The 136,955-nt window shown below is 56.8% G+C and overlaps 6 protein-coding genes and 1 long non-coding RNA gene across 9 annotated transcripts; 6 read left to right on the forward strand and 1 right to left on the reverse strand.

Moving 5' to 3' along the window:
* The first annotated feature begins 711 nt into the window (after positions 1–711).
* Positions 712–19,705, forward strand: LOC138238349 (chromodomain-helicase-DNA-binding protein 8-like). The gene is made up of 23 exons (XM_069188693.1): positions 712–733; positions 1,179–1,389; positions 1,786–1,981; positions 2,119–2,286; positions 2,669–2,848; positions 3,641–3,751; positions 5,332–5,528; positions 5,691–5,890; positions 7,180–7,336; positions 8,420–8,509; positions 9,556–9,659; positions 9,760–9,883; positions 10,679–10,748; positions 10,934–10,985; positions 11,277–11,681; positions 12,344–13,132; positions 13,771–13,904; positions 14,465–14,701; positions 16,394–16,492; positions 16,659–16,811; positions 17,076–17,210; positions 17,720–17,824; positions 18,836–19,705. The coding sequence occupies exons 2-23, from the start codon at positions 1,226–1,228 to the stop codon at positions 19,262–19,264; spliced, it is 4,299 nt and encodes a 1,432-aa protein (XP_069044794.1). The 5' UTR covers positions 712–733; positions 1,179–1,225; the 3' UTR covers positions 19,265–19,705.
* Positions 19,706–23,202: 3,497 nt separating this feature from the next.
* On the forward strand, positions 23,203–39,104 carry LOC107076110 (lysophospholipid acyltransferase LPCAT4-like). The gene is made up of 14 exons (XM_069188711.1): positions 23,203–24,503; positions 24,578–24,720; positions 31,029–31,249; positions 31,746–31,858; positions 32,015–32,075; positions 32,797–32,855; positions 33,684–33,718; positions 34,123–34,177; positions 34,263–34,345; positions 35,275–35,400; positions 36,100–36,247; positions 37,168–37,266; positions 37,704–37,845; positions 38,721–39,104. The coding sequence occupies exons 1-14, from the start codon at positions 24,333–24,335 to the stop codon at positions 38,900–38,902; spliced, it is 1,638 nt and encodes a 545-aa protein (XP_069044812.1). The 5' UTR covers positions 23,203–24,332; the 3' UTR covers positions 38,903–39,104.
* Positions 38,930–58,226, reverse strand: LOC138238215 (uncharacterized). Its single transcript, XM_069188266.1, has 8 exons — positions 58,143–58,226; positions 48,067–50,775; positions 46,694–46,822; positions 45,595–45,692; positions 43,650–43,924; positions 43,457–43,567; positions 40,359–43,347; positions 38,930–39,369 (listed from the first exon to the last, which is right to left on the reverse strand). Exons 2-8 carry the CDS (start codon positions 50,349–50,351, stop codon positions 38,930–38,932), a joined length of 6,327 nt encoding a protein of 2,108 aa, XP_069044367.1. The 5' UTR covers positions 50,352–50,775; positions 58,143–58,226.
* Positions 56,177–89,549, forward strand: LOC138238350 (solute carrier family 12 member 6-like). 2 transcript variants are annotated; one of them, XM_069188703.1, is made up of 24 exons: positions 56,177–56,587; positions 57,565–58,978; positions 63,258–63,349; positions 64,060–64,188; positions 64,797–64,943; positions 65,041–65,095; positions 65,740–65,870; positions 66,353–66,594; positions 71,265–71,476; positions 73,087–73,251; positions 73,873–73,971; positions 74,365–74,422; positions 75,382–75,556; positions 78,355–78,473; positions 80,000–80,098; positions 80,365–80,484; positions 81,271–81,375; positions 81,485–81,653; positions 82,583–82,778; positions 83,540–83,709; positions 83,863–83,994; positions 85,816–85,950; positions 87,234–87,454; positions 88,044–89,549. In XM_069188703.1, the coding sequence occupies exons 2-24, from the start codon at positions 58,762–58,764 to the stop codon at positions 88,207–88,209; spliced, it is 3,354 nt and encodes a 1,117-aa protein (XP_069044804.1). In that variant the 5' UTR covers positions 56,177–56,587; positions 57,565–58,761; the 3' UTR covers positions 88,210–89,549. The 2 variants fall into 2 exon arrangements, with proteins under 2 accessions (XP_069044804.1, XP_069044805.1); XM_069188704.1 differs by having other exon boundaries at positions 56,178–56,587; positions 85,816–85,923; positions 88,044–89,548.
* A 166-nt stretch (positions 89,550–89,715) lies between these two features.
* LOC138238365 (uncharacterized) lies at positions 89,716–93,941 on the forward strand. 2 transcript variants are annotated; one of them, XR_011189392.1, is made up of 2 exons: positions 89,716–92,240; positions 92,354–93,941. It is a non-coding gene; the product is annotated as an uncharacterized lncRNA (long non-coding RNA). The 2 variants fall into 2 exon arrangements; XR_011189393.1 differs by having other exon boundaries at positions 89,716–92,121.
* A 3,754-nt stretch (positions 93,942–97,695) lies between these two features.
* On the forward strand, positions 97,696–113,731 carry LOC138238353 (TOX high mobility group box family member 4-like). Its single transcript, XM_069188707.1, is given in 11 exon segments — positions 97,696–97,814; positions 99,878–100,054; positions 101,401–101,469; positions 105,044–105,191; positions 105,194–105,306; positions 105,706–105,966; positions 106,921–107,310; positions 109,955–110,035; positions 110,138–110,998; positions 112,507–112,667; positions 112,767–113,731. Coding segments are annotated over 10 exon segments (2,244 nt in total). The 5' UTR covers positions 97,696–97,814; positions 99,878–99,955; the 3' UTR covers positions 112,828–113,731.
* A 1,739-nt stretch (positions 113,732–115,470) lies between these two features.
* On the forward strand, positions 115,471–136,729 carry supt16h (SPT16 homolog, facilitates chromatin remodeling subunit). Its single transcript, XM_069188705.1, has 25 exons — positions 115,471–115,999; positions 118,952–119,044; positions 120,167–120,337; positions 120,946–121,098; positions 121,417–121,563; positions 122,480–122,631; positions 122,760–122,932; positions 123,245–123,335; positions 123,756–123,829; positions 124,481–124,593; positions 124,674–124,739; positions 124,823–124,915; positions 125,640–125,755; positions 126,982–127,135; positions 127,557–127,684; positions 128,926–129,188; positions 129,275–129,393; positions 129,479–129,604; positions 130,362–130,474; positions 130,583–130,658; positions 131,821–131,990; positions 132,081–132,210; positions 134,064–134,193; positions 134,517–134,591; positions 135,731–136,729. The coding sequence occupies exons 1-25, from the start codon at positions 115,934–115,936 to the stop codon at positions 135,835–135,837; spliced, it is 3,099 nt and encodes a 1,032-aa protein (XP_069044806.1). The 5' UTR covers positions 115,471–115,933; the 3' UTR covers positions 135,838–136,729.
* The last annotated feature ends 226 nt before the right edge of the window (positions 136,730–136,955 follow it).

The raw sequence follows: 136,955 nt of genomic DNA on the forward strand, positions 1-136,955 counted from the left end.
ACTCATTAACGCTCGTTAGTGCCCACCTGCTGCTGTAGCCACCCCTACCTCATCACGGTAATTAACACTCATTAACGCTCGTTAGTGCCCACCTCCTGCTGCAGCCACCCCTACCTCATCACGGTAATTAACACTCATTAACACTCGTTAGTGCCCACCTGCTGCTGTAGCCACCCCTACCTCATCACCAGTAATTAACACTCATTAACACTCGTTAGTGCTCACCTCCTGCTGCAGCCACCCCTACCTCATCACCGGTAATTAACACTCATTAACGCTCGTTAGTGCTCACCTCCTGCTGCTGCAGCCACCCCTACCTCATCACGGTAATTAACACTCATTAACGCTCGTTAGTGCACACCTCCTGCTGCAGCCACCCCTACCTCATCACCGGTAATTAACACTCATTAACGCTCGTTAGTGCTCACCTCCTGCTGCTGCAGCCACCCCTACCTCATCACTGGTAATTAACACTCATTAACGCTCGTTAGTGCTCACCTGCTGCTGCAGCCACCCCTACCTCATCACGGGTAATTAACACTCATTAACGCTCGTTAGTGCTCACCTCCTGCTGCTGCAGCCACCCCTACCTCATCACGGTAATTAACACTCATTAACACTCGTTAGTGCCCACCTCCTGCTGCAGCCACCCCTACCTCATCACTGGTAATTAACACTCATTAACGCTCGTTAGTGCTCACCTGCTGCTGCAGCCACCCCTACCTCATCACGGGTAATTAACACTCATTAACGCTCGTTAGTGCCCACCTGCTGCTGCTGCAGCCACCCCTACCTCATCACCAGTAATTAACACTCATTAACACTCGTTAGTGCTCACCTGTCTGCTGCTGCAGCCACCCCTACCTCATCACGGTAATTAACACTCATTAACGCTCGTTAGTGCCCACCTCCTCCTGCTCCAGCCACCCCTACCTCATCACCGGTAATTAACGCTCGTTAGTGCTCACCTGCTGCTGCAGACACCCCTACCTCATCACCGGTAATTAACACTCATTAACGCTCGTTAGTGCTGCTCCACCTGCTGCTGCAGCCACCCTTACCTCTTCACGGGTAATTAACACTCATTAACGCTCGTTAGTGCTCACCACCTGCTGCAGCCACCCACCCATCTGTTAATATCTCCTCCCCCCGCCTCTTTCTCTCTCTCTCTGCCTCAGGGGCGGAGGAGAAGATCCTGTGTGAGCTCAGGGAGGTCTACGACCCCATGGCCCCCGACTTCCACCTGCAGGCCCTGGTGCGCTCCGCCGGCAAGCTGGTGCTGATCGACAAGCTGCTGCCCAAGCTGAAGGCCGGCGGCCACAAGGTGCTCATCTTCTCCCAGATGGTGCGCTGCCTGGACATCCTGGAGGACTACCTCATCCACAAGAGGTCAGTGGGGGTGCAGCACCGGAGCTGTGGGTGGGTTTCACTGGCACGAGGAGCAGCGTTTTCCTGTAATGGGTGTGATCAGCATCCCATTGCGGGGGGCCGCACACTGGTGGGGGTGGAGGGGATCCCCATGACCTGTAAAGCACTTTGAGTGGAGTGTCCAGAAAAGAGCTATATCAGTGTAAGCAATTATTATTATTATTATTATTATTATTATTATAATTCTAATGAGTGTTTCCTGCGGCTGAGTCGTGGGTCGCGGCGCCCAGCTGCGGTGATTCTCGCCGCGCCGGGTGTGCGGTGGTTTAGATCGTGAGGGGGCGCGTCATCGCGTCCGTCTCGCGCGTGTCCCCGTCCGCCGCTCTGAGCTGGGCGTGTCCCGTGCCTCCCCGGCAGGTACCTGTACGAGCGCATCGACGGGCGCGTGCGCGGGAACCTGCGGCAGGCCGCCATCGACCGCTTCAGCCGCCCGGACTCGGACCGCTTCGTCTTCCTGCTGTGCACGCGGGCGGGGGGGCTGGGCATCAACCTGACGGCCGCCGACACCTGCATCATCTTCGACTCGGACTGGAACCCCCAGAACGACCTGCAGGTGAGCCGCGCCGCCCCTCCGGGCTCCTGCCGGTCCGGATTCCCGTCATCAGACCGGGCCGGGGAAGGAGCCGCCATCGGTACTGCCGTTGGCCAGTTCCTCGCAGCTAATCTCCCAGTCTCTCCACCCCCCCACAGGCCCAGGCGCGGTGCCACCGCATCGGCCAGTCCAAGGCGGTGAAGGTGTACCGGCTCATCACGCGCAACTCCTACGAGAGGGAGATGTTCGACAAGGCCAGCCTGAAGCTGGGGCTGGACAAGGCCGTGCTGCAGAGCATGAGCGGCAAGGAGAGCAACGTCAACGGGGTCAGTGCGTCCCACCCGGCCCCCTGCCTCTCCCCGGGAGACCGCCTCCCCGCTTGGCGGTTTTCCCTGCTTCCGTTTGCAGATCGGCCGTCCTTCAGTCTGGCGAAGGAGAGTGGGTAAAGGTCTGTTAAACGCTGAAATGAAAACGGAAGAAACGCAGCGTCCCAGCTGTGCGGCCTGCTTCTGGTGTGGTTTCACGGCGGAGAAGTTCTTCCAGCCTGAAGTAAACCTTCATCTGTTCCTTTGCAACATACGCATGCTGACGCAGCCCCCTGCTTGAGCTGTCCTCCGCTCTTGTCTGCTGCGTCTTTCTTCGCTCTCCCTCCTTCCCGCTCGGCCACGGTGCTTGACGACGCGCTCCTCCGTCTCCCCCCTCCCGCAGATCCAGCAGTTCTCGAAGAAGGAGATCGAGGACCTGCTGCGGAAGGGGGCGTACGCGGCCATCATGGACGAGGGGGACGAGGGGAACAAGTTCTGCGAGGAGGACATCGACCAGATCCTGCAGCGCCGAGCCACCACCATCACCATCGAGAGCGAGGGCAAGGGCTCCACCTTCTCCAAGGTCAGATGCCGCTCCTGTCCAGTGCTTTCAGGCGGCGTGCGAGTGTAGGACGCCTGCTGTTTCGCCTTTGGGCATGAGCTCGTGAGTGTGGGAAGCCTGCCAGATTGATCTATGAGCATGAGTTTGCGGGTGTAGGAAATTGATCTTTGAGCGTGAGCTTGCGACTGGGACGCCTGTCAAATTGATCTGCGAGCGTGAGCTTGCAACTGTGGGACGCCTGTCAAATTGATCTACGAGCATGAGCTTGCGACTGTGGGACGCCTGTCAAATTGATCTACGAGCGTGAGCTCGGGACTGTGGGACGCCTGTCAAATTGATCTACGAGCGTGAGCTTGGGACTGTGGGACGCCTGTCAAATTGATCTACGAGCGTGAGCTCGCGACTGGGACGCCTGTCAAATTGATCTTTGAGCGTGAGCTCGGGACTGTGGGACGCCTGTCAAATTGATCTACGAGCGTGAGCTCGGGACTGTAGGACGCCTGTCAAATTGATCTTTGAGTGTGAGCTTGCAAGAGTGGAACGCCTGTCAAATTGATCTTTGAGTGTGAGCTTGGGACTGTAGAGCATGTGTTTGCGGGTGTAGGACGCCTGGTGTTTTACCTTTGGGAGCGAGTTTGCGAGTGTGGGACGCCTGTCTTTTCTCTGGCTGGTTTCTATAACATAAGTCACCAGGTGTTTTTCATTGGCCTGAGTTAGGGAGTGCGAGTGTGGGACACCTGCCATGTTGCAGGTGGGTGTGAGTGTGTGTTTGACCTTTGCATTTGCTTGTGTAACTCTGGTCTGTCCATCCAGGCTAGTTTTGTTGCGTCAGAAAACCGGACTGACATTGCCCTGGACGACCCGAACTTCTGGCAGAAGTGGGCTAAGAAGGCCGACATCGACCTGGATTCAATCAACAGGAAGGTACAGTGGCATCTCTCTCAGTGCAGTGTTAATGTACTGGAGTGTCCAGTCAGTGTGTCTGTATGAACCCCTCTCTCTCAGTGCAGTGTTAATGTACTGGAGTGTCCAGTCAGTGTGTCTGTATGAACCCCTCTCTCTCAGTGCAGTGTTAATGTACTGGAGTGTCCAGTCAGTCAGTGTGTCTGTATGAACCCCTCTCTCTCAGTGCAGTGTTTATGTACTGGAGTGTCCAGTCAGTCAGTGTGTCTGTATGAACCCCTCTCTCTCAGTGCAGTGTTAATGTACTGGAGTGTCCAGTCAGTGTGTCTGTATGAACCCCTCTCTCTCAGTGCAGTGTTAATGTACTGGAGTGTCCAGTCAGTGTGTCTGTATGAACCCCTCTCTCTCAGTGCAGTGTTAATGTACTGGAGTGTCCAGTCAGGGTGTCTGTATGAACCCCTCTCTCTCAGTGCAGTGTTAATGTACTGGAGTGTCCAGTCAGTGTGTCTGTATGAACCCCTCTCTCTCAGTGCAGTGTTAATGTACTGGAGTGTCCAGTCAGTCAGTGTGTCTGTATGAACCCCTCTCTCTCAGTGCAGTGTTAATGTACTGGAGTGTCCAGTCAGTCAGTGTGTCTGTATGAACCCCTCTCTCTCAGTGCAGTGTTAATGTACTGGAGTGTCCAGTCAGTGTGTCTGTATGAACCCCTCTCTCTCAGTGCAGTGTTAATGTACTGGAGTGTCCAGTCAGTCAGTGTGTCTGTATGAACCCCTCTATCTCAGTGCAGTGTTAATGTACTGGAGTGTCCAGTCAGTGTCTGTATGAACCCCTCTCTCTCAGTGCAGTGTTAATGTACTGGAGTGTCCAGTCAGTGTGTCTGTATGAACCCCTCTCTCTCAGTGCAGTGTTAATGTACTGGAGTGTCCAGTCAGGGTGTCTGTATGAACCCCTCTCTCTCAGTGCAGTGTTAATGTACTGGAGTGTCCAGTCAGTGTGTCTGTATGAACCCCTCTCTCTCAGGGCAGTGTTAATGTACTGGAGTGTCCAGTCAGTCAGTGTGTCTGTATGAACCCCTCTCTCTCAGTGCAGTGTTAATGTACTGGAGTGTCCAGTCAGTCAGTGTGTCTGTATGAACCCCTCTCTCTCAGTGCAGTGTTAATGTACTGGAGTGTCCAGTCAGTCAGTGTGTCTGTATGAACCCCTCTCTCTCAGTGCAGTGTTAATGTACTGGAGTGTCCAGTCAGTCAGTGTGTCTGTATGAACCCCTCTCTCTCAGTGCAGTGTTAATGTACTGGAGTGTCCAGTCAGTCAGTGTGTCTGTATGAACCCCTCTCTCTCAGTGCAGTGTTAATGTACTGGAGTGTCCAGTCAGTCAGTGTGTCTGTATGAACCCCTCTCTCTCAGTGCAGTGTTAATGTACTGGAGTGTCCAGTCAGTGTCTGTATGAACCCCTCTCTCTCAGTGCAGTGTTAATGTACTGGAGTGTCCAGTCAGTGTGTCTGTATGAACCTCTCTCTCTCAGTGCAGTGTTAATGTACTGGAGTGTCCAGTCAGTCAGTGACTCCCTCATGATGGTGTCTGTATGAACCCCTCTCTCTCAGAATACCCTGGTGATAGACACGCCTCGTGTCAGGAAGCAGACTCGACAGTTCAGCTCTCTGCGGGAGGACGACATCGTGGAGTTCTCCGACCTGGACAGCGAGGAAGAGGAGCGCCCGCGGTCTCGGCGTTCCGACCGGCACCACGGCTACGGGCGCACGGACTGCTTCCGGGTCGAGAAGCACCTGCTGGTCTACGGGTGGGTCTCGCCGCTCTCCTCTGTTCGGGGGAGGGGGTTCGGGGGTCAGGCTGGGGTGTCTGTGACGATCAGCCTCGCTCGGTGCCCCTCGGACCCGTGTCTGGCCCCCCGGGAGCCTGTGAGGTTGTGACCGGCGGCACTCTCCCCTCCCCGCGTCTCCAGGTGGGGGCGCTGGCGGGACATCCTGTCCCACGCGCGGTTCAAGCGCCGGCTGTCGGAGCGCGACGTGGAGACCATCTGCCGCGTGATCTTGGTGTACTGCCTGCTGCACTACCGCGGCGACGAGAACATCAAGAGCTTCATCTGGGAGCTCATCACGCCCCCGGAGAACGGGCGGACACGCGCCCTGCACAACCACTCCGGTCAGTCCCTCTCCCTGTCTCTCTCTCCCTCTCCGGTCAGTCTCTCTCTCTCTCCCTCTCCGGTCAGTCTCTCTCCCTCTACCTCTCCGGTCAGTCTGTCTCCCTGTCTCTCTTTCCCTCTCCGGTCAGTCTGCCTCCCTGTCTCTCTCTCCCTCTCCGGTCAGTCCCTCTCCCTCTCCGGTCAGTCTGTCTCCCTGTCTCTCTTTCCCTCTCCGGTCAGTCTGCCTCCCTGTCTCTCTCTCCCTCTCCGGTCAGTCCCTCTCCCTCTCCGGTCAGTCTGCCCCCCTGTCTCTCTCTCCCTCTCCGGTCAGTCTGCCCCCCTGTCTCTCTCTCCCTCTCCGGTCAGTCTGCCCCCCTGTCTCTCTCTCCCTCTCCGGTCAGTCTGCCTCCCTGCCTCTCTCTCCCTCTCCGGTCAGTCTGCCTCCCTGCCTCTCTCTCCCTCTCCGGTCAGTCTGTCTCTCTCTCTCTCTTTCCCTCTCCGGTCAGTCTGTCTCTCTCTCTCTCTTTCCCTCTCCGGTCAGTCTGCCTCCCTGTCTCTCTCTCCCTCTCCGGTCAGTCTGCCTCCCTGCCTCTCTCTCCCTCTCCGGTCAGTCTGCCTCCCTGCCTCTCTCTCCCTCTCCGGTCAGTCTGTCTCTCTCTCTCTCTCCCTCTCCGGTCAGTCTGCCTCCCTGCCTCTCTCTCCCTCTCCGGTCAGTCTGTCTCTCTCTCTCTCTCCCTCTCCGGTCAGTCTGTCTCTCTCTCTCTCTCCCTCTCCGGTCAGTCTGCCTCCCTGTCTCTCTCTCCCTCTCCGGTCAGTCTGCCTCCCTGCCTCTCTCTCCCTCTCCGGTCAGTCTGTCTCTCTCTCTCTCTCCCTCTCCGGTCAGTCTGCCTCCCTGTCTCTCTCTCTCTCTCCCTCTCCGGTCAGTCTGCCCCCCTGTCTCTCTCCCTCTCCGGTCAGTCTGCCCTCCTGCCCCCCTGTCTCTCTCTCCGGTCAGTCTGCCCTCCTGCCCCCCTGTCTCTCTCTCCGGTCAGTCTGCCCTCCTGCCCCCCTGTCTCTCTCTCCGGTCAGTCTGCCCCCCTGTCTCTCTCCCTCTCCGGTCAGTCTGCCCTCCTGCCCCCCTGTCTCTCTCTCCGGTCAGTCTGCCCCCCTGTCTCTCTCTCTCTCCGGTCAGTCTGCCCCCCTGTCTCTCTCTCTCTCTCCGGTCAGTCTGCCCCCCTGTCTCTCTCTCTCTCTCTCTCTCCCTCTCCGGTCAGTCTGCCCCCCTGTCTCTCTCTCAATTTCATCTGGTCTCGCTCTCGCTCCCCTGCAGGCCTCTCGATCCCGGTGCCGCGGGGCAGGAAGGGGAAGCGGGTGAAGGCCCAGAGCTCCTTCGATATCCAGAAGGTGGAGTGGATCCGCAAGTACAACCCGGACACACTGCTGCTGGACGACAGCTACCGCAAGCACCTCAAGCACCAGTGCAACAAGTAGGGCCCGTCTCTCTCTGTGTCTCTCTGTGTCTCAAGCACCAGTGCAACAAGTAGGGCCCGTCTCTCTCTCTGTGTCTCAAGCACCAGTGCAACAAGTAGGGCCCGTCTCTCTCTGTGTCTCTCTGTGTCTCAAGCACCAGTGCAACAAGTAGGGCCCGTCTCTCTCTGTGTCTCTCTGTGTCTCAAGCACCAGTGCAACAAGTAGGGCCCGTCTCTCTCTCTGTCTCTCTCTCTGTGTCTCAAGCACCAGTGCAACAAGTAGGGCCCGTCTCTCTCTCTGTGTCTCAAGCACCAGTGCAACAAGTAGGGCCCGTCTCTCTGTGTCTCTCTGTGTCTCTCTGTGTCTCTCTGTGTCTCTCTGTGTCTCTCTGTGTCTCAAGCTCCAGTGTAAGACGTAGGGCCTGTCTCTGTCTCTCTCTGTGTCTCAAGCTCCAGTGTAAGCGTAGGGCCTGTCTCTGTCTCTCTCTGTGTCTCAAGCTCCAGTGTAAGATGTAGGGCCTGTCTCTGTCTCTCTCTGTGTCTCAAGTACCAGTTCAACAAGTAGGGCCCGTCTCTCTCCGTCTGTGTCTCTGTCTCTCTCTGTGTCTCAAGTACCAGTGCAGCAAGTATGACCTGTCTCTCTCTCTCTGTGTCTCTGTCTCTCAAGCTCCAGTGTAAGACGTAGGGCCTGTCTCTGTCTCTCTCTGTGTCTCAAGCTCCAGTGTAAGACGTAGGGCCTGTCTCTGTCTCTCTCTGTGTCTCAAGCTCCAGTGTAAGACGTAGGGCCTGTCTCTGTCTCTCTCTGTGTAGCACCAGTGCAGCAAGTACAGCCTGTCTCTCTCTCTCTCTGTGTCTCTGTCTCTCTCTGTGTCTCAAGCACCAGTGCAAGACGTAGGGCCTGTCTCTCTCTGCCTCATTGTTTTGTCGTGCCAGCGACTGGCTCTGTGGTCTTCAGGCTGTGACGGATGATCACACACCGGGCTGCAGCTCTCCAGTGTCCTCCCCTGTAGGACTGGAGGCTCTTCTGATCTGGGCTGGTCATTGCTGAAGCACTGAGCATCACTGCAGGGCTGAGCTGTCTCTGTTCTCTCTCTGTCCCAGGGTACTGTTGAGGGTGCGGATGCTGTACTACCTCAGACAGGAGGTGATTGGGGACCAGGCTGACAGGGTCCTGAGAGGGGCAGACGCCAGGTAACCCCCCTCTATCTCTGTGCAGTGTTAATGTACTGGAGTGTCCAGTCAGTCAGTGTGTCTGTATGAACCCCTCTCTCTCAGTGCAGTGTTAATGTACTGGAGTGTCCAGTCAGTCAGTGTGTCTGTATGAACCCCTCTCTCTCAGTGCAGTGTTAATGTACTGGAGTGTCCAGTCAGTCAGTGTGTCTGTATGAACCCCTCTCTCTCAGTGCAGTGTTAATGTACTGAAGTGTCCAGTCAGTCAGTGTGTCTGTATGAACCCCTCTCTCTCAGTGCAGTGTTAATGTACTGGAGTGTCCAGTCAGTCAGTGTGTCTGTATGAACCCCTCTCTCTCAGTGCAGTGTTAATGTACTGGAGTGTCCAGTCAGTCAGTGTGTCTGTATGAACCCCTCTCTCTCAGTGCAGTGTTAATGTACTGGAGTGTCCAGTCAGTCAGTGTGTCTGTATGAACCCCTCTCTCTCAGTGCAGTGTTAATGTACTGGAGTGTCCAGTCAGTCAGTGTGTCTGTATGAACCCCTCTCTCTCAGTGCAGTGTTAATGTACTGGAGTGTCCAGTCAGTCAGTGTGTCTGTATGAACCCCTCTCTCAGTGCAGTGTTAATGTACTGGAGTGTCCAGTCAGTCAGTGTGTCTGTATGAACCCCTCTCTCTCAGTGCAGTGTTAATGTACTGGAGTGTCCAGTCAGTCAGTGTGTCTGTATGAACCCCTCTCTCTCAGTGCAGTGTTAATGTACTGGAGTGTCCAGTCAGTGTGTCTGTATGAACCCCTCTCTCTCAGTGCAGTGTTAATGTACTGGAGTGTCCAGTCAGTCAGTGTGTCTGTATGAACCCCTCTCTCTCAGTGCAGTGTTAATGTACTGGAGTGTCCAGTCAGTCAGTGTGTCTGTATGAACCCCTCTCTCTCAGTGCAGTGTTAATGTACTGGAGTGTCCAGTCAGTCAGGGTGTCTGTATGAACCCCTCTCTCTCTCAGTGCAGTGTTAATGTACTGGAGTGTCCAGTCAGTCAGTGTGTCTGTATGAACCCCTCTCTCTCTCTCTCAGGGAGATTGATATCTGGATGCCAGAGATGGACCAGCTGGAGGTCCCGGCTCGCTGGTGGGACTCGGAGGCCGACAAGTCCCTGCTGATCGGCGTCTTCAAACACGGTGAGGAGTCTCCGCCGCGCCGCCGCGCCCCTCCGAGCGGACCGGCGTCCTGCCCTGTGCTCCGCTCAACCCTCTCTCCCCCCCTCTGTCCTCGTCTCAGGGTACGAGAAGTACACGACCATGCGCGCCGACCCCTGCCTGTGCTTCCTGGAGAGAGTGGGCCGCCCCGACGACCAGGCCATCGACGCGGAGCAGCGCGGCGCGGACGCCGAGCTCGGCGAGGGGTGAGGGCCGGCTCGCGACCTCGGCAGGGGACAGGGGCGCTGGCGCGAGAGCAGGGTGCCGACTCGCGAGCTCTACACGGGTGTCTCGGGAGAGCAGGGCCTGTCGGGCCCGTCTGGGCGTTAGTTGCTAATCGATCCCGGGACCTCAGCCAGCTGTCTGTTCCACACCCCCACCACCCTCTGTGTAAAGAAGAGCCTTGTGTCTAATACTGTCTGCTGGTAATACTTTGTATCTGGCCGTACAGTTTTTGGTGATGTTTTCAGGCTGGTAATAAGAGCTTTATAATGGTTTACTTACTGCAGTGACACTTTCCTCATTGATAATTACACTGTAATAACACTTCAGCATTTTGACAGTGTGCTTGCTGGCAGTGATGCTTTCCTGCAGGTAATAACAGTGTAATAACACTTCGGGTAGCATTTTGACAGTGGGCTTGCTGGCAGTGATGCTTTCCTGCAGGTAATAACACTTCAGGGTAGCATTTTTGACAGTGGGCTTGCTGGCAGTGACGCTTCCCTGCCAGCTATAACAGTGTAATAACACTTCAGGGTAGCATTTTGACAGTGTGCTTGCTGGCAGTGACGCTTCCCTGCCAGCTATAACAGTGTAATAACACTTCAGGGTAGCATTTTGACAGTGTGCTTGCTGGCAGTGATGCTTTCCTGCCAGTTATAACAGTGTAATAACACTTCAGGGTAGCATTTTGACAGTGTGCTTGCTGGCAGTGACGCTTCCCTGCAGGTAATAACAGTGTAATAACACTTGCTTGCCGTCCGCCCGTGTGTGTGTTTCAGGGCAGAGTTTGAGAAGGAGGGTGAGGACCCCGAGTTCAAGCCTGGCCTGACCAAGGAGCCGGAGGAGGAGGTGAGGGGGCGTATCGGGGTTCAGTGGGGGGGGTGAGGGGGTGCGTGCGGACATCTGGCGGGGGCTGCTCTCGGCTGCGGCGCTGTGCCTGCCCTGTCTCGTACGCGGAGCCGTCTTCGACGGAGGCAGGGGCTCTCTCTCCCTTTCTCCTGGCCTTAACCTCTCCCCTCTCCCCTCTCCCCCAGAGTGACTCCCTCATGATGGACGAGGAGATCTGCGTGGTGGACGGGGAGGAAGGTCAGTACCCTGAGCCCCGGCCGTGTGCCACCGGGGGGGGGGGGCGGGGAGGTGTGTGTGTCTGTGTGTGGCCCCAGGGGGTCCCGAGAAGAGGTCAGGGCGGCGGGAGCCCTGGCTGGACAGGAGAGGCCCCGGGTGCGAGAGGCGGTCCCCCGCTCCCTGTAGCTCGCGGGGTCGCCGTCGGGTCAGGGGCCTCATCCGGCCCGTCTCTCGATCGCAGAATCAAGTCGCTTCTGCGGCCTGTGGCCCCGCGGCCCCGCGTCACGGTCGCTGCGTTCCCCCTCCCTGCAGGCCAGGTGACCCAGACGGGGGCGTCCTACTGGCCGACCGGCTCGTCGCTCACAGCCCGGCTGCGGCGCCTGATCACGGCCTACCAGCGCAGCTACCGCCGCGAGCAGCTCAAGATGGAGGCGGCGGAGAAGGGCGACCGGCGGCGGCGGCGCTGCGAGGCCGCGTACAAGCTGAAGGAGATCGCCCGGCGCGAGCGGCAGCAGAGGTGGACGCGGAGGGAGGAGTGCGACTTCTACCGCGTGGTGTCGACGTTCGGCGTGGAGGTGGCCCCGGGCGGCGGGGGGCTGGACTGGCGGCGGTTCCGCTCGTTCGCCCGGCTGGACAAGAAGACGGACGAGAGCCTGACCCGCTACTTCAGCAACTTCACCGCCATGTGCCGCCGGGTCTGCCACCTGCCCGGAGAGGGTGAGAAGGGGCGGGGCGAGGCGAGGGTGGGAGAGGGGGGGGCGGGAGAGGAAGGGGCGGTGGGGGGCAGGAGAGGAAGGGGCGGGGCGACGGTAGACGTCGGAGAGGAAGGGGCGGGGCTAGTGCGGGGGGGAGGAAGGGTGGGGCGAGGGTAGGCGTGGGCGACTAAGGGGCAAGAGGGAGAGGAAGGGGCGGGGCGAGGGTAGGCACAGGAGAGCAAGGGGAGAGGAAGGGGCGGGGTGAGGGGAGAGGAAGGGGCGGGGCGAGCGTAGGCACGGGAGAGGAGGGGGCGGGACAAGAGGAAGGGGTGGGGCGAGTGTAGGCAGGGGAGAGGAAGGGGCGGGGCAAGGGGAGAGGAAGGGGCGGGACAAGAGGAAGGGGTGCAGGGGGTGGGGCAGGACAGGAAGGGGCGGGGTGAGTGTAGGCACGGGAGAGGAAGGGGTGGGGCAAGGAGAGGAAGGGGCGGGACAAGAGGAAGGGGTGCAGGGGGTGGGGCAGGACAGAAGTGGGTGAAGGGCGGAGCGTGTTGGCACCCTCCATCTGGAGTGAATCCAGAGGCCTGTCAGCGTGGCAGGCGCAGGCGGGGAAGGAGGGAGAGCAGGAAGTCCAGGAGCGCCGACCTCTGTCCCTGCAGAGAGTAACCCCCCCCCCCCCCTCCACAGAGCCGGCCGACCCCTCCCTGTCCATCGCCCCGATCACCGAGGAGCGGGCCTCGCGGACGCTGTACCGCATCGGCCTGCTGCGCCGCGTCCGGGAGCAGGTCCTCCCCCACCCGGCGCTGGAGGAGCGCCTGGCGCTGGTCCAGCCGGGCCCCGAGCTGCCGCTGTGGTGGAGGACGCCGCAGCACGACCGCGAGCTGCTGCTGGGCGCGGCCCGGCACGGGGTGAGCCGCACCGAGCACTCCCTCTTCCCCGACCCGGGCCTCAGCTTCCAGCAGGCCCGGCGGGCCTTCCTGCAGCAGAACCCGGCCCGCTGCGCCTCCCAGGCCCAGTCCCGCAGCTCCACGCCCTCGCTGACCGGCCCGCACCCGCCGGCGCCGCTCTCGGCCGACCCCGCCTCCCCGCCCCGGGACACGCCCCCCAGCGGGTGGGGCCGGGGCCCGGGGGGGTCCCCCGGGGGGGCGGGGCCCAGCGTCGCGGGGGAGGGCCCGCCGCCCGGGGGGGGCGGGGGCAGTGGCCAGGACGAGAGGGAGGCGCGGCTGGGCGGGGGCGGCGCACTGGACGCCCCCGCGGCCGGCGGCGGGTTCGAGGGCCGGGGCCCGCGCCCGGGCTGGGGCTGGAGGAAGAGGAGGGCGGCGGGGGCAGGCGAGGACGGCGAGGGCGACGGGCTCGGGGAGGGGGCCTCGGACTGGGACTCGGAGTCGGAGTCCGACTCCTCCACCTCCACCAACCGCTCGGGGCTCTCGGACGACAGCGACAGCGAGGCGGAGGGCAAGAGGGCGGTGGAGAGAGGTGAGGGGCAGGGGACAGGTGGTGGGCAGGAGGGGGGAGGGGGAGGGGCAGGGGACAGGTGGTGGGCAGGAGGGGGGAGGGGGAGGGGCAGGGGACAGGTGGTGGGCAGGAGGGGGGAGGGGGAGGGGCAGGGGACAGGTGGTGGGCAGGAGGGGGGAGGGGGAGGGGCAGGGGAGAGGTGGTGGGCAGGAGGGGCAGGGGGGGCAAGCGGGGAGGTGGTGGGCAGAGGGGGGCAGGGGGGGCAGAGTAGAGGTGGTGGGTTGGTGAGGGGCAGGGGAGAGGTGGTGGGTGAGGGGCAGGGGGGCAGGGGAGAGGTGGTGGGCAGAGGGCGGGGGGGCAGGAGGGTGGTGAGGGTTAAGGGGGCAGGGGGGCAGGAGAGCTGAACGGTGGGGTGGGGCAAGGGGGCAAGAGACAGGTGAGGGCAGGTGGGCAGAAGCAGAAGGGGGGGGGTGTTCTCCAGAAGAGCAGGGGAGGGGTAAAGAGGGAGGATAGCTGGGTGGAAACGGGAGTCAGGGGGAGAGAAGGGCAGCGCAGGGCGAGAAACTTTCTTCCCTGCCGTGTTAACCTTCTTCCTCGCTGTCCCCTCCTGCCCTTCGTCCTCCTCCCTCTCCTTGTGTGCGATTCCACCTCCGCTCCAGTGGGGGCGCCGAAGCTCTGTGACCTGGACGAGGAGAACAGTATGCTGTCCCTCACGCCCTCCCAGGACGGCTGTCCCAGCGAGATGGCAGCACCGGACACACAGACAGAGAGGCAGAGAGTGGACTGGCCTAAGGTGAGAGACTGGACACTCCAGTACATGAACACTGCACTGAGAGAGAGGGGTTCATACAGACACACTGACTGACTGGACACTCCAGTACATTAACACTGCACTGAGAGAGAGGGGTTCATACAGACACACTGACTGACTGGACACTCCAGTACATTAACACTGCACTGAGAGAGAGGGGTTCATACAGACACACTGACTGACTGGACACTCCAGTACATTAACACTGCACTGAGAGAGAGGGGTTCATACAGACACACTGACTGACTGGACACTCCAGTACATTAACACTGCACTGAGAGAGAGGGGTTCATACAGACACACTGACTGACTGGACACTCCAGTACATTAACACTGCACTGAGAGAGAGGGGTTCATACAGACACACTGACTGACTGGACACTCCAGTACATTAACACTGCACTGAGAGAGAGGGGTTCATACAGACACACTGACTGACTGGACACTCCAGTACATTAACACTGCACTGAGAGAGAGGGGTTCATACAGACACACTGACTGACTGGACACTCCAGTACACTAATTCTTGCCCTGTCCTTCAGGACCGCGTGTTGATAAACCGCCTGGACAGCATCTGTGTGGCTGTGCTGACGGGTCGCTGGGTCGGGGGTCGGAGGATGACCACTGAGCCATACGTCTCCCAAGGGGGCACCCCTGAAGAGCAGGGGGACTCCGAGGGTCAGGGAATGCCGATGCCTGGCTATACCCGTGTCCTGCCAAGGAAGAACACTGATGCTGTGGACACACAGGATGCCGAGTTCACTGTCAGACTGCTGAGGGTGAGAGGAGCTCAGGGGTCACTGTCAGACTGCTGAGGGGGAGAGAGGAGCTCGGGGGTCACTGTCACACTGCCAGTCAGAGGGGGTGAGAGGAGCTCAGGGGTCACTGTCACACTGCTGAGGGAGAGAGGAGCTCAGGGGTCACTGTCACACTGCTGAGGGGGAGAGAGGAGCTCAGGGGTCACTGTCACACTGCTGAGGGGGAGAGAGGAGCTCAGGGGTCACTGTCAGACTGCTGAGGGGGAGAGAGGAGCTCAGGGGTCACTGTCAGACTGCTGAGGAGGAGAGAGGAGCTCAGGGGTCACTGTCAGACTGCTGAGGGGGAGAGAGGAGCTTGGGGGTCACTGTCTCACTGCTGAGGGGGAGAGAGGAGCTCGGGGGTCACTGTCAGACTGCTGAGGGGGAGAGAGGAGCTCGGGGGTCACTGTCAGACTGCTGAGGGGGAGAGGAGCTCGGGGGTCACTGTCAGACTGCTGAGGGGGAGAGAGGAGCTCGGGTGTCACTGTCTCACTGCTGAGGGGGAGAGAGGAGCTCAGGGGTCATTGTCACACTGCCAGTCAGAGGGGGTGAGAGGAGCTCAGGGGTCACTGTCACACTGCTGAGGGGGAGAGAGGAGCTCAGGGGTCACTGTCACACTGCCAGTCAGAGGGGGTGAGAGGAGCTCAGGGGTCACTGTCAGACTGCTGAGGGGGAGAGAGGAGCTCGGGGGTCACTGTCAGACTGCTGAGGGGGAGAGGAGCTCGGGGGTCACTGTCAGACTGCTGAGGGGGAGAGAGGAGCTCGGGTGTCACTGTCTCACTGCTGAGGGGGAGAGAGGAGCTCAGGGGTCATTGTCACACTGCTGAGGGGGAGAGAGGAGCTCAGGGGTCATTGTCACACTGCTGAGGGGGAGAGAGGAGCTCAGGGGTCATTGTCACACTGCTGAGGGGGAGAGAGGAGCTCAGGGGTCATTGTCACACTGCTGAGGGGGAGAGAGGAGCTCAGGGGTCATTGTCACACTGCTGAGGGGGAGAGAGGAGCTCAGGGGTCACTGTCACACTGCTGAGGGGGAGAGGAGCTCAGGGGTCACTGTCACACTGCTGAGGGGGAGAGAGGAGCTCAGGGGTTACTGTCACACTGCCAGTCAGAGGGGGTGAGAGGAGCTCAGGGGTCACTGTCAGACTGCTGAGGGGGAGAGAGGAGCTCAGGGGTCATTGTCACACTGCTGAGGGGGAGAGAGGAGCTCAGGGGTCACTGTCACACTGCTGAGGGGGAGAGGAGCTCAGGGGTCACTGTCACACTGCTGAGGGGGAGAGAGGAGCTCAGGGGTTACTGTCACACTGCCAGTCAGAGGGGGTGAGAGGAGCTCAGGGGTCACTGTCAGACTGCTGAGGGGGAGAGAGGAGCTCAGGGGTCACTGTCAGACTGCTGAGGGGGAGAGAGGAGCTCAGGGGTCACTGTCAGACTGCTGAGGGGGAGAGGAGCTCAGGGGTCACTGTCACACTGCTGAGGGGGAGAGAGGAGCTCAGGGGTTACTGTCACACTGCCAGTCAGAGGGGGTGAGAGGAGCTCAGGGGTCACTGTCACACTGCTGAGGGGGAGAGAGGAGCTTGGGGGTCACTGTCACACTGCCAGTCAGAGGTCTCCCAGTGAAAGTGTCCGAATGTCAGTCTGGCATGGTCATGAGGCCACGCTGTTCTCACTCGTCCTCAGGAGGAGGGACTGAAGCTGACGTTTCAGAAGCAGACTCTCCTGCCCAACGGCTCCGGGACCGAGGGGGCAGCCAGGAGGGGCCGCCGCAGAGACTATGCAGTAAGACACCGCTGCCTTTCTGCTGCCAGCTCCGGTGCGGGAGTCGCTGAAGGAGAGAGGGGAGGTCGGGGGGGTCGTGGTGCTGGGGGGGCGGGTCGAACTGCTGCCTGTTTCTCAGAATGCCTCAGACCACCACCAGTCTTATTCCCTGTCCTTGGCGTTCCAGTATCACCCATTCTCCGACCCGGAGAGCCGCGTGCCGGTCATCCACACCCTGACGCGCTCCGTCCTGACGGGGGACGACGCCCCCAAGCGGGAGGAGCTCAGCGATTGGCTGAAGCTGAACCAGGAGTACGAGGTGGAGCCCAGTGTGCTGCCGGTGAGTCTCTCTGCGCCGGGCCTGACCGGGCGCCGGGCCCGTCTGGGGACTGGGGACTGGGGACTGGGCCTGACCGGGACTGCACCTGACTGGGCCAGGCCTGTCTGGGACCGGGGACCGGGCCTGTCTGGGCCAGGCCTGTCTGGGACTGGGGACCGGGCTCCGGACCGGGCGGGGCCTGTCCTGCCCCAGTGTCGGGGTGCTGGCTTTCTCGGGGAGCTCTGCGCGGTGTGTCATCTCTCCCCCTGTTCCCACGCTGCTCAGCTGCTGTTGGACAGCCACTCGCGCAGGAAGAGGGGCAGCAAGAAGAAGACCGCGGAGCGGGAGAGGAGGAGGGAGCCGGGAGACATGACCGGCGCCGAGAGGGTCCAGCTCATCAACCTCCGGACCGGCCGCAAGGTGGGGCCCGCGGGAGACGGGCAGTCCGGCCCCTTCGGCTCAGGACTGGGCGGGGGAGGGCAGGGGAGGCTTGGTGACAGGAGAGGGCGTGAGAGGGCAGAAGAGGGCGGGGGACAGGTGGTGACGGGAGAGCTGGACTCTGCCGTAACATCACACCTCCCTTCTCCTGGGGCTCGGGGCTCAGTCAGAGAGCGAGAGAGAGTCTTGAATACCCCCGAGGGGCAGTTAGTGTACACAGCGGCAGACCGTATGCCGAACACCCCCAGCGGTGCACGCGTGTGTGGGGTCGCAGCGGGGTCAGCTGTACCGCTGAGAGCTTGGTTCTGGGCGGGATGGGGGGGGGCTGCTTCCCGCCGGCCTGGAAAGAGACCGAGCTGGGAGACGGGTCAGCACCAGTGGCTGGGAGGCTGGCGCTGGTGCGACTCAGGGGGGACCATCCGACCATCGTCCCGTTCCCCGTTCGGACCCCCGGCTCATCGCTGCTCCCCCTCTCTGTCTCTGTCGTGCAGCTGGGGGGTGCGTTTGCGCCGTCTCTGCGGGGGCTCAGGCAGTGTCTGGAGGAGAACCCCGACTACGCCGTCACAGCGGACTGGGCCCAGATCGTCAGGGGATCGGTGAGTCCTCCGCATCAGAACCCGCCCGGGCCAGGTCACAGCGACAGGGGGCTGTTCACTGCCCTTCAGACTGAAGAGACTCAGTTCCTCCAGCCTGTCAGTGTGGGACACTCCCTTCCAGTGCAGTGTTAATGTACTGGAGTATCCAGTCAGTCAGTGTGTCTGTATGAACCCCTCTCTCTCAGTGCAGTGTTAATGTACTGGAGTGTCCAGTCAGTCAGTGTGTCTGTATGAACCCCTCTCTCTCAGTGCAGTGTTAATGTACTGGAGTGTCCAGTCAGTCAGTGTGTCTGTATGAACCCCTCTCTCTCAGTGCAGTGTTAATGTACTGGAGTGTCCAGTCAGTCAGTGTGTCTGTATGAACCCCTCTCTCTCAGTGCAGTGTTAATGTACTGGAGTGTCCAGTCAGTGTGTCTGTATGAACCCCTCTCTCTCAGTGCAGTGTTAATGTACTGGAGTGTCCAGTCAGTCAGTGTGTCTGTATGAACCCCTCTCTCTCAGTGCAGTGTTAATGTACTGGAGTGTCCAGTCAGTGTGTCTGTATGAACCCCTCTCTCTCAGTGCAGTGTTAATGTACTGGAGTGTCCAGTCAGTCAGTGTGTCTGTATGAACCCCTCTCTCTCAGTGCAGTGTTAATGTACTGGAGTGTCCAGTCAGTGTGTCTGTATGAACCCCTCTCTCAGTGCAGTGTTAATGTACTGGAGTGTCCAGTCAGTCAGTGTGTCTGTATGAACCCCTCTCTCTCAGTGCAGTGTTAATGTACTGGAGTGTCCAGTCAGTCAGTGTGTCTGTATGAACCCCTCTCTCTCAGTGCAGTGTTAATGTACTGGAGTGTCCAGTCAGTCAGTGTGTCTGTATGAACCCCTCTCTCTCAGGGCAGTGTTAATGTACTGGAGTGTCCAGTCAGTCAGTGTGTCTGTATGAACCCCTCTCTCTCAGTGCAGTGTTAATGTACTGGAGTGTCCAGTCTGTCAGTGTGTCTGTATTAACCCCTCTCTCTCTGTCTCTCAGGGGTATCTCCCAGTGTCCATGTTCGACAGGATTCTCACCGAGGACATTAAGAAACCGGGGCGCCGCCCCCGGCACTCCCAGCAGGGCTTGGCCGAATCCGCAGCCTCGATTAAACTGGAGCCTCAGGTGGGGAGCCCCCTCCTCGGCGGCGTGGCGCTGTCCGGGGAGCCCCTGGTCCCGGGGGTGGGCCGGGGGGAGGAGGGCGGGGACTCGTTTGGCGACCTCACTTCCCCCCACTTCCCCACGCACTTCCTGCAGCCCGCCTTCGAGGTGAAGCTGGAGGCGGAGCTGGGGGAGGGCGGGACCCTGGAGATTGACGGCGGGGACAGCCTCTCGCAGGGCTACGACAGCTCGGACAGGGAGGCCGCCCTGCTGGAGGACCCCATGATGCCCAAAAACACAGACACCTCCTCCAGCGCCGAGGATTGACCAAAACCCTCCCTTCCGCTTTCCGGGGCGTCATCGCTGTTTGTCTTTCGTTTTGTATGGACCGATCAGTTACGGCCGGGTCGCTCCTCACGTTTTCAGTTGAAGTTTCTCGTCGTTTTATATCTTAACGGGTTTTTTTTTTTGTTTTTTTTTGTCAATTGGTTTTTGTTTTTGTCGGTGGGAGAGGGGTGTGGCGGGGTGCCTCCGGCGCCGTCTGTCCGGCCGCTGCCCTCTTCCCTGGGGTCGGTCCGGTCCGGTTCTGGGCGGCGGGGAGCTCCCCCGGGCATTCCTCTCAAACAGGACTTGAAGCAACAATAGAGAACCGAGCTCCCCGCGCGGGCCGGGCCGGGCCGGAGGGAGGGGCGCGGGCCCAGCCGCAGAGCCGTCTCCTCTCTGTCCCTGCAGGGGTTGTATTGGAAATAAAAGTAGTTTTGGGGATCAGTGCTGCCGTAGTTACTGCCGTCTGCTCTGTCTGGGGGGCGGGGGCGGGTGGGGAGGGGGGCTTGTTGCTCGCTCACCGAGCGGGGTGGAGTTTTGGGGGCCCGGCTCTCGGGGGGGGGCTCCCTCAGGGAAGTCTGTGTGAGAGGGCCCCCCCGCTGGGTCCTGGGACCGGAGCGGACTCTCGCGCCCCTGGGTGGGGGGGCAGGTTGGCCAGGCTGCTGGAAGGTGGTCAGATTGGGGGGGCGGGGGGAGTCGGGGGGGCCTGTATGTATTATATTCTGTAGAGATGCGAAACTGCCTGCGAATTGTCTCTCCACGTGTGTGACTCCCAACCACAGAAACCTATAAACACGATCTGCAGAGACGCCTCCTGTTCTTCTTGTCCGACCGGCTGTGGGCACAGGAGCTGCAGTGAGGGGCTGCTGTCCTGTCCAGGGTGTGTGTGTGTGTGTCCTGTGAGGGGCTGCTGTCCTGTCCAGGGTGTGTGTCTGTGTGTGTGTGTGTCCTGTGAGGGGCTGCTGTCCTGTCCAGGGTTTGTGTGTGTGTGTGTGTCTTGTGAGGGGCTGCTGTCCTGTCCAGTGTGTGTGTGTGTGTCCTGTGAGGGGCTGCTGTCCTGTCCAGGGTGTGTGTGTGTGTGTCCTGTGAGGGGCTGCTGTCCTGTCCAGGGTGTGTGTGTGTCGTGTGTGTGTCCTGTCCTGTCCTGTCCAGTCCCGGAAGGGCTCAGGATCTGTGCCTGGGGCCGGGAGGTTGCCGGTTCGAATCCTACGGCCGGCAGAGGAATCCTACTCCGCTGGGCCCCTGAGCGAGGCCCTGAACCCCAGCTGCTCCAGGGGTGCTGTATAAATGTCTGACCCTGCGCTCTGACCCCCAGCTTCTCTCCCTGTGTGTGTGTCTCCTGGAGAGCAAGCTGGGGTCTGAGAAAAGACATTCCTGATGAAAGAGACTGTACAGGGACAGGAAAGTGATGTTATGGGCCAGGGTCCTGTCCAAGCTCTACCCTGCCTGGTGCTTGATGGGATCGGGGACGCTGGTCTGGGTGAACAGGAGTATCAGCCCGTTGCCTCAGCAGTGTGAGACGCTGGGACTGGGCTCCTGGCCCGTTCTCCCAGTTTCCCTGCCATGCGGTCGGACGGGTTTCTCAAGCAGGACGAGTCGGGTCAGCTCGCTGTGGGGGCGGGGCTCAGAACAGACTCTCAGCCCCTCTCCCCCAGTGGGGAGGGTGTCTTCCTGCCCTTCCTGCAGAGCCCAGCTGTGGGATCTGTCACAGGTGCAGGTGGGGAGTGAGTGTTGGACCGATGGCTCCCCCGGAGTAGCACTGAGCGTCCTGCTTCAGGGGGTGTCCAGTCCTCGTCCTGCAGGGGGCGCTGTTTCTGCATGCAGGTTTCCCAGGTCTCGAGCCCTGCTGCAGACACACTGACCCCTCCAGGACCGTGACTGGACAGCCCTGCTGCAGACACACTGACCCCTCCAGGACTGGGACTGGACAGCCCTGCTGCAGACACACACACTGACTGACCCCTCCAGGACCGGGACTGGACAGCCCTGCTGCAGACACACACACTGACCCCTCCAGGACCAGGACTGGACAGCCCTGCTGCAGACACACACACTGACCCCTCCAGAACCAGGACTGGACAGCCCTGCTGCAGACACACTGACCCCTCCAGGACCAGGACTGGACAGCCCTGCTGCAGACACACTGACCCCTCCAGGACCAGGACTGGACAGCCCTGCTGCAGACACACTGACCCCTCCAGTACCGTGACTGGACAGCCCTGCAGCAGAAACACTGACTGACCCCACCAGGACCGGGACTGGACAGCCCTGCCGCAGACACACACACTGACCCCTCCAGGACCAGGACTGGACAGCCCTGCAGCAGACACACACACTGACTGACCCCTCCAGGACCGGGACTGGACAGCCCTGCAGCAGAAACACTGACTGACCCCTCCAGGACCGGGACTGGACAGCCCTGCTGCAGACACACACACTGACCCCTCCAGGACCGGGACTGGACAGCCCTGCAGCAGACACACACACTGACCCCTCCAGGACCGGGACTGGACAGCCCTGCTACAGACACACACACTGACCCCTCCAGGACCAGGACTGGACAGCCCTGCTGCAGACACACACACTGACCCCTCTGTGACTGGACATCTCTGTCCCATGTTAGCTCAGACCAGAGTTGGCTTTTCTTGTCTCTTCCATCACAGGCTGTTACAGGCCTTTGTCCCTGCTGGTAAACTAGTCCCCGAGTTGATGCTTAATTGTTAAATAGGCCCGGGGGCTTAATCTCGTAGTGATAAATTGGCATCACCTGGAGCAAAGACCTGGCCTGGATTCCCTCCTGGCCCGGACTCACTTGGTGTTCTGCTGCTCTACAGTGGCGTTGTGTGGCTCCAGTCCAGGAGCGAGAAACCTCCTTCGGGTTTTCCTGCTGACTCCGTTACCTTCTTGATCTCATTAATTGCTTAATTGGAGGAGCTGAGGTCTCAAGTGCTCATGACAGCAGGCCTGGGGTGCTGTCCGCGTGGAGTCTGCACGTTCCCCAGGGTCCGCGGGGGTTACCTGCAGGTGCCCCAGTTTCCTCCCGCAGTCCAAACCCCTGCTGGTGCGTTAATTGTCTTCTGGGAAAACTGGCCCTGGTGTGATTTTATTTTCCATTTTTATGAACTTTATTTTCTTTTCACAAATAAATACCGATGATCACAACACACACAGCTTGACATTAATATATATACTTAAAACGGTCTATATGAACACCTCTCATGAAGTTTAGACAAGGTAACAGTTACATCATAATTTATCTTGTTCAGGTGCTTTTCCCCCCAAGTCATTTCTCATCACTTCCAAATCAGGACAAATCCCAATGTCTTACCTGCCCAGGGTGTGTGTGTGTGTGTCCTGTCCTGTCCAGGGTGTGTGTGTCCTGTGATGGGCTGGTGTCCTGTCCAGGGTGTGTGTGTGTGTCCTGTGAGGGGCTGGTGTCCTGTCCAGGGTGTGTGTGTGTGTGTGTGTGTGTCCTGTGATGGGCTGGTGTCCTGTCCAGGGTGTGTGTGTGTGTCCTGTGAGGGGCTGGTGTCCTGTCCAGGGTGTGTGTGTGTCCTGTGAGGGGCTGGTGTCCTGTCCAGGGTGTGTGTGTGTGTCCTGTGAGGGGCTGGTGTCCTGTCCAGGGTGTGTGTGTGTCCTGTGAGGGGCTGGTGTCCTGTCCAGGGTGTGTGTGTGTCCTGTGAGGGGCTGGTGTCCTGTCCAGGGTGTGTGTGTGTGACCTGTCCAGGGGTAGACTGAACTGGGTAAGATGGTCAGTGAGCGGAGGGACAGGAGAACTGCGGTCACCCCTCGCTCCAGCTGGAAACACGAGGACACGATGACGCTCACCCGCGCTGACCCCCCCCACTCCCGCGGGGCACCTGCTCGCGACGCGGGTGGTGCCGCATCTGTTGCCCCGGTGACTCAGCGAGACTGTGACGTCGCTCCGGCACGCGATAACCGCCACTTGCTGCGCGCACCGGCGGGCCGGGGGAGCGGGTCCGAGCCGGAGCCGGGGGCGGGCCGGAGGGCGGGTGTGAGCCGGGGTGTGTCGGGCTGACTCAGACACGGAAAGACCGTGTGTGGAAGGACGGGGCGGCCGGAAGAGCCGGTCGGCGCACAGAAGGAATCTCGGCGTCTTCGAAACAAGTGCTGCTGTTTTAATACCAGTCATCCCGGTGAGTCCAGCCCCAAAGGGACAGGACAGCCCCAGAGACAGACCTGCACTGCTGACAGGAGAGGGACACTGAGGGACAGTCCAACCCCAGAGACAGACCTGCATTCCGGACAGGAGAGGGACACTGAGGGACAGTCCAACACCAGAGACAGACCTGCACTCCGGACAGGAGAGGGACACCGAGGGACAGACCTGTCCCAGAGACACACCGGACAGGAGAGGGGAAACTGAGGGACAGTCCAGCCCCAGAGACACACCGGACAGGAGAGGGACACTGAGGGACAGACCAGCCCCAGAGACACACCGGACAGGAGAGGGACACTAAGGGACAGTCCAGCCCCAGAGACAGACCTGCACTCCTGACAGGAGAGGGACACTGAGGGACAGTCCAACCCCAGAGACAGACCTGCATTCCGGACAGGAGAGGGACACTGAGGGACAGTCCAACCCCAGAGACAGACCTGCACTCCGGACAGGAGAGGGACACCGAGGGACAGACCTGTCCCAGAGACACACCGGACAGGAGAGGGACACTGAGGGACAGACCAGCCCCAGAGACACACCGGACAGGAGAGGGACACTAAGGGACAGTCCAGCCCCAGAGACAGACCTGCACTCCTGACAGGAGAGGGACACTGAGGGACAGTCCAGGGTCTGTCCACACACCGGACAGGAGAGGGTCACCGAGGGACGGACCTGCACTGCGGACAGGAGAGGGACACCGAGGGACAGTCCAGCCCCAGAGACAGACCTGCACTGCGGACAGGAGAGGGACACCGAGGGACAGTCCAGCCCCAGAGACACACCTGTGCCTCTCGCCGGTGGTTTGAGTTTCTCTCTCGGCTCGGGGGGGCAGGCGGGTCTCGGTTACTGTTTACAAACTAGAAACTTTCTGCCCGGCCGGCCGGTGTCGCCATGGAGACGGGGAACGCCGGCGCCGCGGCCAGAGCAGAGGCGAGGAAGAGGAGGAGGAGCGGGCAGGAGGAGGAAGACGGCCCGCGGGGGGAGACGGACACGGACGCGCCACGCAGGACGGCCAGCCCGTTCGCACACGAGCTCCGGCTGACGCCGGCGCGGCGGCTGCAGGTAACGCCTCTCTCTCGCCTCCGCCGCGTCTCCGCTCCGGCCCGCCGGCCGTAACGCTGCGCCTCCGCCCACAGGTGGTGCTGCTGGGCGCCGTGCTGGTGCCCCTGCGTGTGGCGGCGGCGGCCCTGGTCCTCCTGCTGCTCTGGCCGATCGCCTGGCTGAGAGTCGCTGGACTGTCCCCCCGGCAGCGGGAGCAGCGCATCACGGGCTGGAGGAGGTAGAGTCAGCTCCTGGACTGTATAACCTCTCAGTGCAGTGTTAATGTACTGGAGTGTCCAGTCAGTCAGTGTGTCTGTATGAACCCCTCTCTCTCAGTGCAGTGTTAATGTACTGGAGTGTCCAGTCAGTCAGTGTGTCTGTATGAACCCCTCTCTCTCAGTGCAGTGTTAATGTACTGGAGTGTCCAGTCAGTCAGTGTGTCTGTATGAACCCCTCTCTCTCAGTGCAGTGTTAATGTACTGGAGTGTCCAGTCAGTCAGTGTGTCTGTATGAACCCCTCTATCTCAGTGCAGTGTTAATGTACTGGAGTGTCCAGTCAGTGTGTCTGTATGAACCCCTCTCTTTCTGTGCAGTGTTAATGTACTGGAGTGTCCAGTCAGTGTGTCTGTATGAACCCCTCTCTCTCAGTGCAGTGTTAATGTACTGGAGTGTCCAGTCAGTCAGTGTGTCTGTATGAACCCCTCTCTCTCAGTGCAGTGTTAATGTACTGGAGTGTCCAGTCAGTCAGTGTGTCTGTATGAACCCCTCTCTCTCAGTGCAGTGTTAATGTACTGGAGTGTCCAGTCAGTCAGTGTGTCTGTATGAACCCCTCTCTCTCAGTGCAGTGTTAATGTACTGGAGTGTCCAGTCAGTCAGTATGTCTGTATGAACCCCTCTCTCTCAGTGCAGTGTTAATGTACTGGAGTGTCCAGTCAGTCAGTGTGTCTGTATGAACCCCTCTCTCTCAGTGCAGTGTTAATGTACTGGAGTGTCCAGTCAGTCAGTGTGTCTGTATGAACCCCTCTCTCTCAGTGCAGTGTTAATGTACTGGAGTGTCCAGTCAGTCAGTGTGTCTGTATGAACCCCTCTCTCTCAGTGCAGTGTTAATGTACTGGAGTGTCCAGTCAGTCAGTGTGTCTGTATGAACCCCTCTCTCTCAGTGCAGTGTTAATGTACTGGAGTGTCCAGTCAGTCAGTGTGTCTGTATGAACCCCTCTCTCTCAGTGCAGTGTTAATGTACTGGAGTGTCCAGTCAGTGTGTCTGTATGAACCCCTCTCTCTCAGTGCAGTGTTAATGTACTGGAGTGTCCAGTCAGTCAGTGTGTCTGTATGAACCCCTCTCTCTCAGTGCAGTGTTAATGTACTGGAGTGTCCAGTCAGTGTGTCTGTATGAACCCCTCTCTCTCAGTGCAGTGTTAATGTACTGGAGTGTCCAGTCAGTGTGTCTGTATGAACCCCTCTCTCTCAGTGCAGTGTTAATGTACTGGAGTGTCCAGTCAGTCAGTGTGTCTGTATGAACCCCTCTCTCTCAGTGCAGTGTTAATGTACTGGAGTGTCCAGTCAGTCAGTGTGTCTGTATGAACCCCTCTCTCTCAGTGCAGTGTTAATGTACTGGAGTGCCCAGTCAGTCAGTGTGTCTGTATGAACCCCTCTCTCTCAGTGCAGTGTTAATGTACTGGAGTGTCCAGTCAGTGTGTCTGTATGAACCCCTCTCTTTCTGTGCAGTGTTAATGTACTGGAGTGTCCAGTCAGTGTGTCTGTATGAACCCCTCTCTCTCAGTGCAGTGTTAATGTACTGGAGTGTCCAGTCAGTCAGTGTGTCTGTATGAACCCCTCTCTCTCTGTGCAGTGTTAATGTACTGGAGTGTCCAGTCAGTGTGTCTGTATGAACCCCTCTCTCTCAGTGCAGTGTTAATGTACTGGAGTGTCCAGTCAGTCAGTGTGTCTGTATGAACCCCTCTCTCTCAGTGCAGTGTTAATGTACTGGAGTGTCCAGTCAGTGTGTCTGTATGAACCCCTCTCTCTCAGTGCAGTGTTAATGTACTGGAGTGTCCAGTCAGTGTGTCTGTATGAACCCCTCTCTCTCAGTGCAGTGTTAATGTACTGGAGTGTCCAGTCAGTCAGTGTGTCTGTATGAACCCCTCTCTCTCAGTGCAGTGTTAATGTACTGGAGTGTCCAGTCAGTCAGTGTGTCTGTATGAACCCCTCTCTCTCAGTGCAGTGTTAATGTACTGGAGTGCCCAGTCAGTCAGTGTGTCTGTATGAACCCCTCTCTCTCAGTGCAGTGTTAATGTACTGGAGTGTCCAGTCAGTGTGTCTGTATGAACCCCTCTCTTTCTGTGCAGTGTTAATGTACTGGAGTGTCCAGTCAGTGTGTCTGTATGAACCCCTCTCTCTCAGTGCAGTGTTAATGTACTGGAGTGTCCAGTCAGTCAGTGTGTCTGTATGAACCCCTCTCTCTCAGTGCAGTGTTAATGTACTGGAGTGTCCAGTCAGTCAGTGTGTCTGTATGAACCCCTCTCTCTCAGTGCAGTGTTAATGTACTGGAGTGTCCAGTCAGTCAGTGTGTCTGTATGAACCCCTCTCTCTCAGTGCAGTGTTAATGTACTGGAGTGTCCAGTCAGTCAGTGTGTCTGTATGAACCCCTCTCTCTCAGTGCAGTGTTAATGTACTGGAGTGTCCAGTCAGTCAGTGTGTCTGTATGAACCCCTCTCTCTCAGTGCAGTGTTAATGTACTGGAGTGTCCAGTCAGTGTGTCTGTATGAACCCCTCTCTCTCAGTGCAGTGTTAATGTACTGGAGTGTCCAGTCAGTCAGTGTGTCTGTATGAACCCCTCTCTCTCAGTGCAGTGTTAATGTACTGGAGTGTCCAGTCAGTGTGTCTGTATGAACCCCTCTCTTTCTGTGCAGTGTTAATGTACTGGAGTGTCCAGTCAGTGTGTCTGTATGAACCCCTCTCTCTCAGTGCAGTGTTAATGTACTGGAGTGTCCAGTCAGTCAGTGTGTCTGTATGAACCCCTCTCTCTCTGTGCAGTGTTAATGTACTGGAGTGTCCAGTCAGTGTGTCTGTATGAACCCCTCTCTCTCAGTGCAGTGTTAATGTACTGGAGTGTCCAGTCAGTCAGTGTGTCTGTATGAACCCCTCTCTCTCAGTGCAGTGTTAATGTACTGGAGTGTCCAGTCAGTGTGTCTGTATGAACCCCTCTCTCTCAGTGCAGTGTTAATGTACTGGAGTGTCCAGTCAGTGTGTCTGTATGAACCCCTCTCTCTCAGTGCAGTGTTAATGTACTGGAGTGTCCAGTCAGTCAGTGTGTCTGTATGAACCCCTCTCTCTCAGTGCAGTGTTAATGTACTGGAGTGTCCAGTCAGTCAGTGTGTCTGTATGAACCCCTCTCTCTCAGTGCAGTGTTAATGTACTGGAGTGCCCAGTCAGTCAGTGTGTCTGTATGAACCCCTCTCTCTCAGTGCAGTGTTAATGTACTGGAGTGTCCAGTCAGTGTGTCTGTATGAACCCCTCTCTTTCTGTGCAGTGTTAATGTACTGGAGTGTCCAGTCAGTGTGTCTGTATGAACCCCTCTCTCTCAGTGCAGTGTTAATGTACTGGAGTGTCCAGTCAGTCAGTGTGTCTGTATGAACCCCTCTCTCTCAGTGCAGTGTTAATGTACTGGAGTGTCCAGTCAGTCAGTGTGTCTGTATGAACCCCTCTCTCTCAGTGCAGTGTTAATGTACTGGAGTGTCCAGTCAGTCAGTGTGTCTGTATGAACCCCTCTCTCTCAGTGCAGTGTTAATGTACTGGAGTGTCCAGTCAGTCAGTGTGTCTGTATGAACCCCTCTCTCTCAGTGCAGTGTTAATGTACTGGAGTGTCCAGTCAGTCAGTGTGTCTGTATGAACCCCTCTCTCTCAGTGCAGTGTTAATGTACTGGAGTGTCCAGTCAGTGTGTCTGTATGAACCCCTCTCTCTCAGTGCAGTGTTAATGTACTGGAGTGTCCAGTCAGTCAGTGTGTCTGTATGAACCCCTCTCTCTCAGTGCAGTGTTAATGTACTGGAGTGTCCAGTCAGTCAGTGTGTCTGTATGAACCCCTCTCTCTCAGTGCAGTGTTAATGTACTGGAGTGTCCAGTCAGTCAGTGTGTCTGTATGAACCCCTCTCTCTCAGTGCAGTGTTAATGGACTGGAGTGTCCAGTCAGTCAGTGTGTCTGTATGAACCCCTCTCTCTCAGTGCAGTGTTAATGGACTGGAGTGTCCAGTCAGTCAGTGTGTCTGTATGAACCCCTCTCTCTCAGTGCAGTGTTAATGTACTGGAGTGTCCAGTCAGTCAGTGTGTCTGTATGAACCCCCTCTCTCAGTGCAGTGTTAATGTACTGGAGTGTCCAGTCAGTCAGTGTGTCTGTATGAACCCCCCTCTCTCAGTGCAGTGTTAATGTACTGGAGTGTCCAGTCAGTCAGTGTGTCTGTATGAACCCCCCTCTCTCAGTGCAGTGTTAATGTACTGGAGTGTCCAGTCAGTCAGTGTGTCTGTATGAACCCCTCTCTCTCAGTGCAGTGTTAATGTACTGGAGTGTCCAGTCAGTCAGTGTGTCTGTATGAACCCCCCTCTCTCAGTGCAGTGTTAATGTACTGGAGTGTCCAGTCAGTCAGTGTGTCTGTATGAACCCCCCTCTCTCAGTGCAGTGTTAATGTACTGGAGTGTCCAGTCAGTCAGTGTGTCTGTATGAACCCCTCTCTCTCAGTGCAGTGTTAATGTACTGGAGTGTCCAGTCAGTCAGTGTGTCTGTATGAACCCCTCTCTCTCAGTGCAGTGTTAATGTACTGGAGTGTCCAGTCAGTCAGTGTGTCTGTATGAACCCCTCTCTCTCAGTGCAGTGTTAATGTACTGGAGTGTCCAGTCAGTCAGTGTGTCTGTATGAACCCCTCTCTCTCAGTGCACTGTTAATGTACTGGAGTGTCCAGTCAGTGTGTCTGTATGAACCCCTCTCTCTCAGTGCAGTGTTAATGTACTGGAGTGTCCAGTCAGTCAGTGTGTCTGTATGAACCCCTCTCTCTCAGTGCAGTGTTAATGTACTGGAGTGTCCAGTCAGTGTGTCTGTATGAACCCCTCTCTCTCAGTGCAGTGTTAATGTACTGGAGTGTCCAGTCAGTGTGTCTGTATGAACCCCTCTCTCTCAGTGCAGTGTTAATGTACTGGAGTGTCCAGTCAGTGTGTCTGTATGAACCCCTCTCTCTCTGTGCAGTGTTAATGTACTGGAGTGTCCAGTCAGTGTGTCTGTATGAACCCCTCTCTCTCAGTGCAGTGTTAATGTACTGGAGTGTCCAGTCAGTGTGTCTGTATGAACCCCTCTCTCTCAGTGCAGTGTTAATGTACTGGAGTGTCCAGTCAGTCAGTGTGTCTGTATGAACCCCTCTCTCTCTGTGCAGTGTTAATGTACTGGAGTGTCCAGTCAGTGTGTCTGTATGAACCCCTCTCTCTCAGTGCAGTGTTAATGTACTGGAGTGTCCAGTCAGTCAGTGTGTCTGTATGAACCCCTCTCTCTCAGTGCAGTGTTAATGTACTGGAGTGTCCAGTCAGTGTGTCTGTATGAACCCCTCTCTCTCAGTGCAGTGTTAATGTACTGGAGTGTCCAGTCAGTGTGTCTGTATGAACCCCTCTCTCTCAGTGCAGTGTTAATGTACTGGAGTGTCCAGTCAGTCAGTGTGTCTGTATGAACCCCTCTCTCTCAGTGCAGTGTTAATGTACTGGAGTGCCCAGTCAGTCAGTGTGTCTGTATGAACCCCTCTCTCTCAGTGCAGTGTTAATGTACTGGAGTGTCCAGTCAGTGTGTCTGTATGAACCCCTCTCTTTCTGTGCAGTGTTAATGTACTGGAGTGTCCAGTCAGTGTGTCTGTATGAACCCCCCTCTCTCAGTGCAGTGTTAATGTACTGGAGTGTCCAGTCAGTCAGTGTGTCTGTATGAACCCCTCTCTCTCAGTGCAGTGTTAATGTACTGGAGTGTCCAGTCAGTCAGTGTGTCTGTATGAACCCCTCTCTCTCAGTGCAGTGTTAATGTACTGGAGTGTCCAGTCAGTCAGTGTGTCTGTATGAACCCCTCTCTCTCAGTGCAGTGTTAATGTACTGGAGTGTCCAGTCAGTCAGTGTGTCTGTATGAACCCCTCTCTCTCAGTGCAGTGTTAATGTACTGGAGTGTCCAGTCAGTCAGTGTGTCTGTATGAACCCCTCTCTCTCAGTGCAGTGTTAATGTACTGGAGTGTCCAGTCAGTGTGTCTGTATGAACCCCTCTCTCTCAGTGCAGTGTTAATGTACTGGAGTGTCCAGTCAGTCAGTGTGTCTGTATGAACCCCTCTCTCTCAGTGCAGTGTTAATGGACTGGAGTGTCCAGTCAGTCAGTGTGTCTGTATGAACCCCTCTCTCTCAGTGCAGTGTTAATGTACTGGAGTGTCCAGTCAGTCAGTGTGTCTGTATGAACCCCTCTCTCTCAGTGCAGTGTTAATGTACTGGAGTGTCCAGTCAGTCAGTGTGTCTGTATGAACCCCTCTCTCTCTCTGTCTAGTTGGCTGCTCCACCACATTGTACTTTTCCTGAGCCGTGCTGTCTTCTTCACCCTGGGCTTCCTGTGGATCAGGGTCAAAGGTCAGAGGGCACGACCCCAGGATGCTCCTCTGTTAGCTGTCGCCCCTCACAGCAGCTTCCTGGACACCTTGGTCCTGGTGGCCACTGACCTGCCCACAGTGGTGTCTCGGTCAGAGAACCTCAGCCTGCCAGTGATAGGAGGTGAGACAGGAGGAGGGGGTGGGGAAAGGAGACAGGAGAGTCGGAGTGGGTGTGTCCGCAGACAGAGTCCACACCTTCCTCCTTCTTGAGTTTGAGTGCACTTTATTGGAGCTACGAGTTAAACAACTTTCAGCATCATTCCAAAGAGGTCAAACTCGCTAAACAGCATGGTGAGGAGCACCTACAGTACCTGTCAGTCTGGGCTTTCAGAGTGTCCATCTTCTGATCACTCCCAGTGCAGTGTTAATGTACTGGAGTGTCCAGTCAGTGTGTCTGTATGAACCCCTCTCTCTCAGTGCAGTGTTAATGTACTGGAGTGTCCAGTCAGTCAGTGTGTCTGTATGAACCCCTCTCTCTCAGTGCAGTGTTAATGTACTGGAGTGTCCAGTCAGTCAGTGTGTCTGTATGAACCCCTCTCTCTCAGTGCAGTGTTAATGTACTGGAGTGTCCAGTCAGTGTGTCTGTATGAACCCCTCTCTCTCTCTCTCTCTCTCAGCTCTGTTGCGGTTTAATCAGTCTCTCCTTGTTTCCCGCCTCGATCCGTCGTCCCGTCGGAGGTGTGTGGAGCAGCTGACCCACAGGCTGACCTCCCAGGGCGCCTGGCCGCAGGTGTGTGTGTGTGTGTGTGTGTGTGTGTGTGTGTGTGTGTGTGTGTGTGTGTGTGTGTGTAAGCCCTCAAACTGTTTGCTCGCAGTGTCTCCCGACGCGCAGGGCCGCAGGCGGGAGTCTTACCCTCTCCCCCCTCCTGCCCCGTCTGTCTGCCAGGTGTTGATCTTCCCCGAGGGCACCACCACCAGCGGCAGGGCTCTGCTCCGGTTCAAGCCCGGTGAGTGTCCGCGCTCCTCTCAGCACAGCGGAGGGCCTGGGGGCGAGGGACTGGGCTCCCGGGCGAGACTGGAGACTGGAGCTCCTTCTGGGCGGAGCTTGCGTGTTCCTTCTGTGCTCCTTGCAGCTCTGGGGTCCTGGGTTTTCTGCTGCGATAGGGCATCACCTGTGCGGAGTTTGCATGCTCTTCCCCCCACCTGTCCTCCACCTGACCTCCAGGTGCTTTCCTCTTGTCCTCCCAGCTGCTGGAGGGATCTGGCTGGGGTAGCTAGTGTCTCTGAAGCCTGCCTGCCTGCCTGCCTGCTGTGGTGTGGTGTGTTGTACTGTACTGTGGTGTGTTGTACTGTCCTGTACTGTACTGTGGTGTGGTGTGTTGTACTGTGGTGTGGTGTGTTGTACTGTACTGTGGTGTGCTGTGGTGTACTGTACTGTACTGTGGTGAACTGCACTGTGGTGTACTGTACTGTGGTGTGTTGTACTGTCCTGTACTGTACTGTGGTGTAATGTACTGTACTGTGGTGTGGTGTGTTGTACTGTGGTGTGGTGTGTTGTACTGTACTGTGGTGTTCTGTGGTGTACTGTACTGTGGTGTGTTGTACTGTGTTTTATTTTATTGTGGTGTGGTGTATTGTGGTGTGGTGTGCTGTGGTGTATTGTGTTGTACTTTATTGTGGTGTGGTGTGTTGTGCTGTGTTGATGTTGATTTCCTCTGTGTGTTTTAGGGGCGTTTGTTGCTGGTGTCCCTGTCCAGCCAGTTCTGCTACACTACCCCAATCAACTGGTGAGGCCCTTTCAGGGGAATCATGGGACAGCTGGCTGAGGAGGATGATGATGATGAAGGAGTGTTGGTCTGACGTGCTGGCTGAGTGACACTGAGAGATGATGATGATGAAGGAGTGAGTGACGTGCTGGCTGAGTGACACTGATCGATGATGATGATGATGATGATGAAGGAGTGTCAGTCTGACGTGCTGGCTGAGTGACACTGAGAGATGATGATGATGATGAAGGAGTGAGTGACGTGCTGGCTGAGTGACACTGAGCGATGATGATGATGATGACGAAGGAGTGTCAGTCTGACGTGCTGGCTGAGTGACACTGAGCGATGATGATGATGATGATGACGAAGGAGTGTCAGTCTGACGTGCTGGCTGAGTGACACTGAGAGATGATGATGATGATGATGAAGAAGGAGTGAGTGACGTGCTGGCTGAGTGACACTGAGAGATGATGATGATGATGATGAAGGAGTGTCAGTCTGACGTGCTGGCTGAGTGACACTGAGAGATGATGATGATGATGATGAAGAAGGAGTGAGTGACGTGCTGGCTGAGTGACACTGAGAGATGATGATGATGATGATGAAGGAGTGTCAGTCTGACGTGCTGGCTGAGTGACTGAGAGATGATGATGATGATGATGAAGAAGGAGTGAGTGACGTGCTGGCTGAGTGACACTGAGAGATGATGATGATGATGATGAAGGAGTGTCAGTCTGACGTGCTGGCTGAGTGTTTCCAGGCGGTCAGCCTGCAGACCAGCTTGCCCTGTCAGTGTCCAGCCCCTGCATGACCTGTCCTGGACTGACCCCTGTGTTGTCTTGCCTGCAGGACACAGTGAGGTGGACGTGGAAGGGGCTGAGTTGGTGAGTGCTGGGAGAGCTCCTGTGGTCTGTGGTCTCCTGTGGGCTCCTGTAGGCTCCTGTGGGCTCCTGTAGACTCCAGTGGGCTCCTGCGGGCTCCTGTGGACTCCTGTGGGCTCCAGTGGGCTCCTGCGGGCTCCTGTAGACTCCATTGGGCTCCTGTAGACTGCATTGGGCTCCTGTAGGCTCCTGCGGACTCCTGCGGGCTCCTGTAGGCTCCTGTGGGCTCCTGTAGACTCCATTGGGCTCCTGTAGGCTCCTGCGGACTCCTGCGGGCTCCTGCGGGCTCCTGTAGGCTCCTGTGGGCTCCTGTAGACTCCATTGGGCTCCTGTAGGCTCCTGCGGGCTCCTGTAGACTCCTGTAGCACACGTCCTCTGTCATGTTAACTGCTGTGCTCTCCTTGCAGGACCCAGGTCATGTGGTACACGGCCTCTCAGCTCTACACCAACGTCACAGTGGAGGTAAACCCCCCCTTCACTTGGTCTTCCTCCCTCCCGCCTAGCCCCGCCCCCCTCAACACACCTCCTCTCTCCCTGTTGGCTGCAGTTCCTGCCTGTCTACACCCCCTCGCAGGAAGAGCGGGAGAGCCCCGCCCTCTTCGCGGACAACGTGCGGAAGGTCATGGCCAGGTGAGTGGCCGCGGGGCGCGTGGGCTGACCTGGGATTGAAGCGTCTTGGGCTCGGTCTGCGTCCGGAGCTCTTAACAGAGCCTCTGAGCCTCACTATCGCTCTGGTGCAGGACCCGCAGGCCCGGGGCTTCACGCTAAATTTAAGAACGTAAAGCAATACCCAAACATCCTCCTTCCTAGTTGCTAATTGATCAAGGAGCTCACTAATCCTGGGTATCGGCTTCAACAACCCCCACCACTCTCTGTGTAAAGAGCCTCCTGTCCTGACTGGAGGAGCTCACCCAGCTGTGTCTGGAGAGAAGCCAGGGTATCAGCTTCAACAACATGGCTGGGCAGCTTGTTCCCCACCCCCACCACCCTCTGTGTAAAGAAGAGCCTCCTGTCCTGACTGGAGGAGCTCACCCAGCTGTGTCCTGAGAGAAGCCAGGGTATCGGCTTCAACAACATGGCCGGGGAGCTTGTTCCCCACCCCCACCACTCTCTGTGTAAAGAGCCTCCTGTCCTGACTGGAGGAGCTCACCCAGCTGTGTCTGGAGAGAAGCCAGGGTATCAGCTTCAACAACATGGCTGGGCAGCTTGTTCCCCACCCCCGCCACTCTCTGTGTAAAGAAGAGTCTCCTGTCCTGACTGGAGGAGCTCATCCAGCTGTGTCCTGAGAGAAGCCAGGGTATCGGCTTCAACAACAGGGCTGGGCAGCCTGTTCCCCACCCCCGCCACTCTCTTTGTAAAGAGTCTCCTGTCCTGACTGGAGGATCTCATCCAGCTGTGTCTGGAGAGAAGCCGGAGAGTGGGAGAAGGAGCTGTACCAGCAGTGGGGACGAGTGGGCGAACCCAGACCTCTCCAGTGGTGTTTGATACTGTGTGAAGGGGTGACCACAAGACCTTCACTCTCACCCCTGTGTTACTTGCTGTGCTCCCTCTCTGCACAGAGCGCTTGGGGTTCCTGCCACAGAGTTCGTGATTGAGGGGAGCACGCCGGTGACCCGAGTAGGGTATCTCAGCCTGCCCTTCGAACCTCCAGCCAGAGAAGCACTTGTCATTCTGGCACAGAGATGGTGAGTATTGAGAGCTGAACTATACTGTCTGTATGAACCCCTCTCTCTCAGTGCAGTGTTAAGTTACTGGAGTGTCCAGTCAGTCAGTGTGTCTGTATGAACCCCTCTCTCTCAGTGCAGTGTTAATGTACTGGAGTGTCCAGTCAGTCAGTGTGTCTGTATGAACCCCTCTCTCTCAGTGCAGTGTTAATGTACTGGAGTGTCCAGTCAGTCAGTGTGTCTGTATGAACCCCTCTCTCTCAGTGCAGTGTTAATGTACTGGAGTGTCCAGTCAGTCAGTGTGTCTGTATGAACCCCTCTCTCTCAGTGCAGTGTTAATGTACTGGAGTGTCCAGTCAGTCAGTGTGTCTGTATTAACCCCTCTCTCTCAGTGCAGTGTTAATGTACTGGAGTGTCCAGTCAGTCAGTGTGTCTGTATGAACCCCTCTCTCTCAGTGCAGTGTTAATGTACTGGAGTGTCCAGTCAGTCAGTGTGTCTGTATGAACCCCTCTCTCTCAGGGCAGTGTTAATGTACTGGAGTGTCCAGTCAGTCAGTGTGTCTGTATGAACCCCTCTCTCTCAGTGCAGTGTTAATGGACTGGAGTGTCCAGTCAGTCAGTGTGTCTGTATTAACCCCTCTCTCTCAGTGCAGTGTTAATGGACTGGAGTGTCCAGTCAGTCAGTGTGTCTGTATTAACCCCTCTCTCTCTGATGGTCAGTGATGAAGGTGCTCAGGCTGTTTTTGAGGACTTGATTGAGAGATGCCAATCAGAGGATGAGAGGATGGTCAATGTGGATCAGCTGACCTCTCTTCTCAGAGTGATGGACAGACAAGCAGCTCAGCATATTTTCACATTGTACACACAGGTACTCTGTGTGTCAGAACCACACTGTGTGTGTGTGTGCTGGTCTGTAGTAGCTAGGATCTGTGTCTGTGCCCGTGCTCTGTGCTATGTGTGTGCTGTACCCGTGCTGTCTGTGTTCTGTGTGTGTGAGTGCTGTGCTTGTGCTCTGTGTCTGTGTGTGTGTGCTGTGCCTGTGCTCTGTGTCTGTGTGTGAGTGCTGTGCCTGTGCTCTGTGTCTGTGTGTGTGTGCTGTGCCTGTGCTCTGTGTCTGTGTGTGAGTGCTGTGCTTGTGCTCTGTGTCTGTGTGTGTGTGCTGTGCCTGTGCTCTGTGTCTGTGTGTGAGTGCTGTGCCTGTGCTCTGTGTCTGTGTGTGAGTGCTGTGCCTGTGCTCTGTGTCTGTGTGTGTGTGCTGTTCTCTGTGTCTGTGTGCTGTGCCTGTGCTCTGTGTCTATGTGTGAGTGCTGTGCCTGTGCTCTGTGTCTGTGTTTGAGTGCTGTGCCTGTGCTCTGTGTCTGTGTGTGTGTGCTGGGCCTGTGCTCTGTGTCTGTGTGTGAGTGCTGTGCCTGTGCTCTGTGTCTGTGTGTGTGTGCTGTTCTCTGTGTATGTGTGCTGTGCCTGTGCTCTGTGTCTATGTGTGAGTGCTGTGCCTGTGCTCTGTGTCTGTGTGTGAGTGCTGTGCCTGTGCTCTGTGTCTGTGTGTGTGTGCTGTGCCTGTGCTCTGTCTGTGTGTGTGAGTGCTGTGCCTGTGCTCTGTGTCTGTGTGTGTGTGCTGTGCCTGTGCTCTGTGTCTGTGTCTGTGCTCTGTGTCTGTGCGTGTGTGCTGTGCCTGTGCTCTGTGACTGTGTGTGTGTCCTCCTCACTGTCTTCACTCTGAGTCCTGCTGCTCGTGTGTGTTTTCAGTTGTGTAGGAACAGGTTTCTCTGACAGTGCTGTGTGTTCCAGGGGAAAGACAGTCTGCTGGACCTGAGGCAGCTGGCTGTGAGTCTGGCTGCAGTCACTGACCTCTGGCCCAGAGAGAGACTCATCCACACTGCCTTCACTGTGAGTCCTGCTGTGTGTGTGTGTGTGTGTGTGTGTGTGTGTGTGTGTGTGTGTGTGAGTGTGTGTGAGAGAGAGTCAGGACACAGTCACTGACCTCTGGCCCAGAGAGAGACTCATCCACACTGCCTTCACTGTGAGTCCTGCTGTGTGTGTGTGTGTGTGAGAGAGAGAGAGAGTCAGGACACAGTCACTGACCTCTGTCCCAGAGAGCGACTCATCCACACTGCCTTCACTGTGAGTCCTGCTCTGTGTGTGTGTGTGTGTGTGTCACACTCAGTATTGGAGTCACTAGCCCGTCAGCTCAGCCTTTCTCTCTTGTGGGTGTTCGACCTAGCGCAGTGCTTCAGATGTAGTCTCCAGCCTTTGTGTCTATGGGACAGTTCTGTCTCCAGCTAGCGGCTGGCACCCCGTGACCGCTGTGTGTCTGTGTGTTGCAGCTGTACGACAGCAGGGGAAAGGGCTGGGTGAGCGAGCAGGAGTTTTCTGGCCTGCTGGGGGCGCTGGTGGGCTGGCCCCAGCTCCACGCTGCCCGTCTGTACGCTGAGAGCTGCTCGGGGAGCCCTGGACAGCTGACCCTGCGTGAGTCTCGCGCCCCGGTTCCTGCTGCTGGCCTTGGAACAGGAGAGCAGCCGAGCATGATGGGAGGCCATTCAGCCTGAATGAGTTACTGGCTAATTGATCCCAGGGTCTCACCTTAAGAGGAGCCAGGGTATCGGCTTCAACAGCATGGCTGGGCGGCTTGTTCCCCACCCCCACCCCCCTCTGTGTAAAGAAGAGCCTCCTGTCCTGACTGGAGGAGCTCACCCAGCTGTGTCTGGAGAGGAGCCAAGGTATCGGCTTCAACAGCATGGCTGGGCAGCTTGTTCCCCACCCCCACCCCCCTCTGTGTAAAGAAGAAGCTTGTTCCCCACCCCCACCCCCACCCCCCTCTGTGTAAAGAAGAAGCTTGTTCCCCACCCCCACCCCCCTCTGTGTAAAGAAGAGCCTCCTGTCCTGACTGGAGGATCTCACCCAGCTGTGTCTGGAGAGAGTCCAGGGTATTGGCTTCAACAGCATGGCTGGGCGGCTTGTTCCCCACCCCCACCACCCTCTGTGTACAGAAGAGCCTCCTGTCCTGACTGGAGGGTCTCACCCAGCTGTGTCTGGAGAGGAGCCAGGGTATCGGCTTCAACAACATGGCTGGGCAGCTTGTTCCCCACCCCCACCCCCCTCTGTGTAACGAAGGGCCTCCTGTCCTGACTGGAGGATTTATCTAGCTGCTCATCTGATTTCAGAGCCGCAGTATTTTTTTATAACATGGTGAGCAGAACTGTAAGCTCTCTTATCCTTATCCTCTTATCCTGTTCTGACATGCTTTGATTTCAGTTCTGCGCTCACCACACAGCCCGTCAGTTGCAGGGGGTGGAGGGGTGTTGCGCTGTATTAATTCCAAGCTTTATCCTCTGTCTGTACAGGCGACCTGCAGCGGTTATTGACATCCCACCCAGCCTATCGGAGACTGTTTCCTGAATACCTCAGGCCAGGAGAGGTGGGGCGAAAGGAGACCACGCCCCTGACCAGTGGGGGGCCGCCACGCCCCAGAAAGGGCGGGGCTACTCACCAGCACCACGCCCAGTGGAACCCTCTCATCCAATGAGAAGGCAGACTAAGCCCGAGGGTGCCCTTATTTGGGCAGGGGGCGGGGCAAAGGGCAGCGCTGTGAGGAATCAGCACTGGCTCCTTGGCCGCTGCACAGGCAGTCCTGCGGCAGAGCCGGCGAGTTCGGACCCGGGTGAGCGGAGGGGCTGCAGCGGGACTCTGGGTGGGGGTGGGGGTTAATAAAACTCTGCCAAGAGAAACGGCTGTGTCCTTCCAGACGGTTTATTGCTCTGCTCCTCGGCGGCGTCTCCCCGTCTTCTGACTCCCCCTCTTCCCTGCCGCTGCCCGCCGGGCGCCCCCCCCTCTGCCCGAGGCCCCGCGACCCCTGACCTTCTCGCCCCCTCGCTCCCTGCGTCTCAGGGGTGGGGGCGCCCCCGGACTGCGCCTCTCCACCCGGCCGGCTGGTGCCCCCCCTGTCCCCCCCGCCCGCCGGGCCCGTCTGTGGCCCCCGGAGAGCCGCGTCCGCTTGGCGGGAACTAGGGGGCTGCCCCCCTCGCGCCCCTGCGTCCGCTTCCCTGCCCCCCCGCGGGCCCCCTGCCCCCGGCCCCTGGCCCCCCCTGTCTCTCTCCCCCGGCTCACCCCTGCCCCCTCACACAGCGCCCGCCTCCTCTCCCTGCTCCCGCCTCCTCTCGGCGCCTCCTGCCCCCCTCTCCCGCCCTGCTCCTGTCCCCCTCTCTCACCCTGCTCCTGTCCCCCTCTCCCGCCCTGTCCCCCTCTCTCACCCTGCTCCCGTCTCCCACCCTGCTCCTGCCCCCCACTCCCGCCCTGCTCCTGCCCCCCTCTCTCACCCTGCTCCCGTCTCCCTCTCTCACCCTGCTCCTGTCTCCCTCTCCCACCCTGCTCCTGCCCCCCTCTCTCACCCTGCTCCCATCTCCCTCTCCCACCCTGCTCCTGCCCCCCTCTCCCACCCTGCTCCTGTCTCCCTCTCTTACCCTGCCCCCCTCTCTCACCCTGCTCCCGTCTCCCTCTCTCACCCTGCCCCCCTCTCCCACCCTGCTCCCGTCTCCCTCTCCCACCCTGCTCCTGCCCCCCTCTCCCACCCTGCTCCTGTCTCCCTCTCTCACCCTGCCCCCCTCTCTCACCCTGCTCCTGTCTCCCTCTCTCACCCTGCCCCCCTCTCCCGCCCTGCTCCCGTCTCCCTCTCCCACCCTGCTCCTGCCCCCCTCTCCCACCCTGCTCCTGTCTCCCTCTCTCACCCTGCCCCCCTCTCCCACCCTGCTCCCGTCTCCCTCTCCCACCCTGCTCCTGTCTCCCTCTCTCACCCTGCCCCCCTCTCTCACCCTGCTCCTGTCTCCCTCTCTCACCCTGCCCCCCTCTCCCGCCCTGCTCCCGTCTCCCTCTCCCACCCTGCTCCTGCCCCACTCTCTCACCCTGCCCCCCTCTCCCACCCTGCTCCTGCCCCCCTCTCTCACCCTGCCCTCCTCTCCCACCCTGCTCCTGCCCCCCTCTCTCACCCTGCCCCCCTCTCCCGCCCTGCTCCGGCCCCCCTCTCCCGCCCTGCTCCGGCCCTCCCGCTCCCAGACCAGAATTCCACCTCATCCCGCCATTCTTCCTGTGCCCTCTCCCGATCCTGCGCCTCCTCCCCCTGGATTCCGGAGTCCCGGGCCGCCCGCCCCTCTCAGGACCCGGGATGGACAAACGACCCGGAACCCGGACCCCCTCTTCCTTCTCCTCCTCCTCTTCTTCCTGCTTCTCCTCGGGAATGCCCGAGCCTGCTGCTCCCACTCTGGGAAGACACCCTGTCCCGCCTCTCGGTTCCTCCGGCAGTCTCTCCCTCGCGCCCGGGTCCGGCTCCTTCTCCTCACTCTTCCTCGTCCCTCTCGGCCTCCCCCTCCTGCGCTGAGCGGGCAATCTGGGGATCAGCGGGGATCTGTCTGGGGGTCCCGCAGGGCTGTGATCCTGGTCCGGAGCCCGGGATACAGTCTCCGAGGGAGGGCTTGGGGAGGCATCTCCTGCTCTGCCTGACCCTGGATCATAGTCTGGATGGGAATGGGCGCATTCGGACCCGGCCGGCTCCTCCTGGCGCTGCGGAGTTCCCCCGGGAGAGTCCTCTGTGGGGCCGGGTGGGAGAGGGGGCTGCTCGCCAGGCTCACGGGAAGCGGGGATCTCCGAGCTCCGGGGGCCGGGTACCTGCTGCTGATCCGGGGCTGAGCGGTTCGCCTGGAGGCAGCTCTGTGTCTGGGAGTTGTAGTCCAGTCTGGTGCTCCCCTGGTGGTCCCGGACTGCAGGTGGATGCTGGGAGTTGTAGTCCAGTCTGGTGCTCCCCTGGGGGTCCTGGACTGCAGGTGGATGCTGGGAGTTGTAGTCCTGCCTGGTGCTCCCCTGGGGGTCCTGGACTGCAGGTGGATGCTGGGAGTTGTAGTCCTGCCTGGTGCTCCCCTGGGGGTCCTGGACTGCAGGTGGATGCTGGGAGTTGTAGTCCTGCCTGGTGCTCCCCTGGGGGTCCTGGGCTGGGGGTGGATGCTGGGAGTTGTAGTCCTGCCTGGTGCTCCCCTGGGGGTCCTGGGCTGGGGGTGGATGCTGAGAGTTGTAGTCCTGCCTGGTGCTCTCCTGCGGGTCCTGGACTGCAGGTGGATGCTGGGAGTTGTAGTCCTGCCTGGTGCTCCCCTGGGGGTCCTGGGCTTGGGGTGGATGCTGAGAGTTGTAGTCCTGCCTGGTGCTATCCTGCGGGTCCTGGACTGCAGGTGGATGCTGGGAGTTGTAGTCCTGCCTGGTGCTCCCCTGGGGGTCCTGGGCTGTGGGTGGATGCTGGGAGTTGTAGTCCTGCCTGGTGCTCCCCTGCGGGTCCTGGACTGCAGGTGGATGCTGGGAGTTGTAGTCCTGCCTGGTGCTCCCCTGGGGGTCCTGGGCTGGGGGTGGATGCTGGGAGTTGTAGTCCTGCCTGGTACTCCCCTGGTGGTCCTGGACAGCAGGTGGATGCTGGGAGTTGTAGTCCTGCCTGGTACTCCCCTGGGGGTTCTGGACTGATGGTGGATGCTGGGAGTTGTAGTCCTGCCTGATGTTCACCTGTGGATCCTGGGCTGCAGGTGGATGCTGGGAGTTGTAGTCCTGCCTGCTGTTCCCCTGTGGATCCTGGGCTCCAGGTGGATGCTGGGAGATGTAGTCCTGCCTGGTGCTCCCCTGCGGGTCCTGGACTGCAGGTGGATGTTGGGAGTTGTAGTCCTGCCCAGTGCTCCCCTGCAGGTCCTGTGACGTGCCGTTTGTTTTGGGATTTGTTGCAGTCTGTGGGACGGTCGACATCGCCTCTTGGCTGAAAGGTGCTTGCTGGGGGTGGGCTTTCCCCAGGACCACAGGAATTGCATTCTGGAAGCTGTAATTTTCAATAAGGATCCATGCGTTTTCGCTGGAAGGAAGCGCCTGGGCTGGACTGACAGGGCTGTAGTGGGGGTTGTAGCTCAGCAGGCAGCTGGATGGGTCGCGCTGGGAAACATAGGCCCCCGGCCCAGCCAGGGGCTGAGGGGATCCCGGTGCACCCTGGGAGCTGCGCTGATGCATTGACGAGACCAGCTGCTGAGCTTCAGCTGAACTGTGGCTCCCCTGAAACACAAGCCGTACAGCCTGAGGTCTGCAGACGTGCTGGTTGCCGAGAGGGACGCTGTGGGGACTGCCGTTCCCAAAGTGACGGAACAGTTCATGGTCAAAACCGGAGCTTCCCTCCACAGTGCAGAGGCCGTCACCAGGCACAGAAACCTGCAGGCGGTCAGGAGGTGCACCCTGGGAATTGTAGTTCTCTGGCATGTATGAGAAGGAATTATGGGAGGCGTAGTTCCCTGCCAAGACACCCGGGTAGGTGCTATAAGTCTGCAGCAGAGGGGGCAGACGACAACGTGGGGTGAAGCCAGGCTGCCGAAGACAAACGCCTGTGTGGGCGGTCTCATAAGTCAGCAGGCCACTCGCAGGTGCATGCTGGGAGCTGTAGTCGTCTTGTACGCACAGGGGTCCAGGCGCCCCTGGGAAGGAATTCTGTGCACTGCAGTCCTCTTGTGGGACGTGGAGTCCAGTTCCGAACCTGTCTGTGTCCCACAAGACTGCAGATGTGGATGGGGGGACGTGGTCTTCCTTCTGAAACATGATGGGGGCCTTCTGGGAAGTGGACGTCCTTGGCCATACATCTGCCTGTGGTGCTGAAGCTTGTGACTGGGCAGGGCAAGGTGCATGCTGGATACTGTAGTTCTCACGCAAAGGGAAGGTTTCTAGGGAGCTGCTGGGCGTGGCCTGAAAACAGGGGTGTGTCTTCTGGGAGCTCAGATTGTCCCCCAGGGCAGGAAGTTCCCCCTGGAGAACTGTCTGAGGAGGGGTGGGCAGCAGGAAGCTGGGAACTGCACGATGGGGCCCGCAGCTGTCCGGGGAGTCTGGAGGGGCCTCCTGGGAGCAGAAGTCCAAGCTCAGAGGTGCAATACCTGAGCAGACACTAGGGGGAGCACAGCACCCATGTGGGCCTTCCTGTTGATTCAGGGAGAGAAAACAAATCTTTCTCAGTCGGTACACTGTTGTCCGCACGATCATCTTCATTCATTGTGATGAGCAAGATGAGAGCGTTACCAGCTGGTACCTCAGTCACACTCCTATCTGCTATGTATGGCTCCTGAAGTGAGGGAGAGACAGCTCTTTCGTCCAGACAGGCACCAGACAACATGTACTGAGGGTCTATGACTGTCTCCACCTGAGTGAGAGAGAGGGGTCAACACAGACACCCTGACTGGACACACTGGTGGTGAACGGTTCTGTGAGGAAGAGTCATGTACCTTCTTGACAAAGTCTCTGTCTCCACACAACTGGTTCAGGTACTCCATGAACTGCCCCTCTTGCTCTCCCGTGACCTCTGACCTCTGTGGCTCTGGTGGCGCTGGGGAGTCCAGCGAGTGCATGATCTCTGTGTACTCCTGCAGCGCCCCCGGTGGTAGGCCTGGGAAGCGCGCCTCGCTCTCTGGGGCTGTCCTGTTGTTCCTATGGGTCTTCTTGCGGCCTTTACTTCTGACACTGCCTGCTCGTCCCTGGGTCCTCTTCTTCAGCATGTAACCTGCTCACAGTCCAGGAGGAGACATGAGAGAAACAGGAGAACAGTCGCAGCTGGAAATGAAGAGAGACACTGCACTAGAGACCCACACTAAAATAATTGGACTAGTACATTAACACTGCACTGAGAGAGAGGGGTTCATACAGACACACTGACTGACTGGACACTCCAGTACATTAACACTGCACTGAGAGAGAGGGGTTCATACAGACACACTGACTGGACACTCCAGTACATTAACACTGCACTGAGAGAGAGGGGTTCATACAGACACACTGACTGACTGGACACTCCAGTACATTAACACTGCACTGAGAGAGAGGGGTTCATACAGACACACTGACTGACTGGACACTCCAGTACATTAACACTGCACTGAGAGAGAGGGGTTCATACAGACACACTGACTGGACACTCCAGTACATTAACACTGCACTGAGAGAGAGGGGTTCATACAGACACACTGACTGACTGGACACTCCAGTACATTAACACTGCACTGAGAGAGAGGGGTTCATACAGACACACTGACTGACTGGACACTGCAGCACATTAACACTCCACTGAGAGAGAGGGGTTCATACAGACACACTGACTGACTGGACACTCCAGTACATTAACACTGCACTGAGAGAGAGGGGTTCATACAGACACACTGACTGACTGGACACTCCAGTACATTAACACTGCACTGAGAGAGAGGGGTTCATACAGACACACTGACTGACTGGACACTCCAGTACATTAACACTGCACTGAGAGAGAGGGGTTCATACAGACACACTGACTGACTGGACACTCCAGTACATTAACACTGCACTGAGAGAGAGGGGTTCATACAGACACACTGACTGACTGGACACTCCAGTACATTAACACTGCACTGAGAGAGAGGGGTTCATACAGACACACTGACTGGACACTCCAGTACATTAACACTGCACTGAGAGAGAGGGGTTCATACAGACACACTGACTGACTGGACACTCCAGTACATTAACACTGCACTGAGAGAGAGGGGTTCATACAGACACACTGACTGACTGGACACTCCAGTACATTAACACTGCACTGAGAGAGAGGGGTTCATACAGACACACTGACTGGACACTCCAGTACATTAACACTGCACTGAGAGAGAGGGGTTCATACAGACACACTGACTGACTGGACACTCCAGTACATTAACACTGCACTGAGAGAGAGGGGTTCATACAGACACACTGACTGACTGGACACTCCAGTACATTAACACTGCACTGAGAGAGAGGGGTTCATACAGACACACTGACTGGACACTCCAGTACATTAACACTGCACTGAGAGAGAGGGGTTCATACAGACACACTGACTGACTGGACACTCCAGTACATTAACACTGCACTGAGAGAGAGGGGTTCATACAGACACACTGACTGGACACTCCAGTACATTAACACTCCACTGAGAGAGAGGGGTTCATACAGACACACTGACTGACTGGACACTCCAGTACATTAACACTGCACTGAGAGAGAGGGGTTCATACAGACACACTGACTGACTGGACACTCCAGTACATTAACACTCCACTGAGATGTCTACAGTGAGCAACACTTTGCCTCTCCAGCCTGTATATCCTGAGTTATCTCCTGACAGCCCTCTTGTGTCCTGAGCTCCAGACCTGTACTGACCGTTGCTGCTGGTCTTGCTGGGCGGGGCTGCTTGTGTGTTGCTCGACCTCTGGTTGACCTTGCCCCTCTTCAGCTCCTCCTGCTCGAACTCCATGAACCTGCAGACAGAACCGCGGCTGCTACATCCAGCCCTCAGAGTCGGGACCCGAGCTCGGAGCCCCCCAGCTCCCAGGGGTCTGCTGTCGTCACTGGGCAGAGGAGCCAGCTCCCAGACACAGTGAGGGGTCTCCTCACACACACACACTCATTCACACCCTCTCACACTGTCACACACAAATTCACATATACAATCATGCTGTCTCACACACTCACACTCAAGCTTTCACCCACAATCACACACTTATACACTTACACACACACTCACAGTCACTTACAAACTCATACTCACACAGTTTCATGCTTCATGCACATTCACACACACACTCAGACACTCACAGTCACTTACACACACACTCATACTCACACACTCTCATGCTTCACGCACATTCACACACTTATACACAGATACAATCACGCTGCAATATACACACTCTTACACTCACACAGTTGCGCACTCACACACTGGGATCAGGGAAGACAGAGCACAGACACACTCACACACACTTACATTCACAGCCTCAAACACTTACACTCATTTACACACTTATATGCACACCATCACACTGTCACACACACGTACAATCATATGCACACACTTATATCCACAGCCTCTCACACTCATTTACACACTTATATTCACACCCGCTCTCACTGTCACAAACATTTACATTTACTCTCACACTCATATACACACACGCTCTCACACTGTCACACACGCACGCACACGCACACAGGGACGATGTACAGAGACCAGGCTAGTCCACATGTTTCTGGGAGGAGGGATGGAGCTGGAGAGCTTGGACAGGGGAGAACAGACAATCTCTAGACAGAAGGAGCTCCCGTCCAGAGCTGACCCCAGGACCCCGAGATGTGATGTCTAACATTAGCAATAATAACGTTAACATTAATAATAATGACGAGGGTGCAGTTTCCTGTTAAATTCTGATCTAAATTCTGCATCTGTGCGCTGGAGCCCCTCTGGGTGTGTCTGTGTGCTCACTTCCAGGCCATGTCATAGTAGATCATGCGATCGTAGTTGGACAGTCTCCCCCACTCGCCAACAGCCACTGTGACGCCAACAGAGAGAGACATCCGGGGAGACAGCGAAGAGAGGGAGCGCAGCACTGGACTGAGAGAGAGAGACAGGTTAATACAGACACACTGACTGGACACTCCAGTACATTAACACTGCACTGAGAGAGAGGGGTTCATACAGACACACTGACTGACTGGACACTCCAGTACATTAACACTGCACTGAGAGAGAGGGGTTCATACAGACACACTGACTGACTGGACACTCCAGTACATTAACACTGCACTGAGAGAGAGGGGTTCATACAGACACACTGACTGACTGGACATCCAGTACATTAACACTGCACTGAGAGAGAGGGGTTCATACAGACACACTGACTGACTAGACACTCCAGTACATTAACACTGCACTGAGAGAGAGGGGTTCATACAGACACACTGACTGACTGGACACTCCAGTACATTAACACTGCACTGAGAGAGAGGGGTTCATACAGACACACTGACTGACTGGACACTCCAGTACATTAACACTGCACTGAGAGAGAGGGGTTCATACAGACACACTGACTGACTGGACACTCCAGTACATTAACACTGCACTGAGAGAGAGGGGTTCATACAGACACACTGACTGACTGGACACTCCAGTACATGAACACTGCACTGAGAGAGAGGGGTTCATACAGACACACTGACTGACTGGACACTCCAGTACATTAACACTGCACTGAGAGAGAGGGGTTCATACAGACACACTGACTGACTGGACACTCCAGTACATTAACACTGCACTGAGAGAGAGGGGTTCATACAGACACACTGACTGACTGGACACTCCAGTACATGAACACTGCACTGAGAGAGAGGGGTTCATACAGACACACTGACTGACTGGACACTCCAGTACATTAACACTGCACTGAGAGAGAGGGGTTCATACAGACACACTGACTGACTGGACACTCCAGTACATTAACACTGCACTGAGAGAGAGGGGTTCATACAGACACACTGACTGGACACTCCAGTACATTAACACTGCACTGAGAGAGAGGGGTTCATACAGACACACTGACTGACTGGACACTCCAGTACATTAACACTGCTCTGAGAGAGAGGGGTTCATACAGACACACTGACTGACTGGACACTCCAGTACATTAACACTGCACTGAGAGAGAGGGGTTCATACAGACACACTGACTGGACACTCCAGTACATTAACACTGCACTGAGAGAGAGGGGTTCATACAGACACACTGACTGACTGGACACTCCAGTACATTAACACTGCACTGAGCGAGAGGGGTTCATACAGACACCCTGACTCACATGAAGAAGCAGGACAGGGCCTCAGTGTCGGGGGGTTGTGGGCAGTACTGCTGGGCCAGGCTCTTGTAGTGCTGCCACCTCCTGTAGTTCTCATACACCCCCTGGGAGAAGCCCTCCCTGTGACGGCCTGCAGCCCGCTGGGGCCAGATGGGCTCCGAGGGCAGTCCTGGTTCTGAACCTGACGCTGGATCCATGTCTGACACAGGCACCAGCACTGACACTGCCGCTGGTTCTGGTACTGTCACTGGGCCTGACACCAGTACTGGTTCTGGTACTGTCACTGGGTCTGATACCAATGTTTGTTCTGGAACTGCTGCTGGTTCTGATACTAACACTGGCCCTGACCCCAGTGCAGTGTCAAACAGAGCCACTGGGTTTGATACCAGTGTTTGGTTTGGTATTGAACCCGTTACCCAGTGAAAGCAGTGTTTATCCTCCGAGAACAGTACTGGGTCTGGTGTTGACACTGGTTCTGTCACGGTCTCTGGCACTGGGGCTGACACTGAGCCTGGTTCTGACGCTGTTGACAATGACAGTGGTTCTGATACCAGTAATGGGTCTGATACTGACAGTGAGTCTGGTACCAGCACTGTCTGTGTCACTGATGCAGTTTCTGAAGCCAGTACTGTGTCCAATACCATGAATTGTTCTGATGCCGATAGTGGGTCTGAAACCAGCACCAGATCTGACCCTGGTACGATTAGTTCTGACATAGGGTCTAGTACAAACACACATTTTGCTACTGGCACTGGGTCAGATGTTAATATTGCCTGGTCTGATGACAGTCCTGGTTCTGATGGTGACATTGTGTCTGATAGGAGACCTGGATCGGACTGTGCTGGTTCAGGCACTAACAGTAATATAGAGTCCGGGTCTGAATCTGATGGCGATGCTAATTCTGATAGTGGCTCAGAATTGGACACTGGTTCTGGTTCAGAAATGGCTACTGAGATCAAATCTGATGCAAATTCTGTGTCTGATGGCATGACTGGGTCAGACAATAATACTGATACTGATACTGAATCTGATACCACACCAGCATCTGACACTGAATCTGATACCACACCTACATCTGATACTGATCCTGACACCACAGGTACATCTGATACTGATCCTGATACCACACCTACATCTGAATCTGATACTGAATCTGATACCACACCTACATCTGATACTGATCCTGATACCACACCTACATCTGATACCACACCTGATCCTGATACCACACCTGAATCTGATACCACACCTGCAGCAGATACTGAATCTGATACCACACCTACATCTGATACTGATTCTGACATCACAGGTACATCTGATACTGATCCTGATACCATACTTACATCTGAATCTGATACTGAATCTGATACCACACCTGAATCTGACACTGATACCACACTTGAATCTGATAGCACACCTGCATCTGATACTGATCCTGATACCACACCTACATCTGACACTGATTCTGATACCACACCAGCATCTGATACTGAATCTGACACCACAGGTACATCTGACACTGATTCTGACACCACAGGTACATCTGATACTGATTCTGACACCACAGGTACATCTGATACTGATCCTGATACCACGCCTACATCTGAATCTGATACTGAATCTGATACCACACCTGAATCTGATACCACACCTGCATCTGATACTGATCCTGATACCACACCTGAATCTGATACCACGCCTACATCTGACACTGATTCTGATACCACACCTGCATCTGAATCTGATACCACACCTGCATCTGATTCTGATCCTGATACCACACCTACATCTGATACCACACCTGCATCTGACACTGATACCGCACCTGAATCTGATAGTACACCTGCATCTGACACTGATACCGCACCTGAATCTGATAGTACACCTGCAGCAGATACTGAATCTGACACCACAGGTACCTCTGATACTGACACTGAATCTGACACCACAGGTACATCTGACACTGATTCTGACACCACAGGTACATCTGATGCTGAGACTGATGCTGTCTGTGTGTCTGATGCTATATCGGATACTGACACCAGGGGGCAGCAGTGTTGCTCTTGGCCATCTCGTGGAAGGAGGCAGGTGCAGGGCTCGCCCTCCAAGCCAGGGTTTGAGTCAGCGCTGGCTGCCCCCTGGGGCGGGGGCTGGGCGGGGGCCCAGTAGGGTGTATACCGTGCCAATAGGGGGAGCCAGTGAGGGATTCTGCTGGGTCGTGGAGGCACAGGGGCAGGAAGGGGGCGCTGGGCTGAGGTGAGGGCACTGGGGTTACTGCTTTCCTTCATTTTGGAGGCACGTGCTGAAGTCTAGGATGGAAGTGTGGGTCAGCTGGGACAGGCTGGGGCAACAACGATGTGGGGTGACCTCAGAATGCCTTCCTCCTTTCGGGGATGCCCTCCTGCAGTTGTGGGGTGTCTCCTGGCTGGCTCCTTCGAGGAAGCCGAGGGCGTGTCTCAGGTGCAGCCTGTGCCCCCCCTGTCCGAGCAAAGAAATTTCTGCCTGCTCTCTTTCGTGGACTGGAGTGAAATTTCCAGACGCTGATGTTGAGGTTTGTGCAGTTGCTAAGGAAGAGGAGGCTGCTCTTTGGGTTGCTAAGGAAGTTGACCTGTTTTTCCACCAATGGAGACAGTCCATGGCCTTAGAAGGGTGGGACCAGGGCCTCCATTCTGCCCTCTGATTGGCTGATGCAACTCTGATGTTCTTTCTCTCCTGGAAATAGAAGGCATTGACGTATAATGAAGTTAGAAAACCAACAGAAAATAATGGTACAACAGTGAGAATAAACAACCCTTCAACTTCTATCAGTACAAAAGGAGATCCATCCATTCATTCTTCTTCATCCGGGGTTGCAGGGGAGCTGCAGTCTATCCCAGCAAGCTATGGGCACAAAGCAGGGTGCACCCTGGACAGGACACCAGCCCCTCACAGGACACACACACACACACACCCTGGACAGGACACCAGCCCCTCACAGGACACACACACACACACACCCTGGACAGGACACCAGCCCCTCACAGGACACACACACACACACACCCTGGACAGGACACCAGCCCCTCGGAGGACACAAACACACACACACCCTGGACAGGACACCAGCCCCTCACAGGACACACACACACACACACACACACACACACACACACACCCTGGACAGGACATCAGCCCCTCACAGGACACACACACACACACACAAACCCTGGACAGGACAGCAGCCCCTCACAGGACACACACAGACACACACACCCTGGACAGGACACCAGCCCCTCGGAGGACACAAACACACACACACCCTGGACAGGACACCAGCCCCTCGGAGGACACACACACACACACACACACCCTGGACAGGACACCAGCCCCTCACAGGACACACACACACACACACACACACACACCCTGGACAGGACATCAGCCCCTCACAGGACACACACACACACACACACACCCTGGACAGGACACCAGCCCCTCACAGGACACACACACACCCTGGACAGGACACCAGCCCCTCACAGGACACACACTCCCTGGACAGGACACCAGCCCATCATAGGACACACACACAGAGAGATACACACACTCACACCAAGGCCAGTTTTCCCAGAAGCCTCTTAACCCACCAGCATGTCTTCGGACTGTGGGAGGAAACCGGAGCGCCCAGATGAAACTGACATAAACACGAGGAGAACATGCAGACTCCAGACAGACAGCACCCCAAGACTGGAATTAAACCCAAGGAGCCAGCACTGAGAGGCAGCAATGCTGGCCACTGTGCCAAAAAATAGGAAACGAGCTTCACAAATAGCAATTAAAAACCAAATGAATAGTTGTGATCTTCTGTTCATGCACCGACTGCTAGTAGTGTTGCAAGTGGAAAAAACTGCAGTGGTAGTATTACATCAACTATTAATATCAAAGTATATTTTATATTTGGATACTGGACACATCCAGAGCATGTTTGTACAGTACTGCTACTCCTCCTAATAGTACTGGGCTGTTTCTCTAATGTCACCAATGCCTCTGCTATTAACACTGTTACTGCTGTCAGACACAGGGAGAGCAGATACTGCGCAGACATGCCGCTGAGAGAAAATCCCGGACACGAACTGCTACCTCCGAGCACCAGGGGGCGGAGTTCCTCAGAAGGCGAGGAGGTCAACAACGCGCCCGACCGGAAATGACACCGCAAACTGTGCGCCCGGGGGTTGGGAGCGGAAGTGAGCTCATATTGCAGACGCGCGAGGGAGAGGAGGAAGGAGTTGAGAGCACGTGTCGGTGTGTTTAGTCTTGCTGTCCGCTGTGAGAAAGTAGCAGCCGGTACCACCTTCATATCCACAGTTTGTACGGTTTGTGGACGTCTGCTGTGCGGCCGCCGCCATGTTTCTGCAGTTTTACCTGAACGAGAAGGGGGAGAGAATGTACACGCTGAAGGTGAGCGGTATTTCGGTGTTCAGTGAGACGTAGTATTTGTGTTTTTCAGTCCGGCTTTCAGCATTCGCACATAAAGCCGTAGCTGTAAACGTATAGCAACCGACCGGCGGTAGTGAACTGTAAACGAGGGACTACGGCCTTAACATCGCCTCCTGAAGCTGCAGTAGCAACATGATACTGTCCTGTTGTGTGTGTGCGTGCGCGCCACTGGTACTGACACAGCCAACATGGCAGCAGCAGGAGCAGATCCAACAGTGCCCACAATATTAATGTACTGGAGTGTCCAGTCAGTCAGTGTGTCTGTATGAACCCCTCTCTCTCAGTGCAGTGTTAATGTACTGGAGTGTCCAGTCAGTCAGTGTGTCTGTATGAACCCCTCTCTCTCAGTGCAGTGTTAATGTACTGGAGTGTCCAGTCAGTGTGTCTGTATGAACCCCTCTCTCTCAGTGCAGTGTTAATGTACTGGAGTGTCCAGTCAGTCAGTGTGTCTGTATGAACCCCTCTCCCTCAGTGCAGTGTTAATGTACTGGAGTGTCCAGTCAGTCAGTGTGTCTGTATGAACCCCTCTCTCTCAGTGCAGTGTTAATGTACTGGAGTGTCCAGTCAGTCAGTGTGTCTGTATGAACCCCTCTCTCTCAGTGCAGTGTTCATGTACTGGAGTGTCCAGTCAGTCAGTGTGTCTGTATGAACCCCTCTCTCTCAGTGCAGTGTTAATGTACTGGAGTGTCCAGTCAGTGTGTCTGTATGAACCCCTCTCTCTCAGTGCAGTGTTAATGTACTGGAGTGTCCAGTCAGTCAGTGTGTCTGTATGAACCCCTCTCTCTCAGTGCAGTGTTAATGTACTGGAGTGTCCAGTCAGTCAGTGTGTCTGTATGAACCCCTCTCTCTGTGTTTCTCTCTATCAGAAGGTGGATCCTTCAGGTCGGCCCACCAGCTCAGCCCACCCGGCCCGGTTCTCCCCGGATGATAAATACTCCCGCCACCGCGTCACCATCAAGAAGCGCTTCAGCCTCCTGCTCACTCAGCAGCCCCGGCCAGTGCTGTAACCGAGCGACGCCCGGACACGCTGGCCGCGCCGCAGAAGCCCTGACCACGCCAGCGTGGAGGAGGGGAGACTAGCGCGGAGCAGCGAGACGTGACAGCCGAGTGAACCCCACCCTCTGAGCCCCGAATCCTGGAAGAACATCCTTCTGAACTGACCTGGGCTTGAGTGCCCTTGGGATGGGTGGGAAGGGGGGTAACCTTGTGACTCAACCTCCAGTTCCCTCTCGCACCTGGGAGTGAAGTGAGGAGGCGGAGTGCTGGTGCTGATTAACCACACTGGGCTCTGCTCCTCCCCTCTCCTCCCTCTTCCCCTCTCCTGCTGGTGCTGATTAACCACACTGGGCTCTGCTCTTCCCCTCTCCTCCCTCTTCCCCTCTCCTGCTGGTGCTGATTAACCACACTGGGCTCTGCTCTGTTCTTCCCCTCTCCTGCTGGTGCTGATTAACCACACTGGGCTCTGCTCTTCTCCTCCCTCCTCTCCTCTCCTGCTGGTGCTGATTAACCACACTGGGCTCTGCTCTTCTCCCTCCTCTCCTCTCCTGCTGGTGCTGATTAACCGCACTGGGCTCTGCTCTGTTCTTCCCCTCTCCTGCTGGTGCTGATTAACCACACTAAGCTCTGCTCTGCTCTTCCCCTCTCCTCCCTCCTCTCCTGCTGGTGCTGATTAACCACACTGGGCTCTGCTCTGCTCTTCCCCTCTCCTCCCTCTTCCCCTCTCCTGCTGGTGCTGATTAACCACACTGGGCTCTGCTCTTCTCCTCTTGTCTGCCCTGTTACCCAGGAGCTGGTTCATTGCTACAGTGCCCTGTGTTGATTTCTCAGTCGAAGTCTTGGCAGTATTGTGATGCAGCTCGATGCCCTTCAGCCTGTATCTTCCTTTTATTTACGATTGTGTCTGGAGCTGGGAGACTGCTCTTCACGAGACGATGACACACTCGGTGGTCCAACAATAAAGTCTGGTATTGACAGAGGAGCTGTGTGTTGCGTTTCTGTGACCCATGGCGCGGGTGTTGAGATCGGCGGGTCCCCTCGTCTGTGTTGGGGTTTTGTCCCAGCTGGACTCTCGGTTACAGGGCAGAACCCTCACATCTCTTGAAATGGGAAACTTTGAAGCCTTATGAATAGACAATATTACAAAGGAGGGGTCAACCAGGCAGTTTGGTTGTTAGTAGCTGATTGACCTCAGGAGCTCACCCAGCTGTGTCTGGAGAGAAGCCAGGGTATCGGCTTCAACAACAGGGCTGGGCAGCTTGTTCCCCACCCCCACCACCCTCTGTGTAAAGAAGAGCCTCCTGTCCTGACTGACAGAGACCAGGCTGTGCACAGCTGTGGCAGGAAGCTCCTGGCTGGCGTCCACGTGGTGAACCAGCCGGTCAGACGGATCAGGGAGCCCAGGTTCGACTGTGGGCACCTTGGCAGCCGCGCTCAAGCGTTCAGTCCCCACTCGCGTAAAACTGAGGTCCTGCCTCTCTGTGGTCAGTCAAGACCCCAGGGTGTCTCTCAGAAAGAGGAGGGGTGTGACCCCAGTGTCCTGGACAGACTCCCCCTGGTCTTTACCAGTCATGGCCTCCTGATCACCCCCCTCTCTGAACTGGCCTCATCACTCTGCTCTCCTCCCCACTGAGAGCTGGAGTGTGTGAGCGGACTGGAGCATCATCACACTGGGGGGGTGGAGGGGGTCCCCAGTACTGGACAGCGCCGGGAGAGGAGGGTCCAGGAAGGAGCTGTAGAGGGGTCAGGATATTATAATTATCATTATCCGTGTTCCTCTCTGGGTGTCTCCTGGACACACGCAGGAGCTCCTGAATCTGGGGTTCGAGCCCAGGGGGTTGTGAGAGATTGACATCACAGCCCCCCCCCCCCCCAGTGTCTGTGAAGGCCTCACAAACTGGCAGTTTTCCACAACTGTGCTTTTGCCACACCAGTCAGACCCGTTCAGGCAGGGAGCCGGGTCAGCGGGCGCGGGTTTCTCCCAGGCTGACACCCGAGGAAGCTCCACAGCCGAAAACGGTCTGTTTCTTTTCCTCTCTTTCCGGCGGGAGTAAACCCTCACTCGCTCCTTAACACACAGACGCAGTATACAGGCCACCAGGGGTCCGTACCACCGTCACGCCTGACAGAAGACCGTTTCACAGCGGGCAGTACAGGTAAGGTACGCACAGCTTCCACCTGCTCCTGTCTCTGTCAACGTGAAATTGTTCCACAGCCAGTCTGTACCCAGGCCGTGTCACTCGTGTCTATAATAACGACGAACGGTGATGATTCACTCGATGACGGGCGATATTTTTGTATTGGGATTAAAAAGGAACCTCTGTTTCTCTGTTTATATAATTTGGCAGATCAATCTAGAACATTTTAACTAACCAAAATAAACGTCGTAGCTTTCCTGGGCTGCTTTCACCCAGAGGGGACAGTTGTCATCTCGATTGATGACTGATCTCCATGTACAACACGGGGGCCCTTGCCGGGATCATAGCAACGAAGAACTACAACTCCCGCCATGCACCAGCTTCCGGCCCAGCGGCTGCGCGGGCGGGGGCGCGCAGTGCAGACAGGGAAGCGGCTTTGCGCTGATGGGTAGGATGTTATGGGAGCCAACCAGCCAGCCGAGGAATAATCGCTAGCCGAGCCGGGAGCCGCGGAGATCCGAGGACTTTCCCACGCCACGGCACAACGGGATATTATCTGTCTCGTCTCTGGACTTTTTTTTTTGAAAACTTAACAACAAGGAGAACAGCTACACACCTGCGTGTGTACGTGCTGGCGTCTCTGCTGCAGTTTTTTAATAGCCGTGGGCTCCTGTCTTGCGTGACCGCGGAGGGGAACGGATGCGGGTCGGTGCACGCGTGATCTCCAGGAGCAGAGGAGGCGCAGGGCTTCGCGGGGGGACCCAGGAAGAAAAGAGGGGGGAACCTGCCGGCTTTCGAACCCCCCCAGCCCGAGACAACCCGGCGGCGGCGAGGACCGGTCTGCGCTCCTCCGCAGACACACGCGTGTCCGTGTCCCCTCCGTGGGCCGGGGAGAAGCCGGGATCGCGGCGGCGGTCAGTATCTCTCTCTCTCTGTCCGAGACAGACGGTTTCATCGTGTTATTTTCTAGAAGGAAAAGCGGGCTCGCTGTCGGCTGCCGGGCTGGCCGGGCTGGCCGGGCTGGGGGACGGCGTCTCCGCCGGTCCCGGCGATCTGTCAGTCGGTGAGTCCGCGGAGGGGTTCTGCCCGAACCGCAGCCGGGTCCGGCTCTCCCTGACCGGCCCGGGACGGCAGCTGTAGTCGCAAACAAACCCACACCCAACCCGCAGAGCTCGTCCGGACCTGTCCCCTCACTCTCTCTCTCACACACACACACTGAGCCCGAACCGGTTCCGCCCGCCCGGCCGGGGTGAGAGGCTCGGGTCCGACCCGGACAGGCAGCCCGAGAAGGCTGCGTGTCGCGGCGGGAGAGCTGACGCAGGAACAAATCGGCGTGAATAACTCGGGCCTGTCCCAGTTTTTTTTTTGGTATTATTATAATAATTATTATTATTATTTATTATTATTATTTTCCCCCTGGAAAATACATCAATCCGTAAAACCCCCTCCCTCGCCCGGGGCCGGGGGAACGCACGCCCGGCTGGGGCCGAGGTCCGACCCGTGACAGGCCGGTACCGAAGACAAACCCCAGCCCAGTCCGAACCGAAACCCCGAGAGGAGAAGTTGGTGTTGTTTTTCCCCCCCAAAAAAAAGTCAAACGTCATGAAAAGCTGCCGTGTCACTGTGGTGGAAAACAACCCGACGGGATGAGCTTGCGGCCGGTGACTTCAGCGCGGTGAATCGTGTCTCTTTATTTTTATTAATATTATGATTTAAGAGGGCTGATCATTGTGAAGTCATGAGGTCTCCCTGACGCACAGCCAGCACGAGTTTCGCTTTTTATGACCTATATGTCCAAAATCCTCCAAAACTTTACCTTCTCCTCGATTCCTTCAAAAGTGGACATTTGTCGTCGCTTCATTAATTTTTCTTGTTTGTTTTTTTTTTGCAGTGGTTCATATTCGCGGCCATCCCTGATTAAGGTCTTGGGAGTATTTGTTTTGGGGGAAAAAAAAAACAAACAAGTCAGTTGACGACCCCAGAGGAACCGCCGATAGAAGTATTGAAATATAGCGTCGCGTACCTGTGGAAAAACAGCGGTTTCACAGACGCGCCGCGCCGGAGTGCTGTCGGCGTGGGACCGGCTCTCGCCTGAGTCAGTAACGGTTCTATTGAGACGGCCCGGCTTTGTCACACCGTCTGAATCGGCCGGAGCTGCCATTCGTACCGATGAACTGCTGTTTTGACAACTATTCATCTCAATCACTCGGAAGTTGGGCACAACAATCGACAGAAAGTCGTCTTTAAAAAACCGTCGAAAATTGATTTTCTGGGCGGGGGGGTGTTTTTAATTTTCCGTCACGATATTCGAGTTTGTCAACCAGGCTTACGGCGCCCGGACGTCTTTTCCGTTAAATGCTATTTTTTGGGAGGAGGGGAGGGGGGGGGAGGTTATTCAGTATTTTGTCTCAAAAGTATTTTGTGATTTTACCCTCATTTTAAAAAAAAAATACCCCGGGGAAATCGTACCTTTTCCAGGCTGGTCCCTCAAAACCGTTTTTCTCGCCTGAAGTCACTTCTGGCGGCCAACGGCTCTGAGCGTTGACGTTGCCGGTATCGACGCGCCGAAGGACAAACGTACTTCCTGCGTGTCGGATAGTTTTCATTTAATTTTTTATATATTTTTGTTTAAAATTCAAACCGTGGAAGAACTCACTCGAGGCGACCGAAGCGCCGTTGTGCTTTTCCACGGGCCCACGGGGACGTGGGCGAGTGAAGACCCCGGGCCTCTTCCCGCCTCGCCGCCCGGCCGTTTTTATATTTTATTTCTTCTTACGCGTTTAATCATCCAGAAAGAGGGAGGGAGACGCCCGGATAGGCGGTTTGTTAAAACAAGCACACATTTGGTGGTGAGGAGGAATGCAGCGAACCCCGAAACGCTTCGTTTTTTCGAAACGGTTGGACAGAAGATTGAGTTCGGTTCGGCTGGGTTGCGGGGGCTCGTTGTCCTCTTTCTCCGACAAGCGTGGGATTCCAGTGTACACACACAGACACATGTGAGTTCAACGCCACAACAACAACAAAACGAACAAGGTCTGCGAAGAAAAGAAAAAAAAGAGGCTCCACGTCGGGACCCGTCCGGGGCGCCATGTCCAGCTCGGTCCGGTTCACCGTGACGCCGACCAAGGCGGAGGACCTGCCCGGCGCGTCCGACACCTCGCCGGACCCCAGCTCCCGGGTCCGGTTCAGCTCCCAGGAGAGCGTCAGCCGCAGCGAGCCGCTCAGCGAGGCCTCGGGGGCGCTGACCACCTCGGCCGCCGACACCGGGGCGGACACGCCGGACCGCAGCGCGGCCACCGAGCACGGTAAGGGCACGGCCCGTCTCCCGCCCGACCCCGCTCCTCCCTTCCCCTTCCGCCGGTTCTGGCCCCAGCGGGGAGCGGCGGTCTGGGGGCGCTCACACCTCTTGCTGGCCCGGTGGGACCGGACTGGACCGGACCGCCGCGGCTCGTTCGTGGTACTCGGGGCGCTGGACTCTCCCAAGGCCCCGAGCGGAGTGGACTTGCTGGGCCTGACCGCTCCTGGCCAAGGCCACCTGTTGGGGGCGAAACACCCCTCCTCCCCACCCGTGGGGCACCTGTGCCACGCAGCTGCCCGCCGCCCCATCCGCGGGGCCGACACCAGTGTCCCGGACCAGGCCCCGGGGGGCTGTGGGAGACTGGAGCCAGTTGTCCGTTCCTCGCACCGCCTCGGTTTGCCGTGGGGCACCAGGACTACCTGCCCCGGGTTTCTGTCCCCAGCCGAGGGGCTCTTGTGTGCCCACGGGGGACCCGAGGCGGCTGGCCAGCTCCGGCGGCGCTGGTGCCGGCTCCGTCTGCGGGGCGTGGACCCGCGCTCGGGAAAACCCGGAACGGCTCGGAGCGCTACGGGGCGGGAGCCCGGCCGGCCTGCCTCCGTCCCGCCCGGCCCCGCGGGCGTAATCAAGGCCCCCCCGAACTTATCACCAGACGGCGGGTTCCACGGCAGAGTGGCGCCGGCTGTGGCCCGCCAGCAGGGGTCAGTGTGACGCGGCGCCGGTGAGAGAGGAGAGAGGTCTCGGTCCCCCTCTCGCTCGTGTGAGTGGCATGTGGTTTCCTCGCCCCGCTGTTTCTCTCCGCCTGTTGCCCCCTGGGGGGCCCAGCTGACGGGTCAGGCCTCAGCGGGATGGCGGGGGACTTCCTCGTTGCGCTGGGGGGGTCAGCGGGCTCGTGCGCTGTGAGCCCCCTCCCCCCACCACTGCACGAACCCCACGTCCTCCTGCCTCCTGCTGTCAGTATCGCTGGGAAACGCTCTGGCAAAGCACTGCTGACGGCCCCTCGTGCTGCAGGCCGACCCTCGTACAGCAGGAGCTTGTTGTGCAGCATGGGGACATGTTGTACACCAGGAGGTTGTGAGGAGGTTGTAGTACAGAGGGAGGTTGTGAGGAGCTTGTTGTGCAGTGTGGGGACGTGTTGTACATCAGGAGGTTGTGAGGAGGTTGTCGTACAGAGGGAGGTTGTGAGGAGCTTGTTGTGCAGTGTGGGTACAGTGTTGTACGCCAGGAGGTTGTGAGGAGGGTGTCGTGCAGCGGGAGGTTGTTGTTGTGCGGTGTGGGGACGGTGTCGTACAGAGGGAGGTTGTCGCTGTGCAGTGTGGGTACGGTGTCGTACAGCGGGGGGTTGTTGTGCAGTGTGGGGACGGTGTCGTACGGAGGGAGGTTGTTGTGCGGTGTGGGGACGGTGTCGTACAGCGGGGGGTTGTTGTGCGGTGTGGGGACGGTGTCGTACAGCGGGGGGTTGTTGTGCGGTGTGGGGACGGTGTCGTACAGCGGGGGGTTGTTGTGCAGTGTGGGGACGGTGTCGTACAGCGGGGGGTTGTTGTTGTGCGGTGTGGGGACGGTGTCGTACAGCGGGAGGTTGTTGTTGTGCAGTGTGGGGACGGTGTCGTACAGAGGGAGGTTGTTGTTGTGCGGTGTGGGGACGGTGTCGTACAGAGGGAGGTTGTTGTTGTGCGGTGTGGGGACGGTGTCGTACAGCGGGGGGTTGTTGTTGTGCAGTGTGGGTATGGTGTCGTACAGCGGGGGGTTGTTGTGCAGTGTGGGGACGGTGTCGTACGGAGGGAGGTTGTTGTGCGGTGTGGGGACGGTGTCGTACAGCGGGAGGTTGTTGTGCAGTGTGGGGACGGTGTCGTACGGAGGGAGGTTGTTGTGCGGTGTGGGGACGGTGTCGTACGGCGGGGGGTTGTCGTTGTGCGGTGTGGGGACGGTGTCGTACAGAGGGAGGTTGTCGTTGTGCGGTGTGGGGACGGTGTCGTACAGAGGGAGGTTGTCGTTGTGCGGTGTGGGGACGGTGTCGTACAGAGGGAGGTTGTCGTTGTGCGGTGTGGGGACGGTGTCGTACAGAGGGAGGTTGTCGTTGTGCAGTGTGGGACGAGAGGGGAGACAGGCTCTCCTCCCACTGGAGGTGGAGAGAGCTGTGGGTCTCCAGTGCGTGTGTGTCTCTGTGCGTGGAGAGAGGCGGGGGGGTGTGCCAACACTTCTGCCCAACACAGGCAGGCACCTGAAGCTCTTCCCTGTGGGCGAGCCCTGAGCTGTGCGGGTGACAGCTGAGGCCGTCAGGGGTGCAGCGCCCCCCTCCTTCCACACCGTCCGCCAGAGCCACCCTGGGCCTCTTTCCCACAGCCACGGGACTGCGGAACCCCTCCTAACCCCCACTGAACACTGAGCGTCCTGCCGGGCTCGAGTCCTGCACGAAGCGCACAGCTGCTGCGAGACGGGGTGATGTCATGGGCTCTCGCGTTCTGTGTCACGGTGATGTCATCTTTTACGTCCTCGCTCGCGGCCTTTGCTATGTGAGGCAACACCCAAGTCAGCATTTCGTTGTCCTCTGGGGCGCGTGCGACGCTGAACCCACGCGCGATCTCGCCCGGAGGGCATGCTGGGACTGCGGGGCTCAGTTTGTCACGTGCGCGAGTGTGACTACCTGCCTGTTAGCTACAGAGACGTCAAAGGGGTCGCCGAGAACTTGGAGGTAGAACAGCAGCAGCAACAGGTTCAATAACATGCGTCTTCAAAAGAAAGGTCAGACACCTAGTGTGAGGAAAACACATCCGTGTGAGCCAGCGCCGGGGGCAGAGCTCAGTCATCTGATCGCTCGTGGGATAAAACTGTCTCCGAGTCTGGACGTCCGTGCCTTTATGGTCCTGTAACACTTACTGTACTGTATGAACCCCTCTCTCTCAGGGCAGTGTTAATGGACTGGAGTGTCCAGTCAGTCAGTGTGTCTGTATGAACCCCTCTCTCTCAGTGCAGTGTTAATGTACTGGAGTGTCCAGTCAGTGTGTCTGTATGAACCCCTCTCTCTCAGTGCAGTGTTAATGTACTGGAGTGTCCAGTCAGTGTGTCTGTATGAACCCCTCTCTCTCAGTGCAGTGTTAATGTACTGGAGTGTCCAGTCAGTGTGTCTGTATGAACCCCTCTCTCTCAGTGCAGTGTTAATGTACTGGAGTGTCCAGTCAGTCAGTGTGTCTGTATGAACCCCTCTCTCTCAGTGCAGTGTTAATGTACTGGAGTGTCCAGTCAGTGTGTCTGTATGAACCCCTCTCTCTCAGTGCAGTGTTAATGTACTGGAGTGTCCAGTCAGTCAGTGTGTCTGTATGAACCCCTCTCTCTCAGGGCAGTGTTAATGTACTGCAGTGTCCAGTCAGTCAGTGTGTCTGTATGAACCCCTCTCTCTCAGTGCAGTGTTAATGTACTGGAGTGTCCAGTCAGTCAGTGTGTCTGTATGAACCCCTCTCTCTCAGTGCAGTGTTAATGTACCGGAGTGTCCAGTCAGTCAGTGTGTCTGTATGAACCCCTCTCTCTCAGTGCAGTGTTAATGTACTGGGGTGTCCAGTCAGTCAGTGTGTCTGTATGAACCCCTCTCTCTCAGGGCAGTGTTAATGTACTGGAGTGTCCAGTCAGTGTGTCTGTATGAACCCCTCTCTCTCAGTGCAGTGTTAATGTACTGGAGTGTCCAGTCAGTCAGTGTGTCTGTATGAACCCCTCTCTCTCAGTGCAGTGTTAATGTACTGGGGTGTCCAGTCAGTCAGTGTGTCTGTATGAACCCCTCTCTCTCAGGGCAGTGTTAATGTACTGGAGTGTCCAGTCAGTGTGTCTGTATGAACCCCTCTCTCTCAGTGCAGTGTTAATGTACTGGAGTGTCCAGTCAGTCAGTGTGTCTGTATGAACCCCTCTCTCTCAGTGCAGTGTTAATGTACTGGAGTGTCCAGTCAGTCAGTGTGTCTGTATGAACCCCTCTCTCTCAGTGCAGTGTTAATGTACTGGGGTGTCCAGTCAGTCAGTGTGTCTGTATGAACCCCTCTCTCTCAGGGCAGTGTTAATGTACTGGAGTGTCCAGTCAGTGTGTCTGTATGAACCCCTCTCTCTCAGTGCAGTGTTAATGTACTGGAGTGTCCAGTCAGTCAGTGTGTCTGTATGAACCCCTCTCTCTCAGTGCAGTGTTAATGTACTGGAGTGTCCAGTCAGTCAGTGTGTCTGTATGAACCCCTCTCTCTCAGTGCAGTGTTAATGTACTGGAGTGTCCAGTCAGTCAGGGTGTCTGTATGAACCCCTCTCTCTCTCGGCAGATGGCAGTGTTAAGATATCCAGTGTTTACATCAATAATTGCCATGGTGTTGACGATGATGACTTCTACGATCGGAACTTGGCTCTATTTGAGGTCAGTCTGTTAAGGTGTCTGTCATTACAAATACCTGTTGTGCCTGCCTGAAAAGCCTGTCTGCTCATCTTTCTGTGTTAGTGCTTCCAAGTAATAAAAATAATAATTATAATAATTGCTAACACTTATATAGCTCTTTCCTGGACCCTCCTCTCCCAGCGCTGTCCAGTACTGGGGATCCCCTCCACCCCCCCAGTGTGATGATGCTCCAGTCCGCTCACACACTCCAGCTCTCAGTGGGGAGGAGAGCAGAGTGATGAGGCCAGTTCAGAGAGGGGGGTGATCAGGAGGCCATGACTGGTAAAGACCAGGGGGAGTCTGTCCAGGACACTGGGGTCACACCCCTCCTCTTTCTGAGAGACACCCTGGGGTCTTGACTGACCACAGAGAGGCAGGACCTCAGTATTATGTCTCATCTGAAGGACGGCACCTTGTTTACAGTCTAGTGTCCCCCTCACTGTCCTGGGGCGTTAGGACTCCCTCAGACCACAGGGTGAGCCCCCCCTACTGGTCCACTAACACCTCTCCCAGCAGCAGCCTCAGCTTTCCCAGGAGTCTCTCATCCAGGTACTGGCCAGGCTCACTCCTGCTGAGCTCCAGTGGGCTGTCAGCTGGGAGCTGCAGAGTGATATGGCTGCAAGTGTAGTGTTTCTGTCCTGCAGTGTCCAGTCAGCGTGTCTTTCTTGACCCCTCTCTGTCTGCCCGTGTAGGAGGAGATGGACACTCGGCCAAAGGTCTCCTCTCTCCTCAACCGATTGGCCAATTACACCAACTTGACCCAGGGCGCCAAGGAGCACGAGGAAGCAGAGAGCATCGGGGAGAAGAGGAAACCGAGCAAGGTACCGAGCCCCACTGTCGCTGCACACTGCCACACGCTGGCCGGAGCAGGGAACTGCACTGGGCTGCTGGTGCTGTTCTGGGTGCCTGAAGGTTGAATTGGCATCAAACTGGTAAACTTCTGGTATACCAAGTACCAGAGCCTACAGCTTGACCACTAGACCAGCTGGCCTCCTGGTACAACAGGGTCAGCACCTTGACCACCAGACCAGCTGGCCTCCCGGTACAACAGGGTCAGCACCTTGACCACCAGACCAGCTGGCCTCCCGGTACAACAGGGTCAGCACCTTGACCACCAGACCAGCTGGCCTCCTGGTACAACAGGGTCAGCACCTTGACCACCAGACCAGCTGGCCTCCCGGTACAACAGGGTCAGCACCTTGACCACCAGACCAGCTGGACTCCCGGTACAACAGGGTCAGCACCTTGACCTCTAGACCAGCTGGCCTCCCGGTACAACAGGGTCAGCACCTTGACCACCAGACCAGCTGGCCTCCTGGTAGAACTGGTGTCCTGCTCCTTGCTCCTGGTCCTTCCTTGCCTGTATCAGGCTGAGGGCTCTGTGCTGCTCTTGAGTTAAACTCTTGTCCTGTCTCTCTCTCTCTCTCAGTCTCCCCAGTTGGGCACCTTCATGGGGGTCTACCTGCCGTGCCTGCAGAACATTTTCGGGGTGATCCTGTTCCTGCGTCTGCCCTGGGTGGTCGGGACGGCCGGCATCCTGCAGGCCCTGTGCATCGTCTTCGTCTGCTGCTGCTGTGTCAGTGTGACCGGCCCGCCGCCAGAGCGACCCACACACACCCGATCTGTCCGCCGCACAGAGTGACCAGGCTTCTTCTTTCTCTTTGCCTTCGCAGACCATGCTGACGGCTATTTCAATGAGTGCCATCGCCACGAATGGAGTTGTGCCAGGTGTGTCTCTCTCTCAGTGCAGTGTTAATGTACTGGAGTGTCCAGTCAGTCAGTGTGTCTGTATGAACCCCTCTCTCTCAGTGCAGTGTTAATGTACTGGAGTGTCCAGTCAGTGTGTCTGTATGAACCCCTCTCTCTCAGTGCAGTGTTAATGTACTGGAGTGTCCAGTCAGTGTGTCTGTATGAACCCCTCTCTCTCAGTGCAGTGTTAATGTACTGGAGTGTCCAGTCAGTCAGTGTGTCTGTATGAACCCCTCTCTCTCAGTGCAGTGTTAATGTACTGGAGTGTCCAGTCAGTCAGTGTGTCTGTATGAACCCCTCTCTCTCAGTGCAGTGTTAATGTACTGGAGTGTCCAGTCAGTCAGTGTGTCTGTATGAACCCCTCTCTCTCAGTGCAGTGTTAATGTACTGGAGTGTCCAGTCAGTCAGTGTGTCTGTATGAACCCCTCTCTCTCAGTGCAGTGTTAATGTACTGGAGTGTCCAGTCAGTCAGTGTGTCTGTATGAACCCCTCTCTCTCAGTGCAGTGTTAATGTACTGGAGTGTCCAGTCAGTCAGTGTGTCTGTATGAACCCCTCTCTCTCAGTGCAGTGTTAATGTACTGGAGTGTCCAGTCAGTCAATGTGTCTGTATTTACCTCTCTAGCTGGAGGGTCCTACTTCATGATCTCTCGTTCTCTGGGTCCGGAGTTTGGGGGAGCTGTGGGACTGTGCTTCTACCTGGGGACGACCTTTGCTGGTGCCATGTATATCCTGGGAGCCATTGAGATCTTCCTGGTAGGTGCCTGCTCTCGTCACTGCTGTCCGTGCGACCGAAGGGGGGATTCTGGGATGGGACTGGATCGTGTGTTGACAGTTCTTGTCTGTCTCAGCAGAGTTTACTACAGTGACGTACAGTCACGTCGCTGTCCGCTTTTCCTTTAGCGGGCTGTGTATAACCTGTTCTTGTGGGCGGGGAGGCCCGGGTGTCTACCTCTCCTGATTGGCCGGGCTGCGCCCCTCGAGCCCCCTCTCCTGATTGGCCGGTGGCTGGGCTGCGCCCCTCGAGCCCCCTCTCCTGATTGGCCGGTGGCCGGGCCGCACCCCACGAGCCCCCTCTCCTGATTGGCCGGGCCGCACTCCTCGAGCCTCATCTCCTGATTGGCCGGGCCGCGCCCCTCGAGCCTGTTCTTCGTTAGAGAGACCCATCCTGTGCTGCGTGGTGAAGAGGGTCCCCTCTGTCTCCCAGCGTCCCCATTAACCCCCTCTGTGTCTCTCAGATGTACATCTCGCCCTCGGCAGCCATATTCCAGGGGCAGGACGAGGCCAGCCAGGGCGTGGCCATGCTGAACAACATGCGCGTGTACGGCTCCATCTTCCTGCTGCTCATGTCCCTGCTGGTCTTCGTGGGCGTCAAGTACGTCAACAAGCTGGCCTCCGTGTTCCTGGCCTGCGTCATCCTGTCGGTCCTGTCCATCTACACCGGCGCCTTCGTTTCCGCCTTCCAGCCTCCCAGCTTCCCGTAAGCCCTCGGCCCGTCTCGCTGCCTGTCTCACTGTCTGCCTGTCTATCTCTCTCTGAGTCTCTGAGTGTGTGTGTGTATTAACCTCTCTCTCAGGGTGTGTGTGTGTATTAACCTCTCTCTCAGGGTGTGTGTGTGTATTAACCTCTCTCTCAGGGTGTGTGTGTGTATTAACCTCTCTCTCTCTCAGGGTGGGTGTGTATTAACCTCTCTCAGGGTGTGTGGGTGTATTAACCCCCCTCTATCTCTCTCAGGGTGGGTGTGTATTAACCCCCCTCTATCTCTCTCAGGGTGGGTGTGTATTAACCTCTCTCTCAGGGTGTGTGGGTGTATTAACCCCCCTCTATCTCTCTCAGGGTGGGTGTGTATTAACCTCTCTCTCAGGGTGTGTGGGTGTATTAACCCCCCTCTATCTCTCTCAGGGTGGGTGTGTATTAACCTCTCTCTCAGGGTGTGTGGGTGTATTAACCCCTCTCTCTCTCAGGGTGGGTGTATATTAACCTCTCTCTCTCAGGGTGTGTGGGTGTATTAACCCCCCTCTATCTCTCTCAGGGTGGGTGTGTATTAACCTCTCTCAGGGTGTGTGGGTGTATTAACCCCCCTCTATCTCTCTCAGGGTGGGTGTGTATTAACCCCCCTCTATCTCTCTCAGGGTGGGTGTGTATTAACCTCTCTCTCAGGGTGTGTGGGTGTATTAACCCCCCTCTATCTCTCTCAGGGTGGGTGTGTATTAACCTCTCTCTCAGGGTGTGTGGGTGTATTAACCCCCCTCTATCTCTCTCAGGGTGGGTGTGTATTAACCTCTCTCTCAGGGTGTGTGGGTGTATTAACCCCTCTCTCTCTCAGGGTGGGTGTATATTAACCTCTCTCTCTCAGGGTGTGTGGGTGTATTAACCCCCCTCTATCTCTCTCAGGGTGGGTGTGTATTAACCTCTCTCTCAGGATGTGTGTGGGTGTATTAACCCCTCTCTACCTCAGGGTGGGTGTATATTAACCTCTCTCTCTCAGGGTGTGTGGGTGTATTAACCCCCCTCTACCTCAGGGTGGGTGTATATTAACCTCTCTCTCAGGGTGTGTGGGTGTATTATCCCCTCTCTCTCTCAGGGTGTGTGGGTGTATTAACCCCCCTCTATCTCTCTCAGGGTGGGTGTGTATTAACCTCTCTCTCAGGATGTGTGTGGGTGTATTAACCCCTCTCTCTCAGGGTGGGTGTGTATTAACCTCTCTCTCTCTCAGGATGTGTGTGGGTGTATTAACCCCTCTCTCTCTCTCAGGGTGTGTGGGTGTATTAACCCCCCTCTCTCTCTCAGGGTGGGTGTGTATTAACCTCTCTCTCTCTCTCTCAGGATGTGTGTGGGTGTATTAACCCCTCTCTCTCTCTCAGGATGTGTGTGGGTGTATTAACCCCTCTCTCTCTCTCAGGGTGTGTGGGTGTATTAACCCCTCTCTCTCTCTCAGGGTGTGTGGGTGTATTAACCCCTCTCTCTCTCTCAGGGTGTGTGGGTGTATTAACCCCCCTCTCTCTCTCAGGATGGGTGTGTGGGTGTATTAACCCCCCTCTCTCTCTCAGGATGGGTGTGTGGGTGTATTAACCCCCCTCTCTCTCTCAGGATGTGTGTGTGTGTGTATTAACCCCCCTCTCTCTCTCAGGATGTGTGTGTGTGTGTATTAACCCCTCTCTCTCTCAGGATGCGTGTGGGTGTATTAACCCCTCTCTCTCTCAGGGTGGGTGTATATTAACCTCTCTCTCTCAGGGTGTGTGGGTGTATTAACCCCCCTCTATCTCTCTCAGGGTGGGTGTGTATTAACCTCTCTCTCTCAGGGTGTGTGGGTGTATTAACCCCCCTCTATCTCTCTCAGGGTGGGTGTGTATTAACCTCTCTCTCAGGGTGTGTGGGTGTATTAACCCCTCTCTCTCTCAGGGTGGGTGTATATTAACCTCTCTCTCTCAGGGTGTGTGGGTGTATTAACCCCCCTCTATCTCTCTCAGGGTGGGTGTGTATTAACCTCTCTCTCAGGATGTGTGTGGGTGTATTAACCCCTCTCTCTCTCAGGGTGGGTCTATATTAACCTCTTTCTCTCAGGGTGTGTGGGTGTATTAACCCCCCTCTATCTCTCTCAGGGTGGGTGTGTATTAACCTCTCTCTCAGGATGTGTGTGTATTAACCTCTCTCTCAGGATGTGTGTGGGTGTATTAACCCCTCTCTACCTCAGGGTGGGTGTATATTAACCTCTCCCTCTCAGGGTGTGTGGGTGTATTAACCCCCCTCTACCTCAGGGTGGGTGTATATTAACCTCTCTCTCAGGGTGTGTGGGTGTATTATCCCCTCTCTCTCTCAGGGTGTGTGGGTGTATTATCCCCTCTCTCTCTCAGGGTGTGTGGGTGTATTAACCCCCCTCTATCTCTCTCAGGGTGGGTGTGTATTAACCTCTCTCTCAGGATGTGTGTGGGTGTATTAACCCCTCTCTCTCAGGGTGGGTGTGTATTAACCTCTCTCTCTCTCTCTCAGGATGTGTGTGGGTGTATTAACCCCTCTCTCTCTCTCAGGGTGTGTGGGTGTATTAACCCCCCTCTCTCTCTCAGGGTGGGTGTGTATTAACCTCTCTCTCTCTCTCTCAGGATGTGTGTGGGTGTATTAACCCCTCTCTCTCTCAGGATGTGTGTGGGTGTATTAACCCCTCTCTCTCTCTCAGGATGTGTGTGGGTGTATTAACCCCTCTCTCTCTCTCAGGGTGTGTGGGTGTATTAACCCCTCTCTCTCTCTCAGGGTGTGTGGGTGTATTAACCCCCCTCTCTCTCTCAGGATGGGTGTGTGGGTGTATTAACCCCCCTCTCTCTCTCAGGATGGGTGTGTGGATGTATTAACCCCCCTCTCTCTCTCAGGATGTGTGTGTGTGTGTATTAACCCCTCTCTCTCTCAGGATGCGTGTGGGTGTATTAACCCCTCTCTCTCTCAGGGTGGGTGTATATTAACCTCTCTCTCTCAGGGTGTGTGGGTGTATTAACCCCCCTCTATCTCTCTCAGGGTGTGTGGGTGTATTAACCCCCCTCTATCTCTCTCAGGGTGGGTGTGTATTAACCTCTCTCTCAGGGTGGGTGTGTATTAACCTCTCTCTCAGGATGTGTGTGGGTGTATTAACCCCTCTCTACCTCAGGGTGGGTGTATATTAACCTCTCTCTCTCAGGGTGTGTGGGTGTATTAACCCCCCTCTACCTCAGGGTGGGTGTATATTAACCTCTCTCTCAGGGTGTGTGGGTGTATTAACCCCCCTCTATCTCTCTCAGGGTGGGTGTGTATTAACCTCTCTCTCAGGATGTGTGTGGGTGTATTAACCCCTCTCTCTCTCAGGGTGGGTGTGTATTAACCTCTCTCTCTCAGGGTGTGTGGGTGTATTAACCCCCCTCTACCTCAGGGTGGGTGTATATTAACCTCTCTCTCAGGGTGTGTGGGTGTATTATCCCCTCTCTCTCTCAGGGTGTGTGGGTGTATTAACCCCCCTCTATCTCTCTCAGGGTGGGTGTGTATTAACCTCTCTCTCAGGATGTGTGTGGGTGTATTAACCCCTCTCTCTCAGGGTGGGTGTGTATTAACCTCTCTCTCTCTCTCTCAGGATGTGTGTGGGTGTATTAACCTCTCTCTCTCTCTCCCAGGATGTGTGTGGGTGTATTAACCCCCCTCTCTCTCTCAGGGTGTGTGGGTGTATTAACCCCCCTCTCTCTCTCAGGGTGTGTGGGTGTATTAACCCCCCTCTCTCTCTCAGGGTGTGTGGGTGTATTAACCCCCCTCTCTCTCTCAGGGTGTGTGGGTGTATTAACCCCCCTCTCTCTCTCAGGGTGTGTGGGTGTATTAACCCCCCTCTCTCTCTCAGGGTGTGTGGGTGTATTAACCCCCCTCTCTCTCTCAGGGTGTGTGGGTGTATTAACCTCTCTCTCTCTCAGGATGCGTGTGGGTGTATTAACCCCCCTCTCTCTCTCAGGGTGTGTGGGTGTATTAACCCCCCTCTCTCTCTCAGGGTGGGTGTGTATTAACCTCTCTCTCTCTCAGGATGCGTGTGGGTGTATTAACCCCCCTCTCTCTCTCAGGGTGTGTGGGTGTATTAACCCCCCTCTCTCTCTCAGGGTGGGTGTGTATTAACCTCTCTCTCTCTCAGGATGCGTGTGGGTGTATTAACCCCCCTCTCTCTCTCAGGGTGTGTGGGTGTATTAACCCCCCTCTCTCTCTCAGGGTGGGTGTGTATTAACCTCTCTCTCTCTCAGGGTGTGTGTGTATTAACCCCTCTCTCTCTCAGGGTGTGTGTGTATTAACCCCCCTCTCTCTCTCAGGATGGGTGTGTGGGTGTATTAACCCCCCTCTCTCTCTCAGGATGGGTGTGTGGGTGTATTAACCCCCCTCTCTCTCTCAGGATGCGTGTGTGTGTATTAACCCCCCTCTCTCTCTCTCTCAGGGTGTGCGGGTGGGTGTATTAATGCCCGTCTCTCTCTCTCAGGGTGGGTGTGTATTAACCTCTCTCTCTCAGGATGTGTGTGTATTAACCCCCCTCTCTCTCTCTCAGGATGCGTGTGGGTGTATTAACCCCTCTCTCTCAGGGTGTGTGTGTATTAACCCCCCTCTCTCTCTCTCTCAGGGTGTGCGGGTGGGTGTATTAATGCCCGTCTCTCTCTCTCTCAGGGTGTGCATGCTGGGTAACCGCACGCTGTTGCGCCAGAGGTTCGACGAGTGCAGCAAGACGGCGGTGCGCGAGAACGTGACCGTGCCCACGCGCCTCTGGGGGCTGTTCTGCAGCGCGGAGGAGCTCAACGCCACCTGTGACGAGTACTTCAGGCTCAGCAACGTCACCGAGATCCAGGGCATCCCGGGCCTGAGCAGCGGCGTCATCGCCGGTACGCCGCCGAGGGGGCGCGGGGTCACGCTGAGATCCGGGGTGGCGGGGACTGTGGCGCCCGGCTGGGACGTGGCCCGGACCCGCCCCGCAGGGGGCAGTGTCTTGTCAGAGCGCCTCTGAGCAGGTAGGTCCCGTCGGAGGTCGGGTGTCATGGAGACAGCCACCGTGAGGTGAACCTTTGTGGACACCAGATGGGTCACGAGAAGACAAAGCCATTCTGTCCACCTGACTGGCTGGTTGATATGATGATCTATGACGTCGAACAACGTGGCTGGGCAGCTTGTTCCCCACCCCCACCGCCCTCTGTGTAAAGAAGAGCCTCCTGTCCTGACTGGAGGAGCTCACCCAGCTGTGTCTGGAGAGAGTCCAGGGTATCGGCTTCAACAACAGGGCTGGGCAGCTTGTTCCCCACCCCCACCACCCTCTGTGTACAGAAGAGCCTCCGGCTCTCAGTTCTAACCACACTTCTGTGGTTTGCCCCTGTGTGCTCTGGGTGGTGTTTAGCTCTTTACCGTGGCTGCCAGTGGGGTTGCATTGTCAGGCCACAGGAGGTGATGGGGAGAGGACACTGCCCCCTGCTGGGCCCCGCTGTCCGCCATGGGGCTCCTGGGAACGCTATGGAAAAAGACATTTCGTTTTCCCAACCTGGGAAAGTTTTGGGGAAAAAATGCTAAACTATCCATTAAGGTTTGGAAACGTCGTGCAGTTCTTTCTGAACGGACCCAGAGTGATCATGGCTCTGTCCTGTGGTGTTGTGCGTCCGTCAGCAAGCGCTTAAGAAGAGGCTGTGGCGTTGCGGTGGCGCGTACACAGTCCCGCGGAAAATCTCCGGTGAGCCCTGAGCAAGCCTAGCGCCGGCTGAGTGTCTTCCCAGTGACCCTGAGCGAGGCCCTGAACCCCAGCTGCTCCAGGGGTGCTGTATAAATGTCTGACCCTGCGCTCTGACCCCCAGCTTCTCTCCCTGTCTGTGTGTCTCCTGGAGAGCAAGCTGGGGTCTGAGAAGAGACACATTCCTGATGAAAGAGACTGTATAGGGACAGTGAAGCAACATGATCATTACGTTATTAGAACGGCTTGTCGCCTCTACGGCCCCTCAGGTTAGCCCGCAGGGGCAGGGGCAGGGGCAGGGGCAGGGGAGGGCAGGGCAGGCCAGGGCCAGGGCCAGGGCCAGGGCCAGGGGCAGGGGCAGGGGAGGGCCAGGGGCCAGGGGCCAGGGGCCAGGGGCCAGGGGCCAGGAGCCAGGGGCCAGGGGCAGAGGCAGAGGCAGAGGCAGAGGCAGAGGCAGAGGCAGAGGCAGAGGCAGAGGCAGAGGCAGAGGCAGAGGCAGAGGCAGGGGCCAGGGGCCAGGGGCCAGGGGCAGGGGCAGGGGCGGAGGCGGGGGCCAGGGGCAGGGCAGGGGCGGGGCCAGGGGCCAGGGGCAGGGCCAGGGGCAGAACCAGGGCCAGGGGCAGGGCCAGGGGCAGGGGAGGGGCTGCTGTGGCGGCTGTCAGGCCAGCGTGCTCCTGACAGGGCGGGAGTACACCCGGGGAAGAGATCTGGAATTGTGTTGGTAGAAATGAGTGGGAGCCCTGCCGGTCGCTCTCCCTGAACACCTCCTCCTCTCTCCAGAGAACGTGTGGAGCGCCTATCTCGGCAAGGGCGAGGTCATCGAGAAGCCCTCGCTCCCCTCTCCCGACGTCCTGGCACAGCCGTCCAGCCGGATGTCCTACATCTTCGCTGACATCACTACTTCCTTCACCTTGTTGGTGGGGATCTTCTTCCCCTCTGTGACAGGTAGTGTCTCTCAGATAGTGTCCAGTCAGTCAGTGTGTCTGTATGAACCCCTCTCTCTCAGTGCAGTGTTAATGTACTGGAGTGTCCAGTCAGTCAGTGTGTCTGTATGAACCCCTCTCTCTCAGTGCAGTGTTAATGTACTGGAGTGTCCAGTCAGTCAGTGTGTCTGTATGAACCCCTCTCTCTCAGTGCAGTGTTAATGTACTGGAGTGTCCAGTCAGTGTGTCTGTATGAACCCCTCTCTCTCAGTGCAGTGTTAATGTACTGGAGTGTCCAGTCAGTCAGTGTGTCTGTATGAACCCCTCTCTCTCAGTGCAGTGTTAATGTACTGGAGTGTCCAGTCAGTGTGTCTGTATGAACCCCTCTCTCTCAGTGCAGTGTTAATGTACTGGAGTGTCCAGTCAGTCAGTGTGTCTGTATGAACCCCTCTCTCTCAGTGCAGTGTTCATGTACTGGAGTGTCCAGTCAGTCAGTGTGTCTGTATGAACCCCTCTCTCTCAGTGCAGTGTTAATGTACTGGAGTGTCCAGTCAGTCAGTGTGTCTGTATGAACCCCTCTCTCTCAGTGCAGTGTTAATGTACTGGAGTGTCCAGTCAGTCAGTGTCTCTCTCTTGGACTCAGGGATCATGGCTGGCTCCAATCGCTCAGGTGACCTGAAGGACGCTCAGAGATCCATTCCGATCGGGACCATCCTGGCCATCCTCACCACGTCCCTCGTCTGTATCCTTCCTGGCTCGGCGCCAGTCCCTCCGTGCTTGTCCAGTGGGGTTCTGGCGTGACCGCAGTCAGTGTGTGTGCGGTCCGCAGTGCCCGTGGAGTGTGTGAGGCGCGTGCTGGTGCAGGGGGGCGCTGTGCTCAGGGCAAAGCTGTGCTCAAGTTCTGTGTTCGAGCGGCGATGTGTTTAGGCACTGTGTTCAGGAGCTATGTTCTGGGGAGGCGCTGTGTTCAGGGAGAAGCTGTGCTCAAGTGCTGTGTTCAGGGGGCACGCTGTGTTTAAGTACTTTGTTTAGGGGGGGCGCTGTGTTCGGGGGAGATGCTCTGTTTAGGTGCTGTGTTCAGGGGGGGCGCTGTGTTTAGACGCTGTGCTGTTGTTGTCCTGAGCCCTGCTGTCAGACCTCAGTAACGTGGTCCTGTTCGGCGCCTGCATCGAGGGCGTTGTGCTGAGAGACAAGTGAGTCTGTCTCTGTTCTCACCGGTCTCTCTCTCTCCCCCTGTCTCTGTGTTCTCACCTGCCTGTCTCTGTCTCTCTCTCTCCCCCTGTCTCTGTGTTCTCACCTGCCTGTCTCTGTCTCTCTCTCTCCCCCTGTCTCTGTGTTCTCACCTGCCTGTCTCTGTCTCTCTCTCTCCCCCTGTCTCTGTGTTCTCACCTGCCTGTCTCTGTCTCTCTCTGTCCCCCTGTCTCTGTGTTCTCACCTGCCTGTCTCTGTCTCTCTCTCTCCCCCTGTCTCTGTGTTCTCACCTGCCTGTCTCTGTCTCTCTCTCTCCCCCTGTCTCTGTGTTCTCACCTGCCTGTCTCTGTCTCTCTCTCTCCCCCTGTCTCTGTGTTCTCACCTGCCTGTCTCTGTCTCTCTCTCCCCCTCCCTGTCTCTGTGTTCTCACCTACCGGTCTGTCTGTCCCCCTCCCTGTCTCTGTGTTCTCACCTATCGGTCTGTCTGTCCCCCTCCCTGTCTCTGTGTTCTCACCTATCTGTCTGTCTCTCCCCCTCCCTGTCTCTGTGTTCTCACCTATCTGTCTGTCTGTCCCCCTCCCTGTCTCTGTGTTCTCACCTATCTGTCTGTCTCTCCCCCTCCCTGTCTCTGTGTTCTCACCTATCTGTCTGTCTCTCCCCCTCCCTGTCTCTGTGTTCTCACCTATCTGTCTGTCTCTCCCCCTCCCTGTCTCTGTGTTCTCACCTACCGGTCTGTCTATCTATCTGTCTGTCTGTCTCTGTGTTCTCACCTACCTGTCTGTCTATCTGTCTGTCTGTCTCTCTCTCCCCCTGTCTCTGTGTTCTCACCGGTCTGTCTGTCTCTAAGGCCCTCTGCTTCACTGCCCCTGCTGTCTTGCTGTCTCGCTGTCAATACCCTTGTTGACCCTCTCCCCTGTCTCCTGTGGGCCTCTCTGACTCTGTTGCCCGTGTCGACCCTCAGGTTCGGCGACTCTGTCCAGGGGAACCTGGTTGTGGGGACCCTGTCCTGGCCGTCCCCTTGGGTGATCGTGATCGGCTCCTTCTTCTCCACCTGCGGCGCTGGGCTGCAGTCCCTGACCGGGGCTCCCCGCCTGCTGCAGGCCATCGCCAAGGACAACATCATCCCCTTCCTGCGGGTGCGTGTCTGTCTCACTCACACACTCCACACCATCCCCTCCCCGGGAGCGTCTCCCTATCACTGTCACTCCCACACTCCACACCATCCCCTCCCTGAGAGTGTCTCCCTCACTGTCGCTCCCACACTCCACACCATCCCCTCCCCGAGAGCGTCTCCCCATCACTGTCACTCCCAAACTCCACACCATCCCCTCCCCGAGAGCGTCTCCCTATCACTGTCACTCCCACACTCCACACCATCCCCTCCCCGAGAGCGTCTCCCCATCACGGTCACTCCCACACTCCACACCATCCCCTCCCCGAGAGCGTCTCCCTATCACTGTCACTCCCACACTCCACACCATCCCCTCCCCGAGAGCGTCTCCCCATCACTGTCACTCCCACACTCCACACCATCCCCTCCCCGAGAGCGTCTCCCCATCACGGTCACTCCCACACTCCACACCATCCCCTCCCCGAGAGCGTCTCCCTCACTGTCACTCCCACACTCCACACCATCCCCTCCCTGAGAGTGTCTCCCTCACTGTCGCTCCCACACTCCACACCATCCCCTCCCCGAGAGCGTCTCCCCATCACTGTCACTCCCACACTCCACACCATCCCCTCCCTGAGAGCGTCTCCCCATCACTGTCACTCCCACACTCCACACCATCCCCTCCCTGAGAGCGTCTCCCCATCACTGTCACTCCCACACTCCACACCATCCCCTCCCCGAGAGCGTCTCCCCATCACTGTCACTCCCACACTCCACACCATCCCCTCCCCGAGAGCGTCTCCCTCACTGTCACTCCCACACTCCACACCATCCCCTCCCTGAGAGCGTCTCCCTATCACTGTCACTCCCACACTCCACACCATCCCCTCCCCGAGAGCGTCTCCCTCACTGTCACTCCCACACTCCACACCATCCCCTCCCCGAGAGCGTCTCCCCATCACTGTCACTCCCACACTCCACACCATCCCCTCCCCGAGAGCGTCTCCCCATCACTGTCACTCCCACACTCCACACCATCCCCTCCCCGAGAGCGTCTCCCCATCACTCCCACACTCCACACCATCCCCTCCCCGAGAGCGTCTCCCCATCACTGTCACTCCCACACTCCACACCATCCCCTCCCCGAGAGCGTCTCCCTCACTGTCACTCCCACACTCCACACCATCCCCTCCCCGAGAGCGTCTCCCCATCACTGTCACTCCCACACTCCACACCATCCCCTCCCCGGGAGCGTCTCCCTCACTGTCACTCCCACACTCCACACCATCCCCTCCCCGAGAGTGTCTCCCCATCACTGTCACTCCCACACTCCACACCATCCCCTCCCCGAGAGCGTCTCCCTCACTGTCACTCCCACACTCCACACCATCCCCTCCCCGAGAGCGTCTCCCCATCACTGTCACTCCCACACTCCACACCATCCCCTCCCCGAGAGCGTCTCCCCATCACTCCCACACTCCACACCATCCCCTCCCCGAGAGCGTCTCCCCATCACTGTCACTCCCACACTCCACACCATCCCCTCCCCGAGAGCGTCTCCCCATCACTGTCACTCCCACACTCCACACCATCCCCTCCCCGAGAGCGTCTCCCCATCACTGTCACTCCCACACTCCACACCATCCCCTCCCCGAGAGCGTCTCCCCATCACTGTCACTCCCACACTCCACACCATCCCCTCCCCGAGAGTGTCTCCCCATCACTGTCACTCCCACACTCCACACCATCCCCTCCCCGAGAGCGTCTCCCTCACTGTCACTCCCACACTCCACACCATCCCCTCCCCGAGAGCGTCTCCCCATCACTGTCACTCCCACACTCCACACCATCCCCTCCCCGAGAGCGTCTCCCTCACTGTCACTCCCACACTCCACACCATCCCCTCCCCGAGAGCGTCTCCCCATCACTGTCACTCCCACACTCCACACCATCCCCTCCCTGAGAGTGTCTCCCCATCACTGTCACTCCAACACTCCACACCATCCCCTCCCCGAGAGCGTCTCCCCATCACTGTCACTCCCACACTCCACACCATCCCCTCCCCGAGAGCGTCTCCCCATCACTGTCACTCCCACACTCCACACCATCCCCTCCCCGAGAGCGTCTCCCTCACTGTCACTCCCACACTCCACACCATCCCCTCCCCGGGAGCGTCTCCCCATCACTCCCACACTCCACACCATCCCCTCCCCGAGAGCGTCTCCCTATCACTGTCACTCCCACACTCCACACCATCCCCTCCCCGAGAGCGTCTCCCTCACTGTCACTCCCACACTCCACACCATCCCCTCCCTGAGAGCGTCTCCCTCACTGTCACTCCCACACTCCACACCATCCCCTCCCCGAGAGTGTCTCCCTCACTGTCACTCCCACACTCCACACCATCCCCTCCCTGAGAGCGTCTCCCCATCACTGTCACTCCAACACTCCACACCATCCCCTCCCCGAGAGCGTCTCCCCATCACTGTCACTCCCACACTCCACACCATCCCCTCCCCGAGAGCGTCTCCCTCACTGTCACTCCCACACTCCACACCATCCCCTCCCCGGGAGCGTCTCCCCATCACTCCCACACTCCACACCATCCCCTCCCCGGGAGCGTCTCCCCATCACTGTCACTCCCACACTCCACACCATCCCCTCCCCGAGAGCGTCTCCCTCACTGTCACTCCCACACTCCACACCATCCCCTCCCCGAGAGCGTCTCCCCATCACTGTTGCCCCCACAGTCAGACCAGTGCAGTGGTCACTGCCCCCGGTGATGGGCTCTGACTCTTTGCTGCCCGTGTGTCCGGCTCACAGGTGTTCGGCCATGGGAAGGCCAACGGGGAGCCCACCTGGGCCCTGCTGCTGACCGCCCTGATCGCAGAGCTGGGCATCCTGATCGCCTCGCTGGACCTGGTGGCCCCCATCCTGTCCATGTGAGTCACTGAGGACTGTGTGTACTCTGTCCATATTAACCCCTCTCTCTCAGTGCAGTGTTAATGTACTGGAGTGTCCAGTCAGTCAGTGTGTCTGTATGAACCCCTCTCTCTCAGTGCAGTGTTAATGTACTGGAGTGTCCAGTCAGTGTGTCTGTATGAACCCCTCTCTCTCAGTGCAGTGTTAATGTACTGGAGTGTCCAGTCAGTCAGTGTGTCTGTATGAACCCCTCTCTCTCAGTGCAGTGTTAATGTACTGTAGTGTCCAGTCAGTGTGTCTGTATGAACCCCTCTCTCTCAGTGCAGTGTTAATGTACTGGAGTGTCCAGTCAGTGTGTCTGTATGAACCCCTCTCTCTCAGTGCAGTGTTAATGTACTGGAGTGTCCAGTCAGTCAGTGTGTCTGTATGAACCCCTCTCTCTCAGTGCAGTGTTAATGTACTGGAGTGTCCAGTCAGTCAGTGTGTCTGTATGAACCCCTCTCTCTCAGTGCAATGTTAATGTACTGGAGTGTCCAGTCAGTCAGTGTGTCTGTATTAACCCCTCTCTCTCAGTGCAGTGTTAATGTACTGGAGTGTCCAGTCAGTGTGTCTGTATGAACCCCTCTCTCTCAGTGCAGTGTTAATGTACTGGAGTGTCCAGTCAGTCAGTGTGTCTGTATTAACCCCTCTCTCTCAGTGCAGTGTTAATGTACTGGAGTGTCCAGTCAGTCAGTGTGTCTGTATGAACCCCTCTCTCTCAGTGCAGTGTTAATGTACTGGAGTGTCCAGTCAGTCAGTGTGTCTGTATGAACCCCTCTCTCTCAGTGCAGTGTTAATGTACTGGAGTGTCCAGTCAATGTGTCTGTATGAACCCCTCTCTCTCAGTGCAGTGTTAATGTACTGGAGTGTCCAGTCAGTCAGTGTGTCTGTATGAACCCCTCTCTCTCAGTGCAGTGTTAATGTACTGTAGTGTCCAGTCAGTCAGTGTGTCTGTATGAACCCCTCTCTCTCAGTGCAGTGTTAATGTACTGTAGTGTCCAGTCAGTCAGTGTGTCTGTATGAACCCCTCTCTCTCAGTGCAGTGTTAATGTACTGGAGTGTCCAGTCAGTCAGTGTGTCTGTATGAACCCCTCTCTCTCAGTGCAGTGTTAATGTACTGGAGTGTCCAGTCAGTCAGTGTGTCTGTATGAACCCCTCTCTCTCAGGGCAGTGTTAATGTACTGGAGTGTCCAGTCAGTCAGTGTGTCTGTATGAACCCCTCTCTCTCAGGGCAGTGTTAATGTACTGGAGTGTCCAGTCAGTCAGTGTGTCTGTATGAACCCCTCTCTCTCAGTGCAGTGTTAATGTACTGGAGTGTCCAGTCAGTCAGTGTGTCTGTATGAACCCCTCTCTCTCAGTGCAGTGTTAATGTACTGGAGTGTCCAGTCAGTCAGTGTGTCTGTATGAACCCCTCTCTCTCAGTGCAGTGTTAATGTACTGGAGTGTCCAGTCAGTCAGTGTGTCTGTATGAACCCCTCTCTCTCTCTCTCTCTCTCTCTCTCTGCAGGTTCTTCCTCATGTGTTATCTCTTTGTCAATCTGGCCTGTGCTGTTCAGACTCTGTTGAGGACGCCGAACTGGAGGCCCAGATTCTCCTACTATCACTGGTACGCCACCCGCATGCTACACACCCTCTCACACTCTCACCTTCTCTGACACTCTCTAACACACTCACACTCCTTCACACAGCCTCAGTCTCTCTGACACTCCCTCTCTCACGCCGTCATGAAGTGTCGCTCGTGTGTCTCACCAGAGGAGTGCTACTCTCAGTGTGCAGCAGGTCGTGCAGCAGGCTGGGATCTGCCTGCCTGTCTGCCGCTGTGCGGCCCCCTGCCTCTCCGTACTGCCTGTCTGTCTCTCCTGTCTGTCCCAGGACCTTGTCCTTCCTGGGGATGAGCATCTGTCTGGCCCTGATGTTCATCTCCTCCTGGTACTACGCCATCTTCGCCATGGTGATCGCCGGCATGATCTACAAGTACATCGAGTACCACGGGTAGGTAACCGCGGCAACCGACTGGCCCTCCAGGACAGCCCTGCTGCAGACACACACACTGACCCCTCCAGGACCGGGACTGGACAGCCCTGCTGCAGACACACTGACCCCTCCAGGACCAGGACTGGACAGCCCTGCTGCAGACACACTGACCCCTCCAGGACCAGGACTGGACAGCCCTGCAGCAGACACACACACTTACCCCTCCAGGACCGGGACTGGACAGCCCTGCAGCAGACACACACACTGACCCCTCCGGGACCGGGACTGGACAGCCCTGCAGCAGACACACACACTGACCCCTCCGGGACCGGGACTGGACAGCCCTGGTGCAGACACACTGACCCCTCCAGGACCAGGACTGGACAGCCCTGCTGCAGACACACTGACCCCTCCGGGACCGGGACTGGACAGCCCTGGTGCAGACACACTGACCCCTCCAGGACCAGGACTGGACAGCCCTGCAGCAGACACACACACTGACCCCTCCAGGACCGGGACTGGACAGCCCTGCAGCAGACACACACACTGACCCCTCCGGGACCGGGACTGGACAGCCCTGCTGCAGACACACACACTGACTGACCCCTCCAGGACCGGGACTGGACAGCCCTGCTGCAGACACACACACTGACTGACCCCTCCAGGACCGGGACTGGACAGCCCTGCTGCAGACACACACACTGACTGACCCCTCCAGGAGCGTGTGACTGTCTGTACTGGGGCTCCCCAGCTGCAGGATTGGGGACCCCTGGCCTCCATGAGGTGCTGTGCTTTGTGTTGCAGGGCAGAGAAGGAGTGGGGTGACGGGATCAGGGGGCTCTCTCTCAGCGCGGCCCGCTACGCCCTGCTCAGGCTTGAGGAGGGGTTGCCCCACACCAAGAACTGGAGGTACAGTGTGGACCTGTCTCTCTCAGCATGGACACTGCTGCTGTCTCACTGCTGCTCTCACTGACCTGCTGACTGATCTCTCTCGCTCTCTGTCTTGACTCTCTCTCAGACCCCAGCTGCTCGTGCTCCTGAAGCTGGATGAGGACCTGCACGTGAAGTCCCCTCGTCTGCTCACCCTGGCCTCTCAGCTCAAGGCCGGCAAGGGCCTGACCATCGTGGCCACCGTCGTCTCGGGCAACTTCCTGGACAGCTACGGCGAGGCGCTGGCGGCGGAGCAGGTCAGAGGTCACTCGCCGCCCGCGCCTGGTTCTTCCTGGGCCTCACTTCCCCTTGCTCTGGGTGTCACCCTACGCTCTGTTAGGGTCTGTACCACCCCCCTCTCTGTCTGTCTCTCTGAGCCTGTGTCAGCTGATGGGGAAGGAGTACTCACCCCTCTCTGTCTGTCTGTCTGTCTGTCTGTCTCTCAGAGCCTGTGTCAGCTGATGGGGAAGGAGTACTCACCCCTCTCTGTCTGTCTGTCTGTCTTTCAGAGCCTGTGTCAGCTGATGGGGAAGGAGTACTCATCTCTCTCTCTCTGTCTGTCTGTCTCTCTGAGCCTGTGTCAGCTGATGGGGAAGGAGTACTCATCTCTCTCTCTCTGTCTGTCTGTCTCTCTGAGCCTGTGTCAGCTGATGGGGAAGGAGTACTCATCTCTCTCTCTGTCTGTCTGTCTCTCTGAGCCTGTGTCAGCTGATGGGGAAGGAGTACTCACCCCTCTCTGTCTGTCTCTGTCTGTCTCTCAGAGCCTGTGTCAGCTGATGGGGAAGGAGTACTCATCTCTCTCTCTCTGTCTGTCTGTCTCTCTGAGCCTGTGTCAGCTGATGGGGAAGGAGTACTCATCTCTCTCTCTGTCTGTCTGTCTCTCTGAGCCTGTGTCAGCTGATGGGGAAGGAGTACTCACCCCTCTCTGTCTGTCTCTGTCTGTCTCTCAGAGCCTGTGTCAGCTGATGGGGAAGGAGTACTCACCTCTCTCTGTCTGTCTCTCAGAGCCTGTGTCAGCTGATGGGGAAGGAGTACTCACCCCTCTCTGTCTGTCTGTCTCTCAGAGCCTGTGTCAGCTGATGGGGAAGGAGTACTCATCTCTCTCTCTCTGTCTGTCTGTCTCTCTGAGCCTGTGTCAGCTGATGGGGAAGGAGTACTCATCTCTCGCTCTCTCGCTCTCTCTCAGACGCTGCGTCAGCTGATGGATAAGGAGCGGGTGAAGGGCTTCTGCCAGTGCGTTGTGGCTCAGAAGGCCCGGGAGGGGATCTGCCACCTGATCCAGTCGTGCGGGCTGGGCGGGATGCGGCACAACACGGTGGTGATGGGCTGGCCCAGCGCCTGGAGGCAGAGCGAGGACCCGCGCTCCTGGAAGACCTTCATCCGTGAGTCTGGGGGCGGCAGGCGAGGAGGGGGGGAGGGAGAGGAGAGGGGCCTGGGTTTCATCTTTCCAGTGTGTGACTCACTGGAGTCTGTATTACTGACTAATAATCTCTTTTAGGATTTAATCACCTGTGTTAGTGAGTCTTAATCTCTCTGTGTGAGGAGTGTCTCTGGGGTCTGTATTAGGGTCTGTATTAATCTCGCTGTGTGAGGAGTGTCTCTGGGTTCTCTATTAGGGCCTGTATTAATCTCTGTGTGAGGAGTGTCTCTGGGGTCTATATTAGGGCCTGTATTAATCACTGTGTGAGGAGTGTCTCTGGGGTCTGTATTAATCTCTCTGTATGAGGAGTGTCTCTGGGGTCTATATTAGGGTCTGTATTAATCTCTCTGTGTGTGGGGTGTCTCTGGGGTCTGTATTAATCTCTCTGTGTGTGGGGTGTCTCTGGGGTCTGTATTAGGGTCTGTATTAATCTCTCTGTGTGAGGAGTGTCTCTGGGTTCTGTATTAGGGTCTGTATTAATCTCTCTGTGTGAGGAGTGTCTCTGGGGTCTATATTAGGGTCTGTATTAATCTCTGAGTGAGGAGTGTCTCTGGGGTCTATATTAGGGTCTGTATTAATCTCTGTGTGAGGAGTGTCTCTGGGGTCTGTATTAGGATCCCTGTGTGTTAGTCTTTAGCTTGTCTGCAGTGATCTCGCCTGCTGTCCTCTCACGGCCCTCAGAGCTGTAGAAACGGACTCACCCGGCTCCCCCGTCTCTCCCAGACACCGTCAGGGTGACCACGGCCGCCCACCTGGCCCTGCTGGTGCCCAAGAACATCTCCCTGTTCCCCAGCAACAGTGAGCCGTGCACCGAGGGCTCCATCGACGTGTGGTGGATCGTGCACGACGGGGGCATGCTCATGCTGCTGCCCTTCCTGCTGCGCCAGCACAAGGTCAGCGCCGCGCCCCCGCCCCCGCCCGCCGCAGCTGTGCAGCTCCGCCAGGGGCCCAGTCACCTTCCTCATGTCCGGGACTGCTCCCGTCTTCCTCTCTCTCTCCCTCCTGCTCTCCGCCCCCTGTCTCTCTCTCCCCCCCTCCGACTCCAGGTGTGGAGGAAGTGCCGGATGCGGATCTTCACGGTGGCCCAGCTGGAGGACAACTCCATCCAGATGAAGAAGGACCTGGCCACCTTCCTGTACCACCTGCGCATCGAGGCCGAGGTGGAGGTGGTGGAGATGGTGAGGACCCTGGGAGAGGGGGACGAGCAGCATCCTCCGTGCGCAGAGAAAAACACCTCACAGCGGGTGCAGGGCCGAATTAGGCCAGTACCCTCTATTGATCAACATACAGAAGAGAGACATCTAATGAGGCTTATTCCGTGCTGAAACATAGTGTTTTCTTTCTTCTCTTTTCAGCATGGAATAAACATATTACTTGTTCCTTTGCAGCCTACGCATTGGCTACACCTAAAAAACAGCAACCAAAAGTCCTGCCACCACAAGGCCCTGCTGAGCCAAGAGCTGAGCCCAGAGAAGAGCCCCCTGAGCCAGCTGGTCCTGAGGCTCACTGACCTGAGCCACACCGACACCAGCCAGCCTCAGGACACCACTGCTAGAATCAAGCACATCACTGCACAGATCGACAGGAATATCTCACACACTGGGACACACACACACAACACTACCTCACCCACTGGGACACACACACAAACACGGCATAAATGCTACAGAACCCTAAACAGACAATACACACTAGCCGAATATTTGACCAAGATAAGAAACAACAAACAGAAACAGACCCTGACGAAGTACAGGCTCAGTGACCACAGCCTGGCCATAGAAACTGGACACAGACAAACCTGGCTGGTCAGAGAGGATAAACGTGCTTCCCTAAATTTACAAATCTAATCCCAGAGTTCCCACACCTGCCAGAATCACAACGGGTCCCAATCCTCCTGGGAGAGGGAGGAGGGAACTCAGTTGAATTGGCAGCCCAGTATGTGATCTCCTGTCACAGCCTGAGGAACAGTGAGTCTGTCTCTCAATAATAATAATACAGTGTGTGATCTCCTGTCACAGCCTGAGGAACAGTGAGCCTGTCTCTCAATAATAATAATACAGTGTGTGATCTCCTGTCACAGCCTGAGGAACAGACAGTGAGCCTGTCTCTCAATAATAATAATACAGTGTGTGATCTCCTGTCACAGGCTGAGGAACAGACAGTGAGCCTGTCTCTCAATAATAATAATACAGTGTGTGATCTCCTGTCACAGCCTGAGGAACAGTGAGCCTGTCTCTCAATAATAATAATACAGTGTGTGATCTCCTGTCACAGCCTGAGGAACAGACAGTGAGCCTGTCTCTCAATAATAATAATACAGTGTGTGATCTCCTGTCACAGGCTGAGGAACAGACAGTGAGCCTGTCTCTCAGTAATAATAATACAGTGTGTGATCTCCTGTCACAGCCTGAGGAACAGACAGTGAGCCTGTCTCTCAATAATAATAATACAGTGTGTGATCTCCTGTCACAGCCTGAGGAACAGACAGTGAGCCTGTCTCTCAATAATAATAATACAGTGTGTGATCTCCTGTCACAGCCTGAGGAACAGTGAGCCTGTCTCTCAATAATAATAATACAGTGTGTGATCTCCTGTCACAGCCTGAGGAACAGTGAGCCTGTCTCTCAATAATAATAATACAGTGTGTGATCTCCTGTCACAGCCTGAGGAACAGACAGTGAGCCTGTCTCTCAATAATAATAATACAGTGTGTGATCTCCTGTCACAGCCTGAGGAACAGACAGTGAGCCCGTCTCTCAATAATGCTCCATATGTCTATAGGTAAATATCTTATGATTGTGGCTATATTGTAAATGTCTGTAGGTTTTTGTTTTATGTTAGTTGTGTTTTGCTTTGGAAACACTGATCGTTTTCTAATCGGTCATGCCAGTAAAGCACCTTGAATTGAGTTGACTGGGAGGGAGATTGAGAGACTGGGAGAGATAGAAAGAGTGGGGGGGGTGGGGCACGCTCTCATTCTCCCCTCCCATCCCTCCCAGCATGACAGCGACATCAGTGCGTACACCTACGAGCGGACCCTGATGATGGAGCAGCGGTGTCAGATGCTGCGCCAGATGCGGCTGTCGAAGTCCGACCGCGAGCGGGAGGTCTGTCTGCGTGTCCGCCCGGCGTCTGTGCGTCGGCCAGTACACCTCTCTTTGGGCCCGATTGGGGGTCTGTCTGTCTGTCTGTCTGTCTGTCTGTCTGTCTGTCTGTCTGTCTGTCTGTCTGTCTGTCTGTCTGTCTGTCTGTCTGTCTGTCTGTCTGTCAATATCACCCGTCTGTCGGCTCTGTTCACTATCGCCCGTCTGTCTCTCTGTGTGCCTCTCGGTGGGTGTCGGCTCTGTACAATATCACCCGTCTGTCTCTCCGTGTGCCTGTGTGCCTCTCAGTGGGTGTCGGCTCTGTTCACTATCACCCGTCTGTCTCTCTGTGTGCCTCTCAGTGGGTGTCGGCTCTGTTCACTATCGCCCGTCTGTCTCTCTGTGCGCCTCTCAGTGGGTGTCGGCTCTGTACACTATCGCCCGTCTGTCTCTCCATGTGCCTGTGTGTCTCTCGGTGGGTGTCGGCTCTGTACAATATCACCCGTCTGTCTCTCTGTGTGTCTCTCGGTGGGTGTCGGCTCTGTACAATATCACCTGTCTGTGTTTGTGCAGCGGGTTCGCTGGAGTTTCGATGATGTAAGTCTGTCTGTAGAGAGGAGCTGCAGTTTAGTGAGCAGTGAGCTGTGCTTGGTTAGAGCTTGAACTAGCTGGTAGTACAGCCTACTCAGCTCTGCTGCACACTTGAGCTGGTGGCAGTTGAGTGAGGCTGTGTGCTTTGTAGCTCTGTGTGGACAGGGAGGAGCGAGGGGCGAGAGAGTGGACAGGGGGAGAGAGGGGAGAGGGAGTGGACGGGGGGAGAGAGGGGAGAGGGAGTGGACAGGGGGAGAGGGGGGAGAGAGAGAGAGGACGGGGGGAGAGGGGGGAGAGAGAGAGAGGGGGAGAGAGAGAGAGGACGGGGGGAGAGAGGGGCGAGAGAGAGTGGACGGGGGGAGAGAGGGGCGAGAGAGAGTGGACGGGGGGAGAGGGGGGAGAGAGAGAGAGGACGGGGGGAGAGGGGGGAGAGAGAGAGAGGACGGGGGGAGAGAGGGGAGAGAGAGAGGACGGGGGCGGGGAGATGAGAGAGTGGACAGGGGGAGAGAGAGGAGAGAGAGAGAGTGGACGGGGGGGAGGAGAGAGAGAGTGGACTCGGGGGGAGAGAGGGGAGAGAGAGTGGACTGGGGGGGAGAGAGTGGATGGGGGGGGGAGATGAGAGAGAGAGTGGACGGGGGCGGGGAGATGAGAGAGTGGACAGGGGGAGAGAGAGGAGAGAGAGGTGACAGCAGTGCTCGGCTCAGTGTCCTGGCCCTGCTGAAGCTCCTCTCTCTCCCCCACAGGCCCAGTTAGTGAAGGACAGGAACTCCATGCTGAGACTGACCAGCATCGGCTCCGACGAGGAAGAGGACACGGACGGGGGCGCGGCTCTCGGCTCCGCGGCCTCGGAGCAGCGCATCCACATGACCTGGACCAAGGAGAAGGTGCAGAGCATGGCCCAGAGGAAGGGGCAGCCGGCCTGCGGCACGCCGGAGGGCTTCAGGGACATGCTGAGCATCAGGCCGTGAGTGGCTCATTACTGTCTCGTTAGAGCTGACCTGTCATTAATTACCGTCTCGTTAGAGCTGCATCTGAGCGCTGTAACTGTTATTACATTGTTATTACCATGACATTACAGCTACATTATAGTGCTGTAACTGTTATTAAATTGTTATTACTGTGACGTTACAGCTACATCATAGTGCTGTAACTGTTATTATATTGTGTAATTACCATGTTGCTACAGCTACTTACATGTGCAGCAACTATTAAATAGTGTAATTATCATGTCATTACACTACATCTGAATGCTGTAACCGTTATATTGTCATTACCGTGTTGTTACAGCTCCATCTGTGTGCTGTAACCGCCCTTGTAGATTGTAATTACTGTTTCATTACAGCTCCATCTGTGTGCTGTAACCACCATTGTATAGTGTAATTACCATGTCGTTACAGCTCCATCTGTGTGCTGTAACCGCCATTGTATAGTGTAATTACCGCTGTACAGCCACATCTAAGTGCGGTAACAGTTATTGTATTGTGCAGTTGCCATGCAACTAGAGCTATCTTTGCGCGTGTGTTATATTGTGCAGTTGTCATGTCGTTACACAGCGATCACTCCAACGTGCGGCGGATGCACACAGCAGTGAAGCTGAACGAGGTGATCGTGAACAAGTCCCACGATGCTCGGCTGGTGCTGCTGAACATGCCAGGGCCACCCAGGAACCCGGCAGGCGACGAGAACTGTATCCTTGAATTCAAAACAGTACAGATATAGCAGATATGCGGATATACAGATACAGTGGTGTACAGTATGGTGCAGTACACAGTGTGGTATAGTACAGATACAGCAGAGTACAGTACATTACAGTGTAGATAGTTGTGTACAGTATACTGCACTATATTACTTTAGATACAGTAGTGCAGATATTTTAGTGTACAGTATAGTGCTATATAGTACAGATACAGTAGTGTACAGTACAGATGGCATGGTATGTGCTGATAGTGTAGTACAGTACAGCTAGTGAAGCATAGTCTTAACACAATGAAGTACAGTGTAGTGTAGTATCCTACAGCACAGATAGTCTAGTGCAGTGCAGATGCAGTGTGGTATCAGTGTGGTGTAGTGTGTATGGTCAGCATAGTAAAGTACAGTGTTTAACAGTGTAGTATAATATAGTACAAATGTAGTACAGTATTTGTGTAGTACAAATATAGTGTTTAACAGCATAGTATAGTAAGATGAGATCAGATCACTTTACTGGCCCTGTACAGTCTCTTTCATCAGGAATGTGTCTCTTCACAGACCCCAGCTTGCTCTCCAGGAGACACACAGACAGGGAGAGAAGCTGGGGGTCAGAGCGCAGGGTCAGACATTTATACAGCACTCCTGGAGCAGCTGGGGTTCAGGGCCTCGCTCAGGGGCCCAGCGGAGTAGGATTCCTCTGCCGGCCGCGGGATTCGAACCGGCAACCTTAAAGTACAGAGATAGTTTTGACAGTGTAGTGTAGTATAGTATGATCAGTGTAGTAAAGTACAGATACAGTCTACTATCTTACCCTGCAGCTCACAAACAGCAGCCCAGTGGAGCTCAGCAGGTGTGAGCCTGGTCAGTACCTGGATGGGAGACTCCTGGGGAAGCTGAGGCTGCTGCTGGGAGAGGTGTGAGTGGGGCCAGCAGGGGGCGCTCACCCTGCGGTCTGTGGGGGTCCTAACGCCCCAGGACAGTGATGGGGACACTAGACTGTAAACAAGGCGCCGTCCTTCAGATGAGACGTGAAACGGAGGTCCTGCCTCTCTGTGGTCAGTCAAGACCCCAGGATGTCTCTCAGAAAGAGTAGGGGTGTGACCCCAGTGTCCTGGACAGACTCCCCCTGGTCTTTACCAGTCATGGCCTCCTGATCACCCCCCTCTCTGAACTGGCCTCATCACTCTGCTCTCCTCCCCACTGAGAGCTGGAGTGTGTGAGCGGACTGGAGCATCATCACACTGGGGGGGTGGAGGGGATCCCCAGTACTGGACAGCGCTGGGAGTGGAGGGTCCAGTATAGAGCTGTAGAAGTGTCAGGATATTTTTAGTGTAGTGCAGTTCCAGATATGGGGCTGTGCGTGCTCCTTATCTACTCTATTCCCAGACATGGGAGTTCCTGGAGGTCCTCACGGAGGGCCTGGAGCGTGTTCTGCTGGTCAGAGGCGGGGGCAGCGAGGTCATCACCATCTACTCGTGACCGTTTCCACGGCAACTCAGGAAGCAGCCAATCGCAGTCCGCAGGCGGGTGGGGGGGGGGGGCGGGGGGGAGATGGGATGGGGAAGGGCAGGGACAGTCGGGGGTGTGGCCCCATAAACCACACCCCAACAGGAAATGATGTGGCGGACTCTAATTGGCTGTCTCGGATAGACCCCATCTTCTCCCAGGCGTCCACGTTTCCAGGGCTGTGCGCCCCAGTCTACAGAGAGCAGCGTGTGTGTGTGTCTCCTCACAGCAGGAATGTGTCAAAAACACACAGCTCTGTCTGTGAATCCCACATCCACATGCACACACCCCCCAGATCAGGTGACGTCTCCAGTTTTGTGGGGGGGGGGTGGGGGGTCCTTGGAGTCTCGGGACAGGAGCAGCCCCCTGGACAAGTGACCCGGGACATGATGGTGCTGGGAGATTCCGCGCGGATCTCCATGTCCCTGGGAGCGAACGCACATAGCGCAGGTCCGGTAACGGCCCGGCCCCGTCGGCCCTCGGGAACACCCCCTTGTGCGGACTGCAGTACAGATAATGATCTCTATAAGGGAACAGGTGCCTGTTCTATAGGTGTCTGAGGGGTACAGGAGTGTGTAGTATAGGAGACCAGATCAGAGGATGTGTATACTGTACTGTGGTCTGCAGTACAGATAATGATCTCTATAAGGGAACAGGTGCCTGTTCTATAGGTGTCTGAGGGGTACAGGAGTGTGTAGTATAGGAGACCAGATCAGAGGATGTGTATACTGTACTGTGGTCTGCAGTACAGATAATGATCTCTATAAGGGAACAGGTGCCTGTTCTATAGGTGTCTGAGGGGTACAGGAGTGTGTAGTATAGGAGACCAGATCAGAGGATGTGTATACTGTACTGTGGACTGCAGTACAGATAATGATCTCTATAAGGGAACAGGTTCTATAGGTGTCTGAGGGGTACAGGAGTGTGTAGTATAGGAGACCAGATCAGAGGATGTGTATACTGTACTGTGGACTGCAGTACAGATAATGATCTCTATAAGGGAAGAGATGCCTATTCTATAGGTGCCTGAGGGGTACAGCAGTGTGTAGTATAGGAGACCAGATCAGAGGATGTATATACTGTACTGTGGTCTGCAGTACAGATAATGATCTCTATAAGGGAACAGGTGCCTGTTTTATAGGTGTCTGAGGGGTACAGGAGTGTGTAGTATAGGGGACCAGATCAGAGGATGTATATACTGTACTGTGGTCTGCAGTACAGATAATGAGCTCTATAAGGGAACAGGTGCCTGTTCTATAGGTGTCTGAGGGGTACAGGAGTGTGTAGTATAGGGGACCAGATCAGAGGATGTATATACTGTACTGTGGACTGCGGTACAGATAATGATCTCTATAAGGGAACAGGTGCCTGTTCTATAGGTGTCTGAGGGGTACAGGAGTGTGTAGTATAGGGGACCAGATCAGAGGATGTATATACTGTACTGTGGACTGCGGTACAGATAATGTTCTGTATAAGGGAACAGTTGCCTGTTCTATAGGTGTCTGAGGGGTACAGGAGTGTGTAGTATAGGGGACCAGATCAGAGGATGTTTATACTGTACTGTGGACTGCAGTACAGATAATGTTCTCTATAAGGGAACAGGTGCCTGTTCTATAGGTGTCTGAGGGGTACAGGAGTGTGTAGTATAGGGGACCAGATCAGAGGATGTATATACTGTACTGTGGACTGCAGTACAGATAATGATCTCTATAAGGGAACAGGTGCCTGTTCTATAGGTGTCTGAGGGGTACAGGAGTGTGTAGTATAGGGGACCAGATCAGAGGATGTATATACTGTACTGTGGACTGCGGTACAGATAATGTTCTGTATAAGGGAACAGTTGCCTGTTCTATAGGTGTCTGAGGGGTACAGGAGTGTGTAGTATAGGATATAGGAGACCAGATCAGAGGATGTATATACTGTACTGTGGACTGCAGTACAGATAATGATCTCTATAAGGGAACAGGTTCTATAGGTGTCTGAGGGGTACAGGAGTGTGTAGTATAGGAGACCAGATCAGAGGATGTATATACTGTACTGTGGTCTGCAGTACAGATAATGTTCTCTATAAGGGAACAGGTGCCTGTTCTATAGGTGTCTGAGGGGTACAGGAGTGTGTAGTATAGGGGACCAGATCAGAGGATGTATATACTGTACTGTGGACTGCGGTACAGATGATGATCTCTATAAGGGAACAGCTGCCTGTTCTATAGGTGTCTGAGGGGTACAGGAGTGTGTAGTATAGGAGACCAGATCAGAGGATGTGTATACTGTACTGTGGTCTGCAGTACAGATAATGATCTCTATAAGGGAACAGGTGCCTGTTCTATAGGTGTCTGAGGGGTACAGGAGTGTGTAGTATAGGAGACCAGATCAGAGGATGTGTATACTGTACTGTGGTCTGCAGTACAGATAATGATCTCTATAAGGGAACAGGTGCCTGTTCTATAGGTGTCTGAGGGGTACAGGAGTGTGTAGTATAGGAGACCAGATCAGAGGATGTGTATACTGTACTGTGGACTGCAGTACAGATAATGATCTCTATAAGGGAACAGGTTCTATAGGTGTCTGAGGGGTACAGGAGTGTGTAGTATAGGAGACCAGATCAGAGGATGTATATACTGTACTGTGGTCTGCAGTACAGATAATGAGCTCTATAAGGGAACAGGTGCCTGTTCTATAGGTGTCTGAGGGGTACAGGAGTGTGTAGTATAGGGGACCAGATCAGAGGATGTATATACTGTACTGTGGACTGCGGTACAGATAATGATCTCTATAAGGGAACAGGTGCCTGTTCTATAGGTGTCTGAGGGGTACAGGAGTGTGTAGTACAGGGGACCAGATCAGAGGATGTATATACTGTACTGTGGACTGCGGTACAGATAATGTTCTGTATAAGGGAACAGTTGCCTGTTCTATAGGTGTCTGAGGGGTACAGGAGTGTGTAGTATAGGGGACCAGATCAGAGGATGTTTATACTGTACTGTGGACTGCAGTACAGATAATGTTCTCTATAAGGGAACAGGTGCCTGTTCTATAGGTGTCTGAGGGGTACAGGAGTGTGTAGTATAGGGGACCAGATCAGAGGATGTATATACTGTACTGTGGACTGCAGTACAGATAATGATCTCTATAAGGGAACAGGTGCCTGTTCTATAGGTGTCTGAGGGGTACAGGAGTGTGTAGTATAGGGGACCAGATCAGAGGATGTATATACTGTACTGTGGACTGCGGTACAGATAATGTTCTGTATAAGGGAACAGTTGCCTGTTCTATAGGTGTCTGAGGGGTACAGGAGTGTGTAGTATAGGATATAGGAGACCAGATCAGAGGATGTATATACTGTACTGTGGACTGCAGTACAGATAATGATCTCTATAAGGGAACAGGTTCTATAGGTGTCTGAGGGGTACAGGAGTGTGTAGTATAGGAGACCAGATCAGAGGATGTATATACTGTACTGTGGACTGCAGTACAGATAATGATCTCTATAAGGGAACAGGTGCCTGTTCTATAGCTGTCTGTGATGTGCAGGTGACTAAGGAGTACAGGGGTGTTTAGTATAGGGGTCCAGGGCGGAGTTGTACACATTCCACGACGGACAGTGTTCCTGATGGATATACGGTCGGATGGGTGTGGGGCACAGGAGACGAGGGGGGTGTGTATAGAGATCTGCCTCCGTCTCTGGACGGGGCGACCCCGCAGGGTGGGGGTCCCCCGCGGGAGGCGAGGCAAGGGGCTCGTGTGTGGGCCTGGGCAGGGGCGCACAGAGCCCAGAAACGTACACCGTGGGCGCCCCCGAAACTCACCTGATTATCGTTTTATTTTGCCAAAATAACCAGCAGTTCTAGATGTGAGAGTAACTTGTCCTTCCCTACAGCCTCTCTGCGCCTAGGGCTCCCCACGGTCTCCCGGGCAGAGGTCCTGAAGAGACCGCCACCGAGCCGCTGGACGAGGGCCAATCGCTGTGGCCGTTGCTGCAGAGTCTTTGCCGCAGATATTCTTGTCGGATGTAGTTTTCCTGAGTGGGTGGTCCCTGTGCACGTGTGTCCGTCGGTCTCCCTGGGGTGGGTGCGGAGGAGGGCGGGGCCGGCGATGCTGAGGATGAGGAGGGTGCTGTGTGCTTGTGAAACGTGCGGTCTGTCTGTGTGAGGCTCCGAGTGGGGTGTGGGAGGAGCTGTGTCTGTGTTTTACAAAAAACAAGAGCTTGGGAATTTAAAAACAAAGTGGAATGAATAAATCTGGTTTTAAAAGAGCGTGTGTCCTGGCTGTGAATCTGGGGTCCGCCACGTGTTGCGATTGTGCGTTCTTACAGCCACCCGGCGGTTTCGGACCGCTGGCCCTGCTCCTCGGAAACGCTGCGTATCCATGGCGATCGGTCGGGTGTTTCTGGGAGTGGGCTTCCACTGGGACGAGCCGCAGCGGCACCAGGGAGATTTCCACTCTTGTCTGCCCGTGCTGGTGAAGAACCTGCCGTGAGGCGGAGCGACGGACTGTCTCCAGTTCGCCCAGGGCCCAGGGCCCCGGCCTGCAACGACCACATCAGGCCTCCTGCCCCCTCAGTCAACTTACAGGGAGGGAGGCAGGCAGGCAGAGAGGCAGACGGACAGGGAGGGAGGGAGGGAGGGAGGCAGGCAGGCAGACAGACAGGAGGGAGGGAGGCAGGCAGGCAGACAGACAGGGAGGGAGGGAGGCAGGCAGGCAGGCAGACAGACAGGGAGGCAGGCAGACAGACAGGAAGGGAGGCAGGCACGCAGGCAGACAGGGAGGGAGGCAGGCACGCAGACAAACAGGGAGGGAGGGAGGCAGGCAGGCAGGCAGACAGAGAGGGAGGCAGGCACGCAGGCAGACAGACAGACAGACAGGGAGGGAGGCAGGCAGGCACGCAGGCAGACAGGGAGGGAGGCAGGCAGACAGACAGGGAGGGAGGGAGGGAGGCAGGCAGGCAGGCACGCAGGCAGACAGACAGGGAGGGAGGCAGACAGACAGGGAGGGAGGGAGGCAGGCAGACAGACAGACAGGGAGGGAGGCAGGCAGGCAGGCAGACAGACGGGGAGGGAGGCAGACAGGGAGGGAGGCAGGCAGGCAGGCGGGTAGAGACAGGCAGACGAGTCCTGCTGTACACGAGTCCTGCACACAGCTCCTGTCTGCCCACGGCGGCTCAGCAGGCAGCACAGCTGTGCCTCTGGAGCCGTGGGATGAGCTGCAGGCGCTGGTCCTCAGCCAGTCCCCGGCCAGCGGATCCCTGGTCTGCTGTCTGACAGGAAGCGGGTGGTGAAGACGGATCACCTGCTCTCCGACTGTCCCCAGACTGCCACTCGCACCGCCACCCCTCCTGTTCTCTTCTCCCGGTCTGTCCGTAGTCGACATCATCATAATAATAATAATAATCGCTGTGAAGAGACAGGATGCTGGTTTAGTAAGAGAAGGGGTAAGTAGCCCAGGGAGGAAGAGAAGGAACGACGAAGAGGTCTAGAAAAAGATCAGGAGGGAGGCACAGAGGGTGGCAGCTCAGGTGGGGAGCTGTGTCGGCAGGCGCAGGCTGCAAAGGAACAAGTTCAAGGTTTATTCCTGCTGAAAACACAACGTCTCGGCCGTGGAGCTTCTTCAGGTGTGAGGAGCCGCTACAGGAGAGGACACAGCCGGGGAGAGTCGGAGCAGCAGCACCCAAGGGAGCCGGTCCCACTCGCGCCCACTGCAGCGTCGTTCCCACCAGCCGCGCCACGCAGACCCCTCCCACCGCCAGCTGCTCTTCCACAGCCCTCCCCCCCGGAGCACGCGGAGACGCGGTCCGGCTCGGGTCCCGGTCGGGCTCGGCTCGGGGGTCTGGGAGGCCGGGCCGGCTGAGGGGCCAGACGCGGAGACGCGGTCCGGCTCGGGTCCCGGTCGGGCTCGGCTCGGGGGCCGGCTGAGGGGCCGACTGAAGAGCATCACACTGGAGGATAAGAGGTCAAGCCGTCCCTTGGCTGTGGGAGCAATCCACCCCCAGGAACAGCCAGGCCAGCTGGTCTCCGCAGCGGCAGGCCAGTCGCTCTCCCAGTGATGAGTCTGCAGAGAATCCTGAGGGGAGGAGAGCAGAGTGATGAGGCCAGTTCAGAGAGGGGGGTGATCAGGAGGCCATGACTGGTAAAGACCAGGGGGAGTCTGTCCAGGACACTGGGGTCACACCCCTACTCTTTCTGAGAGACACCCTGGGGTCTTGACTGACCACAGAGAGGCAGGACCTCCGTTTCACGTCTCATCTGAAGGACGGCGCCTTGTTTTCAGTCAAGTGTCCCCATCACTGTACTGGGGCATTAGGACCCCCACAGACCGCAGGGTGAGCGCCCCCTGCTGGCCCCACTCACACCTCTCCCAGGTACTGGCCAGGCTCACCCTGAGCTCCAGTGGGCCGTCTGTGAGCTGCAGGGGGATACAGCTGCATATTCTCACATTGTTAAATTTGCGCAGCATCTTGATCAAGCAAGGTCATTTGGAAGAATTGTATTTGTTGACTTTTCCTCGGCTTTTGCCACAATGCACCATTTTTGCTTGCACAGAAACTCTCCGAGAGAGTGGGACGAAAAGATGGGTCGAGCGGGACTCAGCAGGTCACATTGTGGAGCTGGTTGCTGTTCTCCCACTGGATCGCCACAGGGCTGTGTTTTGTGCCTTTTGTACACTAACGATGGTAAAAGCAAACACACAAATAGCCATCTGATGACGTTTGCTGATGACACAGCCCTGCTCAGCTGATTCAGGGACCCCTTCTAGACAACTTTACTAAAAGGAGTGACGCGTTCCCGTTGCGGTTTAATGTATTAAAAAACGGAGCTGGTCACTGATTTTAGGAACAATGCAACACCCCTCCAACCTACTGTATTTCATGGTCATAAGATAGCCTTTTATAGCACTCTTTTTCTCAGGAAACTGTACTATTTCAATAATAATAATTAATAATTGCTTACACTTATATAGCACTTTTCTGGACCCTCCACTCAAAGCGCTTTACAGGTAATGGGGATCCCCTCCACCCCCCCAGTGTGCAGCCCCACCTGGATGATGCGACAGCAGCCATAGTGCGCCAGAACGCTCCCCACACTCCAGCTCTCAGTGGGGAGGAGAGCAGAGTGATGAGACCAGTTCATAGAGGGGGATTATTAGGAGGCCATGATTAGTAAGGGCCAATTGGAAATTTGGCCAGGACACCGGGGTTACACCCCTACTCTTTTCGAGAAACACCCTGGGATTTTTAATGACCACATGGAGTCAGGACCTCGGTTTTACGTCTCATCTGAAAGCAGTGCCTTGTTTACAGTGTAGTGTCCCCGTCACTATACTGGGGCATTAGGACCCACACAGACCGCCGGGTGAGCGCCCCCTGCTGGCCCCACTCACACCTCTTCCAGCAGCAACCTTAGTTTTTTCCCAGGAGGTCTCCCATCCAGGTATTTCAAGGCAGTAAGAACCATCCTGACACTTTTCTACAAGTCTTTCATTGAAAGTGCCCTAACATACTGTCTGGTTCGCTAACACCAGTACCATTGATGGTAACAGGCTGGGAAAAACAGTGTAATAAAAGGAGGCAATCAACTAGGGTAAATCTACTTGCGCCAGTTAAATATCCGCTATAAGCAGAGTGCACTCTGGATTGTGTCTCTCTCCCTCTCCGCTGCCAGTCCACACTCCTCCTGTGTCCCCGGGTGTGAAACTAACAGACACAGGACATATTTCAGCCCGGCTCCAAAGATCTTTCAAACAGTGTGTCGGCACTGCCTTCTCCCTTATCGTGCGGTGACACTGTTTCACAGACGTTTTTGTTGGTGAATTGTCGTCTGTCGTCGTGTTGTTAAGTTGGGAGTGTGCTGCAAAACAGATTTCCCCAAGTGGAGCTGACAATCAGGCTTGAATTGAACATGCATTATGTACGCGTAAGTGTAACATGACGGCGCTGCTCTCTGCAAGACGGGAGCCTGTTCCCACGGCAACCAGCCGGGAGCAGGAACGCACATGCGCGCTGCTGGGGGAATGCGCCGTGACGTCACTTCCCGGACACCCGGGGGAACCCGGAAGTGCCGGTGCCATGTTGTTGTGATTCTGTAGATTGAGGGAGCTGCAAGGACTCGGCCGGATCGCGGGTGGCGATGGAGGTAAGAAAATGGTCGCTGCGGACACAGTGCCTGTCCCCTGCCGACATCGCACGGCCAGGCGCCCGTTTCACCCGGTGTGACCGGATCCCCGAGACCAGGCGCGCTAGATGAGCCGGAATTAACCACCATCTCTTCGAGCTCTTTTCTCACCCCGTCTCTCTCTCTAACCCCCCGGCCCCTCCAGCAGGACTACATGTTCTTCCAAACAGACCTTGTCGTCTTTTCTTTTGTGGAGAGAGGGGTTAAGAGTCTTGTTTCGTATCCGGCGTGTTTGACACGACCCCGCAGCTGGGGTTGGGGGGGGTGACGTCATCGAGCGCTGCTGGTTTCGGGGCGCTGGTTTCCTTCACCCCGGCTTTCTCGCCTCAGGTGACCACGCTGGGGCTTTGTAAAGCGATCCGGAACGCGTGGGCGCTGACCGGTCCGTGTGTGCTTCGTCTCTTTAACGTGCTTGGCCACGGTCCACTGTCGCCCTGATGACTCGAGTCGATGGGTCCGTCCCGGGACCCGTGCGTGTCTTCCATATTGAACAGGGGTCATTTCTTTACACAGAGGGTGGTGGAGGTGTGGAACAAGCTGCCCAGCCATGTTGTTGAAGCCGATACCCTGGGTTCTTTCAAGAAGTGCCAGCAGCTCTATCACAGTGCAAGTCATACCTGACAGCCCAGTGGAGCTCAGAAGGAGTGAGCCTGGCCAGTACCTGGATGGGAGACTCCTGGGAAAGCTGAGGCTGCTGCTGGGAGAGGTGTTAGTGGACCAGTAGGGGGCGCTCACATTGCGGTCTGTGTGGGTCCTAAAACCCCAGGACAGTGACGGGGACACTAGACTGTAAACAAGGCGCTGTCCTTCAGATGAGACGTGAAACAGGTCCTGCCTCTCTGTGGTCAGTCAAGACCCCAGGGTGTCTCTCAGAAAGAGTAGGGGTGTGACCCCAGTGTCCTGGACAGACTCCCCCTGGTCTTCACCAGTCATGGCCTCCTGATCACCCCCCTCTCTGAACTGGCCTCATCACTCTGCTCTCCTCCCCACTGAGAGCTGGAGTGTGTGAGCGGACTGGAGCATCATCACACTGGGGGGGTGGAGGGGATCCCCAGTACTGGACAGAGCTGGGAGAGGAGGGTCCAAGAAAGAGCTATAGAAGTGTAAGGAATTATTATTAAACAGCTGGGTGAGATCCTCCAGTCAGGACAGGAGACTTTACACAGAGGGTGGTGGGGGTGGGGAACAAGCTGCCCAGCCCTGTTGTTGAAGCCGATACCCTGGCTCCTCTCCAGACACAGCTGGGTGAGATTCCGGACCATTTAGCGTCTAGGAGCCCACCAGGCTAGACGAGTGGAATCCTCTCGTTTGTGACCTGTGTTGTGTAAAACCTCTCGCTGTCCGTGAGTTTAGAAAAAGACCAGAGAGCCAGAAGTTTATTCTAGTTTTATAGCTTGGTCTCCACTCCTCCGCTTCCCTCTCGGTTTCGTGTTTTTCTTTCTGCAGTCCGGTTTGCGGCGTGTCCTCTCACACGCCTTGTTAGCTCCGTAGGCAGTCCACAGTTTTGTTTTTTCCCCACACGAGCAGTAAAGTCGTGTCGAAGACCGCGGATGAACCGGGCGACGAGACCGGCGTGAAACACTCGGCTGGGCCGGACCATCGACACGAGTACGGAGGGGGAAAGGGGGAAGTTTTGTGCCTGTTTTTGTTCTCCAAAAAAACTTCAACCGTCGGCACTTCGCGTGTCGGGTCGGTAGGAAAACATCCTGAAACACCTTTTCTTTCCTTATATCGAAATACATTGCGCACGACACCGTCACTTCTCTCACCAACCCCCCCCCCCGGACCTGGGCAATTGTGGACTCGTCCTCGCTGGCAGCCCAGCAGTTCCGGCTTGAGCCAGAGGACAGGGCTCACGAGTCTCTGCAGCGCGTGGGTTGGCTCCCAGAAGGCCGAGCAGGTGCCGCGAGGACCTCCCGGCTTCGCGTTTCCGGGGAGACGCGACGTGTCGTCGTTGTTTGTGTTGACTGACCGCCCTGCTCACGGCGTCCACACAAGCCCGCTGCTCTTTCTCGCACCGAGAGACACAACTCGCTTCCAGCGGGACAGGGGGCAGAGGCGAGCGGCCCTGACGCAGGAGACCGGCCCCGGCTCTCGGAGGGATGGACCTGCCCTTCTTCCCGGGGCTGCCGGAGGGTCCGGCCGGTGAGCGGCTCCTAGACCCCCCGCTCCACTACAGCGGCTACGACGCCCTCGTCAAGGTCGGGCAGCGCTGGGGGGAGAGAGAGACGGGGGGTTGAGTTCACGTCCCGCTCTCTGGGGTTTTTCACTTGGTCTTTCCCTGACACTCTCTTTCAGCACGCCTGTACATGTTTGATTGTTTTTTTCTGTGTCCAGACTGTGGTCACTGAGCCTGTCCTCTCTGGACAGCCAGGTCTGTCTGTGTCCAGTTTCTGTTTCCAGGCTGTGGTCACTGAGCCTGTCCTCTCTGGGCAGACAGATCTATATCTGTCCAGGCTGTGGTCACTGAGCCTGTCCTCTCTGGACAGTCAGGTCTGTCTGTGTCCAGGCTGTGGGCACGGAAACGGTTCTTCATCAGGGTCTGTTCCTCTGTGCTGTGGTGAGACCCTCGGCCCGGGTGTGGGGACTCTCTGTGTGTGTCCAGTGGGTGAGGCAGTGGGTGGTCTGCGCTGTGATCGGGTGATTTTATGAGCCTGGTCCGTGAGTTTCGGGACAGAGAGGGCGGAGCTGGAGCGCTTGTCCTGTTAGGAGTTTCGGTGGTTTAATCAACGTGGGGTTTGTTGAGGCCCCAGAAGTTGGTGATGATTTTCCCACCTGGCGCCTGATCTCCGATATCGCCATGGCGACGGGGGTCTCGCAGCCCCTGTGGCTGGGTGCCCAGGGCCCTGGTCAGGAATACAGCTGTCCTGCTTCGAGCGGCTCTGCATGGTAACGGGCAGGTGTAGAAGCAGCCTGCGAGCTGCAGTGTCTCCATGGGCACATATCTATACAGACCTTTGCTGGGATATATCTCCTGAGAAATGACCTATCCCAACATTCCTAATCCTAATGACGTATCCTGACAATCCGAATCCCAGTTCCAGTCCCAGTTCTAATCCTTATGACATATCCTAACAGTCCCAGTCCCAGTCCTAATCCTAATGATGTATCCTAACACTCCCAGTCCCAGTCCTAATCCTAATTCTAATGACGTATCCTGACAATCCCAGTCCTAATCCTAATGACGTATCCTGACAATCCCAGTCCTAATCCTTATGACGTATCCTGACAATCCCAGTCCCAGTCCTAATCCTAATGACGTATCCTGACAATCCCAGTCCCAGTCCTAATCCTAATGATGTATCCTGACAATCCCAGTCCTAATCCTAATGACATATCCTGACAGTCCTAGTCCTAATTCTAATGACATATCCCATCAGTCATTAGGGAACTCAGTCTCTTCAGTCTGCCCCGAAGGTGACCGTGAGGAGTTGTGGGGGGTAACGGGGGTCCAGGCAGGCTGTGGGGTGTGTGGCTGTGGTCCCCCTGTATTGACCGGTCACTCAAAGCCTGCTACCCCTAACCGGACCTCTTTTTCCTGTTGCAGTTCCCTGGAGGAAATGACAGCTACCTGACCATCACGGGGGCTGGACACCCCTTCCTGTCCTCCTCTGAGGTATGGGGACTGCTGGCACGCTGGGAGAGAACACTGTTCTCACTCTACACGGCTGGACACTGACACTGTTCACACTGTGCACTGCTGGACACTGACACTGTTCAAACTGTGCACTGTTGAACACTGACACTCCTGGACACTCATACTGCTCACACTGTGCACTGCTGGACACTGACACTGTTCACACTGTGCACTGCTGGACACTGACACTGTTCACACTGTGCACTGCTGGACACTCACTGTGCACTGTTGGACACTCATACTGTTCAAACTGTGCACTGCTGGACACTGACACTCCTGGACACTCATACTGCTCACACTGTGCACTGGTGGACACTGACACTGCTCACACTGTGCACTGCTGGACACTCACTGTGCACTGCTGGACACTGACACTCCTGGACACTCATACTGTTCACACTGTGCACTGCTGGACACTGACACTGCTCACACTGTGCACTGCTGGACACTCACTGTGCACTGCTGGACACTCATACTGTTCACACTGTGCACTGTTGGACACTGACACTGTTCACACTGTGCACTGCTGGACACTCATACTGTTCACACTGTGCACTGCTGGACACTCACTGTGCACTGCTGGACACTGACACTGCTCACACTGTGCACTGTTGGACACTGACACTCCTGGACACTCATACTGTTCACACTGTGCACTCCTGAACACTGACACTGTTCACACTGTGCACTGCTGGACACTCATACTGTTCACACTGTGCACTGCTGGACACTGACACTCCTGGACACTCATACTGCTCACACTGTGCACTGCTGGACACTGACACTGTTCAAACTGTACACTGGTGGACACTGACACTGCTCACACTGTGCACTGCTGGACACTGACACTGCTCACACTGTGCACTGCTGGACACTCACTGTGCACTGCTGGACACTGACACTCCTGGACACTCATACTGTTCACACTGTGCACTGCTGGACACTGACACTGCTCACACTGTGCACTGCTGGACACTCATACTGTTCACACTGTGCACTGTTGGACACTGACACTCCTGGACACTCATACTGTTCACACTGTGCACTGCTGGACACTGACACTGCTCACACTGTGCACTGCTGGACACTCACTGTGCACTGCTGGACACTGACACTGTTCACACTGTGCACTGCTGGACACTCATACTGTTCACACTGTGCACTGTTGGACACTGACACTCCTGGAAACTCATACTGCTCACACTGTGCACTGCTGGACACTCATACTGTTCACACTGTGCACTGTTGGACACTGACACTCCTGGAAACTCATACTGCTCACACTGTGCACTGCTGGACACTTACACTGTTCACACTGTGCACTGCTGGACACTCATACTGCTCACACTGTGCACTGCTGGACACTGACACTGTTCACACTGTGCACTGCTGGACACTGACACTGCTCACACTGTGCACTGTTGGACACTGACACTCCTGGACACTCATACTGCTCACACTGTGCACTGCTGGACACTGACACTGCTCACACTGTGCACTGTTGGACACTGACACTCCTGGACACTCATACTGTTCACACTGTGCACTGCTGGACACTGACACTGCTCACACTGTGCACTGTTGGACACTGACACTCCTGGACACTCATACTGTTCACACTGTGCACTGTTGGACACTGACACTGCTCACACTGTGCACTGTTGGACACTGACACTCCTGGACACTCATACTGTTCACACTGTGCACTGCTGGACACTGACACTGTTCACACTGTGCACTGCTGGACACTCATACTGTTCACACTGTGCACTGTTGGACACTGACACTGTGCACTGCTGGACACTCATACTGTTCACACTGTGCACTGCTGGACACTCATACTGTTCAAACTGTGCACTGCTGGACACTGACACTCCTGGACACTCATACTGCTCACACTGTGCACTGCTGGACACTGACACTGTTCAAACTGTACACTGGTGGACACTGACACTGCTCACACTGTGCACTGCTGGACACTGACACTGCTCACACTGTGCACTGCTGGACACTCACTGTGCACTGCTGGACACTGACACTCCTGGACACTCATACTGTTCACACTGTGCACTGCTGGACACCGACACTGCTCACACTGTACACTGCTGGACACTCACACTGCTCACACTGTGCACTGCTGGACACTGACACTCCTGGACACTCATACTGTTCACACTGTGCACTGCTGGACACTGACACTGCTCACACTGTACACTGCTGGACACTCACACTGCTCACACTGTGCACTGCTGGACACTCACTGTGCACTGCTGGACACTGACACTCCTGGACACTCATACTGTTCACACTGTGCACTGCTGGACACTGACACTGCTCACACTGTACACTGCTGGACACTCACACTGCTCACACTGTGCACTGCTGGACACTGACACTGTTCACACTGTGCACTGCTGGACACTCATACTGCTCACACTGTGCACTGCTGGACACTGACACTGTTCACACTGTGCACTGCTGGACACTGACACTGCTCACACTGTGCACTGTTGGACACTGACACTCCTGGACACTCATACTGTTCACACTGTGCACTGCTGGACACTGACACTGCTCACACTGTGCACTGTTGGACACTGACACTCCTGGACACTCATACTGTTCACACTGTGCACTGCTGGACACTGACACTGCTCACACTGTGCACTGTTGGACACTGACACTCCTGGACACTCATACTGTTCACACTGTGCACTGCTGGACACTGACACTGTTCACACTGTGCACTGCTGGACACTCATACTGTTCACACTGTGCACTGTTGGACACTGACACTGTTCACACTGTGCACTGCTGGACACTCATACTGTTCACACTGTGCACTGCTGGACACTCATACTGTTCAAACTGTGCACTGCTGGACACTGACACTCCTGGACACTCATACTGCTCACACTGTGCACTGCTGGACACTGACACTGTTCAAACTGTACACTGGTGGACACTGACACTGCTCACACTGTGCACTGCTGGACACTGACACTGCTCACACTGTACACTGCTAGACACTCACACTGCTCACACTGTGCACTGCTGGACACTGACACTCCTGGACACTCATACTGTTCACACTGTGCACTGCTGGACACTGACACTGCTCACACTGTGCACTGCTGGACACTCATACTGTTCACACTGTGCACTGCTGGACACTGACACTCCTGGACACTCATACTGCTCACACTGTGCACTGCTGGACACTGACACTCCTGGACACTCATACTGTTCACACTGTGCACTGCTGGACACTGACACTGCTCACACTGTGCACTGCTGGACACTCACTGTGCACTGCTGGACACTGTTCAAACTGTACACTGGTGGACACTGACACTGCTCACACTGTGCACTGCTGGACACTCACTGTGCACTGCTGGACACTGACACTGCTCACACTGTGCACTGCTGGACACTCACACTGCTGGACACTCATACTGCTCACATTGTGCACTGCTGGACACTGACACTGCTCCCACTGCTGGACACTCGGTGTCCTCTGCTGCTCTGACTGTCTTCTTCTCTCCCTGCTCAGACCTTCCACACCCCCAGTCTGGGAGACGAGGAGTTCGAGATTCCCCCCATCTCGCTGGACCCCGACTCCGCCCTGGCGGTCTCGGACGTGGTGGGACATTTCGGGGACCTGCCGGACGGCGGGGCGGCGCGGCGGGGGGTGGGGGGGGCGCAGACCCCTCCTTCTCGTCCCCCTTCACCCCCCCCACGCAGGGCCTGGAGCACCTCAGCATGGGGGTCATCACACAGCCTGGGGGGGCACTGCTGAGCTCGACACTGAGCATGGTGAGAGGGGTTAGAGAGGGGAGGGGGAGGGGTTAGAGAGGGGAGGGGGAGGGGTTAGAGAGGGGAGGGGAGGAGAGGGAGGGGTTAGAGAGGGGAGGGGTTAGAGAGGGGAGGGGGGAGGGGGGAGAGAGGGGAGGGGCTAGAGAGGGGAGGGGGGAGAGGGGAGGGGCTAGAGAGGGGGAGGGAGGAGGGGTTAGAGAGGGGAGAGGGGGAGGGGTGAGGGAGGGGGGAGAGGGGATGGGTGAGGGAGGGGGGTGTGGGTGAGGGAGGGGGGGTTAGAGAGGGGAGGGGTTTGGGGGAAGAAATGAGAGAGGAGATGGGGAGGGGCAGCAGCACGGGTGGGCAGAGAGGTGGTGATCGGTAGGTGTGGTGAACCAGTGTCTCCTCCCTCCCCTCCAGGACCTGGGCCACTCGATTGGCTCTCAGTTCAGCAGCTCCTCCCCCATGACCATCGACGTGCCACTGAGTGACATGGGCTCCAGCTTGCTTGGGCACAGTCAGCTGACAACTATCGACCAATCAGAGCTGAGCGCCCAGCTGGGGCTGAGTCTGGGGGGCGGGACCATCCTGCCCCGCCCCCAGTCACCTGACGAGCAGCTCTCGGCCACACCCTCTCCTGCAGGGTCACTACAGGAGGAGGAGCCTGAAGAGTTCAAGCAGGTACCTGTATGAACCCTCTCTCTCAGTGCAGTGTTAATGTACTGGAGTGTCCAGTCAGTCAGTGTGTCTGTATGAACCCCTCTCTCTCAGTGCAGTGTTAATGTACTGGAGTGTCCAGTCAGGGTGTCTGTATGAACCCCTCTCTCTCAGTGCAGTGTTCATGTACTGGAGTGTCCAGTCAGTCAGTGTGTCTGTATGAACCCCTCTCTCTCAGTGCAGTGTTAATGTACTGGAGTGTCCAGTCAGTCAGTGTGTCTGTATGAACCCCTCTCTCTCAGTGCAGTGTTAATGTACTGGAGTGTCCAGTCAGTCAGGGTGTCTGTATGAACCCCTCTCTCTCAGTGCAGTGTTAATGTACTGGAGTGTCCAGTCAGTCAGTGTGTCTGTATGAACCCCTCTCTCTCAGTGCAGTGTTCATGTACTGGAGTGTCCAGTCAGTGTGTCTGTATGAACCCCTCTCTCTCAGTGCAGTGTTAATGTACTGGAGTGTCCAGTCAGTCAGTGTGTCTGTATGAACCCCTCTCTCTCAGTGCAGTGTTAATGTACTGGAGTGTCCAGTCAGTCAGTGTGTCTGTATGAACCCCTCTCTCTCAGTGCAGTGTTAATGTACTGGAGTGTCCAGTCAGTGTGTCTGTATGAACCCCTCTCTCTCAGTGCAGTGTTAATGTACTGGAGTGTCCAGTCAGTGTGTCTGTATGAACCCCTCTCTCTCAGTGCAGTGTTAATGTACTGGAGTGTCCAGTCAGTGTGTCTGTATGAACCCCTCTCTCTCAGTGCAGTGTTAATGTACTGGAGTGTCCAGTCAGTCAGTGTGTCTGTATGAACCCCTCTCTCTCAGTGCAGTGTTAATGTACTGGAGTGTCCAGTCAGTCAGGGTGTCTGTATGATCCCCTCTCTCTCTCTCTCTCTCTCTCTCTCTCTCTCTCTCTCTCTCTCTCTCTCTCTCTCTCTCAGTGTGAGAAGAGGGTGCTGGTGGAGTCTCCAGTCTCGGTCCTCTCCGTCTCTCCTGCGGTCATATCTGTGGGCTCCATGGGCGACACCCCCTCCTCCTCTTCCGCCTCCGCCGTCACCGCCCCCCCGCCCCTGTCCGCCGCGGGGCTGCGGAAGGGCGGGAAGCCGGCGGCCGGGGCCGGCGCCGCCCCCGCGGGGGGGGGAGGAGGAGGAGGGAAGAAGGGGAAGAAGAAGAAGGACCCGAACGAGCCCCAGAAGCCGGTGTCGGCCTACGCGCTGTTCTTCCGCGACACGCAGGCCGCCATCAAGGGCCAGAACCCCAACGCCACCTTCGGAGAGGTGTCCAAGATCGTGGCATCCATGTGGGACAGCCTGGGCGAGGAGCAGAAGCAGGTGTGTGTCTCGTCTCTGTCTCTTACCCCCCGGGGCAAGAGCTGTGTGTGCTTTATCACCCCCCTGTCTCTGTCTCTTACCCCCCCCCGGGGCAAGAGCTGTGTGTGCTTTATCACCCCCTGTCTCTGTCTCTTACCCCCCCCCGGGGCAAGAGCTGTGTGTGCTTTATCACCCCCTGTCTCTGTCTCTTACCCCCCCGGGGCAAGAGCTGTGTGTGCTTTATCACCCCCCTGTCTCTGTCTCTTACCCCCCGGGGCAAGAGCTGTGTGTGCTTTATCACCCCCCTGTCTCTGTCTCTTACCCCCCCGGGGCAAGAGCTGTGTGTGCTCACTCTCCTCTCAGTCTCAGTGGCAGTATGTGTGTGTCTCTCTCTGTGTCTCTGTGTCTCAGTGGCAGTGACCCCTGTCTCTCTGTGTGTCTCAGTGGCAGTGACCCCTGTCTCTCTGTGTGTCTCTGTGGCAGTGACCCCTGTCTCTCTGTGTGTCTCTGTGTCTCAGTGGCAGTGACCCCTGTCTCTCTGTGTGTCTCTGTGGCAGTGACCCCTGTCTCTCTGTGTGTCTCTGTGGCAGTGACCCCTGTCTCTCTGTGTGTCTCTGTGGCAGTGACCCCTGTCTCTCTGTGTGTCTCTGTGGCAGTGACCCCTGTCTCTCTGTGTGTCTCTGTGTCTCAGTGGCAGTGACCCCTGTCTCTCTCTGTGTCTCTGTGTCTCTGTGGCAGTGACCCCTGTCTCTCCCTTTGTCTCTGTGGCAATGACCCCCGTCTCTCTCTGTGTCTCTGTGTCTCTGTGGCAGTGACCCCTGTCTCTCTCTGTCTCTCTGTGTCTCTGTGGCAGTGACCCCTGTCTCTCCCTGTGTCTCTGTGTCTCTGTGGCAGTGACCCCTGTCTCTCCCTGTGTCTCTGTGTCTCTGTGGCAGTGACCCCTGTCTCTCCCTGTGTCTCTGTGTCTCTGTGGCAGTGACCCCTGTCTCTCCCTGTGTCTCTGTGTGTCAGTGGCAGTGACCCTGTCTCTCTGTGTGTCTCTGTGTCTCAGTGGCAGTGACCCTGTCTCTCTCTGTGTCTCTGTGTCTCAGTGGCAGTGACCCTGTCTCTCTCTGTGTCTCTGTGTCTCAGTGGCAGTGACCCCTGTCTCTCTCTGTGTTCCTCTGTGTCTCAGTGGCAGTGACCCCTGTCTCTCTGTGTGTCTCAGTGGCAGTGACCCCTGTCTCTCTCTGTGTCTCTGTGTCTCAGTGGCAGTGACCCCTGTCTCTCTCTGTGTCTCAGTGGCAGTGACCCCTGTCTCTCTCTGTGTCTCTGTGTCTCAGTGGCAGTGACCCCTGTCTCTCTGTGTGTCTCAGTGGCAGTGACCCCTGTCTCTCTCTGTGTCTCTGTGTCTCAGTGGCAGTGACCCCTGTCTCTCTGTGTGTCTCAGTGGCAGTGACCCCTGTCTCTCTCTGTGTCTCTGTGTCTCAGTGGCAGTGACCCCTGTCTCTCTGTGTGTCTCAGTGGCAGTGACCCCTGTCTCTCCCTGTGTCTCTGTGTCTCAGTGGCAGTGACCCCTGTCTCTCTGTGTGTCTCAGTGGCAGTGACCCCTGTCTCTCTCTGTGTCTCTGTGTCTCTGTGGCAGTGACCCCTGTCTCTCTGTGTGTCTCTGTGGCAGTGACCCCTGTCTCTCTGTGTGTCTCTGTGTCTCTGTGGCAGTGACCCCTGTCTCTCCCTTTGTCTCTGTGGCAGTGACCCCCGTCTCTCTCTGTGTCTCTGTGTCTCTGTGGCAGTGACCCCTGTCTCTCTCTGTCTCTCTGTGTCTCTGTGGCAGTGACCCCTGTCTCTCCCTGTGTCTCTGTGTCTCTGTGGCAGTGACCCCTGTCTCTCCCTGTGTCTCTGTGTCTCTGTGGCAGTGACCCCTGTCTCTCCCTGTGTCTCTGTGTCTCTGTGGCAGTGACCCCTGTCTCTCTCTGTGTCTCTGTGTCTCTGTGTCTCTGTGTCTCTGTGGCAGTGACCCTGTCTGTCTCTGTGTCTCTGTGGCAGTGACCCCTGTCTCTCTCTGTGTCTCTGTGTCTCAGTGGCAGTGACCCTGTCTCTCTGTGTGTCTCTGTGTCTCAGTGGCAGTGACCCTGTCTCTCTCTGTGTCTCTGTGTCTCAGTGGCAGTGACCCTGTCTCTCTCTGTGTCTCTGTGTCTCAGTGGCAGTGACCCCTGTCTCTCTCTGTGTTCCTCTGTGTCTCAGTGGCAGTGACCCCTGTCTCTCTGTGTGTCTCAGTGGCAGTGACCCCTGTCTCTCTCTGTGTCTCTGTGTCTCAGTGGCAGTGACCCCTGTCTCTCTGTGTGTCTCAGTGGCAGTGACCCCTGTCTCTCTCTGTGTCTCTGTGTCTCAGTGGCAGTGACCCCTGTCTCTCTGTGTGTCTCAGTGGCAGTGACCCCTGTCTCTCTCTGTGTCTCTGTGTCTCAGTGGCAGTGACCCCTGTCTCTCTGTGTGTCTCAGTGGCAGTGACCCCTGTCTCTCTCTGTGTCTCTGTGTCTCAGTGGCAGTGACCCCTGTCTCTCTGTGTGTCTCAGTGGCAGTGACCCCTGTCTCTCCCTGTGTCTCTGTGTGTCAGTGGCAGTGACCCTGTCTCTCTCTGTGTCTCTGTGTCTCTGTGGCAGTGACCCTGTCTCTCTCTGTGTCTCAGGTGTACAAGCGGAAGACGGAGGCAGCGAAGAAGGAGTACCTGAAAGCGCTGGCAGCCTACCGGGCCAATCAGCTGTCTCAGGTGAGCGCCTGCGGGCCGCCGGACCTGCGCCCCGTCTCCCGGGGCCGGTGACGCCTGCCTCGCCCTCCCTCGCTGACCCGCTCTCTGTCTCTCTCCCCACAGAGCGTGGACATGGACACCGAGCCCTCGCCCCCTCCCGCCGCTGCGCCGCCCCCGCCAGCCCCCGCCCCCGCCCCCGCCCCGGCGCCCGCCCCCGCCCGCTCCTCCCGCATCCCCCACAACGCCCCCAACCAGAACACCATCACCAACATCTGCACCTCCAACATCATCCTCAACCACCCGCAGGTCATCACGCGCTCGCGCACCGGGGCGCACCCCAGCCTGCAGGCCCACAAGAGCGCCGCCCCCGCGGGCGCCGAGGCCCCCCCCGCGGCCCCCACCGTCACCAAGATCATCATCTCCAAGCAGATGCTGGCCGGCTCGGGTCACCAGATCCCCTCGTCCGTGGTGACGGTCATCCCGGCCACCCGGGTGCTGACGGTGGCCTCGGCCGCCGCGCCGGCGGCCCCCGCGGCCGCGGTCCGCCCCCCCCTGCTGAGCCAGCCCCCGCCCCTGCAGCAGATGCAGCAGCCGCCCCCCCCGCGCCTGCAGCAGATGGTGCACTCCCCGGCCCCGCCCCCCCTGCAGGCCAAGCCCAGGGGCGGGGCCCCGCTGGCCGTGGCCGTGACGACCGCCCCGCCCCCCCCGCTGCAGATCAAGATCGTGCCCGCCCCCCTGCCGGCGGAGCTCGGCGCGCCCCTCCTCGTGACCACCACCACCGCCGCGGCGGCGGCGGCTGTGGCAGGCCCCGCCCCCGTCGCCGTGGTGCAGGCGGCCGGATCCGCCGCCGCCGCCGCCGCCTCCTCCTCCCTCTCCGGCCCCTCCTCGCCCCCCGCCGTGGCCGTGGAAGTGTCGCAGCCCGCCTGCTCCCCGCCCGCCGCCGGGGGGACCCACGAGGAAGCAGAGGAGTTCGCCGCCGCGGAGGTGCGTCCGGCCTGCGGGCCCCTGCGGCTGTCTGTCGTCTCTCCCCCCTGCACCTCCTCTCTCCCTCCCTCCCTCCCTCCCTCTCTCTCTCTCTCTCTCTCTCTCTCTCTCTCTCTCTCTCTCTCTCTCCCCCTCTCCCTCTCCCTCTCTCTCTCTCCCTCTCCCTCCCTCTCTCTCTCCTCCCCCTCCCCCTCCCCCTCTCTCCCTCTCCCTCCCTGTCTCTCCCTCCCTCCCTCTCTCTCTCTCTCTCTCTCTCTCTCTCTCCCTCTCTCTCTCCCTGTCTCCCTCTCCCTCTCTCTCTCTCTCCCTCTCCCTCCCTGTCTCTCCCTCTCCCTCCCTCTCTCTCTCCTCCCCCTCCCCCTCCCCCTCTCTCCATCTCCCTCCCTGTCTCTCCCTCCCTCTCCCTCCCTCCCTCTCTCTCTCTCCCTCAATTCAGTTCAATTCAAGGTGCTTTATTAGCATGACCGATAGGTACAATCAGTGTTGCCAAAGCAAATAAAAATAATAAAATTAACATAGAACAAAACAAAAAATAGAAGTAAAATAAAATCTACAGACATGTTACAGACATTTACAACAAAGACATATTATATAATATCGACATATACTGTAGGCGGCTGGAGCATTATTGGGAGACAGACTGTCTGTTCCTCAGGCTGTGACAGGAGATCACATACTGAGCTGCCAGATCAACTGAGTTCCCTCCTCCCTCTCCCAGTAGGATTGGGACCTGTTGTGGTTTTGGCAGGTGTGGGAACTCTGGGATTAGATTTCTGAATTTCGGGAAGAATGTTTCTCTAATCCCAGAGTATCTGTCACAGTGCAGTAGGAAGTGCACCTCTGTCTCTATTTCTCCCTGCTGGCAGTGGGAGCACAGCCTGTCCTCTCTGGGCAGCCAGGTCTGCCTGTGTCGCCCAGTTTCTATGGCCAGGCTGTGGTCACTGAGCCTGTACTTCATCAGGGTCTGTTTCTGTTTGTTATTTTTTATTTTGGTCAAATATTCAGCTAGTGTGTATTGTCTGTTTAAGGTTCTGTAGCATTCCAGTTTATGTTGTGTTTGTGTGTGTGTGTCCCAGTGTGTGAGATATTGCTGTTTGATCTGTGCTGTGATGTGGTTGAGTCTGGGTTGTGGTGCTCTAGCAGTGCTGTCCTGAGGCTGGTTAGTGTCGGTGTGGCTCAGGTCGGTGAGCCTCAGGACCAGCTGGCTCAGGGGGCTCTGTTTTGGGCTCAGCTCTTGGCTCAGCAGGGCTTTGTGGTGGTAGGAATTTTGGTCACTGTTTTTTAGGTGTAGCCAGTACTTTAATATTCTTTTCTGTATGTTTATCAATAGTGGGTACTGGCCTAATTCGGCCCTGCACCCGTTGTTAGGAGTTTTTCTCTGCACACGGAGGATGATTCTACAGATCTCCATGTGCAGAGTTTCTGGGGGGTGTTTGTCCCATTGGGTGTAATCCTGGTCTGTGAGGGGACCCCACACTTCACTGCCGTACACACTTCACGCCCCGCAGATGGAGGTGGAGCTGAACGTGTCGCCGCCGCCCCCCCCGGAGGAGACGCCCTCCCCGCCCGCCCCCCGCTGCGTGAGGGCCGGCTGCACCAACCCCCCCGTGGCCAGCAAGGACTGGGACAACGAGTACTGCAGCAACGAGTGCGTGGCCACCCACTGCCGGTCAGTGAGAGGGGCCCGGGGCCCGGCTCCGCCCGCTTCCCGGCCGCGCGGTGTCCCGGCGGGGGGGGACTCACGGCCCTTGTCCGCTGTGTCTTCCAGGGATATCTTCATGGCCTGGTGTTCGCTGAGGGGCCAGAACTCCACCACCGCGGTGAAGTGAGGGACCGGATCGGCACCGGCGGAGCGCAGGCAGGGCTGGGGGCAGGGAGAGGTGTCGGGGGCGAGGGGGGGGCTGAGGGCACGGGGTGAGAAGGAGGGGGAGCTAGGGGGCAACATGAAGGGGAGGGGCTAGGGGTCAGTGGGAGGGGCTAGGGGGGTCAGTGGGAGGGGTGATAGTCGGGGGAGGGGCTAGTGGTCGGTGGGAGGGGTTGGAAACTGAGGGGAGGGGTTGGGGGTCAGTGGGATGGGGTTGGCAGACGAGGGGAGGGGCTAGGAGGTCAGTGGGAGGGGTTAGGGAGCAGCATGACAGTGGGGACGCACAAGGAGGGCGGAGTCAGTGTGGGGACCACCTGGGCGTTGCAGCGTGGCTGCGTAGCGACCCGTTCCTCGGCCCTGCCCCAGCTCTGTGCCCAGACGGCCGGGGTGGAAGGTGGGGATCACGGAGGGGTACCGACTGCCACTCGGCCCCGGACTGGACAGCTGTCCGCTTGCCCTCCCTCTCTGTCCGGTGTCCGGTGTCGACGAGCCCCGCACCCCGGCCGTTTCTCCGCCAGCCCGGCCGACGGAGCTCTGAGGACCCCCGCGCACCGCGGCCCTGCCCTCGTGGCCCCAAGGAACCAAGCTGGGCCGAACCGAACCGCCTTCCTCCCCGACGAGCCCGCACCCCCGGCGGGGGACAGCCAGCGGGGGGCATCCCTCGGTCGGGGCCAGCTGGGACTGGAGGGGGTGGATCACGGAGCGGGGTCACGCGAGCACCCCCAGTCGGCCGTTCGCAAGTGAAGGGGGACTCTGCGACCCCGAATTAAAGAGCAGCGGTTCATCGCGGTGCACCTCTGTGTGGGGTGGGGTCTTGATTTACACCGTAATCGTGCAGAGTTGTGTAATAAAACTGTTTTTTGTTACGAGTCTTGTTTTCAGTAGTGTAGTTGATAAACTGGGATGTTGTGGGGATGGGGTGGGAGGTGAGGAGGTGAAGCCCTCTGGTGGGGTCGTGAAAGGATGGACTGTAACACCCCAGGAATGCATCAATAAACGTCCACAGGAATGCAAGATCACGCCTGCCTCTTCTCCCGGGGCTCTCCAGTGTGTGCGAGTGTGTGTGGTGTGAGTGAGCAGGGTTTTCAGAGTATACATAATGGAATATAATGGAGAACAGTGCATCAGTAATGGAATATAGTATAAACAGAGTATAGTGTACTGGCGGAGTACAGTGTGTCAGGAATGGGATATTGGATATTTTAATGGAGTATAGTGTACTGTGAGCGGAGTGCAGAATATCTTCAGTAGAGTATTGTGTACCATTAGTGGAGTACAGTACATCTTCAGTAGAGTATTGTGTACCGTTAGTGGAGTGCAGTACATCTTCAGTAGAGTATTGTGCACAAGTAGTGGAGTGCAGAATATCTTCAGTAGAGTATTGTGTACCGTTAGTGGAGTACAGTACATCTTCAGTAGAGTATTGTGCACAAGTAGTGGAGTGCAGAATATCTTCAGTAGAGTATTGTGTACCGTTAGTGGAGTACAGTACATCTTCAGTAGAGTATTGTGCACAAGTAGTGGAGTGCAGAATATCTTCAGTACAGTATTGTGTACCGTTAGTGGAGTGCAGTACATCTTCAGTAGAGTATTGTGCACAAGTAGTGGAGTGCAGTACATCTTCAGTAGAGTATTGTGCACAAGTAGTGGAGTGCAGTACATCTTCAGTAGAGTATTGTGCACAAGTAGTGGAGTGCAGAATATCTTCAGTAGAGTATTGTGTACACTGAGCGCTGCGTCGCTCTGGTGTCGGAAGTGACGCTCTTGGGCTCGGAGGTGGGGGGAGCGCGCCTAGCGCGCACGAGCACGCCCTCGCCAGCAGAGCGCGGGAAAAGCGGGGCCGGGTGTTCTCGGGTTTCGCGCGGGAAGGTGGCGCACGGGCGCGCGCCGCCGCGTCGCCCCGCCCCGCGAGCCTCACGGCCGCCCGTGGAGCAGGAGCGAGGGAGCGGAAGAGCAGAGGCCCGGCCCGTGTCTGTCAGTGTCGCTGTCACTCGCTCTCCCTGCGAGCAGAGGAACACCGACAGGAGGGCCCCTCTCTCCCACACACCCCGAAACCCCCAGAGCGCCCACGGCCCGCCTCTCCCTCGGAGACCCCTTCCCACCGTGCTTGTCCACCCGAGTCCGAGAGAGGGATGAACGGGAGACGGTCGCCCCTCCACTGAGAGTGAGAGGGAGGCGCTCTCGCCATTGCCGTGGCCGTGACCGTGACCGTGGCATGGTGGACACCCGTCCTCCGTCCCCCCCACACCCACTCACCCCACTCGCGATGGGAATCACGCCACCCCTCCCGCCCTTCCCTCGGGAGCAGCGAGAGAGACCCCCCCCCCTGGCCCCGGGTAGCGGAGGGAGGAAGAGGGGGTCCCGTTTCTCCCCCACGCACGGAAAGCGGGGGAGACGCTGTGTTTTCAGCGCGAAACACGACAGCGAGAGACGTCCGTGACAATCCGGCCGACCCTGGTCCGGGCGGCCGGCTGGTCAGAATCATTACAAAAAACAAAACAAAAAAAAGGTTAAAACAAAGGGCCGCGCTCAGGCCTGCGCGGCGGGGACCGAGGGGAGGGGAGAGGCGGGGAGAGGGAGCGGTGTTCATTTTCATAAAGATGTGCGTGAGGCAGCGTCTGCCCCCGACTCGCGTGTGTGTGTCGCTTTAAACAGCCAGCCCGCTGTTTATGTAAATACAGCGCATTGAGCAGGAGGCCCGGCTCGCTTTTTTTTTTTTTTTAGACGCGTTGATGTCGATTTTATTCTCTTCATTATTTTATTAATTTGGATAAAGACGGGGAGCGTGCCCGTGGTACAGCGGGGGGTACCGTTTCCAAACCATACACACCAATAAAACAAAACACCCCCGTTTTGTTTTGTTCTGGGGTTTGTTTTTGGGGTTTTTTTTTTTAAAAAAAAAGATATTTATTTTTTGTTTGTTTTTGAAGAAAAACGCAGCGCTGCGATTGCGGTGGTTGGCGAGCGGAGCCCCGGTGTGCAGGCCGCGGTGGGGGTAGTGTGTGTATATCCGGGGCGGGCAGTGCCGGAGCGAAGCCGCGGGCTCGAGTGAGAGACGCGGCCGCACGAAGATGGCGGTCAACCTGGACAAGGAGGCGTACTACCGCCGGATCAAGCGGCTGTACGGCAACTGGAAGGTAAAAGCGAAACGAAACCCGAACTTTCCAGCGCGGATCGGGCGATGAGCCCCGGCACTTGGCCGACGGGCAATCGAGGGTTTTTGTTTTTCCTCCCGTTTTGTTAACTGCGAGAGAGAAAGAGTGGGGTTTCGGTCAAATGTCTCTGCGTGTGCGGGGCCTGCTGTCGCGGGTTTGGGTCTTTTGTAACTATTGGGAGGTATCGAGCCCAGGAGAGGCTTGACGTCCCGTGTTTTGTCAGAATACGGTCAAGTTTCATCGCAGTTTCTGTCGATTTTGAGCCTTTTCTGTGTCTGTAGTCGTAGCACCTTGTGCGCATCACGCCGTTTCCCCCCGTCGCCTCGTCCGTCGCCGGAGCGCAGCGCAGCTCTTCCCGGCGGTGTAAGAAACGAAATACAACCCCTTAAACTCGTGAGGAGGTCTGATAGCACCGGCTGTGTCTTTCGAAGTCGCGGTGGAAAACTTTAAATTCGGCGTTTCCCTGCCCTGCTGAGCACGCCATCGCCGTGCCCCACTCGAGAAACCCGTGGATGCAACGCACAGTTGGTGCAAAAGAAACAACAGCAAAAACAACAGCTTGGAAACAAATCGGGGTCTGAGGGGTTTTCGATTTAAAAAAAAAAGGAGAAGAAGCTGTCGATTTGATCACCCCCCCCCAGCCACGCCGAGGCTGCGTTCACAGAAGAGACTTTGACAACACGTTTTGGGCTCCGTGGAAATGTCTGTTCAGAGACGCAGCTTGGACCCACGGAGGGGACCCAGCACCGGCCCGCGAAGGCGCTCAGCTGCTGTGCTCGTTGTTAGGGAAGCACGATTCGGGCCACAGTCCCTGCTGTGTTGTTGTGTTGTGTTGTGTTGTGTTGTACGCGTGAAGGTACAGCTTGCCCGCTGTTCGTGGGCATTTTAACAACTCGCTGCCTCGGGGAGGCCCGGGAGTCACGGCTCAGGAGAACCGTCTTCCCGGGTTCTCGCTTCTCACTAACGGGAGCAGAAAGGCGCCCAGCCCCAGAGACGGCTTCTTCCCCGGGCTGTCAGGTGACTGAGCTCTGCCCCCAGGGCCGGCTCGGGTGCGGGGTTTGTGGACACGGGTTTGTGGTTTACGCGCGCCGTGGACACGGGTGTGGGAGCGCACGTGCACGTGACTGGCCCGCCGGGCTTTTCCAGAACCGGGTCCTGCATCGGCACCGGTGTCCCGTGCTGCACTGTTGCACTAGTGACCCATCCACCCACACGGCACAGAGATACAGGAGGAGCTGGAGTCTGTCACAGCAGGAACACAGGAGCAAGGCAGGGTACACACACAGACACCCTGGACAGGACACCAGCCCCTCACAGGACACACACACACACCCTGGACAGGACACCAGCCCCTCACAGGACACACACAGACACCCTGGACAGGACACCAGCCCCTCACAGGACACACACACACACCCTGGACAGGACACCAGCCCCTCACAGGACACACACACACACCCTGGACAGGACACCAGCCCCTCACAGGACACACACACACCCTGGACAGGACACCAGCCCCTCACAGGACACACACACACACCCTGGACAGGACACCAGCCCCTCACAGGACACACACACACACCCTGGACAGGACACCAGCCCCTCACAGGACACACACACACACCCTGGACAGGACACCAGCCCCTCACAGGACACACACACACACCCTGGACAGGACACCAGCCCCTCACAGGACACACAGACACCCTGGACAGGACACCAGCCCCTCACAGGACACACACAGACACCCTGGACAGGACACCAGCCCATCACAGGACACACACACACACCCTGGACAGGACACCAGCCCATCACAGGACACACACACACACACACACACCCTGGACAGGACACCGGCCCCTCACAGGACACACACACACACACACACACCCTGGACAGGACACCGGCCCCTCACAGGACACACACACACACACACACACACCACACACCCCCTGGACAGCACACCAGCCCCTCACAGGACACACACACACACACACACACCCCCTGGACAGCACACCAGCCCCTCACAGGACACACATGCTTTTCCCAGAATTTGTACAGCACTGTACAGGTAATGGGGGTCCCCTCCACCACCGCCAGTGTGTTTCCCCACCTGGGTGTTGACTTTAGGCAATAACAGATAACAACAACACAGCATATGGCCAGGAGCCATCTCACCCTGCAGCTCACACACAGCCCACTGGGGCTCAGGGTGAGCCGGGCCAGTACCTGGGAGAGGTGTGAGTGGGGCCAGCAGGGGGCGCTCACCCTGCGCTCTGTGGGGGTCCTAACGCCCCAGGACAGTGACGGGGACACTAGACTGTAAACAAGGTGCCGTCCTTCAGATGAGACGTGAAACGGAGGTCCTGCCTCTCTGCGGTCAGTCACCCCAGGGTGTCTCTCAGAAAGAGTAGGGGTGTGACCCCAGTGTCCTGGACAGACTCCCCCTGGTCTTTACCAGTCATGGCCTCCTGATCACCCCCCTCTCTGAACTGGCCTCATCACTCTGCTCTCCTCCCCACTGAGAGCTGGAGCATCATCACACTGGGGGGGTGGAGGGGGTCCCCAGTACTGGACAGCGCTGGGAGTGGAGTGTCCAGAAAGGCGCTATATAAGTGTAAGCAAGTATTAGCAGTTATAATAACGGGTCCGTCCAGCACAGGGGGCGCTGAGAGTGTTTGATGGTGATTCTTGGGACGGTGGGAGGAAACCCACACCACCACAGGGAGACCGTGCAGAATCCACACAGACAGCAGCCCAGGGCCCGGCCTGTTTCGTGTGGAATCGTCTCTGTGTGCGCAGGTGGATAACGGCGCCGCGCTCATCATGCGTTTGGACCCCTCTCGGGTCGGTACCAGGGCGCTGGTGGACGGGTGTCTTCTGCTGCGTGTCGGCGTCTTTGACGGGCTCTCTCGGTCTCCCCCTCTGTCGCAGAAAGGAGAGGAGGAATTCGGCAAGGTGGACGCCATCGTGGTCGCAGTGGGAGTGGACGAGGAGATCGTCTACGCCAAGTCCACAGCACTGCAGGTAATGGCACCCTCTGACCTGCGGGGGGCGCTGTCTCCCGGTGTGACTGACCGGAGCGCTCCCTCTGACCTGCGGGGGGCGCTGTGTCTCAGTGTGACTGACGGGAGCACTCCCTCTGACCCGCGGGGGGCGCTGTGTCTCCCAGTGTGACTGACGGGAGCGCTCCCTCTGACCTGCGGGGGGCGCTGTGTCTCAGTGTGACTGACGGGAGCGCTCCCTCTGACCCGCGGGGGGCGCTGTGTCTCAGTGTGACTGATGGGAGCGCTCCCTCTGACCTGCGGGGGGCGCTGTGTCTCAGTGTGACTGACGGGAGCGCTCCCTCTGACCTGCGGGGGGCGCTGTGTCTCAGTGTGACTGACGGGAGCGCTCCCTCTGCCCTGCGGGGGGCGCTGTGTCTCAGTGTGACTGACGGGAGCGCTCCCTCTGACCTGCGGGGGGCGCTGTGTCTCCCGGTGTGACTGACGGGAGCGCTCCCTCTGACCTGCGGGAGGCGCTGTGTCTCCCAGTGTGACTGACCGGAGCGCCGCTCCCTCTGACCTGCGGGGGGCGCTGTGTCTCTGTGTGACTGACAGGAGCGCTCCCTCTGACCTGCGGGGGGTGCTGTGTCTCCCAGTGTGACTGACGGGAGCGCTCCCTCTGACCTGCGGGGGGCGCTGTGTCTCGGTGTGACTGACAGGAGCGCTCCCTCTGACCTGCGGGGGGCGCTGTGTCTCCCAGTGTGACTGACGGGAGCGCTCCCTCTGACCTGCGGGGGGCGCTGTGTCTCAGTGTGACTGACGGGAGCGCTCCCTCTGACCTGCGGGGGGCGCTGTGTCTCCCAGTGTGACTGACCGGAGCGCCGCTCCCTCTGACCTGCGGGGGGCGCTGTGTCTCCCAGTGTGACTGACAGGAGCGCTCCCTCTGACCTGCGGGGGGTGCTGTGTCTCCCAGTGTGACTGACGGGAGCGCTCCCTCTGACCTGCGGGAGGCGCTGTGTCTCGGTGTGACTGACCGGAGCGCTCCCTCTGACCTGTGGGGGGTGCTGTGTCTCCCAGTGTGACTGACGGGAGCGCTCCCTCTGACCTGCTGGGGGCGCTGTGTCTCGGTGTGACTGTATGCTAACCGTCCGTCTCTCTGTCCCAGACCTGGCTGTTCGGCTATGAGCTGACGGACACCATAATGGTCTTCTGCGAGTCGAAGATCCTCTTCCTGGCCAGCAAGAAGAAGGTGGAGTTCCTCAAACAGATCGCAGTCACCAAGGGCAATGAGAACGCCAACGGCCTGCCTCCCATCACCCTGCTCGTCAGAGAGAAGGTCAGAGAGAACCTCCTCTCCCTTCACTGGTCTCTCTCAGTGCAGTGTTACTGTACTGGAGTGTCCAGTCAGTCAGTGTGTCTGTATGAACCCCTCTCTCTCAGTGCAGTGTTAATGTACTGGAGTGTCCAGTCAGTCAGTGTGTCTGTATGAACCCCTCTCTCTCAGTGCAGTGTTAATGTACTGGAGTGTCCAGTCAGTCAGTGTGTCTGTATGAACCCCTCTCTCTCAGTGCAGTGTTACTGTACTGGAGTGTCCAGTCAGTGTGTCTGTATGAACCCCTCTCTCTCAGTGCAGTGTTCATGTACTGGAGTGTCCAGTCAGTCAGTGTGTCTGTATGAACCCCTCTCTCTCAGTGCAGTGTTAATGTACTGGAGTGTCCAGTCAGTCAGTGTGTCTGTATGAACCCCTCTCTCTCAGTGCAGTGTTAATGTACTGGAGTGTCCAGTCAGTCAGTGTGTCTGTATGAACCCCTCTCTCTCAGTGCAGTGTTAATGGACTGGAGTGTCCAGTCAGTCAGTGTGTCTGTATGAACCCCTCTCTCTCAGTGCAGTGTTAATGTACTGGAGTGTCCAGTCAGTCCCACTGACCTCTCTGTCCTCCTGCAGAACGAGAGTAACAAGGCGAACTTCGAGAAGATGGTGGAGGCGATCCGGGGCAGCAGGGAGGGCAAGACGATCGGGGTGTTTGTGAAGGACAAGTTCCCGGGGGAGTACATGAAGAGCTGGAGCGACACGCTGGCCGCAGAGGGGCTGGAGAAGGTGAGGAGTCCGGGCCTTCTCTCTTCCTGTCCACGCCCTGTCATACTGTCCACACTGAAGCCCAACCTCCGGTCTCACCAGGCGGACAGCTTGATTCCTGTCCCTCTCTCTCCAGGTGGACATCCGTGCACTGACCCCTGTCCTGTCCCTCTCTCTCCAGGTGGACATCAGTGCGTCTGTGGCCAGTCAGTCAGTGCACTGACCCCTGTCCTGTCCCTCTCTCTCCAGGTGGACATCAGTGCACTGACCCCCGTCCTGTCCCTCTCTCTCCAGGTGGACATCAGTGCACTGACCCCTGTCCTGTCCCTCTCTCTCCAGGTGGACATCAGTGCGGCTGTGGCCTATACCGTGGCAGTGAAGGAGGACGGGGAGTTGGCGCTGATGAGGAAGGCGGCGGCTGTGACCAGCGAGGTCTTCACCAAGTTCTTCAAGGAGAGAGTCATGGAGATTGTGGACGCCGATGAGGTCAGGGCTCCTGTTCTCTTCGGACAGACTACTGTACCTGGCCACTAGAGTCGCCCGTCACTGTGACGTGCAACTCGTGTGAGGGACAGGAGCGGTATCACCTCGACAGGTGACCCGTGCGAGGGCCAGGGCGGTTAGAGAGTAATCTGGTGGTGTGACGGGCGACTCGTGCGAGGGACTGGGCGGTTAGAGAGTAATCCGTCGGTGTGACGGGCGACCCGTGCGAGGGCCAGGGCGGTTAGAGAGTAATCCGTCGGTGTGACGGGCGACTCGTGCGAGGGACTGGGCGGTTAGAGAGTAATCCGTCGGTGTGACGGGCGACTCGTGCGAGGGACAGGGCGGTTAGAGAGTAATCCGTCGGTGTGACGGGTGACTCGTGCGAGGGACAGGGCGGTTAGAGAGTAATCCGTCGGTGTGACGGGTGACTCGTGCGAGGGACTGGGCGGTTAGAGAGTAATCCGTCGGTGTGACGGGCGACTCGTGCGAGGGCCAGGGCGGTTAGAGAGTAATCTGGCGGTGTGACGGGCGACTCGTGCGAGGGACTGGGCGGTTAGAGAGTAATCCGTCGGTGTGACGGGCGACCCGTGCGAGGGACAGGGCGGTTAGAGAGTAATCCGTCGGTGTGACGGGTAACTCGTGCGAGGGACTGGGCGGTTAGAGAGTAATCCGTCGGTGTGACGGGTGACTCGTGCGAGGGACTGGGCGGTTAGAGAGTAATCCGTCGGTGTGACGGGCGACTCGTGCGAGGGACAGGGCGGTTAGAGAGTCTTCTGCCGGTGTGAAGGGCGACTCGTGCGAGTGGTGGGGGCGGGTGGAGAGTCACCCGTCACTTCCACAGGCGACTCGTGCGAGGGACTCGTGCTGTACACCCCCACTCTTTACCGAGCCCCCCTGTCCTGGGCCCTCGTCTCCACAGAAAGTGCGCCACAGCAAGCTGGCGGAGTCGGTGGAAAAGGCCATCGAGGAGAAGAAGTACCTGGCGGGAGCCGACCCCTCCACCGTGGAGATGTGCTACCCCCCGATCATCCAGAGCGGCGGCAACTACAGCCTCAAGTTCAGCGTGGTCAGGTCAGCGACCGCAGCGCGGCCCGGACACGGCGACCTGGGGTCGGCGACCCCAGAGCAGCCCGGACACGGCGACCTGGGGTTAGGGCGGTCAGAGTGAAGGCCTCTCTCTCTCTCTCTCCCCCTCACAGCGAGAAGTCCTACATGCACTTTGACGCCATCACTTGCGCCATGGGCATCCGCTACAAGTCGTACTGCTCGAACCTGGTGCGCACGCTCATGGTGGACCCACCCCAGGACATGCAGGACAACTACAACTTCCTGCTGCAGGTGGAGGAGCAGCTGCTGAAGGAGCTCAAGCACGGTGAGGGGCCATCTGGCATGGCGGGGACAGGCACTTTACACAGAGGGTGGTGGGGGTGGGGAACAAGCCGCCCGGCCATGTTGTTGAAGCCGATACCCTGGCTTCTCTCAGGACACAGCTGGGTGAACTCCTCCAGTCAGGACAGGAGGCTCTTCTGTACACAGAGGGTGGTAGGGGTGGGGTACAGACAAGCTGGAGAACGCCCTGGGATCAGTTAACAGTCAGGAATGACTCGGGGCCAGGATGTGGCGAAGGACTGGTCCGGCCTGTGACCTGTCTGACACGGGGCGTGAATCTGTCTCTCTCCCCCAGGGGCGAAGCTCTGCGATGTCTACAGCACCGTGGTGGACTTCGTGAAGAAGGAGAAGCCCGACCTGGCTGCCAAGCTGACGAAGAACCTGGGGTCAGTCCACAGGGGGGCGCCACTGAGGCTCATTTCATCACGGCCCCTGCTGACGTGTGTGTGTGTGTGTCTGTCTCCTCTGAGAGCTGGGTCTCTCTGATCATCTGTGTGTGTCTGTCTCCTCTGAGAGCTGGGTCTCTCTGATCATCTGTGTGTGTGTGTGTTTCCTCTAGAGCTGGGTCTCTCTGATCATCTGTGTGTGTCTGTCTCCTCTGAGAGCTGGGTCTCTCTGATCATCTGTGTGTGTGTGTGTCCTCTGAGAGCTGGGTCTCTCTGATCATCTGTGTGTGTGTGTGTCCTCTGAGAGCTGGGTCTCTCTGATCATCTGTGTGTGTGTGTGTCCTCTGAGAGCTGGGTCTCTCTGATCATCTGTGTGTGTGTGACCCCTGACCCCTGACCTCTGGTGCCTCTGCGTGGCAGGTTCGCGATGGGGATCGAGTTCCGGGAGGGGTCGCTGGTGCTGAACGCCAAGAACCAGTACAAACTGAAGAAAGGTGAGAGAGAGCCGTGCGCCATCGTCCGGTCGAGGTCAAGGGGTTCAATATATCGTCCAGTTGGGGTCACTCTGGGCCACAGAGGTGGACATGTTCATGATCGTTCGTGTCCAACGATACTGTTCTGTACGATACTGAGGGCGTTCAGTGTCGGGAACAGCGTCGCTCTTGCTGTCCAGGGAGGGCGTTCAGTGTCGGGAACAGCGTCGCTCTTGCTGTCCAGGGAGGGCGTTCGGTGTCTGGAACAGCGTCGCTCTTGCTGTCCAGGGAGGGCGTTCGGTGTCTGGAACAGCGTCGCTCTTGCTGTCCAGGGAGGGCGTTCGGTGTCGGGAACAGCGTCGCTCTTGCTGTCCAGGGAGGGCGTTCGGTGTCGGGAACAGCGTCCCTCTTGCTGTCCAGGGAGGGCGTTCGGTGTCGGGAACAGCGTCCCTCTTGCTGTCCAGGGAGGGCGTTCGGTGTCGGGAACAGCGTCCCTCTTGCTGTCCAGGGAGGGCGTTCGGTGTCGGGAACAGCGTCCCTCTTGCTGTCCAGGGAGGGCGTTCGGTGTCGGGAACAGCGTCCCTCTTGCTGTCCAGGGAGGGCGTTCGGTGTCGGGAACAGCGTCGCTCTTGCTGTCCAGGGAGGGTGTTCAGTGTTGCTCTTGATGTCCAGGAATGGTGTTCAGTGTCAGCCTGGGGTTCGCCGACCTCATCAACAAGGAGGCAAAGAAGGAGGAGCTGAAAAAATACGCCCTGTTCATCGGGGACACCGTGCAGGTCAATGAGGTGAGTCTCTGGGGTCAGGGGTCGGGGGTCAGGGGTCGGGGGGTGATCGAGCTCTCACGCTGCTCTCTGCTGCTGCGCAGGAGGACCCTGCCACCATCCTGACTCCCGTCAAGAAGAAGATCAAGAACGTGGGCATCTTCCTGAAGGTGAGGGGGCGTCCGCACCGAGGGGGCGGGGGGGCGCCGGGCCCCTCAGCCACTCTCACTGTCCCTCTCCGTTCCCCCCCCAGAACGAGGAAGAGGAGGACGAGGAAGAGGCCGATGACGCGGAGGATCTGCTGGGGAAGGGAGCCCGAGCCACACTGCTCACAGAGAGGACCAGGGTACCTGTCTGTCTGTGTCTCTGTACCTGTCTGTCTGCTCACGGAGAGGACCAGGGTGTCTGTCTGTCTCTCTGTATCTGTACTTGTCTGTCTGCTCACAGAGAAGACCAGGGTACCTGTCTGTCTCTCTCTCTGTGTCTGTACATGTCTGTCTGTCTGCTCACAGAGAGGACCAGGGTACCTGTCTGTCTCTCTCTCTGTGTCTGTACATGTCTGTCTGTCTGCTCACAGAGAGGACCAGGGTACCTGTCTGTCTCTCTCTCTCTGTGTTTGTACATGTCTGTCTGTCTGCTCACAGAGAGGACCAGGGTACCTGTCTGTCTCTCTCTCTCTGTGTCTGTACATGTCTGTCTGTCTGCTCACAGAGAGGACCAGGGTACCTGTCTGTCTCTCTCTCTCTGTGTCTGTACATGTCTGTCTGTCTGCTCACAGAGAGGACCAGGGTACCTGTCTGTGTCTGTACCTGTCTGTCTGTCTGCTCACAGAGAGGACCAGGGTACCTGTCTGTGTCTGTACCTGTCTGTCTGTCTGCTCACAGAGAGGACCAGGGTACCTGTCTGTGTCTGTACCTGTCTGTCTGTCTGCTCACAGAGAGGACCAGGGTTCCTGTCTGTCTCCGTCCCCTGTCCCCCTCTCTCTCTATCTCCGTGTGTCTGTCTCCCCTGCCCTGTCTGTCCGTGCGCCCCTCTCGCGCTCTCCTGACTCGCGCTCTCTGATTGGCCAGAACGAGATGACGGCGGAGGAGAAGAGGCGGGCCCACCAGAAGGAGCTGGCCAATCAGATGAACGAGGAGGCGCGCCGGCGGCTGACGGAGCAGAAGGGGGAGCAGCAGATACAGAAGTGAGAGAGGGTGAAGGGTGAAGGGTGAAGGGTCGCGGTGGCTGGTTGGCGTGAGTTCCCTCGGTGGGGCAGAGGGTCGTGACCTCAGGGTTCAGTGGAACGGGCCCAAATGGACCGCCACCGGGCAGGGTCCCGTTCCAGCGTCGGCCCAGAACTCTCCGGGTCCGGTGGTGTGTGGCCAAACTGTGGGTGTGTGCACACGCGTCGTGTCCCTCCCACTCCCACATAATAGCACTCCCACTGTGGGTGTGTGCACACGCGGCGTGTCCCTCCCACTCCCACATAATAGCACTCCCACTGTGGGTGTGTGCACACGCGGCGTGTCCCTCCCACTCCCACATAATAGCACTCCCACTGTGGGTGTGTGCACACGCGGCGTGTCCCTGCAGTGGGGTGTTGTATGATAGCACTCCCACTGTGGGTGTGTGCACACGCGGCGTGTCCCTGCAGTGGGGTGTTGTATAATAATAATAATACTTGCTTACACTGATAGCGCTTTTCTGGACACTCCACTCGAAGCGCCCTGGTTTGGGGGTGTGTCTTATCATGGCCCTCCCACTGTGGGCATGTCCAATCATTTTGCGCCCTGGTTTGGGGGTGTGTCTTATCATGGCCCTCCCACTGTGGGCTTGTCCAATCATGTCGCGCCCTGTTTTGGGGGTGTGTCTTATCATGGCCCTCCCACTGTGGGCATGTCCAATCATGTCGCGCCCTGGTTTGGGTGTGTGTCTTATCATGGCCCTCCCACTGTGGGCTTGTCCAATCATGTCGCGCCCTGGTTTGGGTGTGTGTCTTATCATGGCCCTCCCACTGTGGGCTTGTCCAATCATGTCGCGCCCTGGTTTGGGGGTGTGTCTTATCATGGCCCTCCCACTGTGGGCATGTTCAATCGTTTTGTGCCCTGGTTTGGGGGTGTGTCTTATCATGGCCCTCCCACTGTGGGCTTGTCCAATCATGTTGCGCCCTGTTTTGGGGGTGTGTCTTATCATGGCCCTCCCACTGTGGGCGTGTCCAGTGCCCTGACAGAGGGAGTAAGGAACTGCCAGCTGGGTTAGTCTGCAGGCTCTGGTGATGGAGGGGTGCAGAGGAGAAGGAAACCAGACTGGGGTTCCCTGGGGCCAGGGCTTGACCAGAGTTGGCGTCCAAGGTCGTGCCCAGAGCGGTGAGCGCTGTCGTCCCAAACGTCCAGTCAGTCAGCCGGCCTGTGTGTCCCGCTCCCTCCCCAGGGCCAGGAAGTCCAACGTGTCCTACAAGAACGCCTCCCAGATGCCGAAGGAGCGGGAGATCAGGGAGATGAAGATCTTCATCGACAAGAAGTACGAGACGGTCATCATGCCCGTGTTTGGCATCGCCACGCCCTTTCACATCGCCACCATCAAGGTACCCTGCTGTACACACTCCTCCTCCTCTCTCAGTGCAGTGTTAATGTACTGGAGTGTCCAGTCAGTCAGTGTGTCTGTATGAACCCCTCTCTCTCAGTGCAGTGTTAATGTACTGGAGTGTCCAGTCAGTGTGTCTGTATGAACCCCTCTCTCTCAGTGCAGTGTTAATGTACTGGAGTGTCCAGTCAGTCAGTGTGTCTGTATGAACCCCTCTCTCTCAGTGCAGTGTTAATGTACTGGAGTGTCCAGTCAGTCAGTGTGTCTGTATGAACCCCTCTCTCTCAGTGCAGTGTTAATGTACTGGAGTGTCCAGTCAGTCAGTGTGTCTGTATGAACCCCTCTCTCTCAGTGCAGTGTTAATGTACTGGAGTGTCCAGTCATTCAGTGTGTCTGTATTGACCCCTCTCTCTCTTTATCAGAATATCAGTATGTCAGTGGAAGGAGACTACACCTACCTGAGGATCAATTTCTACTGCCCAGGCAGCTCTCTGGGGCGACATGAGGGCAATATTTTTCCAAACCCTGAGGCCACCTTCGTCAAGGAGATGTGAGACCCCCGTCTTCGTGTGTCTGCGTTTTCCATTCACATAAGCTTTGGTGCAGGTCTCTGTACCGGATCCCTCAGTAGGACAGATCCCCAACGTGACTCTCTGTACTGGATCCCTCGGTAGGACAGATCCCCGAGGCGGGCCTCTGTACCGGATCCCTCAGTAGGACAGATCCCCAACGTGACTCTCTGTACCGGATCCTTCAGTAAGACAAATCCCCGAGGCGAGCCTCTGTACCGGATCCCTCAGTAGGACAGATCCCCAACGTGACTCTTTGTACCGGATCCCTCAGTAGGACAGATCCCCAACGTGACTCTCTGTACTGGATCCCTCAGTAGGACAGATCCCCGAGGTGAGCCTCTGTACCGGATCCCTCAGTAGGACAGATCCCCAACGTGACTCTCTGTACCGGATCCCTCAGTAGGACAGATCCCCGAGGCGGGCCTCTGTACCGGATCCCTCAGTAGGACAGATCCCCAACGTGACTCTCTGTACCAGATCCCTCAGTAGGACAGATCCCAGAGGCGGGCCTCTGTACCGGATCCCTCAGTAGGACAGATCCCCAACGTGACTCTCTGTACCGGATCCTTCAGTAAGACAGATCCCCGAGGCAAGCCTCTGTACAGGATCCCTCAGTAGGACAGATCCCCAACGTGACTCTTTGTACCGGATCCCTCAGTAGGACAGATCCCCAACGTGACTCTCTGTACTGGATCCCTCAGTAGGACAGATCCCCGAGGTGAGCCTCTGTACTGGATCCCTCAGTAGGACAGATCCCCAACGTGACTCTCATTACCGGATCCCTCAGTAGGACAGATCCTCGAGGCGAGCCTCTGTACCGGATCCCTCAGTAGGACAGATCCCAGAGGCGGGTCTCTGTACCGGATCCCTCAGTAGGACAGATCCCAGAGGCGAGCCTCTGTACCGGATCCCTCAGTAGGACAGATCCCAGAGGCGAGCCTCTGTACCGGATCCCTCAGTAGGACAGATCCCCGACATGACTCTCTGTACCGGATCCCTCAGTAGGACCGATCCCCGAGGCGCGCCTCTGTACCGGATCCCTCAGTAGGACAGATCCCCGACGTGACTCTCTGTACCGGATCCCTCAGTAGGACAGATCCCCGAGGCGAGCCTCTGTACCGGATCCCTCAGTAGGACAGATCCCCGAGGCGGGTCACTGTCATTGTGGGGGCACGATTTGACCCGGAGAGACTGAACCCCTCTCCCCCTCCGCCCGCAGCACGTACCGCGCCTCGAACCTGAAGGCGCCGGGCGACCCCGCGGTGCCCTCCACCAACCTGCAGAACGCCTTCCGCATCATCAAGGAGGTGCAGAAGCGCTACAAGACGCGGGAGGCGGAGGAGAAGGAGAAGGAGGGCATCGTCAAGCAGGACTCGCTGGTCATCAACCTGAACCGCAGCAACCCCAAGCTCAAGGACCTCTACATCCGGCCCAACATCGCGCAGAAGAGGATGCAGGGCTCCCTGGAGGCCCACACGAACGGTGAGAGCTCGGACCCTGGCCCGGAGAGAGGGGGGGGGCGGGCACGGGGCCGAGAGCGAGCCCTCGTGACGTGTTTGCACACGCAGGTTTCCGGTTCACGTCGGTGCGCGGCGACAAGGTGGACATCCTGTACAACAACATCAAGCACGCCATCTTCCAGCCCTGCGACGGGGAGATGATCATCGTCCTGCACTTCCACCTCAAGGTCTGACCCGGCCCGGCCCGTCTCGGCGCGGCTCCCACAGTGCACTGCCCCCCCCTCACTCTCGCTCCTGTCCCGTCCCTCCCAGAACGCCATCATGTTCGGGAAGAAGAGGCACACGGACGTGCAGTTCTACACGGAAGTGGGCGAGATCACCACGGACCTGGGCAAGCACCAGCACATGCACGACCGCGACGACCTGTACGCTGAGCAGGTGGGCGCCCTGGAGCCGTCTGTGGCTCTGTCTCTCTACACACACACTGCCTGTCTGCTGCTCTCTGTCTCTCTACACACACACACTGCCTGTCTGCTGCTCTCTGTCTCTCTACACACACACACTGCCTGTCTGCTGCTCTCTGTCTCTCTACACACACACACTGCCTGTCTGCTGCTCTCTGTCTCTCTACACACACACACTGCCTGTCTGCTGCTCTCTGTCTCTCTACACACACACACACACTGCCTGTCTGCTGCTCTCTCTCTCTCCACACACACACACTGCCTGTCTGCTGCTCTCTGTCTCTCTCTCTCTCTCTCTACACGCACACACGCACTGCCTGTCTGCTGCTCTCTCTCTCTACACGCACACACGCACTGCCTGTCTGCTGCTCTCTCTCTCTCTCTGTCTCTCTCTCTCTACACGCACACACGCACTGCCTGTCTGCTGCTCTCTCTCTCTACACACACACACTGCCTGTCTGCTGCTCTCTGTCTCTACACACACACGCGCACTGCCTGTCTGCTGCTCTCCGTCTCTCTCTACACACACACACGCACTGCCTGTCTGCTGCTCTCTCTCCTCCCTCTCCCTCTCCCTCTCCCTCTCCCTCTCCCTCTCTCTCTCTCTCTCCCTCTCTCTCTCTCTCTCTCTCTCTCTCTCTCTCTCTCTCTCTCACACACACACACACACACTGCCTGTCTGCTGCTCTGTGTCCCAGTCGCTCTGACGGGACGTCTCTCCCTCTGTGCAGATGGAGCGAGAGATGAGACACAAGCTGAAGTCAGCCTTCAAGAACTTCATCGAGAAGGTGGAGACGCTGACCAGAGAGGAGCTGGAGTTCGAAGTGCCTTTCAGGGACCTGGGGTGAGAGAGCAGAGTCTGGGGTTCGGGTAACGGGGGAGGGCAGGGGGGGCGAGATGGGACAGGAGAGAAACCGCACGGGAGTCTCACCCAGAGTTCCCTATCCTGCAGGTTCAATGGCGCCCCCTATCGGAGTACGTGTCTACTGCAGCCCACCAGCAGCGCGCTGTGTAATGTGACGGAGTGGGTGAGTGTGAAAATGTTAATGTACTAGAGTGTCCAGTCAGTGTGTCTGTATGAACCCCTCTCTCTCAGTGCAGTGTTAATGTACTGGAGTGTCCAGTCAGTCAGTGTGTCTGTATGAACCCCTCTCTCTCAGTGCAGTGTTAATGTACTGGAGTGTCCAGTCAGTCAGTGTGTCTGTATGAACCCCTCTCTCTCAGTGCAGTGTTAATGTACTGGAGTGTCCAGTCAGTGTGTCTGTATGAACCCCTCTCTCTCAGTGCAGTGTTAATGTACTGGAGTGTCCAGTCAGTCAGTGTGTCTGTATGAACCCCTCTCTCTCAGTGCAGTGTTAATGTACTGGAGTGTCCAGTCAGTCAGTGTGTCTGTATGAACCCCTCTCTCTCAGTGCAGTGTTAATGTACTGGAGTGTCCAGTCAGTCAGTGTGTCTGTATGAACCCCTCTCTCTCTCTGCAGTGTTAATGTACTGGAGTGTCCAGTCAGTTAGTGTGTCTGTATGAACCCCTCTCTCTCAGTGCAGTGTTCATGTACTGGAGTGTCCAGTCGGTCAGTGTGTCTGTATGAACCCCTCTCTCTCAGTGCAGTGTTAATGTACTGGAGTGTCCAGTCAGTCAGTGTGTCTGTATGAACCCCTCTCTCTCAGTGCAGTGTTAATGTACTGGAGTGTCCAGTCTGTCAGTGTGTCTGTATGAACCCCTCTCTCTCAGTGCAGTGTTAATGTACTGGAGTGTCCAGTCAGTCAGTGTGTCTGTATGAACCCCTCTCTCTCAGTGCAGTGTTAATGTACTGGAGTGTCCAGTCAGTCAGTGTGTCTGTATGAACCCCTCTCTCTCAGTGCAGTGTTAATGTACTGGAGTGTCCAGTCAGTCAGGGTGTCTGTATGAACCCCTCTCTCTCAGTGCAGTGTTAATGTACTGGAGTGTCCAGTCAGTCAGTGTGTCTGTATGAACCCCTCTCTCTCAGTGCAGTGTTAATGTACTGGAGTGTCCAGTCAGTCAGTGTGTCTGTATGAACCCCTCTCTCTCAGTGCAGTGTTAATGTACTGGAGTGTCCAGTCAGTCAGTGTGTCTGTATGAACCCCTCTCTCTCAGTGCAGTGTTAATGTACTGGAGTGTCCAGTCAGTCAGGGTGTCTGTATGAACCCCTCTCTCTCTGTGTCTCTCAGCCTCCCTTCGTGGTCACTCTGGACGAGGTGGAGCTGGTCCACTTCGAGCGAGTCCAGTTCCACCTGAAGAACTTCGACATCGTGATCGTGTACAAGGACTACAACCGCAAGGTCACCATGATCAACGCCGTACCGGTCAACTCGCTGGACCCCATCAAGGAGTGGCTCAAGTACGGCCCGCCAGAGCCCCCCCCCCGAGTCTCCAGGGTCCCTGAGCCCCTCGGCTGACGTTAACAACCCCCCCCCCCTCTGTCCCCCAGCTCTTGCGACATCAAGTACACGGAGGGCGTCCAGTCCCTCAACTGGACCAAGATCATGAAGACCATCGTGGACGACCCCGAGGGCTTCTTCGAGCAGGGCGGCTGGTCCTTCCTGGACCCCGAGAGTGAGGTACCCCCGCCCCCCCCGCTGTCCGAGACGGTCGGCACCGCCGTGAGAGTGGTCACGCCGCCAGCCGCGGTCCCGAGCGAGGCAGCGGGGCGCCCTGTGACGGTGTCATCGAGCAGGCTGGGGCGTCCCGCGCCCCTGCGGGCTCTGCACCTCCCGCCCGCGTGACTGCGGACCGGCGCCCCCTGCGGGGGACTGTCTGTCCTCCTGGGGACGAGTGAGCCGCACCCCGGTCCTCCCGAGCTCTCGCCCGCCCGTGGGCTGCGTTCGGGACTCCGGACCGTTTCGCGAGGCTGTGACGTCACTGGGTTCCCGAGACGTCATCACCGGCCTGCGGACTTGGGGCTCCAGCAGCCCCCCAAATAAGACCAGATCAGATCTCTTTCCTGGCCCTGTACAATCAAGATCAGATCTCTTTCCTGGCCCTGTACAATCAAGATCAGGTCTCTTTCCTGGCCCTGTACAATCAAGATCAGATCTCTTTACTGTCCCTGTACGATCAAGATCAGATCTCTTTCCTGGCCCTGTACGATCAAGATCAGATCTCTTTCCTGGCCCTGTACAATCAAGATCAGATCTCTTTCCTGGCCCTGTACAATCAAGATCAGGTCTCTTTCCTGGCCCTGTACAATCAAGATCAGATCAGATCTTTTTCCTGTCCCTGTACAATCAAGATCAGATCTCTTTCCTGGCCCTGTACAATCAAGATCAGATCTCTTTCCTGGCCCTGTACAATCAAGATCAGATCTCTTTCCTGGCCCTGTACAATCAAGATCAGGTCTCTTTCCTGGCCCTGTACAATCAAGATCAGATCAGATCTTTTTCCTGTCCCTGTACAATCAAGATCAGATCTCTTTCCTGTCCCTGTACGATCAAGATCAGATCTCTTTCCTGTCCCTGTACAATCAAGATCAGATCTCTTTCCTGGCCCTGTACAATCAAGATCAGATCTCTTTCCTGGCCCTGTACAATCAAGATCAGATCAGATCTTTTTCCTGTCCCTGTACAATCAAGATCAGATCTCTTTCCTGTCCCTGTACAATCAAGATCAGATCTCTTTCCTGGCCCTGTACAATCAAGATCAGATCTCTTTCCTGTCTCTGTACAATCTCTTCCATCAGGAATGTGTCTCTTCACAGACCCCAGCTTGCTCTTCATGAGACACACAGACAGGGAGAGAAGCTGGGGGTCAGAGTGCAGGGTCGGCCATTTATACAGCACCCCTGGAGCAGCTGGGGTTCAGGGCCTCGCTCAGGGGCCTAGCGGAGTAGGATTCCTCTGCCGGCCGCCTGGATTTGAACCGGCAACCCCCCAGCCACAGCCACCACTTTGCCCCTTCGAACCTCCTGTACAGCGGGCTGTAGAAAAGGCCGAGGGCAGCGGCGGGGGGAGGGGGTGTATCTCGCCCCCCTCCACTGAGAGTTGGCCCTGGTGCCATCCAGGAGCCGGGGCAGTGAGCGAGCCGGGCGCCGCCCTCTCCGCCGGGGACGTGGCTCTTCCCTGCGGCATCGCTGCAGTGCGCTGTGTCAGGTCAGGTCATCCTGTGTCAGGTCAGGCGGTGTGGCGCTGAGGCAGGGTACCCTCTGGGTGGGACGCCAGTCCATCGCCGGGCCAGGGCGAGCCCGTCATGAGGGGCGGGACGCTCCGGAGACCACGGTAGAGGAGAGGGTGGGGGGGGCACTGGGATATAGCTCCCCACTCCTCTCCAGAAACGCCCGGGGGTCTTTCCTGACCGCCGGGTGGAACGTCTCGCCCGGAAGGCGGCATTGCGCGGTGCTGGAAGACGCATCGCCCTGGACCCGGATCGAAGGGGTGCGATTCGCGCCGGGGCCTGACCCCTCTGTCCGGTCTCCCAGGGCAGCGGGGCCGAGCAGGGAGACTCCGAGTCCGAGATCGAGGACGAGACCTTCAACCCCTCCGCCGAGGAGGACGAGGAGGAGGAGGAAGACAGCGACGAAGACTACTCCTCCGAGACCGAGGAGTCTGGTACGGCCGCTGTCTCTCTCTCTCAGTTCGGTTCAGTTCAATTCAAGGTGCTTTATTAGCATGACCGATGGGTACAATCAGTGTTGTCAAAGCACATAAAATAATGAAATTAACACGAAACAAAACAAAAAATAAAAGTAAAATAACATCTACAGACATATTACAGACATTTACAGCAAAGACATATAAAATATTGACATCTACTGTAGACAGAAGGAGCATTATAGGGAGACAGACTCTCTCTCTGTCCCTCCCTCCCTTGCTCTTGAGGTCCAAGTCTGAGTCTCCCAGTCTCACCGGCTCTCACCCCCCTGTCTCCCCAGATTACAGCGCGTCACTGGGCAGCGACGAGGAGAGTGGGAAGGACTGGGACGAGCTGGAGGAGGAGGCCAGGAAAGGTCAGTGTGTCTGTATGAACCCCTCTCTCTCAGTGCAGTGTTAATGTACTGGAGTGTCCAGTCAGTCAGTGTGTCTGTATGAACCCCTCTCTCTCAGTGCAGTGTTCATGTACTGGAGTGTCCAGTCAGTCAGTGTGTCTGTATGAACCCCTCTCTCTCAGTGCAGTGTTCATGTACTGGAGTGTCCAGTCAGTCAGTGTGTCTGTATGAACCCCTCTCTCTCAGTGCAGTGTTCATGTACTGGAGTGTCCAGTCAGTCAGTGTGTCTGTATGAACCCCTCTCTCTCTGTGCAGTGTTCATGTACTGGAGTGTCCAGTCAGTCAGTGTGTCTGTATGAACCCCTCTCTCTCTGTGCAGTGTTCATGTACTGGAGTGTCCAGTCAGTCAGTGTGTCTGTATGAACCCCTCTCTCTCTGTGCAGTGTTCATGTACTGGAGTGTCCAGTCAGTCAGTGTGTCTGTATGAACCCCTCTCTCTCTGTGCAGTGTTCATGTACTGGAGTGTCCAGTCAGTCAGTGTGTCTGTATGAACCCCTCTCTCTCAGTGCAGTGTTCATGGACTGGAGTGTCCAGTCAGTCAGTGTGTGTGTGTATGAACCCCTCTCTCTCAGTGCAGTGTTAATGGACTGGAGTGTCCAGTCAGTCAGTGTGTCTGTATGAACCCCTCTCTCTCAGTGCAGTGTTCATGTACTGGAGTGTCCAGTCAGTCAGTGTGTCTGTATGAACCCCTCTCTCTCAGTGCAGTGTTCATGTACTGGAGTGTCCAGTCAGTCAGTGTGTCTGTATGAACCCCTCTCTCTCAGTGCAGTGTTAATGGACTGGAGTGTCCAGTCAGTCAGTGTGTCTGTATGAACCCCTCTCTCTCAGTGCAGTGTTAATGTACTGGAGTGTCCAGTCAGTCAGTGTGTCTGTATGAACCCCTCTCTCTCAGTGCAGTGTTAATGTACTGGAGTGTCCAGTCAGTCAGTGTGTCTGTATGAACCCCTCTCTCTCAGTGCAGTGTTAATGTACTGGAGTGTCCAGTCAGTCAGTGTGTCTGTATGAACCCCTCTCTCTCAGTGCAGTGTTAATGTACTGGAGTGTCCAGTCAGTCAGTGTGTCTGTATGAACCCCTCTCTGTATGTCTCTCTCTCTCTCAGCGGACAGAGAGAGTCACTATGAGGAAGTCGATGAGTCCGCCTCCAGGAAGAGGAAAGGCAGGTCGGCAGCTCCGCCCCCCAGCAGCAAGAGGAAGAAGAAACATTAGGAGAGGCCCGGCCCCCCGGCCCCCCGGCCCCCCTGCCCCGCCGTGACGCTCCTGTACAGAGACCCACAGACTGGCTTGCCCTCGCAGCAGCTCCTCCCTGCGACCGGTCCGGCAGCATCCGACGACATTGAAGCTCGTGGCCGTGGCGATGACCTCCGGCGCGGGTACGAGAGAGAGAGAGAGAGGCGTGCAGACCCCCCGCCCCGCGCACGCGGACGAACCCCCCCCCCCCGCATTCCAGCCCGTCTCGCGTTTCCCTGTTCATTCCCGTCCGCGCTGCGCCCAGAGAGACGGAGCGAGAGAGCGAGGTCGCCTGAGCCGAGCCCCGGGCGAAGGCCCCACTGCGTGTTCTTTCGCTGGGGTGGGGTGGGATGGGGGGGTGGTCCGATCTCTCTCCCGCGGTTCGGGGCAGCGGGTCTGCTGGTCTTCTGGAGCCGCGCCGGCCCTCCCTCTGCTCGGGACGGGGGGGGAGAGGAGTGTGAGGGGGGGCTGCCTGGGGGTGCCGGTGCCCCGCGTCTCTCCCGCTCCTCTCCTCGGCTCCAGGAGGCCTGCTCCCTGCTCCCCGAGAGTCTCGCTCCCATCCCTCCGGCTTCGTGATCACGATGTTCCAGCTCTCTCCTCTCCCGTCACTCCTGTCTCCTCCCTCTCCTCTCCCCTCCCGTCTCCTCGCATCATCTCTGCCCTGTTCTCTCTCTCTCTCCTCTCCCGTCACTCCTGTCTCTCCCCTCCCGTCTCCTCGAGTCCCCTCTCTCCTCTCTCCTCTCCCATCCCTCTCTTGCTCTTTAACCTCGTTTGGTAGACTTGTTGTTAATTCTAACCTCCTGCTGGGTGGTTTTTTTTTTTGGTTTTGTTTTTTGTAATAAAAAGAGAAAAATAAAAGTCTAAAAGTGAAGCAGGCGTCGTCCGGTCTGTCTCCGCGGCGGGGTGACCCCGGATCGGCGCGTCGCGCGGAGGAGGGCTGGTGGCGGCCCCTCGGCCCCCCAACACAAGCTCTCGGAAAGCAGGGCTCCGGCTGCATGTTGGCATTTTGACACCAGACGCTTTGAATTTCGAAATCTGTTTCGATAAAAGCCGCTCACCGTCATGAAGTCCGTTCACAGCTGTCTTTAGAGCAACAC

This window comes from Lepisosteus oculatus, chromosome 4 (genome assembly GCF_040954835.1).
Source record: "Lepisosteus oculatus isolate fLepOcu1 chromosome 4, fLepOcu1.hap2, whole genome shotgun sequence".
Lineage (NCBI taxonomy): Eukaryota > Metazoa > Chordata > Actinopteri > Semionotiformes > Lepisosteidae > Lepisosteus > Lepisosteus oculatus.

What these genes read in the sequence shown, in the direction of transcription:
- supt16h (XM_069188705.1), top strand. Translation starts at nt 115,934, where the DNA reads ATGGCGGTCAACCTGGACAAGGAGGCGTACTACCGCCGGATCAAGCGG. An exon ending in ACGTGGGCATCTTCCTGAAG is followed by an intron (nt 124,740 to 124,822) that starts GTGAGGGGGCGT and finishes TTCCCCCCCCAG; the next exon opens with AACGAGGAAGAGGAGGACGA. An exon ending in TGCTCACAGAGAGGACCAGG is followed by an intron (nt 124,916 to 125,639) that starts GTACCTGTCTGT and finishes CTGATTGGCCAG; the next exon opens with AACGAGATGACGGCGGAGGA.
- LOC138238215 (XM_069188266.1), bottom strand. Translation starts at nt 50,351, where the DNA reads ATGAAGGAAAGCAGTAACCCCAGTGCCCTCACCTCAGCCCAGCGCCCC. An exon ending in CAGCAAGACCAGCAGCAACG is followed by an intron (nt 43,925 to 45,594) that starts GTCAGTACAGGT and finishes GACTGTGAGCAG; the next exon opens with GTTACATGCTGAAGAAGAGG. An exon ending in CAGATAGGAGTGTGACTGAG is followed by an intron (nt 43,348 to 43,456) that starts GTACCAGCTGGT and finishes CTGAATCAACAG; the next exon opens with GAAGGCCCACATGGGTGCTG.
- LOC107076110 (XM_069188711.1), top strand. Translation starts at nt 24,333, where the DNA reads ATGGAGACGGGGAACGCCGGCGCCGCGGCCAGAGCAGAGGCGAGGAAG. An exon ending in CGCATCACGGGCTGGAGGAG is followed by an intron (nt 24,721 to 31,028) that starts GTAGAGTCAGCT and finishes CTCTCTGTCTAG; the next exon opens with TTGGCTGCTCCACCACATTG. An exon ending in TTTTCACATTGTACACACAG is followed by an intron (nt 36,248 to 37,167) that starts GTACTCTGTGTG and finishes TGTGTGTTCCAG; the next exon opens with GGGAAAGACAGTCTGCTGGA.
- LOC138238349 (XM_069188693.1), top strand. Translation starts at nt 1,226, where the DNA reads ATGGCCCCCGACTTCCACCTGCAGGCCCTGGTGCGCTCCGCCGGCAAG. An exon ending in TCACTGTCAGACTGCTGAGG is followed by an intron (nt 14,702 to 16,393) that starts GTGAGAGGAGCT and finishes ACTCGTCCTCAG; the next exon opens with GAGGAGGGACTGAAGCTGAC. An exon ending in CCCAGATCGTCAGGGGATCG is followed by an intron (nt 17,825 to 18,835) that starts GTGAGTCCTCCG and finishes TCTGTCTCTCAG; the next exon opens with GGGTATCTCCCAGTGTCCAT.
- LOC138238350 (XM_069188703.1), top strand. Translation starts at nt 58,762, where the DNA reads ATGTCCAGCTCGGTCCGGTTCACCGTGACGCCGACCAAGGCGGAGGAC. An exon ending in CTTCTTCCCCTCTGTGACAG is followed by an intron (nt 73,252 to 73,872) that starts GTAGTGTCTCTC and finishes TCTTGGACTCAG; the next exon opens with GGATCATGGCTGGCTCCAAT. An exon ending in ACATCATCCCCTTCCTGCGG is followed by an intron (nt 75,557 to 78,354) that starts GTGCGTGTCTGT and finishes TCCGGCTCACAG; the next exon opens with GTGTTCGGCCATGGGAAGGC.